The following is a 144179-nucleotide window of genomic DNA, read 5'->3' on the forward strand; positions in this document are numbered from 1 at the left end:
TGCCTCACTACATAGTCTAGACTACTTGACATGTCACTTCTTTACTTGTTCAATAAGAATCTGGATTCTAATCTATCTCACTTTGGCATTTTTGCATGATAGAGGACAAAGGTTTACTCTTATACAGCACTTCTTCCTATCTTTCCTAGACAAGACAATGTTCTTTAATATATAGTTCATTTGTTTTCTTTTTATATTTTAAATTCACTGGAGAATCAATGTGTAGCTTAATGTAATTCTTGCTTGATGATCTTTTCTGATCTCCATACTCTTTTATCTGGTGTAAAAAATGTTAATGTCATTGTCTTCTTCCACAAGTTTTAATATGTACCTGCTACTTATAGAAGCTAATGTTCTGACAATATGTGACTTCCTCTTTGTACACATAATTCTCAAATAAAAAAGACAGTTAGAAAAAGAAAAGTTAGCTTTGAATTTTGTTGGTTCTTTAACTCTCACTCATACACTCACTCACTCATTCACATTCTTGCGCACACACACACATCAGTAACTCTCGCTCACGCTCCTACCTTTAACTCTGACCACTTCCGTGTCCCTGTTCTTTGCTGCGCAGTTCTTCTTCTCCAAACACAAATAAATAAGACAGAAGAACAAGAAGATGTAAACATAGAAGACGCACTACATAGCAAGGAAGCATGGAAGCATTTGATGGAAATCATATGGTGAAAGCATGAGTTAGAATGAATGAGTATAAGAGACCGCATGAGAGAGTGATTGAGGATGAGTAACAACACATATATCTTTTCCGAATGTAAAATACTTGACGAATTTCATCAGAACCGAAAGAAAATGAAAAAAATATTTATATCCAAATTGTTTTTGGTCCATTTGCACAAGTATATTAGCTATATTAAAAGTATGCAAGCTCACTCTATAAAGAGTTGCCATTCTGTAAGAGTTTTTATTAGAATTGTAAATTAACAATTTACAGGAAGAGGTATCAAGACAAAAAGTTGGCACCAGCCTTGGACTTGCAGCGTCTAAACATTTTGCTTTTAGGTACCTGAGACCCAAGATGTTCAATATTCCATGTGGGAACCTGTCACTGCTTAATGAGTATATACCATATTTGTTCGATTATAAGACAACCCTGATTATAAGACGACCCCCCCCAATCTGAATATTAATTTAGGGAAAAAAGAAAAAGCCTGAATATAAGACGACCCTATAGGAAAACAGTTTTACTAGTAAATATTAATTCATGTAAACTATTTTTTTCATATTTAATAAAAGCTATGATTGAGAAAAATATTTTTCTTTATTTGTTTTTATTTCCTTTTATTTGCCAACCTGTCCTCCAGTTATGCACATCTGCCCCCAAGCTTGCCACTCTGCCTCCCTGATATACCTTATACCCCCTATATGCCACTCTGCCTCCCCAATATGCCTTTAACCCCCTATATGCCACTCTGCCTCCAGAAATGCCTTATACCCCCTTTATGCCACTCTGCCTCCAGAAATGCCTTTTAACCCCTATTTGCCACTCTGCCTCCAGAAATGCCTTATAAAAAGGCATATCATGGGACAGAGAGGCATATAAGGGGGTATGAGGCATTTCTGGAGGCAGAGTGGCATAAAGGGGGTATAAGGCATTTCTGGAGGCAGAGTGGCATATAGGGGGTTAAAGGCATATCTGTGTTCTGTGTTTTTTTCAAGGCCTTTCTAACAATGTGTAAACTAAGATGTGAGCACCTTATTAACCATGGCATTTATAGTGTATGCAGAATGGCAGAACTGCTATTTCTCCCACTTTCTATATATGTTTTTTTCTGCCAAACATAAAAATCTGTACAAAGATTAGGGTTTTTTACTTTCACAAAATTCTAAACAGTATTTACCCTGAATTTTGTTTTATGACCAGCTAACCTTTGTACATTAAGCATTGTGTAAAAGGGCTACATTAATTTAGGCAGCTGTGAAGCTGGCAGTAGTCAGTTCAGATTGGAAAATCTATTTTTGCTTCTTATGATCGACATATGGCTACAGCATGATTTTCAAATAAATCTGATCACCATTTCTAGGTATGTGAACATTGTCCCATCTGCTAGACTGCTTATAATATGCATTGTCTGATTTAGGAACTCTACAAACAACTAGCAATAAAAAAGGTTTAGTATCAAATTTTGGATTGCAACTACCAATTTGCGAAATTCCTCAGCTGCTGTGTAATATGTTTTGTATTTAATTGATACCTAGAAACGAATAAACCCAGAATTCAGAGTTGCTTTTGTTGTGTTCTTGCATAAGCATTTTAAAAGGTAGCTCAAAATTACCATAACTATATTTAAAAGAAAATTATTTTCCTTAACCATTACTTTACAGTCATGTAAAAAACTACATCCTCTTTAGGCTAGGTTTCCACTTGTTTTTTTTTTGCTAAAAACGCCCATAAAAACGCCAATTCAGCCACATGGCGTTTTTTTTGTGAAAAAACGCTGCAGCCAGATGTTAGCTGTTCTTCAATAGGAAATCGCACAATGCCATATCCACTTGGCGTTTTTCTGTTGGGCGTTTTTTCAGTCCTCTTTGGCGTTTTTCTGCTTTTTTGGGGCTCTGTGGCAGTTTTTCAAAATCGCAGCATGTTGACACTCTGGCGTTTTTTGCAAGGAAATCTTGGCGTTTTTCTCCAATAGAAGTCTATGGGAGAGAAAAAACGCCATGAAAAAGCCAAGTGGGTTTATTACCTTGGCGTTTTTTATGTCGTTTTTTCCACAGTTACAATGCAGAGGATGGACCCAGTATCTGTGTGTCCTACGAGAAATAGGCTGGAAACAAACAGTTTCACACAAAACAAAGTTCATATTGAATTTTACACCATTTGGAACAAACATGCCATTACAAACAAACATACCCAACTGGATCCTGCGTGCCAAAAGCAACAGCAAACAATTTGCACCATCATTTGGGGCCAATCTTCCTAGAGGAGCAGACATTCGGAATAAAGCATGCCTTACAAACCACAGAAAAGAGACAAAAGGGTCCGCCGGGGCGTTTAAGCAGAACTCTACCGAGTAAAGGACATCAGGAGGGGGCAGATACTTGCCGTTTATCCTAATCCCTTTTAGCTGGGTGAAACTTCTAACTTGTAAAGGCTGAAAAAACTGCCTAAGGTCAAAAAAAGCAATTTCCACAGGAAGGCTAAAACGCCAGAAAAAACTCCAGAAAAAACACCACAACGCAGGAGAATGCAGTGGCAGTTTTCTTGGCGTTTTTCCTGGCGTTTTTCATCAAGAAAAAAACGCAGGACAAAAACCCAAGTGGAAACCTAGCCTTAGATGAACACAAAGCTCTAAGTACACATCATGATTCAATAGCTTGTAGAACCACCTTTACCAGCAATAACATGACGTGATTGTTTTCTGTATGACTTTTCTATATGGCCTTTTTACCTGTCCCACAGTTGACCAGTCACACGTTTTATGGATTATGATAAATTGTATGAAAGACGATTTGGAGGACAAGAAATATTTTATTACTAAAGAAAGACTATATAGACCATTCAATTTGTCTTAATATGGCTCTAAGCAACATGAATTAACACATTTAAATGGAGTGTAAAGGCATAGGTTCAATGAAAGCAAAGAGACTTTGGTGTCTTAAACCCTCAAGTACTGGGATACCACTAAAAAACCTTTTGCTTGGGCATTTCCTTCCTGCAGTATCATCACTGATGTCTCCAGGGAATCCACGGGATGCAGCAGGGACTCACTGGGTCAGTCAGTGTGTATGTAGGTATGCTGCAGTCCTATAAAAACACTATCACAGGGCTGCACACATCAATCAGAGGGCTCCTCATAGGATTCCCCTGACTGCTGTAGAGGGAAACACCACAGATGAACCTTCTACTGCACAGTGGAACCCCTACAGGGAAACCCCTTTGAATGCTGTGCTGGGAACCCTAAGAGGTGTTGTCAGCAGTGCTCATCAAAATCTCTGGGGTCATTAAAGACCCCAAAGTGGATCTCTATACATTGATCAATACTATAGAGAACAGTGTAACAACAAATAATAATAATAAAAAAATGCAATCAAAAATTAAAAATGTTAAAGAAAAAATATACATATACATTTTCCCATCATATCTAGCCCTGGCAGTTCATTTCAAAGTCTTTGCAGGTGGGGCATAGAAGAATAACAGGGAGGGCACTAGAAAAAATGTATGTTCAAGAACATAAGTGGACTAAATGTAAACTAAAAAGAAAGGTCCTCTGGTAGCCCTTTTACTCTACAAAAATGGTGGTACTCTCACCTTCCACTATATGCATAGACATTATATTTTGTCATGCTTTATTAAACAAGGCTTTCTTTTTTATATACTTTTTATTAACTATTAATTGAAAATGCTTGTTAACTTAAAGAGTGAATGAATGAGTGTGTGTGTGTGTGTGTGTGACAGGCCGTGTATGAAGAAGAACAAAGAGAGAACAGAAGTATTTGTGTATTGTTTATTTAAACCAATGTAGAAATAGTAGTACAACACTCCAATATTTCTGGTGCTCGAACTGGGTTCCACCAGTACCCCAAAACATCACAAATAAAGTCGCTCAGCACTCCAGTAGTTTAGTGAGATGTATTTAATTCAGCAACAAGGGCAACATTTCGACCTTATCAATATTTGTAAGAGATAGGGAAATCAACACTCAAGACACACAAGAAATAACTTGAGAGGTACAGGGCTTTTTAATGCCAACATATGCTGTTGCTGCACAGTGACGAGCTAAAATATATGATTTACAGGGCACCATTTCCTGCATCATAATTCTGTTCTATTGGAGATAAATACCTAGTCAAGACCTCCTGGTGAACTTCTGTAAAAAAAATGACGTCCCTTCTGGTGACATCCTCCAAACAGGAAGACAGAACAGAGAAGATCAACAAGATAAAGAACAAGAAAATAAGGAGGATGCTAGAGAAGAAGCGGAGCTGCGAGACACGGAAGAGGACAATGGAAATAATGAGGCATTTAGAGAGCATGAGAGAGAGAATGAATTAGAACAAGAGTGAGTGAGATTGATATTGGCCACCGAACAACTAATTTAGACAAATGGCAAATTTCGTTCCCTGCCCATTTGGTTTAGCCTAAAATTCAGGGGCATTTTTCATTTGAGAACAAAATTTGTTGCTAGTGCCCACATTCACTCTCACTCACTGTCACTCTCTTACACTCGCATTCTCACGATCTCTGAATGTTTCTTACCTTCTCTGCTGACCACTTCCGCCGTCAACTTCCACATGTTCTGCATCTACTTTCTTCTATATCCTCCCTTCCCTTCTTTCGTCTACATTCTACCGTCAATCCTTAATATGGTGTCTTCTTTCTTTGCCTGCATCTCCCTGGACATAACCCAGCAACTTCTGCCTAAATGGTGACGCTGCCAGGATGCCACCGAAAGCGCCAACTAAGGGCAAGGGCCCACACTGTGCTCTTTCTATCGTGGATCTCCAATCCCATCTGTCGAGAACTAGGATCTTTGGTAACGAGTTCTACAGGAAGACCCAGAGTTGTTTGCCTGAAAGTGAATCGGGAAGACCTTGAATCTTCTCCTGTTCTTTAAATCTTCGAGCTTGTTACCAAATTATTTAGTATAGGATAATAGGTTGAAAAAAGACTTAAGTCGCTCAAGTTCTACTTGTCACACATATCCACTTCTAAAGTTGATCCAAAAGAAGGCAAAAAAACCCTACTTGGGGCAATTACTGATTATAATTGTTCTTACTGTGAATAACCCTTTCCTATACTGATGCTGAAATCTCCTTTCCTCAAGTCTCAACTGATCACCCTGTGTCTTTTGTAGAGACCTCTTGGTGAATAGATCACCAGAGAACTGTCTATAGGTATTTAGTATCGCTGCCTTTTCCTGATCCTCACTAATTAACTTACGGTCTCCAGATTTCAAAACATCTACATTGTCACTCCTAAATTTGATGGCATTAGTGTACTTAAATCTTTTTGGATTTGTTTTGCTCTCCTTGTTCTTTAGAGACTCCTTTTTGGCTTTAACTGGAATTGCTTTGCATTGTCTATGTCGGCTTCACATGTAGCTGCACCTGATCTATTTCTTCCAGGTGACTGGAGAGGGTTTTTAATTCTTATTTTTTTTTGTGCCAATATATCTGCATCTGCACATTGTGAGATTGATGAGAACGGAGGGTAGCAGGAGTGTCCCTCGCTTGGGTTCAGCAACAGGATATACGGATATGAACTCACTACAGCCAAAATGACCTAGACAGTATTACAGGCATCGTGGGAATGTCCACAGGACGTTTAAATTCCTGATCGAAATCCCGCCTCTGAGATGGAAACGAGGTGTAGTCGGCTTTCACTACTAGAAGGGCAGTGGCAACGGCCAGGGATTTCCAGCTAGACGCCCTGGTTCCTGTTACAGCCATAAAGTGACTTCCACAAGTAAAGTGTATGGAAAATCTTACAGTAAAAACATGGAAGAATGATGAAAGAGACCCTTGGTATGCCTCAGATACTGGACACATCCTAATTGTCAAATGTATCTGCTAATCACACTAGACCTAAGCTCAAAAAGTATATACTATTAGGACATATTATTTGAAGTCAACTTTAACCTTGTCTATTTTTATGATCACAAATTAAATTTACTTTGTATGCATAAATGTTGAGATTAGATGGTTAAATCTCACTTTCATTTTCTACAGTGTTGCCCTAGCATCCAAATTTACATCCTAGAGTGGCAAGACTTATACTTTGGTTTCATTTTCTTGTGCAAGATGTTAGGATTTGGGTCATATTGCTAATTATATTTGCTCCAAAAAAAAAAAAATTTTACATTCACAATAATGATTTAATAGCAGTCTTTACATTTTTTATACACACTTGAATGAACATACTTTTAAAAAGGAGTCATCTTTAACTATCCTAGTTATGATGCATCACTGCCGTAGATTAGGAAACATTGGATGGAGAAAAAGGAGAATGCAGATTTAGTAATAGATGATTCAGGAGCCTGGACAAAAATATAATTATTATTTATTGTTTTATATAGCACCATCATATTCTGCAGCCTTGTACAGTGGGTAAACAGAAGATAACAAGTAGTAAATAACAATTTGACTTTCAGAAACAAAATGCAAGGATGGCCCCGCTCAAAAGAGCTTACAATTTAGAGCTAGAATGTATTACACAAAAGGTAAAGTGCCACTATTAGGGATGAACCAGCCACAGTAATATAAGTATTGTTTGAAGGCAGGAGAGGGATTAGGAAAGGTGAGCTAAAGGAAGATGGGAGGATGGGTGTTAATGTGTATGTTCATCGGCGTCCTTAAAGCTGTGGGTCTTGAGGGATATTTTAAATGCCCAAAGGCAGAGGGAAAGATGGGAAACCATGCAAGCATGCATGAAAACTAGAAATCAGGCCACAGGACAGACTGAGATCATCGTATGAGCAGAGAAGCATGGTAGGAGGGTACTTGGTGACGAGTGAGGAGATGTACGTAAGCAAACCACTATGAAGAGCTTTGAAAATAATTTTTAAAATGATTCCTGAATCATTCCCAGATGGGAGAGGTGTTACTAAAGCAATGGATGAGGACGATAAGTCTGACAGCAGCCTTTATTGTGGATTGTAGAAGGGCAAGACAGGTATAAGGAAGACCAACTTAGACAGGGTCACAATAGTCAAGATGGGAAATAATAAGGGCATGAAAAAGAATCTTAGTGGTGTTTTGTATAAGGAAGGGTTGAATGCAGGCAATGGGTTTTTTTTTAGCTGATAGCTCTTTCAGACAGACCGGATGTGGGGGGTGAATGAGATCTCAGAATCAAAGGTGACACCTAGAGTCAAGGCAGTTAGTTAAATGATCTGGGTGTCATCTGCATACAGGCATCAATGGTATGCAAGCAAGGTAGTAAGAACTGAGCCTTGGGGTACACCATCATCATGAGTGGGGGAATAAGCATGCTGTGTGAGGACAAAAAAAGGTGATAAAAGGAGAGTCTATTAGGACGGAAGTGGGGAAGCCATGAGTAAAAGTGTTATTGACAGGGCCAGGGAGTCAGTATACAACAGCAATGCATGGGAGATGGTATTAAATAGTCGGATAGCATGAAGCTCACATGAGGTGAGCAGAAAGCCTAAACTACCGTTCTTTCTGTAATCAGTTCTAGTATGAGGTGGAGGCCCCATAGGAGAGAGGAATGGGACAGGCAGTGTTACGTGAGGTTAGCCAGGTTTCAGTTAGAGCATGAAGGTTCACGGAACTAAAGGTGAAGTGGTTGTGTATGGCTGTTACACACAAAAAGCAAATGTCAAAGTAGGGCAGGAAGTGTGACAGGGCCTGTGGATACAATTATTGGGGTTTCTGGTTTCTCTGGGTGACAGAAAAAAGAGAAGAGGGCATTAGGGGAGGGCCATGATTTGGGTAGATAGGAGCTGATAAGAGTAGAAGAAGAGAGAGTTAGTGAAGCTGGGAATAGTACTTGTAGGAGCAGAGAGATTGATGAGAGCATGGGAAGGTAGGGGAGAGAGAGAGTTGCTTAAGGTGCCTGGAATAAGAGAAGGGAAAAAGAAAGTAAGGAAGGGGCAATAAAAAATATAGTGAGGTGGTGCTGGTGGCTGGAGAGAGAAACATTCTAACAGAGGAAAGCGATGGCTGCTTGTTAGATATTTATCAACTGATTAATCACCCTGCAATAAAATCAGACACGTGGGGAAAAGGGATTATGAATAACAAGCTACTTATAAACTAAAATGTACAGATCAAATGGCAAATAAAGGAATGATACAAAAGCATAAAAGGGGAATACCTAAATAATTATTCTGTAGATGACCAGAGAAGAGAGATGACAATTAGATCCGGGTGATGAGTATAGGATCAGCAGATTGTGCAGTTGAATTAATCCCTTGGTAAACTCATATTTAGCGTAAAAAAGGGATAGGTAGGATACAATATTAAATCCACAATGATTACTAGACTTGTACATTCAGAGTTGTACAAATGTCAAATTCTGCAAATCGTATGAAGCCACAAAAACAAGGCCGGACCCCACGGTTAAAGTGGATGAAAATTAAGCAAAAAGCTCTCAATTTTCATCCACAATTTGTGTGCCCACTCACTCACTCGCTCTCTCACACTCTCATTCTTGTTCACGCTCTCTTAAACTCTGTCGACCACTTTGGCTTCTGCTTCCATTGGAGAGCAGAAGCCATTTTGCAGGACATTCGCACCAGGTAATGTCCGTGGAGATGCAGACAAAGATAGAAGAGAGAAAATAAATTAGAGAAGTTTAAGAAAAGGAGATGTGGAAGTAGTCATCAGAGAAGGTAGGGAAACGTTTAGAGAGTGTGAGGGAGCGCAATCAAAATGCCTCCCCAATTCGTGTTTGAATCATATGAGCAGGAAATGTAATTCGTTGCTCGAAAAACAAATGGCACAAAAACGAACAAAAAATTAGTCTGAATCGTTTCTGGCCCATTTCCATATGTCTAATGGTTATACACGGAATTAGTATAAATAAGAAAGCCAAGTTTCTGCATTTCATGTATTTATGATAAGAACATCCCTTTTGGGACTTGTTGAAGGCTATTTTGGACTGCAATTCCAGGCATCTCCAACCTGCATTTGATAATCCAATGAATATAAAAGTTCATGCATTTAAATTTTATACCATGAATATACGAATATACTGGGACAGGGTGAAGTGGGGATTTCTGTTCGAGACCTTGCGGTGATTTGACTTATCGTCTAACATTCTACTCTTATCCAAATTAATAGGGTTATGTCCAGCCCTTTCACCTTTTCGAATGGCACCAGGCATGTCTGTGCTCTGTCTACTTTTTATTTTAACCTTTGAGTTAGGGACAACGAGGCATTAGGGGCATTGAGAAAATTAGCATATATGAAATACCTTTTGTTTGTTTTAGCACAGCCTCGAGTTTCACTCCACTCTGTGTCCAACTTTTAAGATTAACACTGACAAATCCGAATTTTGGACCCTGGATTGCCAAGTGGAGATGTTTTCTCCCTTAGGGGGTCATTCCTCTTCATTTAGTTTAATTCCTCTTTAAAATACTTGGACATTATTTTACCCCAGGCCTTGGGAATTTATTCAACCTTAATTACTCCCATCTTCTGAAGCAGAGTCTTGGGCTTTGCTGATATTTTATGCTGTTTTTTTATGTTTTTCACACTCTCCTGCTTTGGATTCCCTTTTTAATTTCACTAAGGCAGGCTCTTATTAGGTTTACCTGCCCTCTATTATGTTAAATTACGGGAGCAAAAGTGGACAAAGGCTATGGCACTAATGCAGCAATGCTCGATTCACTCTAAAATTCACTCTAAGATTCTGAACAGGTGGTATATTTCCCCCTCCCCGTTGGAAGTGTGCTGGAGGTACTTGTGGGTTAAAAGTGACTATGTGCATATACAGTGGTCCTGTCCTAAGATTCACTCATTGTGAGTGATGGTCATGGATGTGATCCATGAGACCTATTAGGCTGATCTTATACTCAGAGGGTGCCCTTTTACACTTGATGGTGTTGGTGCACAAAAGTGGGTAGGGTCTCAATATGAGTTTGGCCAGTTAGGGGTTTTATTCTCTCTAGTGTTTTCCCATTCCTTTTTTCTCCCCTTTTTGCTCTATTCTTTCCTGCTGACAGTTATCTTATTTTGGCCAAAGGTGTACTTTTTGCCTTCTGCCTAGTTATTATATAATGTATGCTATTGTTTTGGGGTGAATGCTTTTATTGAGGATTCCAGATATTGGTCTGAATTGGATTTTCTTTAAAGTAGGACATCTGCATGAGAGTTCTGTGTTTATTTATGTCTTTGTATTTTATGAGAATTCAAAATAAAGACTAAATAAAAAAAGGAACATCTCTTTACGTGGGCTCATGGTAATGTAACAAAGTTGCCTATAGCAAGAGTCAATCTACCTGACATATGGCTGTATTGCAATTGATTGTCCCTGACATGCTTCAACTTACTTTATCTTAGAGTATTCTACCATAATAGAAAATGCCAGGGAGAACTGCACCTTTTCATTGTAAATAAACAGAGGTACTGTGCTTAATATCAAGAAAAGATGAGTAATTAATACATTTGGACAGTTATTTTGTTTTAAATGTAGTTAATGGTTACTGTCCAGAACAGTGTTGAGATCTTAAGATCCCATTTCTTTTGTTTTACTTTACATAGCACAAGCTAAAAAATTGATGTGATGCTTTCCCAAATTTTACACAGAACACAAAATAAATCAAAGCAATGATGTTTAGAAAAAATCAGCCCCATTTTTAATAGCATGTGTATATTTTTTGTATTGAGAATTAGCCCCATATTTTTGCTAAAAGCATTACATATTTCCTTTTGGCTTGATTGCTTTTGTTTTCATAATTTAAACGCACAGTCATTACATTTCAAATCAAGTAAAAGTGTTAATGCTACATATAATTGAAGAAAACTGTTATTTAGTAAAATTTTATAACCATAAAGAGACATTCAGTTCAGCCAGATCTTGTTTTATTTGGACAGCTGGAAAAGACATCTGGGTAGAAACACTTATTTTGGGCGACATTAATAGTGCAATTAAAACAAAAAGCTAAAATGTTTAACTCATTCTTTATATATTAAAATTGTTCCAATTCTTCTAATTGTTTCAAGAAATTGCAACTTTAACACAGATTTTTACATTTCCTGTTAAAGTTGGATTTAGAGAAGCACCTGAGGAATGTAAATCACCACTCTTGGCCAGTGAGCCTCTCTCTCATATGCAGAGTACAGATAAGCATACCTTTATTTTTTAATGTCTCGAATTTGAACAAATTAAATTGTTTAATATATGTACAGTCATCTGCTCAAACAATCTGGTTTGTGCTTTGAGTTATGTATCACTTTACAAGACAATGCAAATAGAAATAAGGCCACAAATAATGCCTCGATCGAATTTGAAGTGAATAAAAAAGGAACACAGTATGAATTAATTTGCCATTTTCTCCTTTCTGTTACTGATGTTTTTGTTAGTATGCCAGGATGTCACCTGCAATATGAAATACAATATCGTTATACAATAAAATATAAAAGGATGCAAATAAGCCCATCAGGTACAGACACATAAATACACATACTGGCACATGAAGTGTTTTGGTATGAATACACATACTTACTTACAGAGTTTAGTCTGTGTCTGGGCAATGCTCTGTAATATTGTACATTCCTCCCCTGCAGGCGACCAATAGAGTTGCTTGCTCGGCCCTTTAACTCCTGACGGGGAACTTGGCCTGTCTCCCCGCTTCAAGAGTTAAAGGTCTTTAACTCCTGCCGGCGAACCTACGGATTTCCGCTCTTGTTAACCCCTGCGATACTGTGTAGATAACAAGAGCGGAAATCCGTAGGTTCGCCGGCAGGAGTGTAAGGGCCATAAGAACGACTTTGATAGACTCGGTCATACGGACCTTTAACTCTTGCAGCGGGGAGACCCAGGCCAAGTTCCGCCGTCAGGCGTTAAAGGGCCATGCAAGCTACTCTATTGGTCATCCTAAGGCGCCTCCTCTGGCATAAAAACAATTTAACTCCTGCCAGCGAACCGGTTGATGCCAGAGGAGGCCCCTGCAGGCGACCAATAGTCGCTTGCACGGCCCTTTAACTCCTGACGGCGAACCTACGGATTTCTGTTCCTATTAACCCCTGTGATTCTGCGTAGATAAGGTAGGCTAGATGGGGAAGGGACCAGGGAGATTAGTAAACGAAGACGAACACAAAGATGTTCGCCAGAATACGAATGTACAAGTCTAGTGTTTATCCTCTTCTCATTATGTCTGTGTGAATTAATTCATTTTCTTAGTCTGGCCTGTTTCCCCTATGTATAGTCCAGAATTGGGGCAGCAAACGCACATTATGAGAGATACCACATTGGCTGACTTACATATATGTATGCACAGGTTTCACACCTTTTCGGTGACGGGGCAAAGTGCTGTTCATAGTTGGTCTGTTTAGGGAGCTCCTTGCTACCAGTTGTTCTAGAAGCTGAAAGTCTCCTAAAGAACCTTGCTTAATCCATCATAATCTATTATATGTCTATTCGCCAATAACGGTATTATTTTTACCAAAATTTACATTATTGCAAGTTAATATAAAATTCAAGTCCAGAACATCTAACTAAAAGGGGGGTCCAGCATCATTACAGTGAAATCACTTTTAATAAAATGTTATTTACATAATATCGACTAAGCATAGAATTAATTATTTCTATGAACTTAAATTTGTCATTCAGGGTATAGAAATGTGGGAAGGTTTATGAAAGGAAAATTGGCTCTAATATCATAGCACACAGTGATCTGTGATAGGTTGAGAACAACTACCAACACGATTGAAATGCATTCATCTTTTTCCACGTTACTGTACACATAGTGAAATGTGTTTTCTGAATAGTGAGGCTTGGTGGGAACAGCTGACATGTTGTCTAATATTCACAGTAAGATGGCTTTAATCTGAATTTTGTGCATCTGATGGGTCTTTTCATTTTTTTTCTTTGTTGCCATGTTTTCGCCTAGTTGAAATTCATTATATAACTTAAGTTTTAGCTGATTTTTATTGTTTAATGTATAAGAAACGCAACAAAGAGTACACTAATTGGATTCAATGTCTTCTGACAGTGTGTGGATTCAACACTATTGTAACATTCATTAAACAATAGAAATAAACATCTAAAATTGTGGGAAGAAAACAGAAATTTCTGCTGATGTCCTTGAACATGCTGCTTCAATTACTGATAAGATTGAGAGCATACAGCCACATCTTGTTCTCCTTGTTAATAATGGAGACGTTAACTTCCTCGAATTTACAGGTATTGATCTATTGCATTTGATCAATTATTATGTAGAGAGTCAAAATCTATTGAGACTCTTGGGATGAAGGATTTACTTTTATATATTTTATCTAAATCTTTTTTATGATCCTTTTGTTTAGTGTGTAAGCTTTCTGATAAATTTTAAAGGCTCCGTACTGCCTCATTATGCCGTTATGTTGGTGTTTCATTGTATACATGTATCATAAATTAAATTGTAAACATCTAAGTGTACCCTTAAAAGTAGATCTGTATATGGAAAATACACATATATAGAGAACATACGTAGTTTTGGTCAAAGCTGTATAAATATATAGTCTTTGAGGTAGCAGTACTTATTTAACCATTACTGGTAGGGTAAAATCACATGATCCTAATTAATTTGGAAGTGAGAGATCTTTTTGTGAGAATGTTTGTGTGTGTGTGTGTCTGTATGAGAGCATATGTACAGCATCTCACAAACGTGAGTACACCCCTGACATTTTTGTAAATAGTTTATTAAATCTTTTCATGTGACAACACTGCAGAAATGACTCTGCTACAATGTAAAGTAGTGAGTGCACAGAATGTATAACAGTGTAAATTTGCTGTCCCCTCAAAATAACTCAAGCCATTAATGTATAAACCTTGGCAATGAAAGTAAGTACACCCCTAAGTGGAAATGTCCAAATTGGGCCCAATTAGCCATTTTCCCTCCCCGGTGTTGTGTGACAACACCTCATGGCAAAGAGCTCTCTGAGGATCTGAAAAAAAGAATTGTTGCTCTACATAAAGATGTCCTAGGCTATAAGAAGATTGCCAAGACCCTGAAACTGAGCTGCAGCACGGTGGCCTCTTCTAAAGATGATGCACAAGAAAGCCTGCAAACAGTTTGCTGAAGACAAGCAGACTGATGACATGGGTTACTGGAACCATGTCCTGTGGTCCGATGAGACCAAGATAAACTTAGTTGGTTCAGATGGTGTCAAGCGTGTGTGGCGGCAACCAGGTGAGGAGTACAAAGACTAGTGTGTCTTGCCTACAGTCAAGCATGGTGGGGGAGCGCAAGGTCTCTAACATCCACCAGCTCAGTGATGTCGTCATGGAGGAGTGGAAGAGGACTCCAGTGGCAACCTGTGAAGCTCTGGTGAACTCCATGGCCAAGAGGGTTAAGGCAATGCTTGAAAAAAGCGTGACCACACAAAATATTGATACTTTGGGCCAATTTAGAGATTTCCACTTAGGGGTGTACTCACTTTTGTTGCCAAGGTTTAGACATTAATGGCTGTGTTGAGCAATTTTGATAGGAAAACCAAATTTACATTGTAGAAGAGTGTCATTTCTTCAGTGTTGTCACATGAACATTTTTGTGAGATACTGTATGTCATCAAGTTATATCAGCTCCACAAAATGTTTCTATTGAGGGAGTGAGTTTCTCTCCACTTCAAACCCCTAAGTTACTTTGTCATTAGATGTAAAGTATAGGTAATAAAGTTGTGGGAACTCCTATCTGTAGTGCCTGGTGCACTTTTTCTGTGCATGTGCCATCAATGACATGAACAGTTTGATGACAAGATCTCTAGTGCCAAGAATAAGAAATTGGGTTCAGAGTATCACCAAGGAGGAAGAGAAGAGGTTCAAATATCAGTCGATCACAGTTATCTGCCACAAACAACCCTTATGTTAGAAAATGTGTAAGAAAAAAAAAGTTCTGTGTATGTTTAGATAGGTGTAAGTAGGGCTTTCAAGCTCCCTGCAAATGCCCCTCCATGTTCTTTGTTAGTGACAGTTCAGTTGCTATCACGTGAATCTAACTGCATAATTAAATAATACCGTATTAACCCAAAAGACGTTATGGTCAGTGCCAGACTGGGACTAAAAATATACTCTATATGGCCCCTTACCAAGTCAACATATCATCGTGACAAAACCGTTCCAGCTGATATAGGTTTATCTGAGATATCTGGCACTGCTCTGTCCTTCAGGGTAAAACAAAGTAATCACATAGAAACAGAGGTGAGTTTTTTCAGCTGCACAATGCTTGTTTGCTTCAATTTGCAGCATGTAACATACCACAGAAATAAATTGTTTACTTCCCCTTCAGCATTCACACACATACTTAGCAGTGAATTGCAGTGTCCCAGATAAATAGCTCCCCAGTAAACGGCCACATGAGCCTAATCACCTCACTCCTAGGAGCCAGGTACCATCCTTTTGCTGCTGTTGTAAGTGGTCATAAAAGAGGTTGAGTAGTAAGCCCCTAGGTTCAGTTGGCTGTGTCATGGATTTGAGGTCTAAAAAAAGACAACTTTTTCAGATGAATTTTTTCTGAAAAAAAGACCTGCTCGTATAATGGAGTAAATATGGTATGTCTATTTTTTTGTCCTGAAAAAAGACACTCATGACAAAATAATTTACATAGCTTCTCATTCTTGTCCTTTTTTTCATTTTAAATCTTAGTGTGTATGTGTGCATATATACTTAAAACAAATCTGGCATAAATGAGAAAAAAAATCTGCAAATTTGATTAGGAGTCATTCTACAAGATGCTGGGTAATTTCTTAAAACTTTCTATTTAATTTTCTGACTCCTCATGGTCCTGCAATGATAATGTATTATCCTAGGCAAAATAAGTAACGAGTAGTGAAATACATTTTCACTAATAAACATAATTTAAACATTTTATATACCTGAACTTTTGGATGGTTTTGTTCCAGAAATTGGAGTATATTGGGTTTGTCAGTATTTAGGTTCAGCCATTACTTATATACCGTATTGGCTCGGATATAGGCCGCCCCCGTATATAGGCCGCACCCTAAAAGTTTGGTGCTTTTTTAAAGAAAAAGTTTTTTTCTTTAAAAAAGCACCAAAAAAACATGCTGCCACTCTGCCCCCCCCCGAGATATGCTACCACTGTCCTCCCTCCCTCCCTCCCCGAGATACGCTGCCACTGTCCTCCCTCCCCGAGATACGCTGCCACTGTCCTCCCTCCCCGAGATACGCTGCCACTGTCCTCCCTCCCCGAGATACGCTGCCACTGTCCTCCTCTGCCCCCGCCTCCCCAACTTACCGGAGCAGACTCCCGGGCGTCTTGCGGGGCCGGCGGGGAAGTTGTATTGCATAGATGTCCCCCGCCGACCCCGCAAGACGCCCGGGAGTCTGCTCCGGTAAGTCCGGGGGGGGGTGCAGAGGTAAAACGCATCCGCACGATGCGCTTAGACAACCTCCCGTGCCGGCACCCCCCCCGTGGGAAGTGCTGGCAGGGGAGGCTGTCTGAGCGTATCGGGGAGTAGGATGCAGGTCCCCTGCACCGCTGCGGGGGATCTGTATCCTAACCCCGCTGCCTGCCCGGCGCCCGGGACTGCATGTCCCGGGCGTCGGGCGCTAGACCCCGAATATAGGCCGCACCCCCACTTTAAAGTCTTAAAGTGGGGGAAAAAAGTGCGGCTTATATTCGAGCCAATACGGTAATTGTAATTTTTTCATAGAGATGTCTGTGCTTAATCTGGAATGTCACGGAGCTGGCTAGTCCGACCAACTACCTCCTCTGACTTGTGCTCCCTTAGCCTGGGACAACACATTCTTCCCCGATTCCCCAGTCACTAGCCAAGACTCAGTGTAGGGTATTTAAAATTAACACTTTCATTTTCACACACATGGCTAGATATAACCAGCAAAGCAAACATTAACATACAATGGACTCCCAGAGACAATAAGGTCAGTAAAGGGGTTAACAATACAATGGGGTCCCCACGATCTATTATTGGCGGAAATCAGTCCCAAGGAAACGGATGGTTTGGCTGGGGTAAATGTCTATAGTGGTGGAACTGGAGGGGGGGGGGGCGAGTACGCCACAGATGTCTCTGCTTAAACTGAGATTTCCAACTGGAGTTGTGTACCCCTGACATAAACCAATTTACACTAATCTCTGTATCAGATCTTTCTGTGAATATAACCTATTTACTATATTATCTCACCACTAGATTGCCCACAGATACCTGCAGATCATCTTCTTTCACTACACCAGACTTGCGTCATCTTGCTATAGATTTCTTTGCATCTACAATTTCTTTCTGCCCTGCCATGTCCTCACCAGCACCTATAACCCCCCCATTGCCTACCATCATATCAGTGCGGTATGCCTTGGTGGTCTAGTGTTTCAGAGAAGCCACAACAGGTCCCACACTCTCTCTTGTGGTACGGACTGTTGTACTTCAGATAAGATGATTATAGTGCAATTAATGTTTTCCTTTGTCCCACTGAAATGTCACTTGCATAAGCGCTGCATGTGACATTTCAGTGGGGCAATTGATCTCCCACACCGGGGAGTCTTCAACTATGCGAGGGGTGCTAATGTTCTCTGGCCCAGCAGGTATTTGCCCGGTGTGCCTGATGGCTAGTCTGGGCCTGGTTATGCTACAATTTGTTCCCCATATACTGTACTTGTTATCGTAACCCAGCAAACAATGCTTCTCAGAGGTCTTCTGAGGTTTTGTTGTACGTTATAGCAGTCTACTGTCTGTGGTCATTTTAGTGAGAAGCTCCGTATCGTAATCTTGAGCGTGAGAAGATTAAATTAAAAAGTCTTCGGAAAGAAAACTTTGTCTTAAACTGCTTTATTTAAATTTTACTGAGTTACAACATGTTAGATATTTTGCAAGGTAGTGAACCTTACACAAAGTACCCCGTGCTTCATAATGTTTTAACTAAATGGCTTCATTTATCTTTGACAAGGCTGTCATTTTATTATATCAAATTGTTCTTTTCATGTCATTAGTAAAATCTATGTAACATATCTCTGCTAAACTCAGCTTCAATTTGTAAGTAATAATTTATAGCAGCTGAGTGCTGTCTATGTTTTACTTAATGACAACATGAAAGCATTAAGAAAAATTAAATTGAGAGAGAGGCTTTGATGCGTCTTTTGTCCTTGTTTGTTTTTTTGTGTAACATATGCTTGCAGTCTAGGTTAGGGTGTTTGTCAGATCTAACACACTCTGCATTATAGTAAATTACCCACATTCCTTTCCTTTCTTGTTCATGTATTTTAATAGCTATTTAAGGCCGTGCCAAATAATGAAAGTGTGTGTTTGTTTTTTGTTTTGTTTAAAGCCCAAAATCTTCAATAACACAGTATGTAAAATCAATATTGTTATATGTTAAATAGTATTTGCAGTGCAGCACTCCAACACACATATATCCACCTAAATTACGTGGAGCCCCATCCTGCATTCAGGACAGCTCACACATTCGGCACTACTAAAAAAGGGTAATGTAACACTGCATTATATGGCCCTGTTGAGCCCTGCCTCTGTGAGTGGGCTGGCTTACTGATGGTGGTAGGTGGTCTAGCTGATATTGGAGGATACACACCATTTTTGGAGGGGAAGTGGCCAGGGAGTGGGGCATAGTGGCCTGGAGTCCCAGTGTTTTACGAGGAGTCTCCAGGCAAAACCCGGAGAGTTGCCAGGTATGTTCATAGTGTGTAATAGCAATCTTCTTTCGTTGGAGTGGTACCAAAAATAATTCTAGCAGTATGTAGCATGGGAAGAAATACAAAGCCAGTAATAATAATAGTGACTGTATTGGCATGGCAAATGGCAAAATGTTCTACATACCACCCAAAAATAGATTTGTTCACGAGAGGTATGTAGGGTATTTCCACAAGACTTAGATAAATGTCTAAAACTTCATGGTCAAATGGTACCTGTGGACCGGGATGTACCAGGTACCTCATCCAAAAAAATGGCGACACGTCGCCACAAGCAATAAACCAGCGATTGCATTTTCAGCTGCCACAGGCAGCTTCAGGGAAGGGGGTTGTTTGGTGTGGTGTGGGGACCTGCCACAACATTCCCCCTGCTGCCTGATCACTCCATAAGAGTGACAGTGCAGCGTTAACCCCTTCAATTGCACAACACCAAAAACGAACCCCCACAAGCCTTTTGATCACTCCTACAGGAATGATCAAAGAGACTCCTCCCTGCAATCGCCGATGCACCAGCGATTGTGTCCCAACTGCCAGAGGCAGCTTCAGGGACAGGGAGAAAGGGTTCTTCGGTATCCACATGAGTGTGGAGACCAGCCCCCACCCTTCCCTGCTGCCTGATTGCTCTGTTAAAAGCAATCGTGCAGTGTTAACCCCTTCATTGCAGAGGTTAATATTTGTCCTCACAAGCTTGTGGGGACTAAATATTAGTCAATGCTGTGCTCCAATGGAGAAATCAGCATTGAAACAAAATCATTTAAAAACCAACAGCACTGACCTGAAAGTCCAGGGTGTTTCCATGTCAAATGCTGTAAGTCTGGTAACTGCAGCAGAACCAATCAAAAGTGGGCTGATGATGATCAGATCACTCCTGGCCAATAGGAGTGATCTGATCATTATGGCAGCCCCTGGATGACCGTGCCCTAGAAAGAGAGAGGGGTCATCTAGGGTAAATATGAAAACCCCACAAATTATTAATAAAAAATACATAATTATTACCTAATTTTAAGTAACTGATTATTGATCGGTCTCCCTGATCAATGTCAATGGCCTAAACAAGTCACATGTGATCTGATAAAAAAAAAAATATTTGAAAAAAAGTTTAAAATGGAAGTACACACGTTCCAGATTTGGCTCCACAATATCTGAGAAACATGACTTATCTTTGCATGTGGGGTATCGCTGTACTCGGAGGGGTGTTTCTAAATACAAATCACAAGTTGTTTAAATAATTTCATGTACCCAGGGGAAAAAATATTGAAATACTGTGTTTGGATAGAATGGGTTTGGTAAAAATGAAAAAAAAAAAATACTGCAATGTTTAGGACAGACTGGCACTAAAATGGTTAAATCAAAAGTGTTAAAATGCCCCAAGTAAAATAGTTTTGGATGTCCTCTTTCAAAATTATATATTTTTGTTGAGCAGTTTTTCTTTTTCTGGCCACTATTGGGGTGCAACTCTCAGCATACCACATGTTTTAAAATCTTGTTTAGAAGCAGCGATGCACATCATTCATATTTAACCCTGTAAGTGCCAAAATAAATGAAAATACTAGGCATATGAGGTGTTTCCAAAAACAGGACAAATACCTAAATACACTTTTGGAGTTGTTTTTTTCCATTTGCACTGGTTATACATGGGTTTTATAGGTGAAACTATGAAAATATTTCTTCCTAATTTCCCCCACATTTTTAGATATTTTTCATACTTAATGATGGTTTATATATATTTATTATTATAATACTTGTGCTGAAGAAAACAATTTATGGTTTGTGTGGGTGCACTAATTGAGAAGAGAGAATTTACAGTTGAAAAAACACAAAAACTGATCTTTTAGCACAAATGTATTAACAAAAACCCAAGCCTAAAGTGGTTAAAAACTGCAGTTAAAAGGCAAAATAAATCACACCTCGTAACAAATACATTTAGAACAGTCATTTGTCAATGTATTAAAAAACTCTTACAGTTTAAGAGTGACAGAAAAGTATTTATGAATTTTATAAAACTGACACACACTGGAAAAATAAATGGGTAATATTGTATGGTAACTACAATATATGTCTGCTTCCCTTCTTCCTTCAATTTCTTCTTTCTCCGGTAAGGCGAGCTAGTGGCCCAGCTAGTGCTTGCCCATGTTCTGCCTGCTCCCCTCCCACTTTCCACTGCTCTTCATCCAGTTTCCTGCTTCTACAGTCTTTCTGGTGCTAGCCCCAACCTCTATGAAGCCATACCCCTAGAAGAGGAAGAGCCTGCATAGCCTATCCTGTGAGGTTCCCAGGTGTGGGTATATAGAATACATGTACAAAGTTTGGTTGGTAAAACTAGTAATTGAACAGCAACAGTGAAATAGATATTACTGTGATAAACAGGAATACATTAAACTTCCATGACCATGTATTGCTTAACGTACCCCCTTGAATGAATAGAAATAATACATGAGAAGCTCTATTGTTGGACTGTGTATGGTCACAGGGCTTTATTAATTTTTAGCACCACTCTGCGATGTCCCATACTTCAGACTTCTTACTTTGTAATAACCAACATTAATATCTTTAAGCAGCTATAAGCAACTTCAATAATATTGCACAGGCCCATCTTACTACTCAACCTCAGAGCAGTATACTACCCCTGACAATGTTGCAAACCTGCCATTAAATTACCCTAGCTTGGATGATTGACACTTAAACAGCAGGTCATCTATGGCCAGAGTCACATAACAATAAACGTTCAAACAGACCCAATATAATTTAAATGGACTCCATCCTTCCTAAAAAGGTTCCCCACATCTCCTAATTCTGAACGTGCCAGCACCTCGGCCTCAAAAGTGACTAATTGTGACAGGACTGACTGGGTACACCTGCCAGACTCTGCCTCCTTTTCCCCATAGCTGCCAGGAATACAAGACTTCAATCATCAGGTGTAAGTAGCTCAGGGTGACTAGCTACACAGGGACTGGCAGGCAGGTAAGGAGTCTCCCCAGGAATCCATCAGTCCCCCTCCCACACTCTAATCTACCCCCATGTGTCCTCAGCGGGTTACCGTGACACTAATAAACTTCGAAATGGCTTTGTTAACCTGTTATGCTAGCTCATCTGATGCACTGAAGACAGTGTGTCCTTCTCCAGAAAAGGCTGGGGACAAAATGGGACCAGACAATAAGTGAGGGGAACAGAGACCAAAGCCATAAAAATATCACACTTAATGTCCCTCATCAAAACCCTAATGGGTTTGTGATATAAATTGTTCCTACCAGTTTGGATAACCAAAATGTGGAATGAAAGATGAACCCCAGTTCTCACAATGACTTCGTGAATTATACCCTCCCACAACATCTCCCTGAAATCTAACCATCTGACCTGCGCCTTCTGCTCTGAGAAAACCCAGCTGCTTCCCGTTACCTTGTCCCCAGCAAGATGTCCCTCAAACCAAATGCAGCATAATGTAAGACCTAAACCTCTCTGACTCCTATCTCTCTATCCTCTTAATTGCCGCTGTGGTAAGTTCCCACAGAGCCGCCTCTGTTGCTGCTCCTATGCAGAAGTTAATAGGAGACTTACTCCTTTCCGTCCAACCCAAACTGACACAAACAGGTACCATCCTTGTGTCAGGACTCGGGTGATCAGGTCAGGTAGGAGCCCATGTGCAGGGGATACTTGGGGTCCGGTCTGTAACCCACAATGCATGATTATACCAACAAAGACACCACAAGCAGAAATCTAGGTAATGTAATGTATTGTATTTATATGACAGGACAAGCAAATAAGGGTAATACAGTCTGTAAGCAAGAAACCGGATGTATGGCAGGATAAATAAATACCAGCAATAAGTCTTTTGGCAGAGAGCCCACTTGGAAAGGCACGAAAGGCAGAGAGCCTACTTGGAAGGGCACGAAAGGCAGAGAGTCCGCTTGGAAGGGCACGAAAGGCAGAGAGCCCACTTGGAAGGGCACGAAAGGCAGAGAGCCGACTTGGAAGGGCACGAAAGGCAGAGAGCCCACTTGGAAGGGCACGAAAGGCAGAGAGCCCACTTGGAAAGGCACGAAAGGCACACAGCCCACTTGGAAGGGCACGAAAGGCACACAGTCTACTTGGAAGGGCACAAAAGGCACACAGTCCACTTGGAAGGGCACGAAAGGCACACAGCCCACTTGGAAGGGCACGAAAGGCACACAGCCCACTTGGAAGGGCACGAAAGGCACACAGCCCACTTGGAAGGGCACGAAAGGCACACAGCCCACTTGGAAGGGCACAAAGCAGGGAATCCACGAATTGAACTATCCTACAGCAACCCTGTAGACCTTGTATCTTTGCAGGATCTCCTTGAAAACTATACAATATTGAAGCAACATGTATTTGGTCCTCTCCCTGTACCCTTCCCACATTCACTACCCCATGGTCTCCCCCCTGTACAGTCTCAGGTAAATTAGCTGCTCTAGCTGGACCCTAGGCGACCCTGAGCAGTTTTCCTCTATGCAGACACCCTCGTACTTCTCTCCACTGAATGCTGCCTTTGCTTGAATATCTCAGGCGTCATCAAGAAATCTTGTGGCTCCCCACCATGCCTGGAACCTGTAGGGGGAACTGTATCCTCCCACCCAACACCTAGATGGACAGTTGCATGAACTTTTTACAGTGGCCTAGACACCATGCCTGCTGCAAACTGCCGTTGGTATCTTCCCCCAACCACGGCCTTCTTGGTACGTCGGGGGAGTAGCCTGAAGAACTCTTTCTCTGGCTCCCTTTCTCTGGCTTACTCTTCTGAACACTGCTTCTACCAGTCTGTCCCAGGGAACTCCTCACTGGTGACATCAGCTCCTGTTGTCTTCCCGTTGGAGGGAGGATGTTGGCCACACTGCCAATGTGCTAGCACTATATATGTATTTCATATGTACCTTGCTAGCTTTTTTGCAGATATAACAAGGGTCACTGTTTCCTGTACCTAAGCAGATTGTATGGATTTCATGTATCAAATAAGTATTATAAAGTGTATCTGAAAATCCTTTTAGAGATTTGTTTTATTTTTTTCAATGTTAAAGCTATATCCTATTTATTAGTTATCTTGCTTCTTAACCCTTTTCTTTAAGTATCATAACTATAAAATATATGTAAGTATGCACACTTAGTTTAGTACAAATATAAAACTTTATTTTTGTGTGTATTTATATCTGTGACTTGCTTTTTAAGATTTCTGCTATATTACAGCAGTTACTTAAAAATTATAGCTGTTATTATTATTTATTTGCTTGAATATTAATGGATTTTTTTAGTCTGTTTCTTGTATTGGTCATGGTAGCAAAAATGTATAATTTAGATTAGAAATATTCCTAAGGCAATTCTTATCGGTCATAAAAAGCTTTTTATTTTCATTGTTCCACAACAGTTAATTTGTTGAATGGAAAGACAGTTTATGTTCTGAATTATGTTACTTACTGACAATACCAAATTCCCTGGAGGAAAATGAAAGTTAAATAAGTCCAGCAATGAGCAAGTAGATATGTATTTAGCAATGTAATTGGCCCTTAATAGTTTTTTTTCAATAAGATAATGAGTATTTTATTCCATTGAGACATTGAACAACTATGCTTGTCTACACAATGTTTAACTGTCATACAAAAAAAATCATTAACGTTAGTTATGTGAAAACATAATACAGTGCTGTGAAAAAGTATTCGTCTCCTTCTCGGTTTCTTCTATATTTGCTCATTTGTCACATTTAAATGTTTCAGATCATCCAACTAATTTATATACGTTAAGACAAATATGTGAGTAAACAGAAAAATCCACTATTGAATGATCATTTAATTTATTAAAGGTAAAGTTAATTAACCTCTTAACGCCCAATGACGGCCCAGGCACGTCAGACACAAACGGTCAGGTAACGACCAATGACATGTCTGGCACATCATTTCATTAAACAAGCTTAGGAAGTGATCTACCTTCACTTTCTTCACTTAAACGGTGTTGCTGTAATGCCTCGCTGTCGAGACATTCAGCAACACTAAGATCGGCATCAGGGGCCATGTCTGTCCACCCCTTGGGACGCCCCTTATAAATTTCAATGGTGTTGCTGAAATTCGGAGAGCCTGTCATTTGAATGTTGCAGCTGGAATCGAGACTCATCAGACCAGGCAACATTCTTCCTGTCTTCCATTGTCCAATTTTGGTGAGCCTGTGCGAATTGTAGCCTCAGTTTCCTGCTCTTAGCTGACAGGAGTGGCACCCAGTGTGGTCTGCTGCTGCTGCTGCTGTAGCCCAACTGCTTCAAGGTTTGACGAGTTGTGCATTCAGAGATGGTATTCTAGACACCAAAGAGTCTGGACCATGGGGGACCATGGGGTAAGTCTGTTGGGACATATTTGGAGATATAAGGCATATGGGGGGGGCAGAGTGGCATATAGGGGGTTATAAGGCATATCAGGGGGCACAGTGGCATAAAAGAGGTATAAAGCATATCTGGGGTATAAGGTATATACCCCAGATATATGGAATATGGGGGATATAAGGCATATTTGGGGGGGCAGAGTGGCATATTAGAGGGCACAGTGGCATATCAGGGGGCATAAAGCATATCTGGGGGTATAAAGCATACAGGGGGTATAAGGCATATCTGGGAGGCAGTGTGGCAAGCCTAGGCTTAAAAGTGCATAGCTGGGGGGAAAGAGATTAGGAAAGATAAACAAGAAATGCAGTTTTCTGAAAGTTTTTTATTCTGCTGTTTGTTTTTAACATCCTGTTTGTTTATTAAATTATTTTAAATAGATTAAAAACGTAAAAAACATTTTATCCGATTAATCAAAAAAATGTATCAGCCAACTAATCGATTATGAAAATAATCGTTTGTTGCAGCCCTAATTATAACTAGTTGTAACATTTAGATTTTTCTGACTAGTCCTCACATATAGCACATTTTCGGCCTAATACACAACCATAATGTTTGGTAAGCTTTTTATGTGTAATGTTTCAGTTTGTCTATTTGTTAGAAATAGTGTAAACTAATTCATGGACATCCAGTGCTTCTTTTATTCAGCATACATAAATACTAATATTCAAATGAAAGGGATAGCAAGAGCAGGATGCCATGCTCAATAGAGCTACCATTCAAAGCTGAATGGGAGCCTAATACACATAAGGTTACATTGCTAGAGTCAGATGGCTAGCAATCAGTAAGTTAATAGTCACACGACTAATGACTAGTCAGATGGTAGTATTTAACTTTTAATACAATGCAAATGTACTATGTATAAATGCTTTGCCACAAGGCAGTCTTATATTACACATGTTCTTGTAATGGAGATTAGAATCTCATCACAGCTGTTTACTTAGATGAAATTGAACCCTAGGATCCCTTTGCCTTATATGTTACTAATACGCTCTTGTTTCTGTAACCTACACCTCAATTATGCAGTATAAAGTATGAAACAAATAAATATGGAATGTTTGATAATGCCGTTATAAGAATAATAAGCCTACCAAGGCAATGACAGGTCTATAACATAGTTCCTTCCAATGGGGTAGAGGTCATGGGATGGCAATGAGGTTCATTTTTGGGACAATATGGCGAAATTTGCATTTTAAATGCATCAATGTTTTCCACATTGGTGAGAAAGCAGAAACAAAAGCAATGCTGGTCTGCAGGCAAATATTAAAAAAAAAAAAAAAAAAAAAATAAAAAATAAAAAGCCATAGCCAAAAACCTGGCCTGCTCTAATTTAAAGGATTTTTTCTTTTTTATCTGATCATGATTTCACTGTCAAACTTTTAGCCCACCTTAACAAACCACTTGTTTTTGTGTATATTTATAAAAATATTTCCCTTTTTCAGTTAGGACATTTCCACTGTGTCTATGAATTATTGTGCGATTTAGGAACATGAATATCTCATATCCACCAAACATTCTGGTCTCATAGAAAAGAGGTGAATTATGAGTTGAAAGAGAAACAGGCAAATTAGGGGCACATTGGATGTATTCATGTAATATGACATGGTAGCAATACATTTTATGCCATGGCACTCCCAGACTATCCAGACCCTCCTGAGACCCCATGAGCTCCCCCTGCAGGTTGAATACAGGTACTTCATTCAACCATGCAATGCAGTGGAGCCCAGATCACCACTCACGATGTGATTAGTAAAATAAATTAAATAAAAAATTGGTAACATGTAAAAATAATTCCCCACTGATGTCACAAAAAAGTCCACATATATAATTATATATATATATATATATATATATATATATATTATACATACCATATTGGCCCGATTAGAGGCCGCACTTATTTCCCCCACTTTAAGTTTTTAAAGTGGGGGTGCGGCCTATAGTCGGGGTTTAGCATAGCGATTTCTTTTTTTTTTCTTTCAAGCAGCAGGGTTAGGATCCAGAGCCCCTGCAGCACTGCAGGGTACCTGGATCCTCCTCTCTGACAGCCGGCTCCACTATAGAAGCCCCGCGGAAGTACATTGCGCATTCACCAGCTGCCAGAGACCTGTATCCTCCTCTCTGGCTGCTGCGGGAGCACCGGCATAGAAGCCCGGCGGAAGGGGCTAACAGCAGCAGAGGTTAGCTATGCGCATTGCGCAGATGTTCACCGGCTGCTCCCGCTAGACACCAGGGAGTCTGGGGATGCATTCGTAAGGGGGGGTCAAAGTGTCATATCTAGGGGTCAGAGTGGCATATCAGGAGATCCGTTTTCTGTTTATATATAACCTATGATGACTAACTGCATAATAGATACCAAAAAAGTTAAAATACATGTATTCCTGTTCATTAGAGCCAATACAGTGTTCATACGAGCCAATACAGTGTATATATACATATATACACACACACACTCACTGGCCACTTTATTAGGTACACCTGTTCAATCGCTTGCAAACACAAATAGCCTATCGGCCAATGATGTGGCAGCAACTCAATGCATTTAGGCATATAAACTTAGTCAAGACTATTTGCTGAAGTTCAAACTGAGCATCAGAATGGGGAATGTGATGGACTCGACCCTTCAGGCACACCGCTGTGGACATTATACAGCCCAACCACCCGTTCGCCTGGAACCCGGTTCTTAATGTTGTACCCTACACTGAGTCTCGGCTAGTGACTGGGAACCCGGGGAAAGAGTGTGTTGTCCCAGGCTAAGGGAGCACAAGACAGTGGAGGTAGTCGGTTGGACTAGCCAGATCCGTGACAGGGAAGAAAGGGGATTTAAGTGACTTTGAATATGGCATGGTTGTTGGTGCCATACGAGCTGGTCTAAGCATTTCAGAAACTGCTGATCTACTGGGATTTTCACACACAACCATCTCTAGGGTTTACAGAGAATTGTCCAAAAAAGAGAAAATATCCAGTGAGCAGCAGTTGTGTGGACGAAAATGTCTTGTTGTTGCCAGAGGAGAATGGCTCTCTCTCTCGTTACACCTAAATGTAAGAGAGAGAGTTTTAATAATAATCTGCCAGATTAATGTTACAGCAAAGACAAAACCAGAGTTACAGTGAGTCTCACCCTTTGCACATCACCCACACAGCATTCACACTTAGCAGATTAGATAGATGGGATGTGTCACGGAGATGGCTAGTCCGACCGACTACCTCCGCTGACTTGCGCTCCCTTAGCTTGGGACAACACACTCTTTCTCCGGTTTCCCAGTCACTAGCCGAGACTCAGTGTAGGGTAAAACCAAAATGAAGACTGTTTTTTTTTTTCACACACAGGGCTGGATATATCTAGCAAAACACACATTAACATACAACAAGATATTGGGATACAAACCGCTCCCTTAATCTGCCTCCCAGAGACAACAGGGGTAGTAAAGGGATTAACAATACAATAGTGTCCCAACCTCCACTATCTATTACTGGCCAAAATCAGTTCCAGAGACTGGACGAGGTAAATGTCTTTAGTGGTGAAACTGGGGGGAAGACAACATAGTGGTGTACCATGGGGTGGAGGGGTCTGATATTAAAGTAAAACAATGGTGGTCACTCCCTGCTTGCAGATCCTTGCTGTGTGCCGGAGATAATCCCCTCAGCAAGTGATGGGATGATATACTGCTGGAGGTAGCCACAGAAGTCTTTACAAAGTCAGGGCCCATAGTCAATAGGGAGGAGGCTGGCAGTCAGGCCTCTCCAGGGGCCCCGGTGATAGAGGGTTCCTTCACAGGATGTTTGTGATTGGTATGAATGTTTGTATGTCACTGTAACTCTGGCTTTGTCTTAGCGGTAACATTAATCCTGGCAGATTCTAATTAAAGCTCTCTCTAGTAAGAGAATCTTGGGTTGGCTGTTTTATTGTAATATCAGGTAGAAACCTTAGTAGAACTAGACATATATATTATCTGGAAAAGGGGATAAGGTTATATGTTAGTTCTTGGAGGAGGTAACAAGGGTATTACATTTATCATTAATACACAACGCAGAACGGATTATTCTCCACACATATCAATTGGTGGTATTGGTTTGAGAGAGGAGAAGTATTTACAACATATATGTTAGAAGAGAAATAGAATAGAAACTAGCAGAATACAAGAGACAGCTCCAAATTATGTGATTCTAAGAATGTGCTCAACCACCCTGTGCCCTGGACAGTAGGTGAAAAGTACTAACACTTTAAGACACAGCTGCATGCTTTGAGTGTAAAGAGTTTAGCTGTGGTGACGTGTATCCAGCTGGCAGCCACAGGCCACAAAGTGTCAGGATGCTTTCATCCCCGTACAGGTTCCAAGATGAATGAGCAGATTCTTAGAATGTGAAGTAATGGATCTACCCCTCAAGTGCCAGTAAAGTGGAGTGTGCTGTGCCATTGGCCACTGGTCTACTGGGCATATGCCTGGTTTGCCAAATGGCCAGTCTGGGTCTGGCCAGGAGACATATAAAACCAGTGAATTAGTGAAGCTATTAACAGGTTTTCCCCTATCTCCTCTTAGTCTGTGTTTTTAAGAGACATTTTTTATGAATATGCTGATTAACCTTTGGACGATGCACAAGTTTACTAATAAGCGTATTGCCAGAGCATCTTCTTGTTTAACAAGATGGGAAAGATGACTAACTGTAATGTTGAGTTGATCAAGGAGCTGAATAATCTCAGTGCTAATAAAAGTAATTACTATAAAATGTCTTTGTGCTACCAACAAAATGTTTATTATGTAATGTTCAAGTTCTCATTTAAGTAAAATGAAGCATAAAAACATACAGAATAATACTTCCATGGGTTACAGGATGTGATCCTATAAATTTACTGTGTATGGATGAATATATACATATATTCATGAATCCCTTAATTCACATACCTAAACAAGAAAGCAAAAGGATGACTTCATCTATTGATAAAACATGTGGTGCTGCAAAAACATATAACTAATGCAAAGACTGCCATCTAGTGCAAAAACTTTAACATGCAGATAGTATTTCCATTACATCAAATTCAAGAACAAAATTAAAAAGGATTTCGTGTTTGTGATGTTTAATAATAATAAATTGCGGATTATTACATCACTGAAATCCATTTAAATGTGTGATTATTATGAAACTTTTTTTTCAAAATAGTAAAAAACATTCTCAGGGGGTTTTGCTGACAATATATCAAAGGAAAATGTTTTATGAACTGTTTAAGTTGACAGTCTTTAATTGTAATGCTACTTTGTTTGTAAATGTGTAGAGACTAGTACACTGCTACCCCAGGATTGTACTGGTAAATTGCACAAACACAGCAAGCCATAAGCTACAATCAGTCAACAAAAGTTTGCATCGTGACATGCAGGCTCAGTTTTTCTTGAGCCAATATTCTTGTGACCTGGCCTTTCCAATCAGTTAAACTCTTTACTCTTTGTATCTGTCCTACCTTCTTTTATTTCCTTCAGTTGCTTCACTTGGATTTTTGACCTTTGGCTTTACTATGGCTTATGAATATTTGCTGCTGGTCACTACCCCTGGACCGTGTTTAAAATCCCTTGTAGATTATCATTTATTTGTACCTCCATTTTGGATTTGGCCCCATTAACTACTCTATTGACCTCTCTAGCAGTGAAATATTGTTTGGATGTGCACTGTTCCTGCACTGTGACTCAACACCAAGCATTCCTTACTTTAATTTTCTGCATGCAAAGTAGGAAGTGTACTTAAATGTTTCCATTAACATGACCAGACATCCCTGGTTTCTGGGGACAGTCCTCGGATTGAGGACACTGTCGCCGGACAAATTACGTCCCCGGTCATGTCGCCACATGCAGGGCCGGATTAATCAATCCACAGTGGCACTGCATGGATGTGTAAGTGGGGGGGGGGCATGGCACAGGGAGGCTGTTTAAGGTTCGGATGGCCAGTCCTATGCTTCCAATCAGGGTTTTGGGCAGGTCCTGCTTCCAATCTGGGTGCCATGACGGACATGATACTAAAGGGGGGCAATATGCTAGGGTATGGGGTCATCAATTCACAAGGGGTGCTGGCTGGGTGCATCACATAATACTAAAGGGGGTCTGGGTGGTGTGATAAATATACAATGTGGGGCTGGCCGGGAGCAATACACAAGGGTGACCACACTGGCAATGTTTGCCAGGACACATAACTTTTACATATTGCTGACCAGCCCAGATAAAATGCTGCCCTGCAGTATGGGGATATATAGACTCATAGAAAGAACCAATGGTTAGAGTCATTACATAAACCAATACTAAAGCGAGGGGCAGGTTGGGAGCATAAATACACATAGTGTTGGCTGGGGGTGATACACAAGGGGCAAAAACACAAAGGGAGGGGTCAATGACAAAGCAGTGTGAAAAATACTTTTTTTGAAGCTTAGCCCATCCAGATGTGGGTGTTAGTGTGGCACAGCCTATCCTGGTGTGTGTGGGTTTGGGTGTCGGTGTGGCAGAGCCTGTCCTGGTGTGTGTGTTTGGGTGTCAGTGTAGCAGAGCCTGGCCTGGTATGTATATTTGGTCATCTGTTCCCTGGCACTTTACTTACTGTAGCAATAAATTTAACTACTTAATTTTTACTTATCTAGCGATAAAACACCCTCCTGAATTTGTAGTCACTTCAGAGGACAAAACTTTCTAGGCCCTGAAATCAGCAGGAGGAAAAGTAAAGGTTTTGTGTTAGTTACTCTATTTCAATCTGCATATTTTATTGAAAAGGATTGTGGCTTCAGGTCATCCCTTGTATGATTACTTTTTTTGGTGTGCTGATTTACTCCCAATGCCATCACATAAGATCCTATCCTATATTATTTGCCGAGTACTGATTACATCTTTTTCCAGTACACATCGATGCCGAGGAGTTTAGATTCAGTCTATTTTAATCCCCAGCACCAGGCCCCTGATTCTCTCAATCTGCCCAAAAGATTCTAAGAAGTATTTTTTTTTTTTATCTCATGGACAAAAAGTGAGAAATAACATATATATCATACAATCACTTCATGAACATATACCAAATACACTGCATTTATAGTTTGAAGAAAATATCCTTATAAAATTGTTTTTTTTACCCTTTGTCAATTAAAAAAATAATGTCCACAAATTTAATTTTAAAAATCTGGTCACCTTACATTAACATCAACATATGAGGCTGCTTCTCATGCTGATCTGCCATTTTTGAGAGTGCTGCAGCGCATGTGTCAGATGCATACTTAAGTAAGTTTCACATTTCTGTAGACACAAATGGAGAGGAAATAAAAACAAACTTTTTTAAGCCATGAGTACCAATTTGCATGTAATAAAATGTTTGATGTACACAGGAATGATTCATATTCCCTCCAATAACTGTGTAGCTATAACATGAGGCTGCGTAGGTTTAGCAGCAGATAAAAGATAGTATTTGTTTTCATATCATTTGGTTTCATATCATTTGTACTGGAGAAGTAATTGTAGTATTCAAGTATTTGTATGTAAAGATGGAAATATATTTTACTTAAAGCATTAAAGGAAGATGGGAAATGTTTAAAGTAGATGCTGTCATCTAGTGGTGTATTTTTGAACATAATAGCAATTCTGTAAATAATATTTAATGTTTATAATATATTTAGTAATATGTAGCTTATCACTATATAGTTATATTCATATGGTTTGCCCATAATATTATCAAACCTATTATTTAAAAATAATGTTTCTGTGTTGTTTTTTATGAATAATTCATAGTAAACACAATCTTCATTATATTTTATTGCCCTGCATGAGAAACACCATAGTAATTAAATAAATGTCAATCAGTTGCATTATTAGTGTGTCACCCTTTGAGCACAAGAGATGTTTAATAGATCTGAGAGGAGTATTAGTAGGGAGCTATTCTTTGTGGTCTTAGAACCGTTGCATCCACCTCAATGAAAGCATGATGATCAAGTCTATTTGACAAATAATTGTGTCTCTCATAGCTATTGTTTTTTTCTTTATTGAAAACATTTTCATAATTTTCTGTGACTCAAGGTGTCTAGTTAATTCACCCATTTTAATCCATTCATGTCGTGTTTGCTTACAAAAGCAAAAACAGGAATAAACTGTAGAGACCTAAGTAATCATTTTATCCAAATAACTAAACAGCATATTTACCAAAGTTAAAGTCCAACAGAACACTACACTCTGTGTACCATAAAGGGACAATGTAGGAGAATACTGGAACCAATATCAGAGACACCAAAGAAACCGTACAAATGGGTGAGGTAGAATGGCTGCTGCGCGATGACGTGACGGACGGAACGTGCACGTCGGAGGAGGCGGGGAGTTTGGGGGCTGGAGTCTGAGGAGAAAGAGGACGGAGGATGGCGTGTGATGGCGGCTTGAGGGCGGCCTGATGGTGGCTACAATGCCGCGGTGATGCCGGCTGTGGTGCGGCGATTGAGGCTGAGGTTGGTGGACGGTTGAGGTCGGCTGACGGGCGGAGAGAGTAATACCGCCAGATCATCTCGACCCATTAAACCCATAGCAAGGAACGCTACCGGCAGAGTGTGGAAAAGCTGCAAAATAGCAGAAAAGTTGTAAAGCGGGGAGGCTGTTAAAGTTGGAGAGAAGAGAGGATTGGTCCCCAACGCATATCATCAGGCTTACCCCCGGTACCCTTATATATAGACTGTTCGGTTGCAGTTTGTTTTTTGTTTAATCGCCATTTTTTTTTTTTTTTCTTTTTTTTTTTGGCTATTACTAACGACAGAGTCTGAATTGATAAATAGCTTTGCTTTGCTTAATAAGCTATTATTCTTTGAATTTTGCGAAACTTGCAAAGTCTCTGGAACCCGTGAAATGCGGGAAAATCTGTGAATCTATGTGAGATCTCTCTTGGAAATTTAACCACTATTATTGCCAATTATCTAAAGAAATAATACTTTTGATTTCTCAATAGTGGTATTCCACTGCTGATGTGTCTGGTATAATAATAACGGCAATACAATACTAACGGCTATTGACTGGTTATAAAACACCATAAAATATTACCAGATTCTGCCTTGTTTTGGGTTCTTTTATCTCCGGATCAAGAATAAGTCCAATAGAAGAAAAATAATAGAAAGATAATGCCTCCAAAAAATTCACACACGGCACAACAAAAAAAAGATAAAGAAAGAAAAGAACTTAAAATGGAGAGATCAGACAAAAGATCCTCCACTTCAACTCTGGCCTTTTTTTCTCCACACCAACAAAAAAACAAATCACCCAGCAAAAATATGGAAACCTCATCTATGGATGACTCTTCTGAAAGCTTAATGGAGCCTTTAACATTATCTCAAACATATTTAAAAAAATCTTTAGACTCTCAAGCAAGTGTTCTAAAAACACAGATGAATAAAAATGCTGATGAGCTGAACACCAAGCTGGAACAACTAACTGACAAACTAAAGGCCATAGAAATAAATATAGAAGATCTACCGAAGATGAAATATGCAATGAGAGGGTTGGAAGAAAAAGTAGCTAAAATGAAAGATAAAATAAGTGATCTCGAAGACCGAATGCGGAAAAATAATCTGAGGATTAGGAATATTCCAGAATCAATAACTCAAGATAAACTAAAAATGTATCTAGAAGAGTTCTTTAAATCTATGATCAAAGATACTCAGCAACTCAATATTCAAATGGAGAGATATCATCGTTTAAACAAACCTAAAAATGCTCCTGAAGCAGCACCCAGAGATGTTATTATTTATTTCCAATCTTTTTTCCATAAAGAACTTATATTACAAGCAAATAGAAAAAGGAATATAGAAGATAATACATATAAAAATGTTATGATTTTTCCGGATCTATCCTTTCAGACTCGCATATGGAGAAGATCCTTCTCTGAAGAATTGAAAATTCTACGTGATCACAAAATTTTTTACAGTTGGGGCTTCCCAAAGAAGGTTAAAATTACTTGGGAGGGTCATCCTATTATTTTCTATCAAGCTGCAGAACTGAAAAATTGGTTGGAACAAAATAAACTTTCATGAAGTCGCTATAAGATTATATAATTAATACAGTGTCACAGCCGCCTGTGAACATCTCATAGCTTTATTGATGTTTTATTAATAATTGATGAGCATTATGAATTGTTTGGGGAATTTTTTGTTTGTTTGTTTGTTTTTTTTTTTTTTTTTTTTGTTTTACACTATTACGTTATAACCACATTAAACACTATATTATATAGGAATCGTTGAATGGAAAATAGCCCTTAACACGTCACTAGAATATTAGTATAAGGGTCTTAGTATTACCCTTATTTCACATATTATTAGAAATTAACTGATCTACACAACTAACATATTGTATAAACGATTTATATATATTTTTTTATTTTTTATTTTTTATTTTTTCTCACTACGTTATAACACTTAGGACATCACTACTTTATAGATTATTCCACATAGGATAACTTGTATGGAGAATAGTCCTCATCACACTATGAGGGTACCAATACAAAACTATTTCAATATTGTTCTTATTTCTCATAACACTAGAAATTAATTGATTCACATGTCTTACACTTACACATGGCCAACACTACATAACAATATTGAACAGTTATATTTAGATTACTTAGGATGCCATTATAAGATGGGGGTAGGATTTATTTATTTATGTATTTATTTATTGCTTTTTCTCACTTTGGGGTATTACCATGCCATAACACCATTATGGCATTATCACATTATATACCATATTATATAGGATATTGTTTGGTGAATAATTCTTATCACATTATGAGGGTATTAACAGAGAATAATTTTTAATACTATTTTTACTTTATATAATACTAGAAATTAATTAATCTACACTCAAATAATTTCAATGTTCTTATTTTTCACAACATTAGATTTACACCTTTAATACACTGTATGTTTAATTTTAAAATTATTTTCTTGTGGTTAATACCATACTATAATACGTAGAATATACTCTATATTTAGAATGTCTTCATAAGACAGGGTTTTTTTTTGTTTTTTTTTTTTTTCTTTATAATGATACCATATTTGAATAATCCTCATCCTCTACTACTCATTGCTTAATCCCCTAAATCTCCCCTGCCATGAGCTCCATTTTTTGGAGCTCAGGACCGAACTTGCTGACTTTTGTTCAGCTATCTTCGTAGAGTCATGACTCGTATAGTAAGAGCCATGTCCAATATGTTGGAGAGAACCTTTGAGTTTATTCTCAAGGTACTAGTTTTTAATTGTCATGTGTTTTTGTCTTTTGTTATATGTTTGATGTTAACTGAGTGCAGGAGGACTGTGGACAGAGGAGATCAGGAAAAATTTCCTTTATACATCTTGTAAAAGATGATCAAAGGCGTATCAGTGAATGTTCAGGGTTTAAATACACCATTTAAAAGAAACAGAATACTTGCGTTTCTAAAAAAAGAAAAAATTGATATTGCTCTCCTTCAAGAAACCCATTGGTTAGATAATGATAATAGAAAATGGGGTGGGAGACCTTTTTCAAGATTTGTGCATGCTTCTACGACTCAAAAAAAAAGGGGAGTAGCAATTATTTTTTCTGACTCACTAAATGTAGACATTCAATACCAAGAAAGGGATAAGGAAGGTAGATATATCATCCTAATAGTAAATATAAATGAAATAATATTTACACTTGTAAATCTGTACTTACCTAATAAGGCTCCGTCTAATTTTCTTTCCAAAATAATGTCAAAAATAGAAAGAATTAAAAAAGGCAATCTCCTGATTACAGGAGACTTTAATTGTGTTTTGGATGCTGATCTGGACAAAAAATTAATGAGACCAAATACGGTAGACAAAAGACTAAAAAAAGAAGCAAGAGCAATGAGTAATGAAATCAGAAAAAATGACCTCTACGATCTGTGGAGGTTAATGCACCCAGGTGTTAGGGAATATACACACTTCTCAAAAAGACATTGCTCTTATTCTAGAATAGATTTAGTCTTAGGTAATTCTACTACGCAAAAATTAATAGGAAAGACGTATATAAAAGACAACGTATGGTCAGACCACAGTCAAGTCTTTTTTGAGTTTAATGACAGAAGTTTATTTTTACTGAAGTTTATTCTTTACTGTATAAGGATGCAAATAAAGACTATATTCTGGAGACAACAAAAATTTTTTTCCAGGAAAATCAAACGGAAGGTATAACGGCACAAACTATATGGTGCGCATATAAGGCCGTCATCAGAGGGCATTTTATAAAATTAAAAAAAAAACAACAGAAACAAAATAAAGCCTTAGCAGACCTCTATATAAGCTTATATAAGTTATCAGGGGCCAACAAGGAAAATCCCACTAAAAGTAAATCAGAAGAAATTAAAATGCTACAGGAGAATATTAATCAAATAGAGATGGATAAAGTAGTTAAAAATATGGAGAAATTGAAAGTCAAATTATATTATAGAAACAATAGAACAGATAAATTTATGTCTAATAGACTGAAAAAGATCAGAGCTAAGAATAAAATAACAAAAATCATAGACCATGGCGTGACTTATTTAACTCCAGATGGTATAGCTGATAGATTTAAGACATTTTACCATGATTTGTATAATTTACCAACGCCCATTTCAGAAAATGACATTATATCCTATTTGAATAATACTGATATCCCTCAAATAACTGCCTCACAAAGGGAATTGTTAAATAAACCTATATCAAAGGACGAGGTAACTAAGGCAATTAATAATCTGGTAAAATATAAAACTCCAGGGCCTGATGGCTTCGGAAACTTTTTTTATAAAACACTCAAGTCAGAATTAACCATCCATTTAACAAAAACATTTAACCAAATGGCTCTAGAAGGGAAGTGCCCTGATGAGATGTTATGTGCCAATATATTGCCTATTCTAAAACAAGACAAAACATCTACAGATATTGGTAACTACCGTCCCATTTCATTGATTAATGTAGATATTAAACTTTACTCTTCAATTTTGGCTAATAGGCTTCAGAAAATATTACCAACTCTAATCCACCGTGACCAGGCTGGTTTTGTCCCATATAGAGATATTGAAAATAATACAAGACGTCTCATAGATATAATAGATGGATCTAATAAAAAAAACTTACCTCTTATTACCCTGTCTCTTGATGCCGAAAAGGAGTTTGACAGGGTAAATTGGAGCTTTATGGAACAAACAGTAAGAACCTTTGGGATTACAGGCTGGATATTGAATGCCATAAAAATGTTATATATAAATCCTTCTGCGAGGATAGTGGGTTCAGATATCTGTTCTGAATATTTTTATTTAAAAAAACGGTACAAGACAAGGATGCCCCTTGTCACCATTACTATACATTCTATCGATAGAACCTCTGGCAATTAATATAAGAAATAATAGAGAGATTAAAGGCTATCCCATCAAAGATCAAGAAGCAAAAATTTCTCTATATGCTGATGACGTTATTCTAACTTTAACAGATCCTTTAACATCTTTAAAGAGCTTAATGCTCGAATTAACAAAATATAGTAAAGTCTCTAACTATAAGCTAAACTCTTACAAATCTATGATACAATATAGAAATATAGACATAGTAACCAAAAATTCAATTAAAAAAGAACACCAATTTAACGATTCCAAAAAAGAAATAACCTACTTAGGTATAAAGATCCCCAAGAATATAGATAGGATTATGGAAGTTAATGTACTAAAATTAATAAAATTCACTAATAAAACTCTAAAAGAGTGGAGTCAGGTTGGCCTCTCTTGGTGGGGAAGGATTAATGCTTTAAAATCTTATCTTTTACCAAAATGGACGTACCTATTCAGACTAATCCCTTTGATAATTCCAAGCAGCTGGTTAGACATGGTTCAATCCAGTTTTAATAATTTTATTTGGAAAGGGAAAATCCCTAGGATCAGCATGGATATAATGGCGAAGAAGATCTCGCAGGCAGGTACAGGAGCTCCAATTCTTAAAATTCATCAGCAAACGTATGTTCTCCTTCATATTCTTAGGATGCAGCTTGGTGACGCCAATCAAGAAACTTGGTATAAAATCGAAGAAGAGTCTTGCATTAAAGGAGATTTAAATTATATTGTCTGGGGGATACAAAAAGATAGTAAACAAAAAAAAATACCTATAACCAGTGCTAATATGATTTTGAACCAACTAATACCTAGCTGGGCAAAACTAAAAACGAAATTAGGTCTGTGGAATAAAATAATCAGACATGTTGACATTAAAATCTTAGAACAGTGTATGGTCGACCTAACTATTTCAGAGTGGAAAAAAAGAGGAATCAACTATATTGGAGATTTGGTACTTAAGACAAGTGTGAAACCCTTCGAGCAATTAAAATCTGAATTTAATTTATCAAATGACGATATATTTAAATATTTAAGGGTCAAAAATTTCCTAAAAAACCACTGTATCTTAGATAATGAATTAGTAAATATCAAAGCGATTCAGATATTAGAGCAAAAGAAAATTAAAAAAGGCGCTTCAAGATTCTTAGATGCCCTTCAAGCAGAAAAGCATCCGATAAAAAAATATAAAACTATAAAAAAATGGGAACACCTATTAAAAATTCAGATCAATCCAGAGGATTGGTATAAGGCTTTCAAAAATGTTTCCAAGGCTGTAAGAGATTTGTCTTTATTTGAATCACAGTTTAAGCTTTGTAATAACTGGTATCTAACTCCTAAAAGACTATCCCATATATATCCCCAACACTCCAGTATATGCTGGAGATGCAGAATGGAAGAAGGAAACTATCTGCATATGTGGTGGTATTGTAAAAAAATCAGAAATTTCTGGGACATAGCTTTTGATTTTTTAAAACACACTATGAATATTATAATCAAAAGAGAACCAACAACAGCTTTGATACATCAAAACTGGCCTTCTCTGACCTTAATCCAGAAAACGTTTACAATACATTGTTTTTTAGCAGTTAAAAAAATAATTGCTAAACATTGGAAACAAGATGTAGACTTGTCTAGAGCCTTATTAGTTTCACAGGTGAAACACCAAATAATAATGGAAGAAAAAGTCAGTTGGACTTTAAATTCATCAACGAAAGTAAAAAAAATGTGGAATGACATATCTAACGCTATAACAAAAGCTCTTGAGATACCCCTGAACACGTAAAAGAAATATAATTCCTGATCTCCCTCTAAAAACCTCCACTAGCCAGACCTGCACTCTATCTTAAAGAATGTAATAAGTATGACATATATGTTAAATCAACAACCATTTATGTTTTGTCTTTGTTTCTTTGTAATAAAAAAAAAAAAAGAATAAAAAAAACAAAAAAAAACAAAACAAAAAAAAAAACAAAACAAATGGGTGAGGTAGAGGTAATTCTGCCATAGTGCAGAAGGTCAGTAGGCAAGCAAATGGAGAACCAGAATACGGGAGGTCAAATCCACAAAATGTTTCCTGTAATGCATACCCAGATTAGCGCCTAGCCCTGTGAGAATGCCAAAGCAAAGCCTACAAGAGTGACTGTGGTGGGAGCAGAGTCCAGTTAAGTCTACACAATAATACAGTATGGTGAGATGAGATTTTTAATCTCATGTCATTACTATGCAATGTATTATTATTAAACCATCAAAAGGACACAGTAACATGGCGCGATGATCATTTTCATCTTCTGTTATTACAACGTAATGTTTAATAAATCTTGAAAAGGTATTTTTGTATACGATACACATTAAAGTAAAGTTTCTGTAAAACCTTTACAATAAGCTAGAGTAACAAAACAATAACATCAAAATTGGCAACATACAAAAAACTGACAATGACAATAGCACACATCAAGACACAGTTGTGCAGAGGAGAAGAGGACCCTGGCCTTGTGAGTTTACAATTCATTACGTCATTGATTGTAGCAAAGATCTTGCGGAGAAGTTAGTGGTGTTGAAATCTTAACATTGACAAAAGCCTTCCAAAGTACAGAGCATAACAAGCATAAAAATGCCGCTATATTAATACATAAGGCATGTATGTAACGACACAATGTATTTCACTCTTGATTCATTACCACGTTGAAAATATAGGACATCAACTATATCTTCAAAACATTTGCTTTCCTCCCTCCTCCAGGTAACATTTGTCACATTTTGAGACAAATCTTTTTAGATGCTGGGCTGTAATCCAATTGATATACCCCTCCATCAGGGCTATGTCAGTTTGAATATCTTGAACTTAAACCATCTTATCAATAAAAAAACTTTAATGAATTTAGTAATAGCACTGGTTCAAGATACTCTGCACCAACTAGGAATGTGTGTTTTCAGTTGGGTCATCTTTTTGTAAATGTGCTAGTACAGAGTAAGAACAAATATATATCACAGAAAGTAATCTATCGGGTATAATTGTGTTATCATATGAAACAAGACAAATTCCTGAGATAATAGTTAGAATAACCAGCTAAAAGCAACATTAGAAATTCCCTTGCCTCAGGATATCCAATCTAAGACTGTAGTCATCAATTTATATAACATAAAAAATGCATTTCCAACAAGGATTTTTCATCTATTACACATTTCTACTGGAATGCTACTATATGAAACATATAAAATTATATTAAAAATAATGGTTTACTTAGAGTAAAATTGTAAGCAAATGGCAGTATTTTCTGATACATGGCAAAAAAATGCATGTTTCTGTGTAAAGATATTTTATGGCTAATACTATTTTAGGACCAAAAAAGGATCGTAACAATGCATCTATATGCCTAAATTATTACTCTTAATTATACTTACAGGAAGAGTTTTTTTAACCCCTTGGAAATATACGACAGATGATCTGCTTGGCATATCATGGGGTTAAAAGAGCGAAAAAACCAATTGATTGCTTTCTTAGCGCAGCTGGTGTTGCTGCAATGCCTGGACATGCCCATATGACCACTCCTAGGAACAGTTGTATTCACTATATTGAAGGGCTACATGCCTTCCAATTATGGCGGCGTCCGACAGCTAAAAAAAAGTGGTTAGGAGGCGATCAACAAGGAGTTCCCAGGGGATTTCTACAGACCCCCCTGAGAACTCTACACCCCCCTGCAGGTTGACTACAGGTACTTCAGCCAACCATTCAGGTCAGTGCAACTCACGAATAAGTAAAATAAAATGTAAACATTTTTAAAAATTACAATTGTAAAAATAGTTAAATAATAATGTAATGAAATTTAAAAATAGAAGACCCCAGTGACGTCACCATGAGGTGAACCATCCAGTTCAAAGAGAATATGTACAAAAAAAAAGCATTTGAAATGCCCAGGGGAGGGGGGGCTACTGTAGTTTTCAAAAATACATGGTTTGATGAGCACATAGGTGCAGATGTCAAAATGAATTAATAAATAAATGTGCACCTCTTTCAACACCCAACCAAGCCCAGCGGTTAACATATATTGGGGTACTGTTTGGCTGTGACATATACCAGGAGATGTAAATTCAAACTTGAAGTACTATGTGTGTGGGGGGAAAAGAAACAAACAAATTACTACCACAAACTTCGACAAAGACTGATGGTAAAATTAGTGCACAGAAAGTGTTAAAATACTAGCATTTGTAATACCCTGGGGTGTCCTGTTTAAAAAAAAGTTTCATTGGTCGGATTGAATTGGCCGCGTTTAAAGATGTCCCAAATAAGAACATGGGCATGGGATGATGAAATGTCATAGGTCAACATTGAAAAAATGGGCACCACCCTAATGTGGCCCTTTGGCCCCCAAACCAATTAATCTATGCATGGGTGGTATCATCTACTCAGGAGATGTTGCTGGACAGGATCTGTAAACTCATTCCTAAAGTAGAATGTGTGTGGGCAAAAAAACACACACAAAAAAATACTACTGCAAACTTTGACAAAGGCTGGTGGTAAAATTAATGAATGGAAAGGGTTTAAATAGGACACTGACAGACATGACCAGTCTATACTTTGAATTGTAGGTTTATTTGATCAGTGAGAGACAGGACAACAACAAAAAAATCCAGAAAAAAAGCATTTCAAATAAGTTATAAACTGATTTGTATTTTACTAAGTGAAATAAGTATTTGATCTCCTATCAATCAGCAAGATGTCTGGCTCCCAGGTGTCTTTTATACAGGCAATGAGCTGAGATTAGGAGCTCTCTCTTAAAGACAGTGCTCCTAATCTCAGTTTGTTACCTGTATAAAAGACATAAATCCACAGAAGCAATCAATCAATCAGATTCCAAACTCTCCACCATGGCCAAGACCAAAGAGCTGTCCAAGGATGTCAGGGACAAGGTTGTAGACCTACACAAGGCTGGAATGGGCTACAAGACCATCGCCAGGCAGCTTGGTGAGAAGATGACAACAGTTGGTGCGATTATTCACAAATGGAAGTAACACAAAATAACTGTCAATCTCTCTCGGTCTGAGGCTCCATGCAAGATCTCATGTTGAAGAGTTTCAATGATCATGAGAAGGGGAGGAATCAGCCCAGGACTACACGGGCCGATCTTGTCAATGATCTCAAGACAACTGGGACCATAGTCACTAAGAAAACAATTGGTTACACATTACTCCGTGAAGGACTAAAATCCTGCAGCGCCCGCCAGCCCCCCTGCTCAAGAAAGTACAAGTACAGGCCTGTCTGAAGTTTGCAAATGAACATCTGAATGATTCAGAGGAGAACTGGGTGGATGTGTTGTGGTCAGATGACACCAAAATCGAGCTATTTGGCATCAACTCGCCTATGACCCCAAGAACACCATCCCCACCATCAAACATGGAGGTGGAAACATTATGCTTTGGTGTGTTTTTCTGTTAAGGGGACAGGACAACTCGACTATACACTATATACACTATACATACTGTACACACACACACAAGAGATATATATAGAGGGGGTATGTGTTTGCATGTAAAAACCCCTTTCTCAACCCAAAACGTTTGTGGGATCTGCCATCTTTATGCAATAAAAGTGTGGATTTTACTTGCATATACTCCTGATCACTCTGGTTTTCTTTCTGGGGTTAACTGGAAGTTAACTTAAATGTGACTAATGTTCACTAGAAATGAGGCAGAAGTCTTAATTTCCAATAAAAAAAAGACATGCACGCAGCAAATTACATTGGAGTCCATCCTAATATAGTGTAGGTTTTTCTTAAATGGTAAACTAGAGTGCCCCTTTCAAGTATTATTATTATTATTATTTTTATCTTTTATTTATATAGCACCAACAATTTACGCAGCGCTTAATACAATACATATATTCAAGGGCTATAACAAGACGAGAATGGGCAGACTAAGACAAACCGATACATTAGGTGGAGAGAGCCCTGCTCGCAAGCTTACAATCTTAAGTATAATTGAAATGCTACCCCATGATCTAACAGTGGTAAAGACATTTTCCAGTCACTAGTTAGTTTTAGTTTTTAAGTTGGGTGGGGGGGGTTATATTGGGGGGGGACCAAAGTGTGAACTAGTGTCCAGTTTTTAAAGGAATCCTTTAAAAATATATATTTTTAAATATCTGTCTCATATTTTTTTGTTAGTGATGTTAAAGAATACTATGTAGAATTATACTCTATGAAGGTACTAAGGTTTCCATGTGTAGAAGATACTTTGTCTCACCATTCTTCAAAAAGCCAAATTACTGCAGCTATATTATCCTCCCATTGATAAATGATAAATTATATTTAATCTATTAATGTAATAAATGTAGTATTTTGTTGTGCTATATAAATGCTGTGGTCCATGAGTTACATTTTTGTTGTATTTATTAAATATGCATAACTTTAAAATGCATTATCATTATACAGAATGCATTATATTATCTTCCTGGAAAGTATTTTCTTCATGCTCTTCACCATACTGAGGTTGTTAAATCTGAAATGTCATTTTTGTGCACAATTTGGCCTGCACAATCTACAGATGATATTTCTCCATCTGAAAAGTGTAATCTTGTCATTTATGACAGATGTACTTTCATTTGATCTGACATAAAGGCTGGCCCATTATTATAACATTCCTTATAGTGTTTGAATTGAAAAGGAAACAAAAAAAATGTGTATATATATATATATATATATATATATATATAATATATTTTTTTTAAAAAAGGATGTGAATATATTTTAGCTTGCACTGGAGAATTTATTACTTAATTGGAATATGGTTTTATTTCTTTAATAGCCCCAACAGTTGTTTTTCCCTGCATTCTTTATTATATAATGTATATGTGTGTTACCATTTTAAGAGTATAAATATAGTTATTCCAATGTATTTGTGGTTGCTGTTACCATTGTTGATAAAAAAAATGGCTTTTTTAAATAGTGCCAGCAAATTCTAGTAAAATCTAAAATAACACACTTTAACATTTACTGGTTTAAAGGGGAAATGGCCTGCTCTTGTGAGTTTACAATTTAGTTGGTGGCTGAGGAGGGAGTGAAATAAATAGAAATTCCAGAGAGATGTTCAGTGAGGTGAGGTAGAAGAGAGGGGCAAAGGAAGTGACCAGTTGTCCAATAGAAGAGGTGTAGATGGAAAGGAGTAGAGGCCCAAGAACTGAGAGACACCGCCAGATGGTGGCTAAAGGTATGGTCAGAGAGTAGCAAACAAAAACTAAACCTAAAGGGTAGTTGGACGGGGTGCCCTTGTTTAGATTTTTGTGCATTTCAACCATTCTGACCTTATAATACTGTGTTACACTGGTATATTTGTGGGAGCCCCAACACACATACAATTCTCTATCCATCAGCCACCAAAATTAGTCCTCTAACACTACTATGACTGCACATTTTGTTTATCCCTTGTTATTCCCATATGCCCCAATGTTTCAAAAGAACAAAAAGGGACTTTGGTTTTAATAGGTATGATTAGAGGTGTGGTTAGTGAGCAAAGCTTCTTTAAAACCTATTGATTTATAATTGCTATTTACTTTTTTATTTACAGTTTATTTTATGAATAATGTCAATGAACTTTATTATAACTTTTGGGCTGTAGAACCCTGTGGTATACTCGTGCTCACGATACTAGAAAAAGAGGTATAATTAACCCCTTAACGACAATCCACATACATGTACGGGGTGACGATGCAATGTGTTAGTGACAATGCCCGTACATGTATGTGGTAGCGGTATTTGCAATTTTAAGACCTTCCGACCGCTGAGATCACCATATTTTTTTATTTTATCACTGGTCTGTCGTTTAACCCACCAATCGGGAGGTTGTGAAACCCAATCTGGGGCATTGTAGGCTTGCCTCAGTGAAGAGGCAGCCTGGGAATGTGTGTGTGTGTGTGTGTATATATATATATATATATATATATATATATATATATATATATATATATATATATATATATATATATATATATATATATATATATATATATATGAGCAAGTCCTAAACTTTGCGCTTTAACACTTCTCCCATGGAAAGAGCTAAAATACTGGCATATTAACTGCCCATGGGGTATCTACTTTTCAAAAATGTATGATTTGATTGGGTAAATTGCATTGACCGGGTTCAACAATGTCCCAATTAACACGTGAGGAAGGATGGCCTAATGTCTAATTTCCAATTTGAAAAATGCACACATCCCGAATGTGGCCTTTCAACCCCCAAACAACCTAACAAATGGATGCATGTGGGGTATCACTGTACTCAGGAGAGGAGGTTGCTGTATATATGTGTGACATATACCAGGACCTGTAAATACACACACAAAATACTACTGCAAACTTTGACAAAGGCTGGTGGTAAAATGTGTGCATGCAAAGAGTTAAAATACCAGCATCTGCAATACCCTGTAGTGTCTATTTTTTTAAAATATATGGTTTTATAGGGCACACTGAATTGGCCGGGCTCAAAGATGTACTAAATAGGGCATGAGCACAGGATCACCAAATGTCAAAGTTCAAGATTGAAAAATGTGCATGCCCCAAATGTGGCCCTTTTGCCCCCAAACAGCCAGACTAACCCATGCATGGGTGGTTTCACTGTACTCAGGAGATGTTGCTGAACACAGATTGGGGTGTTGTGTGACAGTGGCATATATCAGGAGCTATAAATTCATACATGAAGTAAAATGTGTGTGGGAAAAAAAACACTAAAAATGACTACCAAAGACTGGCGGTAAAATTAGTGCATGTAAAGAGTTAAAATACTAATATTTGAAATATTTGTCTAGTCTTCAAAAATATTTGGTTTGATGGGGTGAATTGCATTGGACGACTTCAAAGATACCTGAAATAGCACATGGGGGAAGAATGACCAGATTTGGAAAATATGGTTTTGAAATAGCAAAACTTTACTAGTACTTATTGTCCCAAAACATGCAGAAAAAAGCAAAAAACCAAAACATTGGGTATTTCTAAACAGACAAACAGTAGAATCTTTTTTATAGATGATTAAAAAAAATTCACCATATTTTTTACGTTTTTCATGGTAAGTGATATGATACAATCAAAACAATGACATCTAAAGAAGGCCCTTCTTGTCTTGAAAAAAACACTATATAACTTGTGTGGGTTCAGTAAACGGGAAAAAAGCCTTTGTCACGAAGGGAACAAAAAATAAAATCAGCCATTGTCACGAAGGAGTTAATATATATTATTTGTGATTAGGTCTTTATTGCATCTTATTCACAGGTCATACATATAATACAAATACACAAGTGTAGATAAACAATAAAATACTTTATAGCCAAAACCAAATTGGATGTAATACAAATATCCTCATATTTCGACCTTGATGTTTTTCTGCTGCTCCGACATCCTTATATGACGACAGGAAGACACACTATAAAAGTATATGCAGCAAACACAATTTTGTTTTTGTTCTTTCCTAAGTACTCTTAAATGTGGTCCTGTGAACAGTAGTATGGGTAGTAAGAGTATGGATCATAGACTTTCAGGTCTGCCCCAACCAAATCTGGACAGTTTATGTGGAGTTGTTTCTGGCTTTACATAGTTTTACAGTAAAATACTTGCTTGCAGAGGAAGTACTTTGTCATGACAGCTGTAGTCAGCTCAAAGTGTATACATTTTTTGTTCAAATGTGCCCAGCACATTCTCTAACCTAAATTTTATAAATGCAGCAAAATGTTTACATATTATATGATTATAAAAAGAATTAAGTTGAAGTTCACTTTTTAAGTAAAAGTATTTCCTATAAATGTGTTCATCATGTCTTCAAGACTTTCTTAGTGACATTTTTTCTTATTTCCACAAGAGGGAGAGCAATGACAACTAATTCAAAGACAAATATACGTATGTGTATATCTGTCTATTCATCTATTTGTTTATGTTGGTACATGTTTTTGTAATGTGTTGAAGAAAAAAATAAATTCATTGTTTTTATCTGCAGTGGTTTTTCCTATTTTTTCCTGCAGTGGTTTTTCCTATTTTGTTGCATTAAAATGGATTTGTTGGTGGTTTGTATCATTTGATTTACACAACATGCCTACCCCTTTGAAGATGCAAAATATTTTCTATAGTGAAACAAACAAGAAATAAGACAAAAAAACCCAGAAAACCTGAACGTGCATAACTATTCCCCACCCCCAAAATAGTAAATACTTTGTAGAGCCACCATTTGAAGCACTTAGAGCTGCAAGTCTCTTGGGGTTCATCCAGGGCCGGCCGAAGACTAAACGCCGCCTGGGGCGAAGTTTAAAACGCCGCCCCCCCCCGCCGACGCCGGGGGGGGGCGGGATTTTAAACTTCGCCGACGCCATAATCTACGATCCCCCCCGGTACTTACCTTTAAACAGTCCTGCGGCGAGTCTCCCTGCTCTGCCACGGTGCCGGCTTGTAATGCTGAGCGCCGGAAATTGACGTCACTTCCGGCGCTCTGCATTACAAGCCGGCACCGGAACCGAACAGGGAGACTCGCCGCAGAGGAGAGAGAGAGAGAGGGGCGCCGAGCGGGTAAGCGAAAACCACTCGGTGCCCCTCTCTCTCTCCTCCGCTTCAAAAAAAAAAAAAAAAAAAAACGCTTGGGGCGGCAAAGTGCCGCCCCTTCTAAAGTGCCGCCTGGGGCAATTGCCCCAGTCTGCCCCATTATAGGGCCGGCCCTGGGTTCATCTCTATAAGCTTGGCACATCTGACCACTGGGATTTTTGTCCATTCTTCAAGGCAAACTGCTCCAGCTCCTTCAAATTTGATGTGTTCCGCTAGTGTACAGCAATCTTTAAGTCATACCACAGATTCTCAATGTAAACATTTAAATATTTCCCCTTAAACCACTCAAGTGTTAATTTAGTAGTATGCCTAGGGTCATTGTCCTGCTGGAGAGTGAACCTCCGTCCCAGTCTCAAATCTCTGGAAGACTGAAACAGATTTCCCTCAAGAATTTCCCTATATTTAGCACCATCCATCCTTCCTTTAATACTGACCAGAGTCCTAGTCCCTGCCGATGAAAAATATCCCCATAGCATTGCCACCTCCATGTTTCACTGGACATGGTGATGAGAGGTGTTGCTTTTGTACCAGGCATAGAGTTTCCTGGATGGGCAAAAGCTCGATTTTAATCTCAACCGACCAGAGTGCCTTCTCCCAAATGCTTTTTGATGAACAGCAAATGTGTTTGCTTTTTTTTTCTTCTTTAAGCAATGGATGTTTTGTTACCTCTCTTCCATAAAGCCCAGCTCTGTGACATGTATGGCTTAAAGCTCCTATCTCTGCTGTGGAGGTTTGCGGCTCCTTCAGTTATTTTTGGTCTCCTTGTTGCCTCTCTTGTTAATGCCTTCTTTTCATAGTCCGTGAGTCTTGATGGGCAGATCTCTCTTGGCCAGTTTGTTGCGTGCCATAATCTTTCCATTTCTTAATAATGTATTTAATGGTGTTCCGTGGAATGCTTGACATTTCGATTTTTTATAACCCAACCCTGATCTGTTTTTGAGAGCTCCTTGGTCTTCATGGTGCCGCTTTGCTAGGTGGTGCCCCTTGGTCAGTGGTGATGCAGACTCTGTGGCCTTTCAGAACAGGTTTATTTATACTGATGTCATGTGACACACAGGTGGACTTTTTTAACTTGGAGGTCACAGGGGATAGTGGTTTCACAAAGACGAGAAGAAAGTCACAGTAGTATTATATGTGGCCGGCACCATGTGTTAATGAGTTAAGGAATGGGTACTCACATCTTTTGGGGACTTAAGACATTAGTCCCACAATACTTGCATGGGCGATACAATCCTCGCCTGGGGACATCTTTAGCAGCAGTCCTGTGTAGTTCTTTTTTTGGTTCTCAGGATAAGGTGCACATAAAAAAGTTAAACAGAAATAGGCATAGTGCTTTCTGTATATTATTATATATCACATATTATTGTGAAATATTAACATATATTTAAATAATTATATATTACATATTATTGTGAAATATTAACATATATGTAAGTATTCATATTTCGCTGTAGAAGTGTGTATGATATACATAGCATGTCTCATTATTAAACAAGAGGCTTCATATGAAAAACTACTACTAGCTTTAATTTACCCAAGCAATCATATTTATAGCTAGTTCACTTAAGAAGGGATAGAAATTTTAGTTAGTTTCTCTGATATCTTAACCTTGTTATCTGCTGGAGAGGTTTCCATCTTGAAATGTGCTCAGAATGTTTTTTTTTTTATATATAAACTTTTTCACTACTTGTTTTGTGTTTCATATTTTATGCCCAGAAGACATTAGTAGTTTTTGTAGTTCTCATGATGCTTGTGATACTTGTCACATCTTCTGCAGCCTAAATGCACAACCTGGGGTTTATGAACAGCATTTGTCTATGCCAGTGGTGTAACTACAGGGGTCACAACTGTGATGAGCCTAGTGCCTCTTAAGGGCGACCACTGGTTCCTGTCTCCTCGTGCCAGTTCAAAATAGTTTAGAAACATCCCTTCCCTGATCCAGGGTATGTTTGCTTGTATATATATGTGAGCATGGATATGTAATGGTGTGTGTTTATGCGTGAGAGCATGGATGTGTAATTTGTGTGTGTTTACATATGTGTGCCAGAGTGTATGTTGGAAGGGGAGGGGCAAAGAAGGCAGACAAGCTGGGGCAATGATGGTACAGATAAGGTGTTTGGTTCAAAGATGGCACAGATAATCTGTTTGGCGGAGCTGACAAATTGGAACAAAGATGGCACAGACAGGCTGTTTAGTTAGGGATTAGGATGGCATTGATAAGCTGCTTGGGGCAAAGGTGCTCACAAGCTTTTTGGGGAAAATGTGGCACTTTGGGACATGGTGCTTGGGGAAGTTTGGAGGCCCCTGGGCAATTTTCACACCAGGGCCTTGTTGTTTCTAGTTACGCCCCTGGTCTATGCATTAGCTATTCCATAATTCCACTCAGTTGGAAAAAATAAAAAGAATTGCTGTTGCAGTCGTGGCCTGTTTTATGCAAAATCATGCTAATATTTGAAACGAACCACAATTTTGACACTACGACAATAAATGTATTTGATTCCAGAATACAGTTAAATTATGTAAATATGAATACCAAGGGATGTTATGATGTATGATATACCTTATTAACCCCTTAAGGACCGGGCTCATTTTTCGTTTTGTACCCTGTGGGACCGAGGCTGTTTTGACACTTTTGTGGTGCTTGTGTTCAGCTGTCATTTTCTCCTCACCCATTTAGTGAACCCACATAAGTTATATATTGTTTTTTTCAGGACAAGATGGGCTTTCTTCAGATACCATTATTTTGATCGTATCATCTTATTTACTATAAAAAAAATTAAAAAAAACATGGTGAAAAATTGAAAAAAAACACATTTTATGACTTTTATTTGAAAAAATTTTTACTCACCTAAAAAAGCAAGTAAAAAAACTAGCTAAATAGATTCTACTACTTGTCCTGAGTTTAGAAATACCCAATGTTTTTATGTTTTTTTGCTGGTTTTTGTAAGTTATAGGGCAATAAGTACAAGCAGCGTTTTATGACTTCCAAATCTTTTTTAACAAATCTGGTCAGTCTGCCTCCATCTCCTCTTTGGAACATCTTTGAAGCCGGTTAACTCAATTTAACCCATTCAAACCATATATTTTTGAAAACTAGACACCCCAGGGTATTCCAAATGCTGTTATTTTAACCCTTTCCATGCACCAATTATACAACTACACTTTGTCAAACTTTGTAATAGTAATGTTTTTTATTTTTTTTCCCACACAAATTGTAATTTAGTTATAGATATACAGGTTCTGGTATATGTCACTATCAAACAACACCCCAATATGTGTTCAGCAACATCTCCTGAGTACAGCGATACCCTACATGCATGGGTTTGTCAGATTGTTTGGCTGGTAAAAGGCTACTTTTGGGGCATGCGTAATTCAGGTGGTCATTTGGTCATTGTGCCTCCATCTCCTCTTTGGAATATCTTTGAAGCCGGTTAACTCAATTTAACCCATTCAAACCATATATTTTTGAAAACTAGACACCCCAGGGTATTCCAAATGCTGTTATTTTAACCCTTTCCATGCACCAATTATAGAACTACACTTTGTCAAACTATGTAATAGTAATTTTTTTTATTTTTTTTTTCACACAAATTGTATTTTAGTTATAGATATACAGGTCTTGGTATATGCCACTGTCAAACAACCCCCCAATATGTGTTCAGGAACATCTCCTGAGTGCAGTGATACCCGACATGCATGGGTTTGTCGGGTTGTTTGAGATTTAAAATGCCACATTTGGGAAGTGCGCTTTTTTCTCCATTTTGGTCAGTCTGTACCTATGCCCTATCTTTGAGCTAGGCCACTCCAATTTACCCCATCAGCCATTTTTTTATATATTAGACACCCCTTGGGTATTTGAAGTGCTTTTATTTTAACTCTGTTGAGATTTTTGAGAAATTTTAGCACTTGCTCAAAATAATAAACTTTATTTTTTAATTTTATTTTTTTAATACTTTTTTATATTTTTTTTACACATTTTGCTGGTACTGGATGGTTCATCTAGTGACATCACTGCATAATTATTTTTAAATGTTAGCACATTTTTTTTTATTTTTTTTTTCCATTTTTTATTTTTTTTTTGAATATTTTACTAATCACATAGTGATTAGAAAGCTGGGCTCCATTGACTTGCATGGTTGAATGCAGTACCTGTATTCAACCAGCAAGTGGAGCCAGTTCTCTAGAGGGTCTGGAGACCGTCTAACGAACTCTTTCTTCTTTATTGTTTTATTTCCCGGGCCGCCGCCATCTTGCGGATGGCGAAGATCACCGGCAGCTGCGGCTGTGACCATTCTCCGGAGCGGTCACAGCCCACCCAGAGGTAAGTGTTTGGTGTCGCTGGATGCCTCCTGATCGAGGCATTCCAGCGAAACCATTTAAGTTTAGGAGGCGATCGTTGATCGCCTCCTAAACGCTTTTAAAACGGGCGTCCGCCGCCATACAATGTATGGCGGCTGTTGACACCCCGGGGAGGGGCCAGACATGGCCCCCGATGCCGATCTCGGCCTTGCTGAATGCCTCGACATCGAGGCATTGCAGCAAGGCCGTTTAAGCGAAGAAAGTGATCCTTGATCACTTTCTAAGCTTATTTAATTTTTTGACGGTTCAGGACCGTCAAAGGTCATTTAGTGACCTTCTTGTTATGACGGTCCTGAACCGGCAAAGGTCGCGAAGGGGTTAATACCTCTAGCAGTAAAAACAATATATTGAAAAAGTTACCATAACAAAAGTACAGACAAACAATAGTATTCTATATAATATTGTATTATCATGTGTAGATAACTTCAGAGAGGATCAGCATACCAAATGGCTCTTTTGATGTCCAATGTCCAAAATGGCTCTAGATTCCAGGTTGGTATAGAAGACTTTAAGGGAATCTGTCAGTAGTTGTTTTCTAATTTACGTTACAATACTAGGCCCAAGATGGAAGAATGGCTTCCTATGTCATGCTTTTTCTCTGGCAAACTTTCACAGCTCCATTAGCTTCTGCCATGCTGCCTTCTTTTCCTCCTTCCTGATATCCCATCATTCCTGGTGTAGCCCACATGGCTTTTCATGAAGGCAGCCATTATCCATGGTCTTACAAAAACAACAGATTTACACATCAAGACTCACTCTTTAGTGCTACCTGGTGGTAGAGGTAATGCAGTTCTTAAAAAATAGAAATAATTGCCCAAAGTTAGGGGTGTGGTTTATCCAAAGGGAGATACAGATTTTGCATCTGTGACGTGAATCCCTAATAATGGACGACGCAATCCATGTCTACTACAATTGCTTTTTTCTATTGTAAGGAAAAAGGATATTTTTCTAAGATCAATAATGCAGAATAAAGGATTGCAAAGCTCATTCACAACTTGTGAATGAGCTGGGTCATATAACCTCTGTTGAATACAGACAATAAAAAATTTAATTATGCGTCACTAAGCTAGGTGGGTTTATGAGCAATTTGGTTTAGTCTTTCACAAGTGCTGACAGTAGGTGCTGCATTATTGTACTTTTTGACCTACTGAATGCTGTAAGAAAATGCAGTACTTTAATTCATATTGTCACATTTTCTGTAAATTTATGCATCTGATATACTATGTACTTTGTATATGGAGTTTCTTGTTTTTTAAATAGAGCAATTAGGAATATTAATAGAAATATTAATAAGCTAGACATTCCTATAATTCAACGTTGGTTTGGCTTAGTGATTTAATTACTTATTGTTCCAGTTTGTAATTATTTTCTTTTCTAACAGTCACGCAATATGGTTCAATGTATGATTTATAAGTGTTTTGTTACAATAAGATAATAATTATTTACTGTTGTGCATTTGCGTCAAGCAGGGAAATGTTCTTGTTTCTACATTACATGCAAAATATTATCACAACTTAGCACGTGATTGAATAATTAAATTATTTATATACACACACACCTAGAATAGCAAAGGCATTTATATATATATATATATATATATATATATATATATAGAAATAAAGTGTGTGATAATTTATTAGTAATTACATAATTTGTAAATAAGGTTTCAAAAGGTGACAGGAGTAGTGACAGAGAAGTGCATGTACTTTGCTATTATAAAAAGCCATTATAAAAAGCAATCTTACATGTGAGATTCAAGTTTTAAAAATTCATGTTTATATATATATATATACAGGGCCGGCCCTATAATGGGGCAGACTGGGGCAATTGCCCCAGGCAGCCCCTCTCTCTCCTCTGCGGCGAGTCTCCCTGTTCGGTCCCGGTGCCGGCTTGTAATGCAGAGCGCCGGAAGTGACGTCAATTTCCGGCGCTCAGCATTACAAGCCGGCACCGTGGCAGAGCAGGGAGACTCGCCGCAGGACTGTTTAAAGGTAAGTACCGGGGGGGGATCGTAGATTATGGCGTCGGCGAAGTTTAAAATGCCCGGGGGGGCGGCGTTTTAAACTTCGCCCCAGGCGGCGTTAAGTCTTCGGCCGGCCCTGTATATATACATATGTACAATATGTACCTAGCATACATTTTGTTATTTGGTTGATTTGGTTACTAAGGGGACCATTTTGTTTTGATATTAGGTCAGGTAAGGTTGGATAACTTTTTTCCTCCATGAAATCATCGTTTTTCTTCGTCGCATACTAAAATTAGTTTGAACTGAACATTTATGTGTGGCAAAAACATAGTAAAAATATGCAAAAATAGAAGAAATTAAAAAGGGGCAAATATTTCTTCACAGCACTCCTAACATTTTTTGTATGTTATTATTGGACGGGTTCTTTCCCTGGTCATTTACATGTGGAGGTGTGGCATGCATTTGGCACTGTGATAAGTTCTACTTCTGACCCGAATTGAACAGAATCCCTGGCACAAAGATGCCATAGTCTAAGTTTGCAGTTTACTTCACATTCTGTTTCAGATTTAATCTGTTGTGTATTTACTGAGGTTTACTTGTGTAGTTAATGAAGTTTCCTTTTGTAATTCTAGTTTGTCTACTATTACTATGTATTAATGTGATACAATTCAATTTTTTTACATTAAAAAGGAGAATGTCAAGCACTACGTTTTAAACAATTGTGTTATGAAAACCCTTTGGACTTGATTAAAAACACACCTTTACAGTCCATAGCTCTGAGAGCATATTTTAATTATTGTAATTATGCATACTATTCAATTATGGCAATTAATTATTGTGACCGAAGTGAGTCACAGACTGTATGGAAGTTAATAAACCTTAGCAGTTCTAAAGTATGTCTGTTGCATTGACCTGAAAATTATAATGTTCTCATTAAAATTAAAGTAGATCAGAATAGTTGGTTCTGAGTATATTGCCCAATAAATTACAAAATGTATTTGATTTTTTCTTATTTATAATTACTGCAGTTATTAGGGAAATATACTGTGCGTTATGTTCTCGGTAACTGTGATTTCTAGATTTTCAAAGACTATGCTGCTTGGTTTCATTGTGAGTTTCATAATATTTAAAAAATCATATGCTCATTATTTTTTTAAGGAACTATTTTCTTTGTTGTTTAACATTTATCTTAAATAATACTTTGTTTAGCTTGAAAATGTTTTAGAACCCCATACAAAAGAAATTTGACATTTCCCTGCATCTGCAGTGAAACTGGCCTTTGACACAGTGAAATCAGGGCTCATGTTCTAAGCAAATACTTTTTACTCAGCAGAGAATGCTATGAACCCTAAATTTCGGCCAGAGACCCTAGTTGAAGCACCGCTTCTTCAGGTGTTCGGGTAACTACAGGGAATCTCTGGGTTATGGGAGTGGTGTTTTTGCACGCCCCTTCCCACCCACAATTGCCTGTGTACGCCCACAAGACCAGCAAGACCTACCACAATGCCAGCAGAGCCAGAAAGTTCCATGTTACTGTATATATACAGTTGAGATCTAAAGTTTGCATACCCTTGGAGAATTGGTAATATACACTCACTGGCCACTTTATTAGGTCCACCAGTTCAATTGCTTGTTAACAGAAATAGCTTATCCGCCAATCACATGGCACCAACTGAATGCATTTAGGCATGTGGACATGGTCAAGGCAAACCGAGCATCAGAATGGGGAAGAAAGGTGATTCGAGTGCCTTTGAAGTGGAATGGTTGTTGGTGTCAGACAGGCTGGTCTGTGTATTTCAGAAACTACTGATCTACTAGGATTTTCACACTGTCTTTTTTCCAGAGCAACCTGTATTGCTCCTGAGGTTAAATGTGAGTTTTGCTTTGTATCCCAAACAATTCTTCTGGCAGCTGTGGCTGAAATCTTTCTTGGTCTACCTGACCTTGGCTTGGTAATCACCTCTTAATAAGTGATTGAACAGTACTGACTGGCATTTTTAAGGCTTTGGGTATCTTTTTATATCCTTTTCTATCTTTATAAAGTTCCATTACCTTGTTATGCAGGTCTTTTGACAGTTCTTTTCTGCTCCCCATGGCTCAGTATCTAGCCTGCATCCATGTGAGCGCTAACAAACTTATTGACTATTTATGCACACGCTAACTGCAATGTAAAAAGCTACAGGTGTGGGAAACTAACCTTTAATTGGCATTTCAACCTGTGTGTGTCACCATCACGTGTAGGGAGGGGATTTTAAAAATCTTATTCTTTGGCATGACCCCTATCCTTCAAGACGATAAGGCAACACTGCATGACATTAAACATTAAGTTTGCCAAGTTGTGTAGGTTGCATGCTTTGGATGACATGGCCATGGACATTGACACCAGGTTTGGTAAAGAAAGCAGTTGTGGTCTGTTTTACAGATTGGAGGCTGTGTCTCAAAAGACTTAGTACTTAATTATAATACTGATTGTGGTTCACATAAAAGAATGATGTGCTATTATTGTTTACAAGATACCTTAACAATGTTGACTAGATAAAACACATTTCCACAGGAGAAATATTCTAATGACATTTCAGCATTGACATATACTCTTTATTAGACAGGATCAAAAACTTCATGTTTAATAGGGAGTCCTTCATTTCTCTTTCATAGTTCTATGGAGCATAGAACTCTCTCAAGGCAACAGTAGCCCATTACGTTTGCAAAGCTTTTTAATCTGATTGTCAACCAAAGCTTCATTAGTTGAATTGAGCTTTGACTCTTGCAGTTGTGTGCACTTTTGCACCTCAAAAGCTTATCTGAGGCACAGCAACTGATCCATATGTCTATCGTTGTTGAAAACATTAAAACCTAGCAAATTAAGCCCTTGTGTGGCCATCTAGTGTGAATGAGTTGACAGTCTGTCCAGGAAAGAATTAAACTGAAGGATTTAAATGAAAGGCAATGAATTTATAACAGGATTAAAGAACAGCTTAAATACAGGTTTGTATAGAATAGAAGCTAAATGTTCAAAGTAAAAACAAGAAGAGTCACTAGATATTGACATCTTTAACGGATTATGAAAAGCATTTGACAACATGCATATTAATTATTCAGAAGGAAAATTACAATCAAGATAGTCTGTGATAAATTTGTTTCAGCTGCAATAACTTTATTAAACTATATCAGTGATTTTTAAAAAAAACCAAAAAAACAAACAAGTAAAAAAAAACTAAATGGCTTAAAAAAACAACTAAATGGCTTAAAGTTCTTTAAGCAATTTTTCACACAGGGTTTTAATATTAAATTAATATAGATGGAATATATTCTTGAATACATATTCTTTTCAGTATGGTAATTTATACATAGAAAAAATGTGTATATGCCAGAATAAGCACTATATATCAATGTGGATGATATTGGAAAAAAATGCCAATTTGTATGGATCCATACAGTATAGCCCCTTGTTTAAGTAGCATTCAATTTTTACATGGTGCAAAGTTTCCCCGGGCCGGGCACGCATTCTGTAACCGCGCCTGCTAACCCCCGCTCTCATGGAAGTCCCGTCGGCCGGGAATCTACAGACGGCTCCCTCCCCGAACCACCCCTGGTCCGTACCCCCACCACCCGTGGGGTAGCTCCATATAATAGTGCTGTGGTCGGGCCGATGGTGTCCGGGCTACGAGGGGATAAAGTCTGTGGGCAGGACATGTGGCATAACAGGGTGAGGCATTACATGAGCATTACAAAAATTACAACATATACTGGGAAATGCAGGCATCACAAACAATAACTATTACAGACGGCACCTATTAACCCTGGGCCATCACAACCACCATCTACAAATTTTGCAGAGTCGGAGCCTACTGGTGGTAAGTATATCATGTGCATGGAGATTTGTTCATCTGTTCTCCTGCATGGAATTTCCCTTTAATCCCTTTGTGACAATGGCTGATTTCATTTTTTGTACCCTTCGTGACAATAGCTGTTATAACATTTCTGCGGTGTTGTGTTTAGCTGTGATTTTCTTCTTTCCCGTTAATTGAACCTACACAAGTTATTTATTGCTTTTTTCAGGACAAGGAGGGCTTTCTTTTTCTGACTTTTACTTGAAAAATCTTTTACTCATCTATAAAAGCTAATGAAAAAACCTGATAAATAGATTCTACTATTTGTCCTGAGTATAGAAATACCCAATAAGTACAAGTAGCGTTTTGCTATTTCAAAACCATTTTTTCCAAATCTGGTCATTCTTCTACCATGTGCCATTTTCGGGCAATGCAATTTACCCCATCAAACCATATGTTTTTTAAGACTAGACACCCTAGGGTATTTCACACACATACTGCACACAACATCCCCATATTTGTTCAGCAACATCTCCTGAGTACAGTGATACCCCCATGCATGGGTTTGCCTGGCTGTTTGGGGGGGAAACGGCCGCATTTGGGGCATGTGCATTTTTCAATGTCGAACTTTGACATTTGGTAATCCACTGCCCTATTTAATACATCTTTGAGCGTGGCCAATTCAATGTGCCCTATAAAACCATATATTTTTGAAAACTAGACACTCCAGGGTATTTCAAATGCTGTTATTTTAACTCTTTCCATTCACTAATTCCACTACCAGCCTTTGTCAAGGTTTGCAGTAGTATTTTTTGTGTGTATTTTTCCCACACTCGTATTTTAGGTATGAATTTACAGCTCCTGGTGTATGTCACTGTCACGTAACACCCCAATATGTGTTCAGCAACATCTGAGTGATACCCCACATGCATGCATGAGCATTTTTCAAATTGGAAATTAGACATTTGGTCCCCCCCCAGCAGGGCCGGCCCAAGACTTAATGCCGCCTGGGGTGAAGTTTAAAATGTTGCCCTCCCCCGCCGCCCCCGCCCCCGGTACTTACCTTTAAACAGTCCTGCGGTGAGTCTCCCTGCTCTGCCACGGTGCCGGCTTGTAATGCTGAGCGCCGGAAATTGACGTCACTTCCGGCGCTCTGCATTACAAGCCGGCACCGAGACCGAGCTAGAGGACTCGCAGAGGAGAGAGAGGGGCGCCGAGCGGGTAAGCAAAAACCACTCGGCGCCCCTCTCTCTCCTACGCTTAAAAAAAAAACAAAAAACGCTTGGGGCGGCAAAGTGTCGCCCCTTCTAAAGTGCCATCTGGGGCAATTGCCCCACTCGGCTCCATTGTAGAGCCAGCCCTGCCCCCCAGTATTAATTATTTTCTCTTTCCGAACGAGAATTGTTTTAACATAAAGCGCTAAATTTAAGACTTACTCATAAAATATTTATATATATATCTATTTTATTCTTTTTGGCCTCTTTTAAAACAGGCGTCCACCACCATACAGTGTATGCACTGCGCATCTGGCTCCTGTTCCCCAACAGCTTGTGGCTCAGGCAGCCCTTTTTGCTGCTGCAGCTTCTATCCCGTTGGTCACCTCAGAGCCTGCCACTACCAGAGCTATGCCTGGGTCAGCCCCTCTTCCTGCTAGGGGGCAATCCTAACCAATAGTAAGGTTTTCTCTGTCAGGTTGGGGATCCAGCTTGAGATGGTGACCCAAGCCTTTCCTACCGCTAGGAGTATGGTGGGTTTTATAATCTCTTTACTCTCTCAGATAAGGATCTGGCATAGGCGAATCCCCTCTGTGAGACACAGAAGCTGATAGTCCAGAACTACCCTGAATTTGTTACTTCATTCAAAAGGGTGTTCAATGTTCCTGCTCGTGCCTCTTTTGCTGCCAAAGAAGCTCATGTCCGTCTAACAGATTGCCCGAACTGTCTCCGATTATGCTATTGAATTTCGTACCTTGGAACAATGAGGCTCTCGTGGCTGCATTTTCCTCATGGCCTGTCTGATCCAATTAAAGATGAAACTGCAGCCCGAGACCTTCCTTGGGACCTTGTCAGATATTTTAGGCTGAAAAGCAAGTGTAGTATATTTTTGCATATTATACCCACACAAACACAAAGTGAAGTCAGAGCCATCATGTTTGCTTTAAATCATATAAAGGATTTTTTTTCTTTCTCTCTATATTGAGAACAAAGAACCTTTGAAGATAGCTGCTTCCACAAGTTAGTTTGATTGTATAAGACATTTTAGGGAGTAGAAAAATTGTAAATCTTGGTGTGATTTGAAAGGATTTAGGATCAGAGATAAAATATAGGGTATCTCTTTCAATTTATATTGTGAGTGTGATCCTACAATCATTAAAAGCGGCGGAATTTTGTGTATGTGATAGAATATTGGTTTTGCTTATTTTATCTCATTAATATCCCTTACAACCTTGAGGAGCTCATTTACTTCTGTATCTTAATTGATGCCAGTCTCAGAGGCTGCGTAGTCCACCAATTCGGCTCGCTCCTCACATTCGATTGGCAATGGTCTGAAGTACTAACATGGTTAGTGCATCAGACCGTGGTTAAGATCTTGTGCACATCACAGGTCTTTCATGAAATCCTATTGATGGGATTAATTAAACAATGGAGTTCCTGCCTGTGCTATCTTTGTTTGACAGCCAGGCTGGAGCCATCTCTGAGTACCTTGGGGCCTTGTATGACAGGTCATTCTGTCACACCGAGCAAATGCTCTGAAAGATACTCGCCTTATATTTAAGGCCGTCTTATAATCAAACCTCAAGTAGAGGTCTGACTACAAGACTAAGATCAAGGTGGTTTTCACCAAGTTTCTTGTCTTTTGATCGTGTGATGACTGTGACTCTTATGTTTTTTCCTCTACTAAAAGTGATTTTAGGGATGGGAGAATACTGGACAATAGTATGGGCCTGTGTTTTACATTTCTACACTCTATATCATAGGTAGTTATACAAGATAAATTAGCAATTTTAGAGCGGGTGGTATTGTCATGGAGTAGTATTCTGTGTTAACGTGAATGCCCTGCAATACTCCATGGTAATATGCAATAAGATTCGATGGGAATCTCTCTTTTCTCTAAAGTAGGATCTAAGCATGTCAACTGGTTTCTTAATATCCCTCGAGTCAGAACAGCTACATCTAGCGCTCAAATAGCCCCTTGTACGTCTTGGCTCTCTGGTAATATGTATCATTGATACATCAACGGTAATCATGTGAATGAGAGGTATGGAAGGGGTGTGACTAATCAGCATGTTCAAAGTCAGAAGTAGGTGCTGCTACTGTTTCCGCTATTTCCCATTCATTTGCCTCTGACGAAGCCAATGTGCAAGTTGGCGAAATGTACCTTGTGCACAGTGTTTTCTTTGAGTGACTGTCCTGGTCTTTCGTCAGCTACACTGAAGATGAACCTCTTACCTACTGGGCTGAGCTCACAGAAGCCGTGTGGCTACAACAGGCACATCCCCCCATCGGGGAGTTAGTGTCTGCCAAATAGCCCTGTTTTTTCTGAATCACTGGCAGTTTATTCAACAATGTATCAATAAGAATCTGATCTTTCTCTAAACAGCGATTATAGAAATCTCAATTTCTTCACTATTGATGTATAAAATCACTATATATATATATATATATATATATTGTAGGGGACAGCTCACGCATGGGGCGGCAATGACAGTTTCACACAGGTTTCCAACGTAAAAGCGCGTTTATTTAGATGTTGTAGTCACAGAGCACCTTGTAAACAAAACAAACTATAAGCCTGTCCGGCTCTAACTAAACAGCAGGATACCTCTCTAGCAGCCTAAGGTCTGACGCAAAGCAAAGTAACCAGTTTTGTATGCGGTAAAGCTTCATACCTGGTGGGCTGCAGCGCTGGCTGTAGCTGCTCCTCCATTCAGGTTCTCCCTCTTCTGCAAACCTAACAGCCCTCTCTTTTAAGGCTTCCTCCCCAGTAACGAGCTTAGGAAGCCTCACCTGAGAGCACCTGGGTTTGCTACCATGCCTGGCTGAGGTAACCAGGTGAGATATATATCCCATCAACCACTCTCCCATACACTTTACCACATATCCCCCCCGTCGACTCCAGACCAGAGGTCTGGACAGCGTCAGCAACCATACAGTACACCCTGGACAACGCATCCGCATTCCCATGTAACTTCCCTGGTCTATGCTCCACTGTAAATCTAAAATTTTGCAAGGAGAGAAACCATCTGGTCACTCTTGCATTCCTCTCCTTATTCTGTTTCATCCATGCCAGAGGAGCATGGTCAGTCACCAACACGAATTCCCTGCCCAGGAGATAATATCTCAGAGACTCCAACGCCCACTTGATGGCGAGACGCTCCCTTTCCACTATGGCATAATTTTCCTCGGCTGGGGTCAGTTTCCTACTCAAGAACAGCACTGGGTGTTCTTCCCCATTAACCACTTGTGACAAAACTGCCCCCAAACCTCTAGCAGACGCGTCTGTCTGAACCAGAAACGGTTTCCTAAAATCAGGGGAAACGAGCACTGGCTGGTCACACAGGGCAGACTTCAGACTCTGAAAAGCCCTTTCTGTCTCGGGGTTCCACTTTACCATCACTGACTTACCACCCTTTGTTAAGTCTGTCAATGGTGTGGCCATGGAGGCAAAATTGGGCACGAACCGACGGTAGTACCCGGTTATGCCAAGGAAAGCCCTCACTTGTTTCTTTGTTACTGGCCTAGGCCAGTTCTGTATCGCCTCAATCTTATTGATCTGGGGTTTAACCAGCCCCCTACCAATGATATAACCCAGGTATCTTGCTTCCTCCAGACCCACTGCACATTTTTCAGGGTTTATGGTTAGGCCTGCATCACTAATGGAGTCTAACACGCCCTGTACCTTACCGAGGTGACTTTTCCAGTCAGACGAAAAAATTACCACATCGTCCAGGTAAGCAGCGGCATAATCACGATGTGGTCTCAAAATCAGATCCATCAGCCTCTGAAAGGTAGCAGGGGCCCCATGTAACCCAAATGGCATCACAACATACTGGAACAGGCCCTCTGGAGTGGAAAAGGCAGTCTTCTCTTTAGCCTCCTCAGTTAACGGTATCTGCCAATAGCCCTTTGTAAGGTCAAGTGTTGTAATGTACCTTGCCTTCCCAAGCCTCTCAACCAGTTCATCCACTCGGGGCATGGGGTACGCATCAAACTTTGAGACCTCATTTAATCTCCTGAAGTCATTACAGAACCTCCACGTCCCGTTGGGCTTTGGGATTAGCACTATGGGGCTTGACCATTCACTAGTAGATTCCTCAATAACACCTAATTCACGCATGCGCCTGACCTCCGTGGATACCGCCTCTCTACGGGCTTCTGGTATCCTGTATGGCTTCAGGTTCACTTTACTGTGAGGCTCAGTTTTAATATGGTGTTTTATGAGGTGGGTACGGCCCGGTAGGTCCGAAAACTTGCGTCTGTTTTCCTGCAGGAACTCCCTCACCTCCTGCTTCTGGGGCACTGACAGTGCCTCTCCTATTGTTACTGGGGGAACTGGTTGCCCCACTTCTTTGACCCCTGCCTGGGTCGCCCCCAAAGACTCCCGCTCTTTCCACGGCTTGATCAGGTTTACGTGGTAAACCTGGAAGGGTTTTCTCCTGCCCGGTTGATGGACCTTGTAGTTCACCTCACTCATCTTCTCTACAACCTCATAGGGACCCTGCCACTTGGCTAAAAACTTACTTTCGACGGTGGGCACTAAAACCAGGACCCTGTCCCCAGGATTAAAGGCCCTCAACCTGGCAGATCTGTTATAAATTCTGCTCTGGGCCTCCTGCGCTCTTTGCAGATGCGTTTTAAGTTTTAACTATAGGCATCACCGTCGCTATTCGCTCCTGCATCTGAGCCACATGTTCAATAACACTCTTATATGGGGTGGCCTCCGTCTCCCAAGTTTCTTTGGCAATATCTAACAAACCCCGTGGATGTCGGCCATAGACTAACTCAAAGGGGGAAAACCCTGTAGACGCTTGGGGCACCTCCCGGATAGAGAACATGAGGTAGGGTAATAGACAGTCCCAATCCCGACCATCCCTTTCTACCACCTTTTTTAGCATATGCTTTAGGGTTTTGTTAAACCTCTCCACTAACCCGTCTGTTTGAGGGTGGTACACTGAGGTACGGAGGTGAGTGATTTTAAACAACTTACACAGGTCTTTCATGACCCGTGACATAAAGGGCGTACCCTGGTCAGTAAGAATTTCTTTAGGGATCCCCGTGCGAGAGAACATGTAAAACAACTCCCTAGCAATATTTTTGGAGGCCATGTTTCTTAAGGGTACCGCCTCTGGGTACCGGGTAGCATAATCCAAGACAACCAAAATGTATTGGTGTCCCCTAGCAGATTTGACAATGGGCCCTACCAAATCCATGGCAACTCTCTCAAATGGTACTTCAATGATGGGAAGTGGCACCAAGGGGCTACGGAAGTGTGGTGTTGGGGCACTCTTCTGGCATGTGGGGCATGACTCACAATACCTTTTTACTTCTTCATATACCCCAGGCCAATAAAACCTTTGGAGGACCCTCTCTTGTGTTTTATTAGTCCCCAAGTGCCCCCCAAACACATGGTTATGGGCTATGTCCAGCACCAAGTGTCGGTATGGTTTTGGCACCAGAAGCTGTTCCACAATTTCCTTGTTAACTTTGGTGACCCGGTACACTAGATCCCCATTCATGGCAAAATGCGGAAATTTCTGGTCAGCTTCGGGTTCCTGTGGTACCCCATTTACTACCGTGACATTTGCCCGTGCAGTTCCCAGAGTGGGGTCTCTCACTTGCTCGGTCCCGAAGTTACCCCGAGACATTTCTAAATCTAAGACCTGTTGGCCGGGTAGGGAAGTTTCTTCTTCTTCCTCCCCAGCTAACACCTGCAAGGGGAAAGAATCTTCACTATACATTTCAGGTGGGCCTAGATCCTTTTCATCATGCCCCTTACTGGTATCATTGTTCCCAATGGCCGTCTCACCTGACCCATTATTTACAGGGAGGGGTACAGACTCTGCCGGAGTTTGTTCCCCAGCTGCAGAAACGTTCCCCCTTCTCCACAACTCCCAGAACAAGGGGAAATCGCGGCCTAAAATAACCGCATGCATAAGTCTTTTTACAACTCCGACTTCGTAGGTCACAGTTCCAGATGGGGTCACCAACTTAATGGGGGCCACAGGGTAAGCTACAATATCCCCGTGGATGCATAGCACTCTTATGTGCTTGTTCGGCACATAGTCCATAGTCACAAGACCAGCCCGAACCAAAATCACCAGGCTACCCGAGTCCAAAAGTGCCTTCACGGAGCAGTCCCCTATCTTCACCATACAAAAATGCGGCTCAGTCTCTGATTCTGGAATGGCTGCACAAACAGGTTCTGCAAACAGGGACTGACGCCGACTAGCGTCACACACCATGGGCTCTGAGTTAAGAGGGCAATAGGCGGCTATGTGTCCCCACTCATGGCACCTCCAGCACTGGGGGGTCCCTGGCCTCCTTAGTAGGGAGCCCTTTCTAGGATTGTGGGGTCCCAGGGGTTCAGGATCAGTCTTTTGCCCTTGCCCAAACTCTAGAGCCCTGCTCTCTCTCACATTTTTCCATACACCTCCAGCTGGAACTCTCTTACCCAAAGATGTCGCGGGTCTGACCGTCTTGGAAGGTGTTGGTGCCGCAGGGACCTCACGGAGGAAGTCCTCGGTTGCTATGAACCTTTCCACCATGTTGACAAGCTGCTCAGCAGTTCTGGGGTCTCCATGCCCAACCCACCGTTGTAGCTCCGCCGGGAGGGCGCGGAGGTAGTGGTCCACTACCACCTTTTCCACAATCTGGGCTGGTGTAGTGGATTCTGGTTCCAGCCACTTGCGTACAAGATGAATCAGATCATACATCTGGGACCTGGCAGGCTTGTCCATGGTGTATTTCCAACAGTGGACTCTCTTGGCCCGAACAGCGGGCGTAACACCCAGGCGAGCAAGGATCTCCATTTTTAGTTTTGTAAAGTCCCGGACATCCTGCTCCCCGAGGTCATAGTAGGCCTTTTGCGGTTCACCAGTCAGGAAGGGTGCAATCACTTCTGCCCACTCTGCAACTGGCAGTCTCTCTCTCTCCGCCACTCTCTCAAATACAGTGAGGTATGCCTCAACGTCGTCGTCGGGTGTCATTTTTTGTAAGCCCCGCTGAACGGCCCTCCTCACGTTAACAGTCTCAAGGGGGCTTGCCTCCACTTGTTGGGGCTGAGCCACAACAGTCTCTCTGAGCGCAGCAATCTGCTCCATTAACAGGCGATTTGTTTCCTGTTGTTGGGCCATAGTCTGCTGTTGCGCATGTTGCTGGGCGTGAAAAGCCTCTGCATGAAACTTCCGTTGCTGTTCCAAGGCCTGCTCATGTCTCAGGTTAGCCTGTATCAGCTGCTTTATCACTTCCTCCATTGTGCCGGATGGGCCTTACAGTGCTGCAGCCTTCACTCAGGACATATGCTTCCGGTCCTTTAAATGTCCACAAAATTCAGATGCTGTGTTTTGTCCTGCCGTTGCTCCTAGCACAACCCTGCCCGCATTCTCCACCAATTGTAGGGGACAGCTCACGCATGGGGCGGCAATGACAGTTTCACACAGGTTTCCAACGTAAAAGCGCGTTTATTTAGATGTTGTAGTCACAGAGCACCTTGTAAACAAAACAAACTATAAGCCTGTCCGGCTCTAACTAAACAGCAGGATACCTCTCTAGCAGCCTAAGGTCTGACGCAAAGCAAAGTAACCAGTTTTGTATGCGGTAAAGCTTCATACCTGGTGGGCTGCAGCGCTGGCTGTAGCTGCTCCTCCATTCAGGTTCTCCCTCTTCTGCAAACCTAACAGCCCTCTCTTTTAAGGCTTCCTCCCCAGTAACGAGCTTAGGAAGCCTCACCTGAGAGCACCTGGGTTTGCTACCATGCCTGGCTGAGGTAACCAGGTGAGATATATATCCCATCAACCACTCTCCCATACACTTTACCACAATATATATATATATATATATATATAAATATATATATATAAAGCTATATGTAGCTACTATGAAAGAGTTAAAATACTATGAATACTATGAAAGAGTTAAAAATACCACTGGTATATATATATAGCCGGAATCCACCAATTGGTAGGATTTTATACATTAATTGATGTAGGTGGATTAATTAAAAGTTACACTTTATATATAATATTTTTGTAAGAATTACAATTGATGTTTGTTGTTTGTTGTATACGCATATGGGTTACCCCCAGTCAATTTCTAATTGGACAGAATTGATAAATAATTTGCAGTTGTACTTCTTTGACACCAGTCTGGCTCATTCCAGCTACCTTAGATAAGGAGTGATTATAGATTATCTGCTGAATTTGTAAAAGATAGAAAGAAATGTCAGTGTTATGTTTTACTCCATTGAAGATAGCATTGTTACTTTATTGCACGCCATCTCTTTTCTACCATCATTACATCTTTCCACTCCCGCATGCAGGATTCTTCCCTTGCAGTACCCCTTCTCTGGATTTCCCTTCTCAGTTCTGTCAGATTTTCTCCCTCATATGCCAATTTTAAAAACTTTCTGAAGTGTACAACCTTTCCTCATAACTCAGCCAGCATCCTGTATAGGCTATCTAAACAACCAACGACCTCGACATCTCATGTTGACTCAACCAACTCATGCTGATCCAAGCGGTCCTCCACTGCTATTTCACTCCTCCCTCGACTGACTAGATTGTAACCTCGCAAGAGCAGGGCCCTCTTATCTTTATGTACCAATTTGTTATTGTTTATAATTTTAAATTTATCTTATCGACTCTGTAAAGCGCTATGTAATCTGCTGGTGCTACATAATTTAATGTGATGTGATATACTAAGACTAACTAAGGGAAAGAAGGCATCATCCCTGAGTTATATCAAAATAACCAAGCCAATGGAATGTTCTACTTTGAAACAATCAGTTGATGCACTCATGCAATATTTTGAAGTTGAACTGAAAGCAAGAGTGAATTAGAGTCCCATGAAGCACAAATGAAATCCAAGTTGGGAATTACAAGCACAGAATAGACCTCTTCCTTTCTTTTTCTTTTACTGAAAATTAAGATAAATTATGTTCATTTTAGCACAGACTAAATAGTTGCCCTTCAGACTGTCAAAGTTAGTCTTATTATGGTGAAAGCTCTCCAGCGTGTCATAGTGCAAGTCCTTCCATAGCTCATAAGGATTCATCAAAGTTTTTTACTGTGACATGGTGAAGCTCTTTTAGTTACAAGAAGTCAGAGATCTTTTACCATTGATATAATTGTCATCTATGTTCAGTGACTATAATTAGCGGCTTATTATATATCATCCATCACAATTGAATATCATTAGCAAATCCTAAGTGACTTTAGTATTCATTCATGGAATATTATCATTTGTGCAGTCATGAAGTTTTATAAGCTTCTTCCAATTTACTTTTTTGTTCAATTTAACATCTTAACATTACTAACATAACTACATTTACATGTGTCTACAAAAAGTTATCCTAGGTCTACATATACTGGGCAGATTTTCCTTCCCTATATGAAAAACCTCTATACAAATCTAATGGAACTATCCCATATGCCAAGGGAGATGTATGAGAGCTATGTTAGCCCCTCACTGAATGTGCACATTATAGACCTATCTCACTCCTTCTTTCTCATACTAAACTATATGCAAAACTACCAGCATCCAGGCTCAACATACTCATGCCTACCTTAAAAAAATAATCAAATTGGGTTTATTCATGGATGACAACCATCAGACAACATATGAAAATGTATCAATATTACTCATTAAGCGTCTCTACACCAGTCCTTGTGCCTACTCCTGACGCTGGATGCAGGGAATGCATTTTATCACCTACATCGGGGATACATGGAACAAACACTCCAGCATTGGGCGTCCCAGTCCTTAACTCCTTCAGTCCCCTATGGACATACCAGTACATCCAGAAAACGCATCACAAGATACCCTTATGGATGCACCGGAACGTCCTGACTTTCTTGCAGCGGTAGAAGGGGCAGAGGGGAGGGGGATAGACAGTGAGAAGGGGCAGAGGGGGGTAGACAGTGAGAAGGGGCAGAGGGGGGTAGTCAGTGAGAAGGGGCAGAGGGGGGGATAGACAGTGAGAAGGGGCAGAGGGGGGATAGACAGTGAGAAGGGGCAGAGGGGGGATATACAGTGAGAAGGGGCAGATGGAGGGATAGATAGTGAGAAGGGGCAGGGGGGATAGATAGTGAGAAGGGGCGGGGGGAGGCATTGAGAAGGGGCAGAGGTGGTAGATACGTCCTGACTTTCTTACAGCGGTAGGGACACATCTCTTCCACTACATGGGAGATCAGGCTGTTTGACAGCCTGGACTCCGCCCTGTCAGCAGAAGCCAGCATCGCTGGCTTTCTGCTGCCCAATCTGCTGGAACAGCTGTCATCGGGCATTCCTTTCCAGGTCGCGTCACTGCTTACGTCACCCGGAAGGTCATCTGAGAACACGATATTCCCTGCAGGGTCTGTCTAGACCCTGCTGGGCTATCTGATCGCTCCGATGACACACTGTGATCTCCATGCATGTTTATAGAGACTTGCATGGAGATCACAGTATGATAGGTTCAGGGGGATCACAGGGAGAAGAGTGAGAAACCATGTTTTTAACAATAAAAAAATCACTAAAATAATACAATAAAAAAAACAATAAAGCCTTAGGGGTATGCGACCTGTGCGGCCGCATAGGGCGCCACGGCAGCAGGGGCGCCTGCCCGGGACTTAAATTAAAACATTGTTGGGTTTTTTGTTTGTTTTTCTTAAACTTTATTTAACATACTCCATGTTAAATACAGTAAAAAAAAAAAAACGATGTTTTAATTTAAGTCCCGGGCAGGGGTGCCAAACGGTTGCTCGTAAAGTTTTCAGCAACCGCTCGGCGCCCCTCACTCTCCGTGACTCTGTCACAGTGCCTGCGTTTCATGCTGAGCTGTGAAGCGCGCACCGTGGCAGAGCAGGAAGGCGGGCGCCTCCCACTCCCACCGCAGGACTCCGGCAACAAGGTAAGTAAGGATAATGAGAAGTAGGGAGAGGGGGTAGATAGTGAGAAGGGGCAGAGGGGAGGGTAGATAGTGAGAAGAGGCAGAGGAGAGATAGATAGTGAAAAGGGGCAGAGGGGGGATAGATAGTGAAAAGGGGCAGAGGGGGGGAGAGATAGTGAAAAGGGACAGAGGGGGGATAGATAGTGAAAAGGGGCAGAGGGGGAAAGATAGTGAAAAGGGGCAGAGGGGGGGATAGACAGTAAATAGGGGCAGAGGGGGGATAGGCAGTAAAAAGGGGCAGAGGGGGGGATAGGCAGTGAAAAGGGGCAGAGGGGGGATAGACAGTGAGAAGGGACAGAGGGGGGATAGACAGTGAGAAGGGGCAGAGGGGGGATAGACAGTGAGAAGGGGCAGAGGGGGGATAGATAGTGAGAAGGGTCAGAGGGGGGATAGATAGTGAGAAGGGGCAGAAGGGGTACATCATGTGAAAGGAGGTAGGCAGTGAGAAGAGGGAGAGGGGTACATAGTGAGAAGGGGCAGATAAGAAGGGGAGGGGTAGATGGGGAGAGGGAGTAGTGTGAATGCATGAGTAACTGTGTAAGTGTTTGTGTCTGTCATGGATGTTTAAGTGATTTGGGGAAATGCAAAGATGGCCCTTGAAGGGTGGGCTGTTTGCCGGCAAAGATGTCTTACACGGGGCTGTTAGGGGACAAAGTTGGCTCAGACTGGGCTGTAATAATGTGTGTAATTTGGGTGCTGATCAGGTTCTATGTGGGCAATGTAGGGCTGGCTTTGAGGTGTGTAACCTGTGATCTATGCCTGTAATTTAGGGGGTTATCTATACCTTTAATGCTGAGTTTATATGTGAATTCCAATTGATATATACCTGCAAAGCTGGGTGTGTTATTTTGTTGATCTCTATCTGGTACGCTCTGTTTCCGTACATTATTATCGTATACCTACAAATAGAGGGTTTGTATGTCTGATTCTGTTTATTTGATCTATTCCTTCAACGCTGAGTTAACATGTGATTTTCAATTGATCTATACCTGCAAAGCTTGTTTTTGTGTTGATTCTGTTGATCTATACCTGATATGCTATGTTTCCATACATCATTTATGCATACCTGCAAATATAGGGTTTGTACGTGATCTATACATACAAGTGCTGTTTATATGTGTTTGATCTATAGTTCACAGGGAGGAAGGAAAGGAGAGGTATGGCTTAGTGAATGAGGGACAAAGGGACTGGGAATAATTGCAGAGGAGCTCTCAAAGTCTTGGTCAGGGTAAGAAGGGGGGAAGACTGCACTGACTATCACAGTCTTCCTCTAATCTGCAGTCAGTGTGGCAATTTTTTTTTTGGTGTTGTAGTGGAGGGAGTGATTGCATGCTAGGGAGCATGGAGCGGGGCCCGAGGAAATGCTTTCTGGGGTCCAATTTTTTCAATATTTAAAAAAAATGTTTTTGTTACAGCAGATTAGCTGTTTTTTCCTTGTATTTAATGTATATTATTGTTTCCATTGTTTCCAGTTATATATTACTGTACTTGTTTGCACTTGCACATAAACTATATTTAATGAAAGCTAGTTGTTTGTTACAAGATTTTTTTCCTTTCTTTTTTTGGGGATGAGGGGCGCCAGAGGAATAGTCCGCACAGGGCACCAGAACACTTAAGGCCGTCTCTGGGTACTATATGTAAGGGATGTATATGGCCCTCTAAAAGAAAGAAAAACTAAGGATGTTGGGTATTTTTATAATAAGGAGATGCAGCTAAAACATTTTGGCTGGGCTTCTCTGCCGTAAAACATACCCTGTGCAAGAAATCTGTGCAACACAGAAGTGTTGGTGAAAAAAAGGAAATAATTTCTGCGGCCGCCTTTAGCAGAGATTGGTGGCCAAATAGCTGGAGAGTGCCCGAGATACCCCTGATAGGATAGTCTGGGTTGTCTGCTTTACAGAAATATATACTGTTGTGGGTATTTTTGGTTTATTTGTTTAAAATTAGAGTTGCAATCCCATCGTACCGAATATATGTTCCCTATAATTTCTGGGAAAGTATGGAAATACTATATAAATGAGGTATTTCTGAAATCAGGACACCTGAATTTTTGTATTCTAATTTTTCAGTTTTTACTGAATTTTTCATCCTAAATTTTCAGCTCATAATCTAACTATGGTATCAAAAGAAGGCCCTCTTTCTCCTTGAAAAAACAATATATAGTTTATATGGGTACATTATGTGCAGGAAACGGGAATAATCACTGAACCAACATACTGCAAAATATGGCAAAATTGCTTGAGGTACCAAAAACCCCTGGGACTGAAGGGGTTAATCAGGCCAGTGTTTTATGGAAATACATAAAATAGACAGAATCTTAACTCCTCTGCATCCATGTGTACTGGATAAAGATGACATCAGTGCTAGGCAGATAATACAAGATAGAATTGTATGTGATGGGATTGGGAGTACATCAGCACACACAAAAAAAAAAAAAAAAGTCATCACACGGGATGCCTGAAGCTACAATTTAGTACCACTGATAAAATAGGCAGATTGAAATAGAGTAAATAACACCTTTACTTTTCCTCTCACTGATTTCTGGGCCTAGAAAGTTTTGTCCTCTGAAGTGACTACAAATTCAGGAGGGCATTTTATCGCTAGATAAGTAAACATTTAGTAGTTCAATTTATTCCTATAGTAAGTAAAGTACCAGTAAACAGATGACCAAATACACACACCAGGACAGGCTCGGCCACACCAACACCCAAACACACACACACTAAGGCACTGGGCAGCTCATCTACTAATTCTAAATCACCCTTTATGTTACAGTAGGAGAAAGAACTAAATTATACATTCAATGTAGTTGATTGATGCTGGGCCTTCTCCCAAATGCAGGGATAAATATATCTTAACTTTGAGACCTCTCTGGTGCCAATATGCTTATATAACCAAGAGCCTCACAGGATTGTTGGAGGGAATGTGGAGAAACTGGCACATGGTTGACATGCCCTAAGATCCCTACATTTTGGTCAAATATTTTTTGATTGATTGAGAATATAGTGATAACTTTTCCGCTACCACATACACAAAATGACTCTTTTAGACATGCATTCTAACAGAATCACTAGACCATGAAGGAAACTTAAGGTGTTATACTTTCACACAACGGGGATTCCTACCCAAAGGATTAATTATGTATTTTAACATCATCAACTTGCAGCATAGGGGTATGGTGGTTGGTTAGGCACAATCTCTTCTTAAAGGGAAAATGTTAATTTAAACTCATCTGTTTTGTTGTGCATGTGAAAAGGGGCAAGGGCAAACCATGGCCTGGCTCAATGCGTCCTCTAGGCCAAAGGATGCTTACTCCATTGTCACACACGGGGGTTAAAGGAGAAGGCAGTAGTTCACACCTTTCCTGTGTTAAATGGTGTGCTGTTTTTGTATGTGGAACTCTCGCCATAATTGTATATGCCTTAGTTATCATTCTGTAGTTGTAAGCAACATTTCTGTAATATGTGTTGCAAAAAGTCTTATAAATAGTAACTATCATTCATTTATATATTTCATGTGAGCACTCCCCTATCCATGATGCTATGCTATTTGTGAAGATAGTTTTCTTGAGTTAAACTCAAGCCCTCAACTCGCAATTTAGAAACCAGAATATGCAATTGCCGTAACCTGTAAAAACAGGTTAGTGTATATGTAGTGTTTTATAATTGCCCCCCCCCCGCTTTGGTCCCTGTCCCCCATGTGCCCCCCTAAATATGAAAGCTGGAGATGCCACTGATTTGTATTATTTGAGCTTTTGACTAGCTTAGTACGCCAACATTTTTTCTTTTCCCTGTTTGCACATATTTTAGGTTGTTGGTTCCTCATTAGTCTGGTTGCAGCTTACTGTCTAGGGCAGACCTGGGCAAAGCACGGCCCGCGGGCCACATCCGGCCCGCTGAATAGCTCGGACCGGCCCGCAAAGAGTGTCCTGGTGACTCACCAATGAGTCCGGTGTCCCGCCCCGGTCACTTACCTTAAACTCCTGTGTTGGAAGCGTTTGTCTCGGGTGCCGGCGCTTTACGCTGGGCGCCGGCATATGACGTCAGACGCCGGCGATCAGCAGTGAAGCGCCGGCACCCGAGACAAACGCCTCACGCTTCCAACACAGGAGTTTAAGGTAAGTGACCGGGGCGGGGGGGGAGATCCTGAGAAGGGGGGGTTAGGGAGTTAGAGGGGAGATACTGAGAAGGGGGGGTTAGGGAGTTAGAGGGGAGATACTGAGAAGGGGGGTTAGGGAGGGAGGTCTTACTGTGTGTGTGTCTTACTGTGTGTGTGTGTATCTTACTGTGTCTGTGTGTGTCTCACTGTGTCTGTGTGTGTCTTACTGTGTCTGTGTGTGTCTTACTGTGTCTGTGTGTGTCTCACTGTGTCTGTGTGTGTCTTACTGTGTCTGTGTGTGTCTTACTGTGTCTGTGTGTGTCTCACTGTGTCTGTGTGTGTCTTACTGTGTCTGTGTGTGTCTTACTGTGTCTGTGTGTGTCTCACTGTGTCTGTGTGTATCTTACTGTGTCTGTGTGTGTCTCACTGTGTCTGTGTGTGTCTCACTGTGTCTGTGTGTGTCTTACTGTGTCTGTGTGTGTCTTACTGTGTCTGTGTGTGTCTCACTGTGTCTGTGTGTGTCTTACTGTGTCTGTGTGTGTCTTACTGTGTCTGTGTGTGTCTTACTGCGTGTGTCTTACTGTGTTCATAGCTTATTCAGTTATTGTAATAAATATTTTAGCCCATTTTTTAGCTCAAAATATTTTTTCCTTTTTTTTCTCCTCTAAAATCTAGGTGCGTCTTATCAGCAGGTGCGTCTTATAGAGCGAAAAATACGGTATGCACTCCGAAGCCTTGTTCATTTTGTTCACTTCTGTGCTGTGCTAATAGTTATTCAGGCCTTACTTATTCAAGCACCTCTACCAATGACGTAGGCTTGAATAACTTTATTAAACAGCACATAAGTTAACAAAATGGACAAGGCTTCGGAGTTTGTAGTTTGTAGAGGTCTGGCCCTCTAAAACCATTCCAATTTCTCATGTGGCCCCATGGGAAAATTAATTGCCCACCCCTGGTCTAGGGGCTAATTGGGAGGAGGTGTAATTGCACCTTCCCCAACACATTAATAAGGTTTTGGTAGCAGTATCAACTGCTTTGTGTGCCCACTATGTAGGAGGTGAGAGTAGGTTCTCACCCTATTGAGAGTGTGCCTTGACGTGGCGGGTGAGCTTAATGCTTTGGCCAATTCATATACCCAAAACCTCTCATTTATATTATGTTTATATATATATATTTTTTTTGTTTTGTTTTTATTACAAAAAAACAAAGACAAAACATAAATGGTTGTTGATTTAACATATATGTCATACTTATTACATTCTTTAAGATAGAGTGCAGGTCTGGCTAGTGGAGGTTTTTAGAGAGAGATCAGGAATTATATTTCTTTTACATGTTCAGGGGTATCTCAAGAGATTTTGTTATAGCATTAGATATGTCATTCCACTTTTTTTTTACTTTCGTTGATGAATTTAAAATCCAACTAACTTTTTCTTCCATTATTATTTGGTGTTTCACCTGTGAAACTAATAAGGCTCTAGACAAGTCTACATCTTGTTTCCAATGTTTAGCAATTATTTTTTTAACTGCTAAAAAACAATGTATTGTAAACGTTTTCTGGATTAAGGTCAGAGAAGGCCAGTTTTGATGTATCAATGCTGTTGTTGGTTCTCTTTTGATTATAATATTCATAGTGTGTTTTAAAAAATCAAAAGCTATGTCCCAAAAATTTCTGATTTTTTTACAATACCACCACATATGCAGATAGTTTCTTTCTTCCATTCTGCATCTCCAGCATATACTGGAGTGTTGGGGATATATATGGGATAGTCTCTTAGGAGTTAAATACCAGTTATTACAAAGCTTAAACTGTGATTCAAATAAAGACAAATCTCTTACAGCCTTGGAAACATTTTTGAAAGCCTTATACCAATCCTCTGGATTGATCTGAATTTTTAATAGGTTTTCCCATTTTTTTAGAGTTTTATATTTTTTTATCGGATGCTTTTCTGCTTGAAGGGCATCTAAGAATCTTGAAGCGCCTTTTTTAATTTTCTTTTGCTCTAATATCTGAATCGCTTTGATATTTACTAATTCATTATCTAAGATACAGTGGTTTTTTAGGAAATTTTTGACCCTTAAATATTTAAATATATCGTCATTTGATAAATTAAATTCAGATTTTAATTGCTCGAAGGGTTTCACACTTGTCTTAAGTACCAAATCTCCAATATAGTTGATTCCTCTTTTTTTCCACTCCGAAATAGTTAGGTCGACCATACACTGTTCTAAGATTTTAATGTCAACATGTCTGATTATTTTATTCCACAGACCTAATTTCGTTTTTAGTTTTGCCCAGCTAGGTATTAGTTGGTTCAAAATCATATTAGCGCTGGTTATAGGTATTTTTTTTTGTTTACTATCTTTTTGTATCCCCCAGACAATATAATTTAAATCTCCTTTAATGCAAGACTCTTCTTCGATTTTATACCAAGTTTCTTGGTTGGTGTCATCAAGCTGCATCCTAAGAATATGAAGGAGAACATACGTTTGCTGATGAATTTTAAGAATTGGAGCTCCTGTACCTGCCTGCGAGATCTTCTTCGCCATTATATCCATACTGATCCTAGGGATTTTCCCTTTCCAAATAAAATTATTAAAACTGGATTGAACCATGTCTAACCAGCTGCTTGGAATTATCAAAGGGATTAGTCTGAATAGGTACGTCCATTTTGGTAAAAGATAAGATTTTAAAGCATTAATCCTTCCCCACCAAGAGAGGCCCACCTGACTCCACTCTTTTAGAGTTTTATTAGTGAATTTTATTAATTTTAGTACATTAACTTCCATAATCCTATCTATATTCTTGGGGATCTTTATACCTAAGTAGGTTATTTCTTTTTCGGAATCGTTAAATTGGTGTTCTTTTTTAATTGAATTTTTGGTTACTATGTCTATATTTCTATATTGTATCATAGATTTGTAAGAGTTTAGCTTATAATTAGAAACTTTACTATATTTTGTTAATTCGAGCATTAAGCTCTTTAAAGATGTTAAAGGATCTGTTAAAGTTAGAATAACGTCATCAGCATATAGAGAAATTTTTGCTTCTTGATCTTTGATGGGATAGCCTTTAATCTCTCTATTATTTCTTATATTAATTGCCAGAGGTTCTATCGATAGAATGTATAGTAATGGTGACAAGGGGCATCCTTGTCTAGTACCGTTTTTTAAATAAAAATATTCAGAACAGATATCTGAACCCACTATCCTCGCAGAAGGATTTATATATAACATTTTTATGGCATTCAATATCCAGCCTGTAATCCCAAAGGTTCTTACTGTTTGTTCCATAAAGCTCCAATTTACCCTGTCAAACGCCTTTTCGGCATCAAGAGACAGGGTAATAAGAGGTAAGTTTTTTTTATTAGATCCATCTATTATGTCTATGAGACGTCTTGTATTATTTTCAATATCTCTATATGGGACAAAACCAACCTGGTCACGGTGGATTATAGTTGGTAATATTTTCTGAAGCCTATTAGCCAAGATTGAAGAGTAAAGTTTAATATCTACATTAATCAATGAAATGGGACGGTAGTTACCAATATCTGTAGATGTTTTGTCTTGTTTTAGAATAGGCAGTGTATTGGCACATAACATCTCATCAGGGCACTTCCCTTCTAGAGCCATTTGGTTAAATGTTTTTGTTAAATGGATGGCTAATTCTGACTTGAGTGTTTTATAAAAAAAGTTTCCGAAGCCATCAGGCCCTGGAGTTTTATATTTTACCAGATTATTAATTGCCTTAGTTACCTCGTCCTTTGATATAGATTTATTTAACAATTCCCTTTGTGAGGCAGTTATTTGAGGGATATCAGTATTATTCAAATAGGATATAATGTCATTTTCTGAAATGGGCGTTGGTAAATTATACAAATCATGGTAAAATGTCTTAAATCTATCAGCTATGCCATCTGGAGTTAAATAAGTCACGCCATGGTCTATGATTTTTGTTATTTTATTCTTAGCTCTGATCTTTTTCAGTCTATTAGACATAAATTTATCTGTTCTATTGTTTCTATAATATAATTTGACTTTCAATTTCTCCATATTTTTAACTACTTTATCCATCTCTATTTGATTAATATTCTCCTGCAACATTTTAATTTCTTCTGATTTACTTTTAGTGGGATTTTCCTTGTTGGCCCCTGATAACTTATATAAGCTTATATAGAGGTCTGCTAAGGCTTTATTTTGTTTCTGTTGGTTTTTTTTAATTTTATAAAATGCCCTCTGATGACGGCCTTATATGCGCACCATATAGTTTGTGCCGTTATACCTTCCGTTTGATTTTCCTGGAAGAAATTTTTTGTTGTCTCCAAAATATAGTCTTTATTTGCATCCTTATACAGTAAAGAATCTTCTAGCCGCCATGTTTTTTTCGGTAAAAATAAACTTCTGTCATTAAACTCAAAAAAGACTTGACTGTGGTCTGACCATACGTTGTCTTTTATATACATTTTTCCTATTAATTTTTGCGTAGTAGAATTACCTAAGACTAAATCTATTCTAGAATAAGAGCAATGTCTTTTTGATGAGTGTGTATATTCCCTAACACCTGGGTGCATTAACCTCCACAGATCGTAGAGGTCATTTTTTCTGATTTCATTACTCATTGCTCTTGCTTCTTTTTTTAGTCTTTTGTCTACCGTATTTGGTCTCATTAATTTTTTGTCCAGGTCAACATCCAAAACACAATTAAAGTCTCCTGTAATCAGGAGATTGCCTTTTTTAATTTTTTCTATTTTTGACATTATTTTGGAAAGAAAATTAGACGGAGCCTTATTAGGTAAGTACAGATTTACAAGTGTAAATATTATTTCATTTATATTTACTATTAGGATGATATATCTGCCTTCCTTATCCCTTTCTTGGTATTGAATATCTACATTTAGTGAGTCAGAAATAATTGCTACTCCCCTTTTTTTTGAGTCGTAGAAGCATGCACAAATCTTGAAAAAGGTCTCCCACCCCATTTTCTATTGTCATTATCTAACCAATGGGTTTCTTGAAGGAGAGCAATATCAATTTTTTCATTTTTTTGAAACGCAAGTATTCTGTTTCTTTTAAATGGTGTATTTAAACCCTGAACATTCACTGATACGCCTTTAATCATCTTTTACAAGATGTATAAAGGGAATTTTTCCTGATCTCCTCTGTCCACAGTCCTCCTGCACTCAATTAACATCAACCATATAACAAAAGACAAAAACACATGACAATTAAAAACTAGTACCTTGAGAATAAACTCAAAGGTTCTCTCCAACATATTGGACATGGCTCTTACTATACGAGTCATGACTCTACGAAGATAGCTGAACAAAAGTCAGCAAGTTCGGTCCTGAGTTCCAAAAAATGGAGCTCATGGCAGGGGAGATTTAGGGGATTAAGCAATGAGTAGTAGAGGATGAGGATTATTCAAATATGGTATCATTATAAAGAGAAAAAAAAAAAAAAAAACCCCTGTCTCATGAAGACATTCTAAATATAGAATATATTCTACGTATTATAATATGGTATTAACCACAAGAAAATAATTTTAAAATTAAACATACAGTGTATTAAAGGTGTAAATCTAATGTTGTGAAAAATAAGAACAACATTAAAATTATTTGAGTGTAAATTAATTAATTTCTAGTATTATGTAAAGTAAAAATAGTATTAAAAATTATTCTATGTTAATACCCTCATAATGTGATAAGAATTATTCACCAAGCAATATCCTATATAATATGGTATATAATGTGATAATGCCATAATAGTGTTATGGCATGGTAATACCCCAAAGTGAGAAAAAAACAATAAATAAATAAATAAATAAATAGATAATTAAATCCTACCCCCATCTTATAATGGCATCCTAAGTAATCTAAATATAACTGTTCAATATTGTTATGTAGTGTTAGCCATGTGTAAGTGTAAGACATGTGAATCAATTAATTTCTAGTGTTATGAGAAATAAGAACAATATTGAAATAGTTTTGTATTAGTACCCTCGTAGTGTGATGAGGACTATTCACCATACAAGTTATCCTATGTGAAATGATCTATAAAGTAGTGATGTCCTAAGTGTTATAACGTAGTGAGAAAAAAAAAAAAATATAAATCGTTAATACAATATGTTAGTTATGTCGATCAGTTGATTTCTAATAATATGTGAAATAAGGGTAATACTAAAACCCTTATACTAATATTCTAGTGATGTGTTAAGGGCTATTTTCCATTCAGCGATTCCTATATAATATAGTGTGTAAAGTGATTATAACGTAATAGTGTAAAAAAAAAAAAAAAAAAGAAACAAAAAATTCCCCAAGCAATTCATAATGCTCATCAATTATTAATAAAACATCAATAGAGCTATGAGATGTTCACAGGCGGCTGTGACACTGTATTAATTATATAATCTTATAGCGACTTCATGAAAGTTTATTTTGTTCCAACCAATTTTTCAGTTCTGCAGCTTGATAGAAAATAATAGGATGACCCTCCCAAGTAATTTTAACCTTCTTTGGGAAGCCCCAACTGTAAAAAATTTTGTGATCACGTAGAATTTTCAGTTCTTCAGAGAAAGATCTTCTCCATATGCGAGTCTGAAAGGATAGATCCGGAAAAATCATAACATTTTTAGATGTATTATCTTCTGTATTCCTTTTTCTATTTGCTTGTAATATAAGTTCTTTATGGAAAAAAGATTGGAAATAAATAATAACATCTCTAGGTGCTGCTTCAGGAGCATTTTTAGGTTTGTTTAAGCGATGATATCTCTCCATTTGAATATTGAGTTGCTGAGTATCTTTGATCATATATTTAAAGAACTCTTCTAGATACATTTTTAGTTTATCTTGAGTTATTGATTCTGGAATATTCCTAATCCTCAAATTGTTTCTCCGCATTCGGTCTTCAAGATCACTTATTTTATCTTCCAATTTAGTTACTTTTTCTTCCAACCCTCTCATTGCATATTTCATCTTCGGTAGATCTTCTATATTTATTTCTATGGCCTTTAGTTTGTCAGTTAGTTGTTCCAGCTTGGTGTTCAGCTCATCAGCATTTTTATTCATCTGTGTTTTTAGAACACTTGCTTGAGAGTCTAAAGATTTTTTTAAATATGTTTGAGATAATGTTAAAGGCTCCATTAAGCTTTCAGAAGAGTCATCCATAGATGAGGTTTCCATATTTTTGCTGGGTGATTTGTTTTTTTGTTGGTGTGGACAAAAAAAGGCCAGAGTTGAAGTGGAGGATCTTTTGTCTGATCTCTCCATTTTAACTTCTTTTCTTTCTTTATCTTTTTTTTGTTGTGCCGTGTGTGAATTTTTTGGAGGCATTATCTTTCTATTCTTTTTCTTCTATTGGACTTATTCTTGATCAAGAGGTAAAAGAACCCAAAAACAGGGCAGAATCTGGTAATGTTTTATGGTGTTTTATAACCAGTCAGTAGCCGTTAGTATTGTATTGCCGTTATTATTATACCAGTCACGTCAGCAGTGGAATACCACTATTGAGAAATCAAAAATATTATTTCTTTAGATAATTGGCAATAATAGTGGTTAAATTTCCAAGAGAGATCTCACATAGATTCACAGATTTTCCTGCATTTCACGGGTTCCAGAGACTTTGCAAGTTTCGCAAAATTCAAAGAATAATAGCTTATTAAGCAAAGCAAAGCTATTTATCAATTCAGACTCTGTCGTTACTAATAGCCAAAAAAAAAATAAAAAAATGGCGATTAAACAAAAAACAAACTGCAACCGAACAGTCTATAAATAAGTGTACCGGGGGTAAGCCTGATGATATGCGTTGGGGACCAATCCTCTCTTCTCTCCAACTTTAACAGCCTCCCCGCTTTACAACTTTTCTGCTATTTTGCAGCTTTTCCACACTCTGCCGGTAGCGTTCCTTGCTATGGGTTTAGTGGGTCGAGATGATCTGGCGGTATTGCTCTCTCCGCCCGTCAGCCGACCTCAACCGTCCACCAACCTCAGCCTCAATCGCCGCACACCAACCGGCATCAACCAGCATCACCGCGGCATTGTAGCCACCATCAGGCCGCCATCAAGCCGCCATCACACGCCATCCTCCGTCCTCTTTCTCCTCAGACTCCAGCCCCCAAACTCCCCGCCTCCTCCGACGTGCACGTTCCGTCCGTCACGTCATCGCGCCCTGCCGATTTGTAATGTTTCTTGTTTTAAATTATGTTTATATATTTGTTGCCAACTTTATTAGGGAGAGAAGGGCAGACAGTTTTTGTGTTTTTTTTTTAAAAGTCCATGTAAAAACAGAGTGGTAGGTCCTCCACCACAATACACTGTGGGCTATGTCTGTATCTGCACAGCCCCCTAAAACGCATGAATATCTTTGGTGGGGATCCCTGAAGGACCATACATTAGACTTGTGTATTTGGATTCATACAAACTGCAAATGTAACAAAATTTCCCGATTTCGTCAATTTGTATGACTCTCCATAAACAAGGCCAGAACCCAACATCAAAAACAAACTGAAAAATCACGTCTACTTTCTATGTTGTGTCCTTGTGTCTACTGGTTGGCAGGCCCATTTGCAATATATATCTTAGAAGGATCTTAGACAAATTGGTCAAGTAAACAACATGTACAATGTAACACAGTCAGTTTTTTATTTTTCCAACATATTAGAACTTTCATATCATTTTCAACGTAAACAATTTTATTTTTTGGTCAGAAAGCTTTTTTAAGCATTTTCACAGAGGAAAAAGTCATCATTCTGTTAATTTGTACTGTAAAATATAGGTTATTTGTACAGTATGTCTAACCATAGCCTCTTTCTTGTATCATCCCCGGCTTAAGTGTCACCTGATACTGGGCACAGCAAGTTAAAAAAAAAAAAAACATAAAAAAGTGAAAGAAACAGTAGTTACTCTTAAAAGTAGAAATGATCCCAAGCTGCTTAGTCTTTGCCCCCTAGTCTTTTATCTGTCTTTGTTGAAATATAGCAGGAGCTTTGGCTCAGATGACAGGTCACAGTTTATCAGTGTATGCCAAGGGGGTAGTCTTTTTAATTCAAACATTACTACCTCAACCTCTCAAGGAGAGAGTGGAAAGGCATGTGATTGGGTCCTGGCTTTGCAATGGATTGTTTAACCCCAAGATTATCTCTACCCGATTACATATGCTTTAGCTTTGGTTAAAGATGTGCATGTGCATGTTTATAAAGGGAAAAGGTAAGTGTTTTTGATATTATAGTAAAACATGATTACATCAACATACCGTATTGGCTCGAATATAGGCCGCACTTTTTTCCCCCACTTTAAGTCTTTAAAGTGGGGGTGCGGCCTATATTCGGGGTCTAGCGCCGGGCAGGCAGCGGGGTTAGGATACAGATCCGGCACGGGAGGTTGTCTAAGCGTTTTACCTCTGCCCCCCCGGACTTACCGGAGCAGACTCCCGAGAGTCTTGCGGGGCCGGCGGGGGACATCTACGCAAAACAACTTCCGGTGCCGGCACTGGATGTGCCGGCACCGGAAGTTGTATACGCGTATTGCGTAGATGTCCCCCGCCGGCCCCGCAAGACACCCGGGAGTCTGCTCCGGTAAGTTGGGGAGGGGGGGCAGAGGAGGACAGTGGCAGCATATCTCGGGGGGGGAGGAGGACAGTGGCAGCATATCTCAGGGGGGGGCAGTGGTAGCATATCTCGGGGAGGGAGGACAGTGGTAGCATATCTCGGGGAGGGAGGACAGTGGCAGCATATCTTGGGGGGGGACAGAGTGGCAGGATGTTTTTTTTGGTGCTTTTTTTAAAGAAAAAAACTTTTTCTTTAAAAAAGCACCAAACTTTTAGGGTGCGGCCTATATACGGGGGCAGCCTATATCCGAGCCAATACGGTAATTTAATTTACCTCAGAAAGAAAAAAACATAAGGAAGAGTATAAAATACAGATAAATGAAGTTAGCATAGAAATGGGAATCTGTAAAAATTCATTGAACAGAAAATAATTAGCTGACATGCACCAAATTAATTCCCTTCAATTATACTTCTTACGACCAAATATAAGGTCATGAAATTCTGGGAATTAATATAAAATACCACACCTTGATTTCTGGCTGATAAACATTTTTTTTTTTTACTTTTTATTTGATAAAATAGAAACATAAACTTCAGAGAGTTTGCATAAAGAGTGCAGCTTGACTTTCTCAAGCATAAATGACACATTTATTCAAAAGCCATTGTGTGAGCTTCTATAGTATGTATATATCCCACAGCAGGGTGCTTATCTACAAGTGAAGAAAAATTACATCATTCTCATTATGTAAATTTTCTTTCAATATACCCCTTGGAGTTCAAGATATTAGTTCTTCTGTGGCCATATGCACTTGGTTTCTGCGACAGTGCACAGCATTACTACAGTGTTTGCTTTTACATTGATTATCAAGGTTCTGTGAACAAAATAATACTACTTTTACATTATATATATTTATCCTGCATTTTAAATGAAATACATGATTTGTCTTAAAACTATTTTTGACATCTACTAAGTTACTGTTTTAATGTTGTGAAACTGAGCAATACATACAGTAGTTTCTGCATTTTTTGTTTTGTTTGTTTGCATTAATGTATATATACAAAATAGTCATTCCATGTCTTTGTCTCTTACATTTAACCTTAATGTTTAAAATCAATGCGATTTGACAGAATGGAACCTAGTACGACAATGCAGTCCATTTTATAAAAAAAACTTACTAATGCATTCCTTTTTTATGGCTTTCTTTAAAGCATATTTTCTACCTCTCTCACGTCTAACCATTAATATATTTTTTTCAGGACAAGTTGGGCTTTCTTTAGAAACTAAGGGTAATATGGTGACGCTTGCAGTGATGATCCTCCAATCAGGGTAGACGCCGTCGCCCCGAGCACAAGTTAGGGTAAAATGACAGCGTTTTTGGTGACTTTCCCATCCCCTGATTGAAGGATTGGGGAGAGGACCTCACTACAAGTGCCACTATTTTGCAGGAGGTTCGCATCAGGTTATGTCCACGGAGATGCATAGATACCCCACTGATTTTTTGCAAGCAGTGGGGTTTGTGCGCTAGTGGAGGGATCCCCTCTGATCTCTTTTTGGAAAGGATACTGAGCAGGGGAACAGAGGGGATAATCTAGAGAACTAGGAGGTTCAGCCTCTCCCAGGCCTTCTTGAGAATGTAATTTAAGGCAGCAAATACAAAAGCAGAAGAATTTAGCCTTGAATTTCCTCAGCTAGCAGAGTCTTTTAAAGAAATTGAGTATTTTTCCAGTGTAGTGATTTTAGTGGGAAGCCATTCACTATGGGAATTCATTTCCATGCTAAGCTGTGGAGGAGGCTCACTGTCATCAATTTGATCGTCTGTCTAGTTTTTAGAAAAGTCATTGAATCAACCCCCTAATCTCTTAAAAAATTTATAAACATGAGTGTTTGCATGTATTTATGTATCTATGTCAACGTTCAAAATAAATGGCTCATTTGTAAAGTAGTTTTGGCTTTTATTTTTATTTACTATCATTCCTGGAAATTTCTAATTTACTGAACTTGTAAGTATAGATGGAACTCATTAATCTGAGGCAAAAGTAATTATAACACAGAACATAAAATATCATATTACTTAGGTGGCATCTCTATCTGACTGGATGGGGAACTTGAATGCATTTATCATTGCTTAGAAGCATAATTTTAGTCAGATCATGAATACAGAAATGAAAACCTATATAATTTTTTGAAACATTTATGTGTAATTATTTCTTTTGTTTTTTATTTGTCCTAGGAAAGCAAATGAAAACACACATCAATAGTGTATTGGCTTTTTAAGGAATAATGAATAATAAAAATTGCGTTTTTCTTGTGAAATGCCCTATATATTTGTTTATACTCCCCTTAAAATGTATAATGTATGATCCAAAATGTCTAATTCATAAAGTCCATACGTTAAGCCAATGCATAAATAAATTTTAAAATGAATACGGGTATTCAGACGTATTCAGAATGTAGACGAGTTCTCCGGCTTGCAAACACCACTGACCCAAATGATAGACAGAAGGCAGACACTTGGGCAGGAGCAATGGCACAAAGGTCCTGGTAGAGAGTGGCCGGTGCAGTCCTGAGGTCAGAAGGCAGGCAGCATAAAATGGAATAAAATACGGATTTCAAAAGGGCAGACAGCAAGCAGCATAAAACAGTAATACTATAGAGTGGTCAGAGGGCAAACAGCTTACTGGGATGTGTTAGAGGGCAAAGCAGGGTCAGAACTCTCTGAGACAGGACCAGAAAAACTGAGCACTGGCAGGTTAGCCCATGTGGGAGTTTATAGGGCTGCTGGGATCATAGTGAGATAACCTAGCCCCTCTTTCACCTCAGTTACTCCCCCCTGGTAATAATACGATAATCCCCTGTACCTTAATGTTCAGAGGTGTTGCAGTATGTATGGGTGTCTGCTGCTGTTCAGTATCCTCTACAGTCCGTTCTTCATCTGTAGTGGGGCTTCCATCCATTCTGTAAGTTGGTGATATGCCCGCCACCATCTTGTGGTTGGCACATGTGAGTCAGCAAACTAGGTGCAATCAAAGGCAGCAGCCTCTTCAGATGTGGAGACAGTAGGAACACAGCATGCCACTAAGGCTCTTGTCCGTGCCCTTATCTCCCTTCTTGATTATTGTAACTATGTCTTAGCTAGTCTCCCTCTTAACTGCCTCACCCCTCTACAATCCACCATGAATGCTGCTGCCAGACTTATTATTATCCCATCGCTTTACTAACGTCTCTCCCCTCTGTCAGTCTCTTCACTGGCTGCCTGTGCGCTTCAGGATACATTTTAAAATCCTGACTCTTACTTTCAAAACCCTTCACAGTGGTTCCCCTTCCTACATCACCTCACTCATCTCTAAATACACTCCTAACCGGTCTCTCCACTCTTCCAATGATCTCCTTCTAGCCTAATTTCTAGCTCATGCGCGGTTTCATGTATGCTAACAAGATTTCTCTAGGGCTGCCCCTATCTTCTGGAATGCCCTCCCCCTGCCTTTGGTCCTTCAAAAAATTCCTCAAAACCCACTTCTTTAAGGACGCTTATAATATTGCACATTAACACCTCCCATATTCCTTTAGCTTACCTCTCCTAGTCCATATTCTGCAATACATACACTAGTGTGGCTGGTCCAACCCTTAAAATGTCATTTTTTACATTTTACCTATTGTGTAATACACCCTAAATCCCTCTCTATTGTAACCTTGTTTGAACAGGGCCCTCCTCACCTGTTGTCTCTGTAAATCAAACTGTTATGTTACATACTACTTGTTATGTCCTGTCTACCCATTGTACAGCGCTATGGAATTTGACGGGGCTACATAAACAATAACTAATAATAGGCTTCAAGGGAGTATGTCGCTGGATCATGCCGTGAGAGTCTCAAGAGGAAGAACCAAGCATCAGAATAACAAGTGGTTTTAGCCCCAGCTAAAATAGACTATTAAAGCATATGACTTTTGGGCACCTCAATCACAGGTGCCATATAATGGAGATGCATATGATATCATATCATGGTGTTTGACTTCACTATATGGTGAGGAGTATATTATTATTATTATCTTTTATTCATATAGTGCTAACAATTTACATATATTCAAGGCGTATGACAAGACGAGAATTGACAGACTAAGACAAAGCGATAGATTGGAGAAAGAGTTGAGAGGTTCCAGGAAAACATAGAAGTGTCAACTCTGGAAACCTAGTCAATCTTACAGAGCAACTGAAAGGAACTCACCAGCACAGAAATATCTCCATAATTAAGACTAAAGGTGAATTAACAACTTTCAGTCTCTGTAAGTCACAAATTGTAGGCTAAATGGTGCCGCCAATGGAGTAATTTAATATTTATTATTAAATATGCATAGTATTTTTAATTTATTTTAATTATTGTTTAGATTTCTTTTTGTAAACTATTTTTTTTAATAAAAGCTATGATTGAGAAAAATATATATTTTTTTGTTTTTATTTCTTGTATTTTCCAACCTGTCCCCCAATTACGCACATCTGCCCCCAGGCTTGCCACTCCAATATGGCACTGTGGCCCATGATATGCCTTTTAACCCTCTATATGCCACTGTGCCCCATGGTATGCCTTTTGACCCCCTATGTGCCACTCTGCCTCCAGAAATGCCTTATACCCCTATATCCCATTCTGGCATTTAGGGGGTTAAAATGCATATTATGGGGCAGAGTGGCATATAGGGAGGTATAAGGCATTTCAGGAGGCAGAGTGGCATTAAGGGAGTTAAAAGGCATTGTATAGAGCACTCTGCCTCCAGAAATGCCTTATACCCCTATATGCCACTCTGGCATTTAGGGGGTTAAAAGGCATATTATGGGGCAGAGTGGCATATAGGGAGGTATAAGGCATTTCAGGAGGCAGAGTGGCATTAAGGGAGTTAAAAGGCATTGTATAGAGCACTCTGCCTCCAGAAATGCCTTATACCCCTATATGCCACTCTGGCATTTAGGGGGTTAAAAGGCATATTATGGGGCAGAGTGGATCCAGAGGAGGATCCAGGTCCCCTGCAGCGGTGCGGGGGATCTGGATCTTAGTCTCCTAATCAGACCTCTATTTGAGGTCTGATTAGAAGACGACCCCGATTAGAAGACGAGGGGTATTTTTCAGAGCATTTGCTCTGAAAAAAACCTCGTCTTTTATAATCGAGCAAATACGGTAAGTTTTTTTTTTTCTGTGTTTCAGGGGAAGAGCTTTTTGTACAGTTGATTATAGAAAAAAGACAGTGGTAAAAGAAAAAGAAATTGTGGTTGGGGAAAAGAAAGTTAATGTTAATAAATGATTAGCACTTAACAATTTCTGGCATACTATTTCCATTCTAAATCTTTGGAAATATCAGATATTTTATTGCTTAAATAGGCAGTAACCACTATATGAGACATTAAATGTTATGTTAAACATTATTTAAAAGAAACTATTTAACAATACCTGGGCACAGCTTTCTTTAATTTTTCATATGTCCTATTATCTTCCAAAATCCTGTTTGCTTCCTCCATATAACTGCTTTTGTCTAACACTACTACCCCTCCCCTTTGTCAGCTGCTCTGACTATTAGGTTGGGACCGATTCTAAAGTTCTTAGGGCCAAGAATTTTTCCTTCGATATATTGTATTTATGCTTTGGATTCTTTGCTAGTTTTTGTAAATCTCTTTGTACCAGATGCACAAAAGTTTCCACGAAACCCCCCCTCTCCCATACCTTAAAAAAATTTGACTGTGGTTTAAACATTTTTGAACTCACATGTGCCTAATTTTCATTTATTGGAGTATGTTTAGGTCAGCTTTCTTAGAAACTTCTGTACATCTACAAAGCTATTACAGGGTCTCTGGGGAGCAAACTTTAGTCTTTTTTTCAAGATTGATGAAATGTTTCTAGAGGATAGATTAAATATACCCTCTTTATGCAATTGGTGTTTATCCATAAATTTTTAGTTCGGAGAGTCTGTCTCTCTTAGGGGGGGAACTGATTGGGGTGTTCCCACCCTCTGGTTCGGGTATTATCCAATCTATTGTTTTGCTGATCATTCTCATTTCTAGTTATATGTGTATTGTCTTTTACTGCAAGTGGGACCTGCCTTTGTGTCTCTCTCTATGGTCCATCACCCCTTCTATTCTTATATTATTTCCTCTTAATGGTTGGTAATTGGGTCTATCTCTCTGTTAGTATTGGAGCTTCTAATTTGATCTCCACTATTGGTTCTCACATGACAGTAATTTGACCTGTTAGGGTTACCGTATATTCCGGCGTATAAGACGACTGGGCGTATAAGACGACCCCCAACTTTTACAGTCCAAATATAGAGTTTGGACTATACTCGCCGTATAAGACTACCCCTCTACCCAGCGTACAACCAGCCAATCACGGCAAGTGATGTACCTTACCGGTGATTTGCTGGTTGATTTGCTGACATATACATACATGCACTGCCCTTACACACACACACACATATATATATATCTACACATATGCCTGTCCATACATACACATGTATACACTGCCCTCACCACACACCCCTGCCTTTACACACACATGTATATGTATATATATATATATATATATATATATATATATACACACACACACACACGTATGTGTATATATATATATATATATATATATATATATATGTACACACACACCAGTATATATATATATATATATATATACACACCAGTGTGTGTGTGTGTGTGTGTGTGTGTGTGTGTGTGTGTGTATATATATATATATATATATATATATATATATATATATATTTCTCCCCCCTTTGTCCCTTTCTCCCCATCTCTTACCTTATCTTCTGTCTTCTTTCTTCCATCCAGTTGTGGGAGCCCGATGTCTGGCACTTCAGACCTCGGCTTCCCTGCTCTCTAATCACTAAGCGCCGGCTATTGATGCCGGGCGCCGGGACATGACGTCATCCCTGCGCTCGGCATCAATAGCCGGCGCCTAGTGATTAGAGAGCAGGGAAGCCGAGGTCTCAAGTGCCAGACCTCGGGCTTCCCTGCTGCTTCATCACTACGCGCCGGCAATTGATGCCGGGCGCCGGGACATGACGGCATCCCTGCGCTCGGCATCAATAGCCGGCGCGTAGTGATTAGAGAGATTGGTGGCTTCGTGGGAACCTCCGGCTTGGTAAGTACCCGGCGTATAAGACGACCCCCCACTTTTAAGAAGATTTTTTGGGGTTAAAAAGTCGTCTTATACGCCGGAATATACGGTATTTAAATGTCGTTCATCATTATGGGTTGGTCTACCCCTCTACCCCTAGGAATATCATTATAGTTATGACCTCTTTCTGTGGGGAGCATTCTGTTGTGACGAGTGTATTTCCTTAATACATTGGAATATTTATTTAAACTTTTATATATAGTGTCATATTATATTGTCTTTTCTATCCTGCTGTTCCCCATATGTCCACCTGTGTCTCAGAGGAGACGTCCAGTCCAGTTTGTTCCTCTACATTTTTTCTACAGAGTTTTCTTATATTTATATGTACTTCTGATCTTATCTCCTGGGTGAAACGTCTTCTGGGTCTCTAAATCTAAAATCATTCCTAAGAAGTTACTGTGACTTCTTTAAGTTGATCAACCATCCCAGAATCTGGAGGACACAAAGAGTTTCTGACAAGTGGGACTGCAGTAGTGGTTCTGAGGCTGCTATGCGAAGCCAATCGTCTAAGTAGGGAACTACTTTTATGCCTTTGTGTCTCAAGAAGGCCGTGACCACCGACATGATCTTTGTTAAGACTCGGGGTGTAGAAGCTACCCCAAATAGGAGAGCTTGAAATTGGTAATGACGGTTCCCTTTAGGGGAAGGGACAACCAGTCGGAAGTATCTCTGAGGGTCTCTTCTGATGGGAACGTGCAGGTAGGCGTCCTGAAGATCTATAGAGACCATGAAGTCCCCCAAAAATAGGATCTCTGTGGTGGATCTCAGGGATTCCATTCAAAATCTGATATATGGTATGCAGGTGTTGACTGAACGCAGGTTGATGATCAGCTTGAATCTTCCCGGATGGTTTTGGTACAACAAAAATATGGGAGTAGGTACCTTCCGTGTAAGAATCTTGGTGTTCATCTGGAACGCCTGGTGGGAAGGGTAGAGTTGCCCTTTGAGAGGGTTCTTACTTGGAAATGGCCACATGAGAGGTGTTGGCCATAGCTCTGAAGCAGTGAAAAGTTGATTGCAGTTCCTCCTTTAAGCAGGAGGCAAATTCAGTAGTAGAAACTTCTTTAGCACGGGTGCAGGAGCTGCACAACTTAGCCGGTGGATCATGCAGGGTCTTTTTGTGCCTAGTTTTTCCTGTAGCTTTCCTAGGAGGGGAGCTCTCTGCAGGATTTTCTGGATTTTTCTGAAAAAAAATAAACATAGGGACCTGAGAATACAAACAAAGTGATATAAAACTTCCACTGCAGGCAAAACCTGGCACATACTTGAGAAACATTGGATTCTTACCTGAAAATTCCTTTTCCTTGTTACTTCCCGGTAGCACAGGAGATAGCTCCACCTATCCGAATAGGGCAGGAAAGAATAAAACCCCCAGAACCTGCCCCTTTACCCACAGTGAATACAAAAGACCAAATACGGAAAACAATAAAATGCCTTTATTTAGGGAAGGCAAAAAAAATGCTACCGGGAAGTAACAAGGAAAAGGAATTCTCAGGTAAGAATCCAATGTTTCCCTTGTTACTCCCGGTAGCACAGGAGATATAAAAAAGACACTTAAGGAGGGCAACAAACAACTGACTCCAAGACTCTTCTACCAAACTTGGCATCATCCAGACCGGCAGGCTGTAGGCGGTAATGCCTGACAAAGGTATGAAGAGACTTCCAAACTGCAGCTTTGCAAACCTGCTCAATAGGCACTCCAGCGGCCTCAGCCCAAGATGTTGTGACCGCCCGGATGGAATGAGCCTTGAGACTAGAGGGAGGTTTTTTTACCAGCAGCTTTGTAGGCTAGAAAAATAGCAGAGATTAGCCATCTAGCTATAGAGGACTTCAAAACCTTTCCTAGCTCCGGAAAAAGAGACAAACACATTTGAAGATCTTCTCCATGGAGCAGTCTTCTGTAGGTAAACTTCCAGGCACCTGCGTACATCCAGGCAATGGAGCCGGCGTTCTTTGTTATTACTGGGGTGAGGATAGAAGACCGGAAGGATAATATCCTGATGAAAATGGAATGGTGACATGACCTTAGGAAGGAATTCTGGAGGCGTATGCAAAACTACCCTATCCTCAAACATTTGAAGATAAGGTTTTAAATTGGATAGAGACTGGATCTCGGCTGCTCTTCTAGCTGATGTTAAAGCTATTAACAGGAGAGAATTTTGATTGGAATATCTTCGAGAGGCCCGAAAGGAGGAGAAGTGAGGCTAGATAAGACCAAATTCAAGTCCCAGGATGGCACCAGAGGCCTCTTGAACCACACTGGCCACCTGGGAATAAACCGGAAGCAGATGTCAGTTCAGAGATGGCAGAATGCAGTGGAGTCCCGGCGTCTTGCTTCAAGCTACCCCGTCCAAGGGCTGCTAAAGGTAAGTGGGCTAGAGTCCCCCCAGGGACTCTGCAGAAGAAACTTCTTCCCTGCTCTGGCAAAAACTATCCTCCTAAGGATGATACCAAAGAGGGAGAGAAACGATAAGGCCCTGTCCGCTACCCAAAGCAGGACGGCAGCGCCGGACCGAAGAGCTCTCCAATGAGCTCAGCAAAACAACAAACGGGGGATGACTGCCCCTACCCGGAATAGGGCGGGAAAGAACGGATAGGCAGAGCTATCTCCTGTGCTACCGGGAGTAACAAGAGAAAAAGCAATACTAGTATTAGGAGGTCAGGAACCGGAAGTAGACCGTTTCCAGAAGTGCTCCTGCCTCAGGTGACCTCCAGTAACTCTGTTCTGTGAAACCAGAAGTGTGGGTTTGCGTACTATAAGTGCCTGAATTGAGCACAAATATTCTGCCCTGTGTAGTGCTGCATCTCTCCGGCGGTGGAGGAGGAAATATGGAGCTGGTAATCTACCTAGGGAGCCCCCTGGGCTATGGGGAGGTATGCCAACCAAAGTGGTAAGTGACCCATTGTTGCTGCAGCCTGCTGTTGCTGTGGTTCCCTGGATCAGCCCAAGGACCTCTGCCAGGGACTCCAAACAAACAGATACCCCCTGGGGTTCCAAGAAAATAAAAAAGAAAGGAAAAGGAACATCGCTACATGCTTCCTACCTGAATAGGACAGGAAACAACAGTGGGGAGGAAGAGGGAGGTCTCCTTTTTTATAAAGTTTCCTGCCCTACCTGGTAGGTGAAGCCATCTCTCCATCTATGCCACCTGGAATGGCAAGGAAAATCAAAGCATTTGTCAAATTACAGTATAAGGAAGGTGTTTTTCACTATAAAATGGCTGCCTGGTAGAATAGTACAAACCTGGAGGTAGCCATGGTGTCACATCCTAATAGATTGTGCAGGACTAATCAATAAAATTATGTTTTATATACTGTATATTACACATGTGGGACAAAAACAATTAACATTTTTCAGTTTGTTTTTTCCCATTCGTTTTCAGGCAATTCATTTCGTTCTCTGCCCATTTGGTTTGGCTGAAAATTCAGGGGGCATTTTTAATGTGGGAAAACAATTTGTTGTCCGGTGCCCAGATTCACACAGTCACACTGTCACACAGTCACTCCCATTCTTGTTCACTCTCTCACACTCTCTAAATGTTTCCCTACCTTCAGCTTCTCCTGAACGTTTCTGCTTCCGCATCTTCTTCTTCTGCATCTTATATCTTCTCCATTCTCTTCTCTTTCCTATCTTTAATCCTTTCTTCATCCTCACCTCTGCGGACATAAACCGGCAACTTCTGCCGAAATAGCGGCACTTTGGTGACGGCCTCCCCGATGCTCCAAACGAAGAAGAGGTCATCACTGCAAGAATGGCCATATTGGCCTCAGGTGACGTGAGAGAATAAACAAGAATGAAAACGTGAGTGAATGTGGAACCACGAATGTCATGGGAAAATTCTGAGCTTATTGCTTTGTTTTCACCCGATTGGTGGGTGGTCTGGCCCCGTTTTCGGGGCTACGTACAAATCGTCAAATTTAACAAAATTCAGTAAATGTGCAATCCAAATGCAGAAGTCTAATGTATTTAATATAGTTTTTTTACTGATGCACACTAAACTGCAGAGTAGTAGATAATAGTAAACTGCGGAGAAGTGATAATAAATTACTGTTCTTCAAGCTTAGACCAAGGAACAGAAACGTACTTGGCCAGCCAAGAGGCCCATGGGGCCTATCTGAGGCAGAGGAGTAGAAACTTATAGGCATGATGGACGCTAGGCCAGGAAGAAAAACGGGTTGTCAGTAATGGTCTAACAGGTCCAGGAGAATGAGACATGGTCATAGCACAAGCCGAGGTAACAAGTTAGCAGGTCCCGGTAAGAGTACAGGTATGGGAGAGAGGGACTGGTGCAGGACTCGGGGTAAGTTTCAAGGATGAAAATGTTTATTCTGCTATCCATACGGTTTCTCTGATTTTAGGCAACATAAAACATTACCATCTATACAAGTTAGTCATTATAATACTTTTTTTAAAAAAAGCAGCCAATGCCACACACTCTGTTCGCTATGATGTCACTGAAACACCAACTTTAGGTGCATAAAAGGTGGGGCAGAAGCCACACAACATGTACACCTCAGCGTTTCGTTACAAATGTGGTGTTGTAGTGACACTTTGGTGAACAGAGTGAGCGACATTGGATTGTATGTTGTTTGGATTAGCAGTGTTATTAATTAATAAATAATTTATAATACATAGTTCAAAAGAACTCCTGGGGTTAGTTTAAAGAGACTAAAATCTAGGATGGCAAGCAGAGAGTAAAATAGAAACAAAGTGAAAAAAATAAATTATTAATCTAAGCAGAGTATAAATGGAGATACTAAAATCACAAGCACTCTTGGTATGAATAATTAGCCTTTTGATAAGCTTCTAAGAATTGTAATAAAAACAATTTAGAATGTATATAATTGTTTTGAACGTATATAAATGTTTTAATCACAATGTTATTTTAGTGTGCAAATGTTTCTTAATTAAAATGTGATAATCATACAAAATGTGTGGGGTTTTTTTAAATTTCAATATATTACCACAAAATACCTATTCTGCCCTTTCCCTGAACTTGTAAACTTCTGCACTCCTGACAAATGTAGAATAGAAGAGAACAAAAATCACATAACACATTTATTTCCCAGGTATTGTTTTGCAGAATGGCTGTTTTTAAACCCCTCTAATCCATTAGAAACTCTTTATGGCTGAATGTAAACCCATTAACACTGCACCTAAATGACTTTAGTTTCCAATATCCTTTGTAAGCCTAGGAGAAATGCGCTCAGACATTTTTATGGAAACAAAATGGTTTAGATATATAGCTGTCACGAACGGAGTCTATACAGACGACTGTAATGATCCAGAGCGCCCAATGATGGAATTCAGGAGCTATTGTGCAGTAGCGGAGTTGGACAGGGCCTGATTCAGGGCAACTGCACTCTCCAGGGTATTGAGCACCTAGGGTTGTATGGCCACACGCCAGGGCCCTGACATAGCAGCAGATGTTGTCCAGAACAAAACAAGGTGATATTCTGCAGGCATGAGACATCATTCTACAGACGAATGTGCAGAGTGCTGCAGGCTGGGAGTAGAGAAGTTAAGCAGAGTAACAGCAGAACATAACAAACAAGGGGGAGAGAGCAAGGAACAGGGAGACTGAGCAAGAAACATAGCCAGACAAGACATACATGATACAGGACACGATAAAGGACAGGCAACAAGGAACACAAGGGATGAAGGGAGGAGCCGGGATTCTCAGACACTTCTCCTTTAAGCAAGGATAGGATATCTTAACTGGGACATGGGGAGAGGAAAGAGGAACCGAAATCCTCACAAAGGCACATAAAAGACTGAAACACAAAAAATACAGGACTAGCCTAGGTCACATCTTATGGCCATAGAATGCTTAGCCCACTACTACCCCAAAGTACTCCAATATTCAGTGGGTCCCAGCGCTAAACCCTGCCTACTGAATCACTAATAAGCTGAAACTAAGCAGTAAATCTAAACACAAAACAGAGAAGGACATACCTTTAGACTGCAGACTGAGACAAACATTACCAATGGGTGGGGCAAACCTTATAAAGGAAACAGGAGCTGAAGCTAAGAGTAGGACTGGAATCAGAGAATCAGAAGTACAGTACAGAGCATAAGGAAATCCAGGAATGGATTACAGCATTGAGGCATTGATAACCTTGGAGGATACACAGCCCCACTGCTTAATCAGAGTCTGGTACTAGATCAGTGTCTGATTGCTTATGTTGCAACATACCTGGCCTCTAAAGATCAGAACTACACCAAGAGTTAGTAGTGTACCCAAAGTGGGGCGGTCTGCCCCAGGTGCCACTCATCAGGGGGTGCTCGGTGGCCCGACAGCCGACTAACAAAAGCTCTTGAAATCTGCAAGAGAGGTAAGGGGGTGCGGGAGAGTTGAATGGGTGAATGAATGAGTTTTTAGGGACAGAAATGTGATAGGTAGGCTGTTTAAGGGGGCAGATGTGGCACAGGCAATCTGTTAAAGGGGCACAGGTGGGACAGGTAGGCTGGTACAGGGGCAGAGTTGGCACAGGCAGGCTACCCTAGATGCAGAGTTGGTACAGGCGGGCTGCTTCTGGGGCAGGGATGCCACAGGCAGGCTGTTTTAGGGGCAGAGGCCTACCATATCAATGTCTGGCTCAGTGTATAGTGATGGGAGTTATGCTGTACCATACCAGTTCAGTAAATGTTCATTCATTTTTTCAGATTTCTAGTTTTTTCCAGTTGACATTAATTTTTTTGTGTGTTGGGGTGCCACATACAGGATCCACCCCGGGTGCCAAATACTCTGGGTACGCCCCTGCCAGGAGTATTACTAGAAGTATTATCTGGGTCTCATGGCCTTAGTTGTACATTAGCAGTCCCCTAGTTTGTATATCTAGGACTCTTGGCCTGTCTGGCCACTGACTTCTCACACTGCTGGCTTTTACCAGGGCTGTTGGCTCCCTCAGGCAAGGCTCGGGTACTGGAATCCCAACATATACCAACTCTCATCTTTTATCATCATGGAAGATACCCCAATGTATCGCACCATACGAAATGTAAAAGACCTCTTGAAGAAACTTGCACACCTGGACAGCGACATCTTCTTCCTTACTATGTTATCTGCTTCCCAATTGTAACCATGCTATTTGACTGATACTTAAAGAGAGGTTTTTCACATTATTGTATAACATGCCTGATGAAGGGACCTGAGAGGTCTTGAAAGCTTGCAATCTATATTTACTCAGTTAGCCAATACAGGTATCATTCAAACTCCACTTGTCTCCTGTAAAACATAGGGAAGGAAGATTGGAGTTGCCTCATTGACTAAAGTTTGGTAGTTCTTTTATGGATAACGTGACAGCCATATAGGATGTGAATAATTACAAATATGATTGTCTCATTAATTTTCGATGTAATAATTATATTTTATTTTTAAATTTTTAGAACCTATAAGTCACATTTACGATAGTAATTAACACTGCAAATGTCCTTTCTGTCCATTAGCTACTAAATTATGATAATGAGAAATCTATTCAACTATCCTAATCAGTGTAAGATATCCATAGAAAAATTCAATACGGGATTACATTTTTCATCAGTAAATTGCAATATCAATATTTGCTACTTAACAATAAGTTAATTCACAATTTATCAGTTACACTGAAAAAAAAAAGTAAATGAGGCTTAAATGAATATTTGGCTTTGATATATTATTATACTGTAATGATTGGATGAAGAGGGCCAGTGAGCCAGGCAAACAGGAACCAGAAGTAGCCAGGAGAGCTGGAACCGAGAATCAGGTCTGGTAACCAGTAAAGCGGGAAGCCGAATCAAATCCAGAAGAGTAGTCAAACAAGCCGAGTCAATACCAAACGATCAGATAACAGGAGCGAAATCAGTAAACAGGAGATAAGTCAGCAAGCCGGGTCAAACTAATACATAGTCACAGTAACTCACACAGGAAAACAGCAGAATACACCAACTAAGGGCGACCCAGAAGAGGAAGTCCAGGTTTAAATAGGGAAAGGTGGAGACGTGTCCTGCATTAAGAGGTCACCCGAGGTTATAAGAACACGTTACAGATGTAACGTGTAATATTATGTTTATGCTACCTGTTTGCCGGCCGGGTAGCCATAGCAATGCCTGTACGCATCTCCTCCTCTGCCAGGGAGAAGACGCGTCTCCATGGCAATCTCTGTAAAGAGTTTCTTGTGTGGACGCGTTTTTAATATTGCAATGCACAAATTCAGCCATAGGCAACAGAGAACACCAGTCAGATTGTAGGGAAGTAGTAAAACATAAGTATTGTTCAAGATTTTGGTTCACCCTCTCGGTCTGGCCAATAGTCTGGGGATGATAAGCAGAGGACAGGGTGTAACGGGTTCACCAAGAGAGCTGTAGTAACTCCCAGAGATCACCCACATGTATCCTCCTGTTGTCCCCGGAATCACTTCACAAAATTGGGGCGCAAGTACATGTGGAAAAAACAAAAACAACCATAATAGTGCAGTAAAAAAATATACACTTAATAGTGTAAATTCGTAGGAATTCGTTGTTTGCAATTACATGTGTGTTTCACTGTTTATGAGAAAGCAGGAGTTGCTTCTTCGAGTTTACTCCACTGGCAGATTGGGAGGGTATTATGTAATAGTGCAGTAAAAAATATACACTTAATAGTGTAAATTTGTATGAATTCGTTGTTTGCAATTACATGTGTGTTTCACTGTTTATGAGAAAGCAGGAGTTGCTTCTTCGAGTTTACTCCACTGGCAGATTGGGAGGGTATTATGTAATAGTGCAGTAAAAAATATACACTTAATAGTGTAAATTCGTATGAATTCGTTGTTTGCAATTACATGTGTGTTTCACTGTTTATGAGAAAGCAGGAGTTGCTTCTTCGAGTTTACTCCACTGGCAGATTGGGAGGGTATTATGTGTCTGGAGAGGCTCTGGAGCCTGGGAAGCGTGCATATGGGCAGTAGACAAGGCAATCTTTGGTAACAGAGATGTGGTCATTTTACAAGAAGGTCTGGAAGAAAAAGTGTCTATCTCGTGGACCTGGCAGGGCAGACAGGGGATCCTGACGTGTTGTCTGAGGTTATGCTGTGGTATGTGGGCTTTGTCTATTCCTAAGGAGTGTCGGTAGCAGGGGTGATTCATCACATGTCGGCCCTGTCATTGTGGTGCAAGTTGGGAAAGGGATGTTACAAAAAAGCCTCTGACTCGACAGGCACAGATGGGCTTGGTTGATTGACAAACAATGTCCAGTTTTGGAAGGAGCTCATCTCCTCCCCGAGGTTTCTTGAGCTGCTCCGATCACCATGATGTGTTAAGGCATTATGGTTGCGGTTACTTACAGTGGCCCTTCCTAGTATCCCTTCAGTGGTATCTTTCCTGCCCCTCCTGGTTTTTCTAGTCATCTGATTGACTTCTATGTCACTCTACACTTTGGACCATGACGTCACGCGCCATCTCATCTCATTTCCTTTTTTCTTGTTTTGTTTTTTGTATCTTCTAGTTTGTTTTGTTGCCTAGCTCTCCGCCTTACGCCCTCTCCGTGAGCGCCCGTACTCACTTGTGCTTGCACTTTGGGTTTTCCTGATGTGACTTGCTCTCAAGGTGTCTTCGGCTATTGCCCATGTTTGACGTGTCCTGCCGGGTAGCTGCGCCCCACCAACGAGTTTTATTTTGTATATCACTTGAATGCCTGCCTAGTTCCGTGGGGTGTGTCGCTTTCTGTCCTCGGCGATATTGTTGTTTATGCTGGCTAGTGACATGTTATTCTTAAATATGTTTTTTTACCTCCCATTGTATGGCACCCCTGTACTCTGTACTTTGTACTTTTCATGCGCCCTATGGGATGTTCTCGGATGTATACCATTGTTGTATTTCTTTTTGTCATTAAACGGAGACTTGAAAAACAATGTCCAGTTTAATTCTCCGTGCTAGTGAGGTTAGTGGGTCTATCTATGTGTCATCTGTGGAGTTTCAGTTGTTTAACACAGTGATTGTATAAGTCTTTTTCCTGGCTTTTTTCCAATCTGTGAATTGGTCAGCCCAAAGAGGGGAACACAATCAGGAATTTTGTTGCAGGATGTCCTTGTTGCGGTTGTTTGTATTTCAATCAGGGCACATTTTTCAAACACTGATTTGGAAGGTAGGGGTTTTCAGAGACTGTTTAATACAAACATGACATCTGTCCTGTGACTAGTTATGTAATTTGTTCTATAGCATTTTAACGGCCTACATGAAAGCCCTGAAACAAGAAACTTCTAAGATTTAATACATATTTTACAAAATGATGAAAAATTCATATCCAATATATTCTCACAAATTTTACATAATGTATAAAAAATGAAAATAAGAAAGTATTACTTGATTTTACAAAGGCAATACTCGAAGCGGTATAATATATGTATTCAGTTTAAAATTTTAAACTTACCATAAAAAAGAATAAGAATAAAAACACTTTTCCATTTTTGATCTTATGTAGTTTTTTAAATAATGTTGAATGTCAAGAGAATTGAATTGCACATGCCAAAATGACACACAGAATCTAATGATTTGTTGTAAAATATTCAATATTTTAAAATCAGTATATCTGATTATGGCATGTAGCGGGTTGTCAAACTTTCTTTACCACTTCAGTTATCATATTTTTGTACATACATAATGTATGTGTCTATAACTTTCATCAACCATATAATGGAAAAACAATGTAAGGTGGTAAAGGAATTATAGCTTATAGCTCAATATTGAAAATAACTTTAAGGAAGACTGACTGCACATTTCCATAAACCGTATTATAATATGTGAAGCATAGTAATGAGACCAGGACATATAATCTGGAATTTCCAGTCAAACAATATGATAACACAGACACACAGACCATTTGCCCCCAACAAAAATGTTAGCAGGATAAAAAAATTAGGAAATCACTAACGGCAATGTATGATAATATCAAACACCTTGGGGATAAACTGTAATGGAGATTGCGAGCCGAGCCTTCTCATCAAACATCAGCGCATGACCTCACAAATGCTCTACTGGATGAATAGAAAAAATTCCCACAAAATCATTAATCATTCCAAAATCTTGTGGAAAGCCTTCCCAGAAGAGTGAAAGCTGTTTGGTTGCAAAGGAAGGACCAGCTACATATAAATGTCTAAGTATTTACAGTGTGATATCATAAAAGTACTTGTTGGTGCAGGTCAGGTGTCCCAATACTTTTGTCCATATAGTGTGTGTGTGTGTGTATATATATATATATATATATATATATATATATATATATATATATATACAGTCTATGGATAATTACCAGCACTCTAGGTCTTTTTCCTCTTTTGCAGGTCAACGTTTCAGTCTTTATTTGACTTTCAAATATTTTTGAATATCAAATAAAGTCAAATAAAGACTGAAACGTTGACCTGCAAAAGAGGAATTTGTATTTATTGGGGGGAAAAAAGAGTGCTGGTAACTATCCATAGACTGTGTATATTACTTTGCCTTGTTACCTAGCACCAGGCTACAACAGAATTAGTTTGGAGTGCAATAGCAAGACAACATTTTTTCCAGAAAAATGTCCCTTGTCTTATATTCGAGGTCACTTTCTTATCAGACTTCACATAGAGGTGTGTATATACCCCAAATGTGTTTTTATCCGTTAAAGTCGGCTTCCTCTGCTACTCTGACCGATGAACCTCTTGCTTAACCCCTTCAATCCCAGGGGTTTTTGGTACCTCAAGAGCAATTTTGCCATTTTTGCGCTATGTCGGTTCAGCGATTATTCTGTTTTCATGTGAATAGTGTACCCATGTAAACTATATATTGTTTTTTCAAGGAGAGAGGGCTTTCTTTTGATACCATAGTTGGATGATTAGCTGAAAATTTAGAATGAGAAATTTAGTAAAAACTAGCTTTTAGACTATAGACTATATAGATTTCCCATACTTTCCCAGCACCAGGGAACATACTATAAGGTGTACATTTTTTGTATAATTTTTATGCCTATGGCTTAACGGGTTTGGGTGTTGTGAACGGAGGCAGGAGGGTTATACTGGGTAGATGTTATGCTAGGGCAATGGGATGTAAGGTTTTTTTAATTTTTTTATTATTATTTTGTTTTTTATATATTTTTTACATTTTTTTATTTAATTTTTTAACTTTTTTGTATTTATATATATATATATATATATATATATATATATATATATATATATATATATATATATATATATTTTTTTTAATGGTTAGAGGTCCTCTTAGGGACCTCCTGACCATGTTATTAATGCCAGTGATGTCACAATGATATCACTTACCTCACTTTATTAATTTTTTTTAGTATTATTTATATTATTATTTTAATAAATCATGAACTTGGTTTAATGGTAACTTAAACTGGTATTTGAAACACTGGTATTTAAAACAGCACTAGGGGTAAGTTGCATGTAAAAGTGAGAGCAAAACATACACAGTTCTGCATCAGGCCCTTTGCACACGGCTCAGTATTTGCACATAGCCCAACTGAGCCTAGTAGGGTCTCACTATTGTAGTTTGTGGGGAAGACGGGAAACACAGGAGGTTTTCTGACCTTTGGCCACAACCGGCTGGATAGCAGATCTTTTGTGCAAATACTGGTCTCTGTCCTGTTAGTCCTGACCTGATGAAGAGTAACACACCACAGATAAAACGCCCTCCCAGAATGCAAGTACTCCAAATCTATGTCTGAGCTCCACAGTTTTTAGAGTCTCTGGTAATCAGAGAAACGCAGCACTTGGTACCAGGGAGAAGAAGTACCCCCTGTACCCACCACAGCAAAAACAGAACTCCTTCCAAGGCCAGGGCCCATAGTCTGTAGGGAGGAGGCTGGCCCTCAGGCCCCTTCAGGACCACAGGGCACAGAGGCTTCCTTGACATTTGTCCCCCCCTTAAGGTAACCTAACCAGGTACCAGACCTCCAACTGGTCTGGACCTGAGTTAATTGTAAGACAGATTCCAAAACACTCCTCCATCTTTACTGTCTGCCACTGTTGCTAGGGATTGAGTGCCGCTTGTGAGATAGGCCAGGTGCACCATCTCTTGGGCACTCACTCAGCCGCTGAGGAGTGATACTGCCTGCATCCCCTCCCTGGTGCTCCTGCTGCCACTGGTGAGATGGGCTCTCTATGCCATCTCCCAGATACTCTCTTAGCTGCTGAGGAGTGAGGTGGCCGACCTTCCTTCCCTGTAGCCCTGTCAGCCGCTGAAGAGAAGTGCCGCATGCACCGTCTCCCTGCTGTACACTCTTTTCTTGGGAAAATGTCCCCACTACCCCATCTCTCCAAGGGTGCTGAAGGGGATACAGGTCCGTTGAGGCCTCTATGCAGAGGAGTGGGGGCTTGTGGGCTGAGACCAGCAGTACTCTGCCCCTCTGCCAACTCTTCCACTGGAGTTGCATCTACTAGAGTCTGCCCTGTTGGGAGGCCACTTGTCTCCTCCTCCAAAACTGGATACCCTACTTGTTGTGGACAGAGGCCATAGGAGCTCTGCCCCGATGCCAGCTCTTCTGCTGGGGTTACATCATAATTTATGTGCATGGTCTCCAGGGCATGCTGCTGAACACCTTCTAGCAGCATTTGCTATGTCCTTTCCAGTTTCCACTCCTGGGTTGCTTGACTTACCAGATCTACCCAACTTTGGCATTCCTTCAAGATCCAGCTGGATTTCTCTGGCGTCCCAAATATCCCAGAACTGCAACACAAAGTCACTTCCAAAATGGTTGTCCTCATTTAAACACTTCCACTGGTGGCGTCAAAATCATCCCCCTGAGGAAAGCTGTCTATCTCTGGACTATATAACTTCTGTGCCAGATATTGGTTGTCCAGGTCAACCTTCATATGAACCATCCAGGTCAATTATCCATTTGGCCCGAAGCTGCTTTCCCAGGAGATATATCCAAGATTTTACCTGGTTCTATATATGTTACTGAATTGGGGAGTTATTTGCCCAGATGTTCTCTCCACACATTGAGGGCTTTACCCCAAATGGGCTTGTCAAATATGATCCTTTGTAGAAGTTATTTCTCTGACGCAGGCACGTCCTGCAGGGCTTGCATCCGTCTCTGGAATAGTAAGGACTTACCAGGATCTGGAGCCCAGTTACAAGAGATGATGCACACCCTTGCAAAATAACACTGCTCAGAGTCACAGTATGGAGAAATCACTAGAGCAGTGAGAGTGTGCACGGGGGCAAAACAGCAATAGAGTCGCTGGTACAGATCTTTAACTCCTGACAGCGGAACTCTGCCTGGGGAGACTCCCCGCTTCAAGAGTTAAAAGTCTGTACGAGTGATCAATAGAGTCACTTGTACGGACCTTAAACTCCTGACTGCGGAACTCCGCCTGGGGAGACATTTGGTGTCCCTGCTCCAGGAGTTAAAGGTCCGTGCTATTGGTCTCAGAGAGACTCAGCACTGAAGGCATAGAATCAGACATACAATCCTGTATTTGCAGGTATTATGATGTATGGAAACATAGCATTGCAGGTATATATCAACTGGAAATCACATGTAAACTCAGCACTGAGGGTATAGATCAAATAAACACATGGAAACAGCATTGTACGTATTGATCAACTGAATAAGACATACAAACTCTGTATTTGCAGGTATACATAAATAATATAGCAAGCATAGCATAGCAGATATGGATCAACAGAATAACATTCAAACCCAGCTTTGCAGGTAACTATGAATTGGAATTCACATAAAAACTCAGCATTAAAGGTAATATTAGGAAATAATACAAAATGCCACATGGCTGGGTGTGTCTGTTTGTGCCTGTCATGTACCCTTTCCTGCCCCTGTGTCTCAATGTTCTTCATTACTCTGAGGTATTATTGATCTTTTATTAATCTTTTTCCAGTTTGTCTGTCAGTGCCTGTGCCCTGTCCCTTGATGGGGGAATCAATTCTTCTTAATATTAGGGACATTTAGTCCTGTACAATCTGGGTGTGATCTGGCAGTGCATGCCCTGTGCCCTGCCTCTGCAGCTCAATCTCCTTCTTTTTACGCTGGTGAATCAGTCATTCCTAATTTACCTTGGCATAATTTACCTTGTGTCCTGCCCTACCGTACTACTCGTAGCTACTCGTGTTGCAGCTCAGTCTGCTTCCTTACTCTGGAGAATCAATACTTCTTCAATTCTTTTTTTTCTAATATTAATTCAGCCTTGTACAAAATGATTGGATGCGTCTGTCTGTCTGTGCCTGCCCTGTGCCTTGCCTCTACTGCTGCAGCTCAATCTCAATCTCAATAGAAATATTACACCCTGCTTCCAATATATATTAATATTAGCCCCTGCTGCAAATATATACTTATTATACCCTGCTGCCGATATACATAAAAATTATGCCCTGCTGCCAATATATATTAATATTAGCCCCTGCAGCCAATATAAATAAATATTAGCCCCTGCAGCCAATATTTATTGATAACAGCCCCTGTTGCCAATATGAATATAAATACTAGACCCTGCTGCCAATAAATATTAATATAAGCCCCTGCTGCTGATATATATTAATATTAGCCCCTGCTGTTGATATATATATTAATATTAGACCCTGTTGTCGAAATATATTAATATTCATCCCTGCTGTCGATATATATTAATATTAGCCTCTGCAGCCAATATATATATAAATATTAAACCCTGCTGCCAATATATAAATAAATATTAGACCCTGCTGCCAATATATAAATATTAGCCCCTGCTACCAAAACATATAATTTATAGTGAAAAAATTGGACCCTACCTAAGAATTTCCTTGGGCCCGGCTCCACACTCCCTCTGTTACCACACACACAAACAAATATTTGCCACACTGACTGCAGATCAGGGAAAGACAGTGAGAGTCAGTTTTTCTGACTGCACCATGACATTGAGAGGTCCTCTCCCCTGTAATCATCCCCAGAGTCCCTTTGTCCCCTCATTCACTAATACTGCTCTTTTACTTACACCCTGTAGTTCAGGTATAGATCAAATAACCAACACATGAAAACAGCACTCCAGGTATTGATCAACTGACTAAGACATACATATTATTTGCAGGTAAACATAAATAATGTATGGAAACATAGCGGGTACAGATCAACAGAATAACACAAAACCCAGCTTTGCAGGTATATATCAATTGGAAATTACATAAACAATGCATTAAAGGTATAGATAAAACCCCCTAAATTACAGGCATAGATCACAGGTCGCACACCCCAAAGCCAGCCCTGCCATCCACACTGCCCACATAGAACCTAACCAGCACCCAAATTACACGTGCCATCTTTGTCACCAAACAGCCCAGCATGAGTCAACATTGTCCCCAAACAGCCGAGTGTACGCCATCTTTGTCCCATAAACACACTACCTCTGCCGTCTTTGTCCCCAGTGCTTAAACACCCTGCTTATACGGTCTTTGCTTTTTTGACAACTCAATAATACACCTATGATTCACACAAACACTTTTACAGTGACTCACTAATTCACTTTCATTCACACAATCATTTATTATTTCACACAAATTATTTACACATATTCATTAATGCATCCACACATTAATCCATTCATTCTCTCTCTCATTCTGACTGTTTATTTCAATATTCTTGCCACCCTCCTTTCTCCTTATCTACCCCCTCTCCCTCCCTTCTCCCTATCTATCCCCCTCTCCCTCCCTTCTCCCTATCTACCCCCTCTCCCTCCCTTCTCCCTATCTACCCCCTCTCCCTCCCTTCTCCCTATCTACCCCCTCTCCCTCCCTTCTTCCTATCTACCTACCCCCTCTCCCTATCTACTCCTTCTCACTCCCTATCTTCCCCTTCTCACTCCCTTCTGCCCTATCTACCTCTTCTCACTCCCTATCTACCCCTTCTCACTATGTACCCTCTCCCCTTTTTGACGTTCACTTACCTTGCAGAAGTCCTGCGGTGGGAGTGCAAGGCCTCTGTCTCCCTGTTCTGCCGCACTGCGCGCGGCTTCACTGCTGAGCGCCAGAATATGATGTCATATTCTGGCGCTCAGCATGAAATGCCAGCACCACGAAGAATGAGAGGCGCCGAACGGTTGCTGAAAACTTATTCCTCAGCGACCACTCGGCGCCTCTCTCTCATCCGCTTCTATTAAAAAAAAAACACGTTTCAATTGGGGGTCACATGGGGGGCATGATGTAGGGGAACAATGGCCCCCTCTGCCGACGCCACTGAATTCAGCAGGGCTGGATGTATCTGCCTGCCAGTGTCTTCCCAGTGTTCTAGTACAACTGCTGCTTCTTTGTCACATTCCTTTTTCTGACGATCAATTAATGAAAATGCTCCAATTGTGGAAGAAATTCAGTCTCATAGCAGGGTGCTGGATGTGGTATCTATTGGCATAGTGCTGCTGTTGCTGGTGGAGGTGGTCCTGTAATTCAAAATAGAGTCTGGATCTTTCCAGCCTTTGAGAATCTGCTGCTGTAAGTGAAAAGCGAGTCCCGAATTTTGTTTCCAATTCAAAAACCCTTCGAATTTCATTCACACCAAACGATCAGAATTCAGAAAATCAGAATTAATTGTCTGAAAATGAAAGTGGCAAAAACAAAATCTGAATTGATTTTGCTAGTTGTGCAAAAGTCTAGTGTCCCCATATATACACACCATATCACGTTTCTTCTTTTTTATTTATTATTATTTTATTTATCTCTATAAGTCTCTGTGTATACAGTATCACACTGAGGCCAGTCATGGGCTGGAGCCTTGATGGTACTTTCTTTTGGGTTTTAGCACACTGCATGTTTTAGTTTTTTTTGCACATGTGAAACTTTTTATTTTTTTTAAAGGCTTGATTAAGTTGGCCTAAATACAATACTACAAACACAAATAGACAAGGGACATTTTTTTGTTTTTAGTTGCAATAACCAAGTTTTGTGTTCTGAAGTCCATGAATACAACATCATAATATAAAAAAATAAGGTACTATTAATTTTAACAGACTTTTTTAAAAATTGTCTGACAATTTCTATAATATGACGTTCCCTTTTTATAGGGGGAATACCCAGAACCTTTCATGAACCAGAAAAAGTACTTTTGCACATAAATAAAGTGACACAAATAAATGTGATTTTTTTTTTGTCTGCCAGTCTCTCTATCCATCAATCCACATATCAGAATGCATCACTATAGTTTCAAGAGACATGTGATCAAGGAGGCCAAGAGTTTGGTAACTGTTTTATGAATTCAAACTAAGGTGTAATTTCACTCAGCTCTTCCATTGGTAGAAATAATTAGTAGCAAGCAGTGTAAGATTTCTTTCAGACCATTATACAATATCTGCAGGTTGACTGTAATATATTTATGGATGTACATTTTCAATGAATAATTGAGCAACACTTGTTAAACATTAATCAGAAATGCTTGTTAAAGATTAAGTATAGCATGGCATGTTTCAGCCCTAATATATACACTACATAAGACATTACCATTTTTAAGCAAGGAGCCTATCTTTTAATAAATAATGGCATACTGTTAAATAATTCTGACTAGTCATAATTCTTACTCCTGGGTTAGCTCTCAAAGATCATAGCAAGGATGTGATTAGGACACTGATCCCTCTAATAAAATAAAACGGCTAATAAGGTTATTCGTGTGGATTTACTTATCTTACTAATAAGTACATGAATAATAAACATGAAAGGTTAAATTGCAAATAAGGAATGAAAGAGATTATCTGTCCTTCAGAAATAGCTACTTTTTCAGACAGGTTTTAAGCAGCTGCATTTAATTATTATCTCTCTCACTTTGTTTAATCCCTAATTTCCTTCTGATCTCTTAGTGTGTCAAGTAAAAAAACAAACTTTTTTTCAAACTACAGTATTTTACTTTTGAATTAACTAGGTACTTTCAGGAATGATTAGGGGTTTTATTTGTAAATGCAAGAAATATCAAATCACTAAATAACTCAGATACATGACTACGTTAATGCCATATCAAGTGATAATGGCTTTGCTTATGAAGTGAGTAATCATTCAGGTCAGTAAGGATAAAGCATCTTATTATGTTTTAGTATATTGTAATTACATGAAAATATAACATGTTATATCTGATCTTGAAAGCCCAAAAGATACAGGTAGCATACCTTAAACATACAGCACTGCTAAGTGTTTAACCCCTTCAGTCCCTTATTGACGTACGGGTATGTCTTCCCCTTCTTGCAAGATAGCCTGGACTCCCCCCTGACAGAAGAAGCCAGCATCTAGACCATGCTGGGATATCTGATCACTCCGATGAGGCACTGATCACAGTCTGTTGGGACTTGCATAAAGATCAGAGTGTGATCCGTGCAGGGGATCGCAGGGAGGAGGGTGAGAAACCATGTTTCTCACTCTTCCCACACGCTGAAAAACAAAACAAAAAAAGTGTTAGTGATTTTTTTAACAATAAAAAAATCACTACAAATAATACAATAAATAATAATAAAAGGAAAACAATAACGTGAACTAAGTGATGTCATTGTGACATCACTGGCATTAATAACATGTTCAAGAGGTCCCTAAGAGGACTGATTGATATCAGTGCAATTATTTTTTTTTTAATTTTGTAAAAATTACAAAAAATAAAAATTAGTAAAAGTTATAAAAAGATAATAACAAAATTAAAAAACCTTACATCTCATTGCCCTAACACAACATCTAAAAGGTATAACCCTCCTGCCTCATTCACAACTCCCAAACCCGCTAAGCCATAAGCATAAAAATTCTACAAATAATGTACACCTTATCGTATGTTCCCTATAAGTGCTGGGAAATCTATATAAATTAGGTATTTCTGAAATCAGGACACCTGAATTGTTAATTCCCGCTAGTTCTTGCTAAATTTCTCATTCTAAGTTTTCAGCTAATCATCCAACTATGGTATCAAAAGAAAGCTCTATCTCTCCTTAAAAAAAAAATTGTTTACATGGGTACACTATTCAGAGGAAAAGAGAATAATCACTGAACCGACATAGCACAAAAATAACAAAATTACTCAGGGACTTGAGGTACCAAAAACCCCTGGGATTGAAGAAGTTAACCAGAAAAAAAGCTTCGAGGTGATAGATTCCTGTCAAGAAGAAGAAAAGTTTCATTAGCACATTGAGTAATTCCCGCAAAGCAAAAACATGGGTTCAGACACATCTCATTTCTTAAATGCATGCTGTTTATTATTGTTGCCTTCTTTTCTAAAACAGCATGCGTAGCAATATTGCTTTATAACTTTAATTTGCTGGCAGATTGTAGCCACCTATGTATATAGCATTGTATACATAAAACACTGAATGTGTTTTTGCATGTGTGAATAAGATGTGTATACTGCATCAGATAACTATTTCACATATAATTATTTTTTTCAATATGAATCTTTGTAAAATATCATTATTTTCATATCATCCTTGCTGAATATATCTTAATACTCATATTTCTGCCAACTATTGATTGTGGTATTTGTATATCTTTTTACATTGTTCCTATATTGTTTTCCTGAATTTTTGAAGTTTTCTATACAAAATCACAGTACATCAATGAGTATAAGAGCTTGCGGTTTCTATTTATTTTCTGAGTTTATGAAGGTAAAGACAGAGCAGCAATGTGGAATTACTACCAGCAGCATTTGGAAAATGTGCAATATTTAAAGAGACTCCTTATCCAGAGAAATGTACATAGCTTAGATAATAAATCCATACTATGAATACATTTAAGATGCATTTGTGATAGTGTTATAAAGTGTTGAAGTAAATTGTGATAGCACTTTAAGGACTGCAATCAGGAACCACTACAAATGAATATAGTATGAGGAATAATTTCCCTGTCTGGAGCATCATTGCTTCTGGCAGTATGTGCTGCAAAATGTATTCCTTATTTACCATCAAATATATAGAAACTGTTTATTTTTCAGTTGCCACCTTGTATGTTTTAGTTGCCACCTTGTAGGTTCTCAAATAGTTCAAACAACATTGGCCTTATTTTGAACCCATTAGGTACTGTCATGAAACAGTGGATCTGCTGACAACTGCTTTATTAATAAAACATGTGATATTTTTTTTGTGATATTCATATATGCTATGTTTTAAACAGTGTGTTTTATTTATATGTATCGGTATCAACGGTAATTCCTATTTTGTTTTTATGAAACTTCAGAATAGTGTTTTTAACATTCTCCTTGTTACTATTTAATGTAATGTAAGTTCAGAAAGTATGAAATTGACAAACATTTTCTTTGTTGAATTGTCATGATGTGATTCACTGCTGCCACGCCATGTTCAAAACATTAGCAGAAAGTAAATGTGTTTTAATTCTAAGTTTCAGGAGAGTCATGGATAGACCCACAGTCATGCGCATATCTAAAAACTGACATTTTCACAAGTACGAAATAGGAGTTACTGGAAATACCATTATAACCTAAAAAACTCACTGTATAAAATAACAACATTAAGATGATGTATTCCTCTTCCTAGTTCCTAGGTATGATTAGATTGCACACATAGATTGCACACAGAACATAGGTTACAATACAAGTCAATGTATTTTGACTAACATCATAAACCATACCCAGACTAGTGTTTACATATGGGCATACCTGTTAACCTAAGCATTGAAATAAGTACCATTAATACATTAACTCTGCCTTTGTATAGACATAATGTTGTCACAACTGGTGGTTATTACAACCTGATTTCCACCAACAGGGCACCATGACCAGGGAGCATCCAAATGGCCTGTGCACCACATGCACTGATGAATAGGAGTACAAATCTCAAGGGTTCTGTGGACTTCAAGCTTCTTCTGCTGTCCCATATATACACCACACCCCAGTAAAGTAAATCTTCCATACATTATGTGAACAGGACACTGTCTTACATATTAAACTTCCTCCTCCCCACTCCTTTTTAGTAAGATATCTGCATCTACAGAGAGATCAGAGGAGATTAAAAAAAACAGCTGGAGAAGGTAAGTGAGCAGGTGTGGGGGACAGACGGGACAATAGGACTAATAAAGAAAAGCCCCCCGCACATATCCAGTCATAACTGAATGAGTAGGAAACCGAATTTGTTGTATAAAAATTAGCCAAATATGACACAAAAAAATATTATAGGCCCTGTGCACAAGTCTATCATATAAAACATAAGAACTTTTTAGATTAATAAGATATGATTACATTTAATTTTTTTTATCAATAGTATGAAGTATGGCTAAACAGGTTATGTAGATATATCAGCAGGTTAGTGTTACAAAAGGAAGTGGGTATTAAACTCAACATATGGTATAATGATAGAGGTTTTTGTGGTAGAGGAAGTGTGGGAGCACTGTAAGACTGAGTTGAGGCATGATTGAAACTGAAACAATACAGCACAACCCATATACGCTGTTTCTATATGATCACAATGTTTAACCATTGACTCCAAAATGTGAGTGTGTAACCATTTAACTTTTGCGCTATGCTAAACAAGATCCTGTATAAAAATATTTGAAAATCTCTACTTGCTGCCCATTCTCAACCTGTTCTGTTTAAGTTATTGTGGTGAGTTGACCCTAGCAGAGCTTTACTCTATGGATGTTGTCCAATAAATATCAATATTGTTTTGTGGATTAATCGACTGGTGAATTATTTTTTGCTTCACCTTAACAAATTAGTAGGCTGTATAGGAAGCCACCATCATGGAGCAGCATTATCTCAAGCTGCAGGCAGGTGAGGTCTCTCTCTATGTGTACCTGATACTATGTGTTGTTAGCATGACTATGCATCTCTCTCTCTCTTTTTTTTAATCTTGGTATCTGTCCTGCTTGTAGGATTAATTTATCCATTTGATTGTAGAGAGGTGAATTAAATAACCTAGAAAATGTGGGATTGAATTAACTACCTGATAATTCATCAAGGGGAGCACTAATTCAAAACCTAAAGGGGCCAAATACACTATATAATGCCTAGGTTCCTGTCAGTAGCATACCTAAAGGAGGAGGTGTTCCTCCCTGGGTGCCAATCATCAGCGGGGTGTCTGGTGGGCCTGCTGAGCAAGTGTGGCCCAGCTGCGGCCTAACACGGGCCCACGCCCTATCGCTGTGGAGCTCATAGATTTCTATTTTTTTCAAGTTGACATACAGTTTACAAATTTGTGAAATAAATATTCTTGAAAACATGAATTTTTTTTTGGGGGGTACCACATACAGGATCCGCCCCAGGTGCCAAATACTCTAGGTACGCACCTGGTTTCTGTACTCAGAAGACATGTGATGTAATGAAGCAAATAGCAGAATCTCTGAAGTTATAGAAAAAGTTGATTTTGACATTGCAAAAAATGGGATCCCACATGTTTTTAAGGTAAAGGATCTAAAACATGGTGCTAAATGTTTAATGTTTTGTTCAAAGTGGCATGTGGAAACCTAATCCTGATGTTTGGTAGCTATGAGAAGGCTCATTTTTTGTGTTTTCTGTGTCTTGCTTAAATGCTTTACAAAAGCTTGTTTTTGTGAGAGCAGTAATGCGAAAGATATAGAATGTTTGCAGAAATGGTTAACTATGGCTATATTAACTAAACAAAATCCTTACTGCATGAGTCATACAATTTTGAATGGCAAAAAAGAAACTTGAAATATCTGGGTATTGCTCTTTATAGGAATACAACAAGCATAGCGGATACAAATTTAAAAAATTTATTGAAAAAAGTCCAAGCAGATATAAGAAGATGGCAAGGTTTTAACCTTTTATGGTTTGGAAGGAATTCCGCAATTAAAATTAATATAATACAAAACATTTACCTTTTAAGAACAATTCCTCTAAGATTTCCAGTCAAACTCCTTAAAACTATCCAAGGAACCATAAATAGATACATTAGAGGAAAAAAAAAAACCTAGAAGTTAGTATGTCGACCTTATATAGACATACCCTCAAAGGAGGTATTGGGATTCCTAATGTTTTACTTTATCTCAAGGTGGCCATATTATCTCAACTAGTCTTATTCCTCTCAAGCTCTAAAAAACTAGGTGGAAAGAAATAGAAGATAATCCTCTGTGCTATCCTATAGTTTCACATGTCATGTGGGCAAACGATATCCCAATCAAACCTAAAGTAACCATGCCAACATTAACTTATGCTTTAAAAATATGGATAACATTTTTAAGATCATTCAACTTGGAAAACAATCTGTCAATGATAGCCCCGGTACAATCTCTACACCTTAATATACCTGGTTTAACCCCTTAAGGACAATGGGCGGTCCCTAAACCCATTGAAAACAATGCATTTTGAGCCCGTACATGTACAGGCTTTGCCATTAAGGGGTTAAACATCGCAAACTGGGTATTATGTAACATAAATTCAATTTCTCAAATAATAGAGACCTCAAAAAACTGAAATCTTTTGAACGTTTGAGGGAAGAGTTTAATCTTCGCCCCAGAGAAATTTTTAACTATTTAAAAATTACTTAGACCCACCAGCTTTCGTACAGTGGTTTTCTAATATACAAATTGCTTTTATGCAATCAAAACTGAACAATTTGACAGATATAAAAGGGTTAGTATATTTTATGTATCACAAATTGTTAACTAATACTTTTACAGTCAAAATGAAATTTTTAGACCATTGGGCAACAGAAATAGAAGAAACAATAGATGATGAACAATGGGATCAATCTTTTGCTTTGCTAAAAGGCCCAACCAAAACTATAAGAACCTCATGCCAAAATACTTTATAGGTGACACTACACATCTGAGAAATTGCACACATTTTATCCCCAAAGACCAAATTTATGTTGGCGGAAATGCAACCAAATTGGCACTCATCTCGATATATTTTGGTCCTATCCACAAGTATATCAAATCTGGTCTCAATTATTCAAACACATGAGTGAAATGCTAAAAATCCAAATTCCAATGGAACCAAAGATAGGGATTTTGGGAATCTATTCACAATATACAGTGGGGCAAAAAAGTATTTAGTCAGCCACCAATTGTGCAAGTTCTCCCACTTACAAAGATGAGAGAGGCCTGTAATTTTCACCATCGGTACACTTCAACTATGAGAGACAGAATGAGACAACAAAGTCCATAAATCACATTGTCTGATTTTAAAAGAATTTATTTGCAAATTATGGTGGGAAATAAGTATTTGGTCAATAACAAAAGTTTATATCAATACTTTGTTATATAGCCTTTGTTGGCAATGACAGAGGTCAAACGTTTTCTGTAAGTCTTCACAAGGTTTTCACACACTGTTGCTGGTATTTTGGACCATTCCTCCATGCAGATCTCCTCTAGAGCAGTGATGTTTTGGGGCTGTTGCTGGGCAACACAGACTTTCAACTCCCTCCAAAGGTTTTCTATGGGGTTGAGAGTGGTCCTGTATGTCCATTTTCGAATAATTGCTCCCACAGTTGATTTCTTCACACCAAGCTGCTTGCCTATTGCATATTCAGTCTTCCCAGCCTGGTGCAGGTCTACAATTTTGTTTCTGGTGTCCTTCGACAGCTCTTTGGTCTTGGCCGTAGTGGGGTTTGGAGTGTGACTGTTTGAGGTTGTGGACAGGTGTCTTTTATACTGATAATAAGTTCAAACAGGTGCCATTAATACAGGTAACGCGTGGAGGACAGAGGAGACTCTTAAAGAAGATGTTACAGGTCTGTTAGAGACAGATATCTTGCTTGTTTGTAGGTGACCAAATACTTATTTTACCGAGGAATTTACCAATGAATTCATTAGAAATCCTACAATATGATTTCCTGTATTCTTTCCCCCCATTCTGTCTCTCATAGTTGAAGTGTACCTATGGTGAAAATTACAGGCCTCTCTCTTCTTTGTAAGTGGGAGAACTTGCACAATTGGTGGCTGACTAAATACTTTTTTGCCCCACTGTATACCACACAAATTCAGGAAACTTTTAATTATAGCTTTTATGTTTTTTAAACAGTTTTTAGCTAAATTATGGGACTCGGAGGAGCTTCCAACCATACCAATGACCACCAAAAGAATGAGAGAAACTAGAAAAAAATGGCTTTTCAAATGGGCAACCAGACAATGAGCACTTTCAACAAAATATGGGAAAACCTCCCATGAAAGGAGAATGATTAAAATAAATTAATAACATATTCATAAAATCAATTCATTATCCCTAGCTATACTTCATCAAGTATCATTAAGTTGGGGGTTAGAATATAGATGACACATATACATAGATAAACCACCTCATATCGCAGCAATGACTGCACTCCTTGGAAATATACCGTATTTGCTCGATTATAAGACGAGGTTTTTTCCAGAGCAAATGCTCTGAAAAATACCCCTCGTCTTATAATCGGGGTCTTCTAATCAGAAAAAAAAAATGGCTGGGGCCATGCTGCTTACCGGTCGCGAGCAGCGTCTCTTCCGTTAGAAGCAGGAGGACAGGAAGCTTGTAGCTTCCTCACAGAACTCTATCTCCCCCTCCCTCCTCTGGGGGCGGGGCCAGAGAAGTTGCTGGTACAGCCGGTCCCCTGCAGAAGTCTTCGAGTGAGAGATCTGCAGTTCAGGTAAGGGGGTGGGGGAGGGTTTTTGGGTAAGTATGTGTGATTAATGTGTGAAGTATGTGTGATTAATGGAATGAATGAGTATTTAAATGTTTGTGAATGTGTGTTTGTGTGTGATAGCATGGATGTGTAAGGGGGGTGGGGGTTGTAGCATGGCATAGGGAGGCTGTAATCCCACTACTATCATCCCCAGGTTCCAGCATGTACTGGCTGCCTTGGCTTGATAGGAGTGTGATTGCTGTTAGCAGCAATCACACTCCTATCAAGCCAAGGCAGCCAGTACATGCTGGGTTAAAAGGCATATCATGGGGCTGAGTGGCATATAGGGGGTTAAAATGCATTTCTGGACCTCCAGAAATGCATTTTAACCCCCTATATGCCACTCAGCCCCATGATATGCATATATACCTCCAGAAATGCATTTTAACCCCCTATATGCCACTCAGCCCCATGATATGCCTTTTAACCCCCTATATGCCAGAGTGGCATATAGGGGTATAAGGCATATCATGGGGCAGAGTGGCAAATAGGGGGGTATAAAGCATTTCTGGGGGCAGAGTGGCATAACTGGGGGGGGCAGGTTGGCAAATAAAAGGAAATTTAAAAAATATATTTACATGAATTAATATTTACTGGTAAAACTTTTTTTCCTATAGGGTCGTCTTATATTCAGGCTTTTTGTTTTTTTCCTAAATTAATATTTTGATTTTGGGGGGTCGTCTTATAATCGGGGTCGTCTTATAATCGAGCAAATAAGGTAATAAGGAAGGTCAGGATAGCTGGATCGGCACACGGGACAGGTAGTCGTACAAGCCAGAGGGTCGAGACACAAAGCGGGAAGTCAAACAAGCCGAACTGGTACACAGGAATCCAGGCAGAATCACAATCCAGAGAGTAGTCAGGCTGGCAAAGGGTCAATGGTAACAAAGATCAGGAACTCCAGCAAAGATACAGCGTTAAGGACCACAACAGGGTGCTTGAGAGACGGACTTCTGGCTTTTTAAATCTGGCACCCGCCCAATACACCGCCTCCTCAATGACATCACAGCTGAGCCTCCAGCCGTCCATTATTTTCCTGATTCCAGCCGCACCCACCGTGCTCTTGCTACCGATACCGGAAAGACAGGTAAGTCTTGTGTCTAGGCAATCCCTGCGAGGATGGGTAGCGGATTGCTCACCCATAGCGTGATCCCTAGACTTAACCCCTCGACTCCTGTGCTGGCCACCAGTGACGGGCTCCTATTTAATTTAGCGCTTTTCTTCTTGTTGCAAATATAATTTTTTTTCATTGGGATAGGTTTGGTACAACAAAATTTGATTGCTTATGCGGATGCCATACTCTTATCAAACATAAGACATTTTATTAATTCCTCATTAATATTAACAAAGCTGAAGCACTCGATTTAGGGAAAACCACTATGCCTAGCCACACTCCTGGCTTTGACTTCCATTGGGCATTATCATCTATCCATTATATTGGAACCTTTCGATAAACCCTAATTTTTACAGGAAGGGTACACCTTATTAAATTGATGAGTTTCCCAAAATTACTGTACCCCCTACAATCCTTACCTATACTACTCAAACCTACGGATGTCAAGATGCTCGAGACCCATTTTCATATGTTTTTGTGGAAAGGTAAGAAATCTAGAATTAGTCTACTCAACCAAAGTCTATGCTAGGGTTGAACATACCAAACCTTAGAAATTACTGCCTGACAGCTCAAAAGTGTCACATTGTCAACTGGGTCACATGAAAAAAAAAATCCCCTGATGCTGACAATCTCCTCCTCATGGCATGGAAAATGGTTTGATTCCACTCATAATGCAATGGAGATATACTTCCATTTACCCTTATTGACTAGCCCTGATCCAGGGTGGGAGGGTGGCACAACCCTTTGTTAGAATGCACGCAATGGGTCTTGCATCCATTCACAAACCAAATTTCATACCTGCAATTGCTTACCTTCAATTGCAGAGTTATATCAGCTCAGTTATGAAACTATTTGTCCAAGCAGATTGAACTAATGATTTTGACGCTTACTTATATGGATAGAGAGTTGAAACTCACACTACTAGTACGCTATACAAAATTATTAGGGCCTCTAACACCTCACTTGTCTACATTGGGGGAATGGAGCGCTGGTCTACCTTTCTACCTAACCTTGATAAAATCGATATTTGTGGCGGGCAATGCACTCCCCATGGCCTCCTATGCAGAGTTGTTTTAAAAAATGGTACGTGACATGTACTTGACTTCTGAAAGAATGTTTAGATAGGGCCTGAGGGAGAATGACCACTGTCCCAAACGGACATTCCTTCCACTGCTTCTGGCAATGTCCAAACATCTAAACATTTTGGTCATAGATAAACACATATCTTATTAGAAACAAAATTGCAAACTCTACGTTAACCCTGGAATTGGCGATATTTGGAAACAAACAGCCACAGGATAAAGTATCTGTAAGATCGATCCATGTGATCACAGCTGTGACACGGAAAAGTATATTACAACGTTGGATGAGACCAGAACCAACGACATTCACCTTCTTCCAACCTATGTTTTACACTTTATTCCACATGGATTGGATTGAGGCCAGCCTAGATAAAGAAAAAGCAATACTTTTTTGGTATTTGTGGGACTGCCTTTCAATACACCTCATGGTACAGTCTTCAGTTACTGCATCAGAAAACACCTACTGGCTCATAACAAGTATTTCAGATTTCCTGGATTCGGCAACAGGACGAACGGGTCAGTTGCGGTCTGAAACATGCATTCTTTCTCCTCTCAGAGGTAACAAATGTGTAACTACCATACCATTGTTTTGGTTCTATGTGGTAAATATGTTTCTGTTATATTGGTTTCAAACCAAATGTACACAATCTTACATATTGTAAACACCACATAATATACATTATATGTTCTGTGACATTGGAGGTGGCGCTTTCAGGGTCTGCAGTGTGCTTGAGGGGACTTAATGTATTGTCCTGCAAGGCAAAATGACACATGCAGCCTAGTTGAAGTCTTTTACTGATTATCAGTAGAATTAATGGTTTAAAAATATAAAATACAAAGTGCCTCCATTAGACAATATTAGCCAATGCGGTACAATAACTACATAAACGACCACATATGCAGTGTGTAGTACTAGCTGACATTTGGCATCACATTATACTTGGATCTCCCTTCGATGCCTCCACCCACTGGGCAAAACGTTCATATGTAAATGACCTCTGGTTGTAAGTTTTCAGACTCAAGCTATAAAATATATAAAAATATAATATATATATATAACGCATATTTGTGCTGCATGTCCATGTGCTAAAGGTAACCATATGGACTCCATGGGATTTATACCCCAATACCACTACCAATCCAGCAAGATGGTTACAAGAGGTGATGGACCTCTAAATATGTGAACTCCCTATGAGGCAGTTAGTTAGTTCGGTGTAGGCTTGGGATACAAAGTGTTCCCTCCAACCATGTCTTCTACCCTTGCAATCCCATGTCTTTGCCAGTTATTAAGAGTAAGGCACGGTATCAATGTCTCCAAGGTAGTGATGGCATGGCGATTAAGTTGCTGTTCTAATCTAAAGGGAACTGTTTCAATAGCATAAAGAAGTAGCTGAGATTAAACAGCCACAAGATGATAATATTCTAAGTTCCCAACCCTCCCTTCATTCTTGGAGGGATCTACCTCGACCTTAAAGAAGTAGGTGAAAACAGTTTGCATAGAGATTATTTATGTATGTGGAATTTCTACAGGCATTGTGAGCATGACAAAGTCATTTAGGAAGGGGTGTCATTTTCAAACACAGCTATCCTGCCCAACCACTATAGTTCAAACTTACTAGGGTCCTCCCTAACTTTATACATATAGATTATATCAGAACATATAGAAGCAAATGCTCTGAAGGTAGAAAACTATTAAGCCTGTAGCGGAGGCCTTCATTCTCAAGATACTTTGCATAGGTGGAGGTGTGCCGCTACGTTGGCAGAATCTGTATGTTTTTCACAGTAGTGCATGGGCGCAGGGCCGGACTGGGAATGAAAAGCAGCCCTGGAAACATTTGGAGACCAAGCTCTTGTACCCTCACACACCCCTTATACATACCCGAATCACACTATTTGCCACACAATAAACTATAAAACATTCTTTTTATCACATTATTTGTATTAAAATGCCAGAAAGCAAAAGTGTTGAAAGGCCCTAATAAATGAAATACATTAGACATAATGGAATCAAAACATTTACTACTGCAAACATTTTTAGATGAAAAAGTTCCATTTTATTCATTGGAACAAAACAGTGATCACATTATTCTTCACTTTTATTATTTCTTTATTAATTCATGTAAACTATTTTTTCATATTTAAGAAAAGCTATGATTGAGAAAAATACATATTTTTTGTTTTTATTTCCTTTTATGTGCCAACCTGCCCCCCCCAGTTATGCAAATCTGCCCCCAGGCTTGCCACCCAGAAATGCCTTATACCCCCCTATATGCCACTCTGCCTCCCTGATATGCCTTATACCCTCCTATATGCCACTCTGCCTCCATAAATGCCTTTTGACCCCCTATATGCCACTGCATATACAGCCTACTTTGGCTAATTTTGTTTGCTCTTACATGTAAAATTGAAGCGTCAGGGAAAGATAAGCACAATAAATAATTTAATAAGTGTGAGTCTTATAAATTGTTTAATGGGTCCCAGGGAGTATCCAGAAGAGCAGGGTGGGCTGGTGCTCCAACAGCCTTTGAAAATCCAGACCAGGATTTACAGGTGACTAACTACAGCTCACCTGGTCTAGTTAGGAGGGTTGGGTTTAAGAAAAGACCAGCTTGGTTCAATTCACTCTCATTCTTATCCCAGCCAAGAAAGCTGCTGGGTAAAAACCTTGCTGGTTTTTGTTTTGTTTGGTTTCGTTGCAGTGTTTTGTTGGGAGGTGGAGAAGCCACCCCAACATAGAGAGAAAAAAAACTGTTTAGTTAGTGCTCAGAGGAGCAAGGGTTTATTTTGTTTACATCATATTTTGGTTTTGCTGCTGATTTGAAGAAAATAAATACTTTAATTTTAGCTGGATTGGCTTTTATTTTACCCTAGAAGACAAGTGGTTCTTAAAGATCTATGACAAACTACTTGTGCTTTAAAGGACGTTCAGTCGCAACATACAAACGACTGGATCATTTGGCTGCATGTCTTGTGACTGAATGTGAGTTTGTTAATAATTCTACCACCAGTGCATATCAAGGCTTTGAAGAACAAAGCCGTTTAAATGTATTGGCAGAAGAAAAATGCACCTGTTATATTCTATTTTAAACAGGTCTCAACTGAATCATTTTTTCCCTGCTCGGGGATACAAAGTCCTAGATGTGACCAGTGTTTACACTTAAAGGTGTTGCGTTTCCTAACTTATATGACACCATGTACGTCTCCCTTATAATTGTATACTTTTATATGGCAAGAAGACGTATAAATAGCTTCCTAAGAGATCGTATGGAATTTGTACCATAGGTGGGTTTTTGCCCCTCACATGGAATACTGACTCAGACTACACATCCTATACACATATATATTTTTATTATTTACATGCCCACAACTGAGTAGTATTTCTGTACCCTGATTTTTCTGCAAATCCATTTACACTATTCTGGCTTACTGGGATACTTCAGGAAGTACCTGTATAACGGAGCTGATACCAGGGAGAAGTGGATGAAAAAAAGACAGAAGGAGGCAAGTGAGGAAGCAGAGCTACAGAAAAGGAGGCAGAGAGAAATAGTGAATGAGAGTGTGAGGGAGCATGAATACAGCGTTAGTAAGGATAAATAACAGATTTAGTTTCCGAATGGAAAAAGCCCTCTGAATTTCATCCAAACTCTGTTGTCCGAAAACAAATGGACCAAAAAGGAAACCAAAAACTTGTCTGAATCGGTTGCGGTCCATTTGCACAAGTGCAATATATATAAGACAGATATATATACAAATATTTGTCCCAACCCAAATTTGATTATGCACAATTGTGTGGCAGTTTTTCTAGAGCTATCGTTAACAAGGCAGTCAAGGTGAAAGTTCTTTGTACTCTCACGTAGGGTTGCTTGGTAAGCAAAATTACTAATACCCTAATAAAACTAGAGGAATGGACTAAGATTTCAGATCTAAAATTTAACAAGGTTAAGTATAAAATCTCCTGTACCAGCCCAATTAAACTATGGAGGCACAGACATTATAGACCATAGACATTATATTTTGACTTTTAATGCGGTGCAGACGCTGACAGAGGAGGGGGTGGCTAGGGGCGCTGCCCTAGTTTGAGCCTAGGGCAGTGCAAAAGGTAAATACATTGCTGCACATAGGACATATTTTGTGCTAGTATTTTTTTGTATAGGTTGTAATGTGTTTTGTTAGATATACATTAGTAACATTTTGCTGTAAATGTTTTGCTATTCAATATAGAACACTTAGCTCATGATGTAAAACAATGCTCAAACTGATGGATCTATGAATGAAATTAGTATATAACAGTAATATATAATACATAGTTAAGTAAAACTCTGAGTGCCTTCCTATATAATTTTTATTATATTACATTGTCCTTTCCTATGCCATGTTGTTTGTAAATCAATGATTCCTTTCTCAAGAGTATGAAACAAGAGAATAACAACTACAGTGGCATATTTTATTTTACTTTTAAACCTTAATTAACTGGATCACTTATAACAAGTGTTTATTGCCATACCTGATATGCATGGTTGCACCTGGAGTCTTATAAAAGCTAAGCAAGAACAATATTTCATGTAGATATTGCAATGGAAGTTGGCTATATTATTATTAAAGGTCATAGAAAAACTTTTCTTTACCCAGTTGGCTTCTAAAGTATTGAAGGTTAGAATTATTTTCCTGTCTAAAAAGTTCAAGAACATCACAGTAGGATCAAAGAATACTCCGGTCTCATTAATTAATCAAATCATGTCAAGCCAGATCTTGTTAATCCATCCTTAGAGAAAATACAAATGATGTTTCAATTCTCCATGCAAGAATAGACAGAATAGATAGTGAATATGCCGTGCCAGCATAGTTAGAACTATTTAGCTGTGGTGCCATGAGAAATCATGCCATTTAAATTAAATTAAGTTTTTTTTTTTTTAACCAACAACTTTTTAAGTGGTAAACTCTCTGGGTGGACTTTAACTAGAAATTACGAGTACCATTATAGCTTCAAAAAGTAAATAATCCATAAATGTGCTGATATGCATAATCTGTTCAAGATTGAAATTAACACACATTTAAATGATTTTCACTTAAAAACAGTTTATACAAGTGCACTGCATAAATTATTAACAACTTGCAAATAGAATGTATTTACTCAATCAAGTTGATTATGCTTTCAAGATTGGACGCCCAGGTGTTTTGATTTATATCAACTCGTATTTTCAACATTTATTTTTCACACTGAGTGCTTCAACTTCAGGTCCTATGATCCAGAAAAATATCCAAGGTCTCCACTACTGTAAATGACCTGATACATTGTGCATGGAAATTGATTCAACCAGAGATATGTACACCTGCTGGGACTGTGTGTCCTGAGATGATTTACTCGCATAGTACAAAAGTGGGTCATACAAGTAGATCCACAAAATGCTGATTAACTTTAGTGGAATGACACCAAACTACAGAGGACATGTATAAGAACCCAAGGCCTGCTGGTTCGGTGCTCTCAAATTCACTATTCATCAACAAAACTGGTAAGTTGGCAGGACCGTAGAAACCAATTAGACTGAAAAGATCACTGGGTCCTCAAAAGGTAATATTTATCCTAGATGCTTCTTTTCCTCAGAGAGATGAAGGACAGAACAATATATGGAATATCATACATTAAGTAATGTTGCTGCAGTTTGTAATTTCACCAGTGATCGTGTTTTTATAAGAGATGCTACTCTTAATTAAACAACAGAAGAGCAGGGAAGACTTGAGAAAACAAGGAAATGTCATATTAAGCAGAGGAAATGGTCTACTTGATACAGCTAGTGTAGTTATGCTGATCCGCACACACCTGATTGGGTCTGATAAATTATTACCCTGAGTCTCTATACAAGGTGTTGTGTTCAAGGTGATATGCAGTTATCCCAGTGCAGAGGTTTACATAGAAAGTTCACTGGGCCCTGCACACCACTGGGTAGGAGTGGTACCCACACTTTCCTTTAAAGTGTTAGTATGCTAGGACTTCCCCTGGTTCTGACCTGGTCCAGGGTCACAATGTGGGTGGACAGCTGGGAGTTCAAAGGACAACAGAATGGGTAAAAGCATGGTTTTAATGGCCAGGCTTGTATAAAAATGTAGGCCAGTACTGTGAGTCCTATCTTGAATGTAAGTTAACTTCTCCAGTCAAAGTCTTTTGTTGTACGTTGGTAACTTTAATCCAATATTGACGAACTATTTGAACGTATTGTAATGGATCTTGTAGTTCCATTAACTAAGTCTGCTAGAGGTCATCAGTACATTCTTTTCATTCTGGATTATGCCACCAAGTATCCAGAAGCTGTTCCTCTTCCAAATACTTCTGCTAAACGAGTAGCAAAATAATTAATGCTATTGTTTAGTCGGGTTGGCATACCTAAATAAATCATAACTGATCAAGGTAACTAAAATATTTACGCACCTCGGTCTATCCTCCTCAGACAGATCATCTCATAGAAAGATTTAATAAAAACCAGTTAAGAGTATGCTCTGAAAGACCATAGATAGAAGGTATGGTAAAAAATGGGATTATCTATTGCCATATTTGCTAGTTGCCATCAGAGAAGTACTCAAAGCTTCTACTGCCTACACCCATTTGAACTTTTATATGGCAGGGGAGGTGAATTATAAAATTAGCCAACCATTGAACTGGTGCTTTCCCTGACCCTGCTGTAAAAGTTGCAGATACTCTGTAAGGCAAGAAGTCAAAGGTTTTGTATTCCTGGAAAAACCTTCTTAAACATGACATACAGTATTGACAGACCCAGGAAAAATAGGTGAATATCAAGACTTATGGTTACCAGAAGCAAGAAGACAGGAGGTGAGAGAAGAGCTGTTTTTTTTAGCTAAATTATGATTTTCAAGAACAGGTTTCACAATAACTGCTGTGTTTAACAAACAAAGGCAAGTGCAAACCACAAAACAAAAATGCGCAAAAAAGCATCACTTAAACATGAAAGTGTAAAGAGAGTACAAGATACTAATCAAACTGTGTAAACGTTCACTGACCATATGGTTTGTTTCAAAATGGAGGCTGACCGTTTGCTTGGTTGCCAACTATACAACCCAATTTCACTCAAAGCACCCACCAGTATTACTTATACTATACTTATACTAACAAACACTTGCTAATTGAAAAATACACAAACGGAGCACCTGCAATTACAGGTGCACATGGTCTTCTATCCTAAAAACCAATACACAAATTAACAATCTACACCCAATTACCGGCAAGGACAATGATGTTTAATAAACAACAATAAGTAAACTATGTTCTAAAACACCATAATTAGCTACACACTTATTAATGCAGTTTAGAAATTAACACAGCATTTATGGTTGAAACACTATACCTTAATTACTCTGGTGGTTTCCTAAAACATATTTTTATAAAACAACTCAATATTTTATACATTTAAGTTCCTGGATACTTTTTCTGAGATGATGTGGAATGCAGGCATGAAGAACTGTATGGATATATATGTCTGCATCAACTCTTCAGGACAGTTCTGCCTCAACTCTGCCTAGCTTTGTATTTTAACAAGCCTGCTTTCCCCACTTACTTATGGGTTATTTTATTTTTTTATATTTGGGATGCAGCCTGTGTAGACCTCCAAGTAATCTGAAGCTTCTAGAGGTTACAACCCAAAGCCAGCATACCAGCATCATTGAAAACAGTAGGTAGGGTTGTTGGGTGTGTACCATTTGCAGTACAATGGTTGAACATGAGGATATTCTTCTTGAATCTCTCAATAGTGAGGAATGTGATATTCCTGTTGGATGGTGGTAAGTCTATGGGTGAAGTTCTTCACCAAGTGTGACAAGGAAGAGATTGTAAAGGTATTAGTTGAAGCAACTAAGAGGGTAGTGCACAGGGAGTGTTCATAGCTGCACAGACTTGACACGCAGCTAAATAGTATTGTATGTCTTTTCAGATCAAGGCCCCTGGATGACCAGCTGCATGGTTTACGGAATTAATTTCCTCACCTGCTGCTTCAGGTGCAAATATGGAACATTATTGCATGCATGTCACATTTAAAGGTAGTACCTCCTGGTGTTTGGGTATGGAACCCAGTGGCAAGGACCAGATATAGGTACAGAAAGTCAGAGGCATCCTAACAGAATGAGTAGGCAAACTGTAGTCAGGAACAGTTCCGAGGTCAAGGCGCGCAGCAGTTGGCGAGGTCCAAAGGACAGCCTAGGTCTGGTAACTGCTGTGTAGTAGAAGAACAAGGGACCAGGAGGAGAAACAGAGAAGCTGGGATATCTTTTGCATAAAGGCTCAGAATAACCTAGCACCAAAGGCATGGTGTGGTGGGTTTTTCTACTTCCTGGTATCCCAGTCATGCCTCCGATGCCAGGGAAGCAGAAAGTGGAGCAGCAGCATTCAGAATACTATTAGATAAAGATTTCTGGACACTGTGATGTCAGAGGGGCGTGTCTTCCTCGGGTGTCTATTATTTCTTTTACCCCTTCGTGACAAAGGCTGATTTTACTTTTTGTACCCTTTGGGACAATGGCCGTTTTAACATTTCTGCGTTGCTCGTGTTTAGCTGTAATTTTCTTCTTTCCCGTTTACTGAACCCACACACATTATATATTGTTTTTTTCAGGACAGGAAGGGCTTTCTTTAGATGGCATTGTTTTGATTGTATCATATTATTTACTATTAAAAAAGTATAAAATATGGTGAAAAATTGTGAAAAAAATTACTTTTTCTAACTTTTAGTTGAAAAATCTTTTACTCATCTATAAAAGGTAATGAAAAAACCTGCTAAATAGATTCTACTATTTGTCCTGAGTTTAGAAATACCCAATGTTTTTATGTTTTTTTGCTTTTTTCTACACGTTATGAGGCAATAAGTACAGGTAGCGTTTTGCTATTTCAAAGCCATTTTTTCCAAATCTGGTAATTCTTCCCCCCATGTGCCATTTCGGGTATCTTTGAAGCTGGCCAATGCAATTTACCCCATCAAATCATATATTTTTGAAAACTAGACACCCCAGGGTATTTCAAATGCTAGTATTTTAACTCTTTCCATGCACCATATCTACCACCAGTCTTTGTCAAACTTTGTGGTAGTCATTTTTTTGCATTTGTTTTTTCACACACATTTTACTTCAGGTATGAATAAACAGGTTCTGGTATATGTCGTGTCATAAAACACCTCGATATTTGTTCAGCAACATCTCCTGAGTACAGCGATACCTCACATGAATGATTTTGGCTGGCTGTTTGGGGGCAAAAGGGCCACATTTGGGGTATGCGCATTTTTCAATGTTGAACTTTGGCATTTGGGGATCCACTGCCCATGCCCTATTTGGTACATCTTTGAGCCGGGCCATTTCAGTGTGTCCAATAAAACCATATATTTTGGAAAACTAGACACCCCAGGGTATTTTAAATGCTGGTATTTTAACTCTTTGCATGCACACATTTTACCACCAGCATTTTTTCAAAGTTGCAGTAGTATTTTTTTGTGTGTATTTTTCCCACACACACCTATTTTATGTATGGAGTACCAGGGCTGTTCTACCTTGGCTTCCAATTTTTCTGCTAAAGTGTACATACAAGACTAGGACACCTAGTTTAACATGCCTAGTACCCGGCCAATAAGAAATAATATAGCCCAGATAGCCCATCTGACCTGAGATGTTTAGCAATGCTTATATAGGGTTGTAGTGAATAATATTTTGTTAATAATATGGCTCCTGGGTCCGGTCACGACTTAAGAAGTTAAGTTAGTAAAAGTTTAGACTATATTTTGCATAGTCATGGTCTTGTGATTTTAGAGTCAGATGTCAATATGTGCAGAACATATGGGATAGTAAGATAAGGAAACTCACGAGCACATAAGAACAACAAAGGACCTCTGTTTAAAGTGCCCAGCCAGCACCGTAGAATAGAGGGCCAGCCTCACCTGTGGTGTTAGCAAGAATGTGCACAGGCAGCCCAGGAAAGGATCCAAAGATCCTTGTGTCCAAGACAAGTGGCTCTTCGAAAAGACTGTTCTGAGGGGTTTCCCCGTCCCTGCTGAGTTGCGAGTTAATCAGCTAGAGGAGTGATAACTACTTGGCTTGGATGCTGTGACATTTATTGATCTACTTAACTCATTTTACACATACATATACATACATAGAGTTTGCATACACAACTATTTTCTATTTGCCGTATTAGGAATCTCATTTAAAGTTTTGCTTGATCAAATTGCTGTGTGTTGTGCTGTGCTGTCATTCCATATCCTCATTGATTGGGCAAAACAAGGGTCAGTAAGTGTAAGAGCTCCACTGTATGTTTTCCTTGTGATACAACTGCCTTGTGAGGCATCAACTTCCAATAAAATGGCTGCGAAGGATCTGGGTGCATGAGAACTGGGGCAGAAGAAAATAATTGCTTTATCTTGATAAAATCCTGTGTGGCATCTGGAGGTTATTCATGGCAATTTGCTTTTTGGTAAGGGTAGTCTATGGGGCAAAAAAGTTCTGAACAACTTTAAGCATATTTTTTTAGTTTACTATAAAGTTTATTCTCTCAATTGTTGAAGTGCTTTTTTCGCATGTTCATGATGAGTCAAAAGGTCAGGAGAATTAATTAATCTAGATATATGTTGACAAACTGATTAAGTTCAGATAAGTCTCTAAACCAGTTCACAAATTCCTGAAAGACAGCTGGCACATTGCAAAGGCCAAAATGCATGATGGTGTATCTGAACATGCATTAAAAGCAGTGGTCCACTCTTTCTTATTCTTACCAGGTTGTATGCTCTAGGTCCTACCATGTTATATGCTCATTGAAGACTGACACTTTTTTAATCTGTCAACAAGTGTGATGTGTTTTAGACCCCTGTAGTCCATACATGTACATAAAGTTCTATCTTTCTTGGTGACAAAAAAAAACCTCTGAGCTAGCTAGAGAGGAAGAATGTCCGAGGAAGCCTTTCTCGAGGTTTTCTTTAATATACTCGTGACAATACCAGGGTGAATAGGGTTGTCAATAAAGCACATTCTATTTGTCTTATATTACTGACACTGCTTTAATATTAGCTTTCCTTTTCCCAAATCACTGCCACAAAGACTAGTTCAGGTTGAATCACAACAAAAAGACAGTTTATTTCAACAAAAATAAAAATGTCAAGACTAAAAAAACAGGAACAACGTAGGGTTCTAAACCAAGCCATCCATACGCCCTCTACTTAAGAGGGATTCTTAATATCACTGTAGCAACTTAACGGAAAAATGGTTAATACCTATACAGGTAAAACATGGTAATTACATTGCTAATAATATTCCCGAGCTGTTATCACAATATCGATCCATGGCATCAGTTTAAAGAACAGACAAGGTTGTATTGCATAATGCATGATAAATGAAAAAAAATAGAGTTCATACATGATAAATGTAAATAGCATACTTTCTTGTTTAACCCCTTCAGTCCCCTATGGACAAACCGGTACGTCCTGCCGCTGCACGTGAGATCAGGCTGTCGTTTGACAGCCTGGACTAACCCCTGACAGCAGAAGCCGGCTTTCTGCTGTCCGATCTGATGTAACAGCTTCCGGCATGAAAGCAGGCAAGCTGTTACATTTTAAACTGCCCGATCGCGCGATCGGGCATTCCTTTCCGGGTTGCGTCACTGCTGACATAACCCTGCAGGGGATATCCTGTCCTCCAATTAGGCGCTGACGCTGCGATCTCTATGCACGTCTGTGAGGACCTGCATAGAGATCACAGTGTGATCGGTGCAGGGCGATCATGGGGAGGGGAGTGAGAAACCATGTCTCTCACCCTCCTCTCGTCCTGAAACAGAAAAGGAGAAAAAAAAACAGTTAGTCATTTACAAAAATAATAATAAAAAACAAATCATTAATATAATATAAATAATAAATAATAAAAAAAGTGAGCTAAGTGATGTAATTGTGACACCACTGGCATTAATAACATGTTCAAGAGGTCCCTAAGAGGACCTAGGACTGCTAACCATTATATATATATATATATATATATATATATATATATATATATATATATATATATATATATATAAAATAAAAAAAATTAAATAAAAAAAATAAAAATGTAAAAAATATATAAAAAAGATAATAATAAAAAAATTAAAAAAACCTCACATCCCATTGCCCTAGCATAACATCTACCCAGTATAACACTCCTGCCCCGTTCACAAACCCGTTAAGCCATAAGCATAAATTCTACAAAAAATGTACACCTTATAGTATGTTCCCTGGTGCTGGGAAAGTATGGAAAATCTATATAAATTAGGTATTTCTGAAATCAGCACACCTGAATTGATAAACTTGGAGATGATTTTTAATCACTTTACCTAATTTTGTGAAGATTCAGAGGGAAAATTTTAAAAAAATTAGGTTTTGTTTCTAATTTTCGCTAGTTTTTACTAAATTTCTCATTCTAAATTTTCAGCTAATCATCTAACTATGGTATCAGAAGAAAGCTCTATCTCTTCTTGAAAAAACAATATATAGTTTACATGGGTACACTATTCACAGGAAAGGAGAATAATAGCTGAACCGACATAGCGCAAAAATGGCAAAATTGCTCCGGAACTTGAGGTACCACAAACTCCTGGGATTGAAGGAGTTAAAATTTTTATACACTGTTAATGCAATTACACACACACATTTAATTACAATCAGTAGCGTACCTAGCGGGGGCGGGGGGCGTGCCGCACCGGGTGCTGCTCATCAGGGGGGTGCCAACTTGCCGGCACCCGGCACCCCTCCAGAGACGGACAGTAATGTCCGCCGCTGGAGGAGCAGGCTCGCGCGGCAACTGCTGCTGTGCGCCGGGGTTTGTTGTCAGATCCCGGCGCACAACACTGAAGCCGCGCCCACCGATGTCCGTGCCCTCTGAACCCGGAAGAAGACAGAAGAAGCGGAGCGAAGAGGAAGAAAAGTAGCTAACTGCTGTAAGAAGAAAAGAGGAAATCATTCAATGAGAGTGGATTGGTATGTGTGGATTGGTATGTGTGGAATCTGTGGATTGGTATGTGTGGATTGGTATTGATTTTGGTGCATCCCTACTAAGCCAGACACTGAAGTCGTAGGCCTATACCACATCAATGTTTGGCATAGTATATAGTGATAGGGGTTATGCTGCACTATTATCAATGTCTGGCTCAGTGTATAGTGATAGGGATTACGCTGTACCACTGTCAATGTCTGCCTCAGTATATAGTGATAGGTGATATGCTGTACCACTGTCTGCCTCAGTATTTAGTGTGTGTGTGTGTGGGGGGGTGCCACATACAGGATCCACCCCAGGTGCCAAATACTCTAGGTACACTCCTGATTACAATATTGAGTTAAATATGAGATTCTAGGTAGTATTTTGTTAAATAGTAGGAAATGCATTTATAAACCAAACTAAATTGTGTACATTTTATTCTTTAATTTGGTTACATAAATAGATATCATTTCTCCTAGACAAAAGTGTCCCATTCTAAGTATTTGATATGCTGGGATGCTTGTGTAGATCTTTCTCTTACAGGAACATGGTTGTGATAGTGGGGGCTCCTATATGTCAGTATAGAGATCATCTGTTTTTCTTTGGATATTCCATAAAAAATTTACTTAGAATATTAAAATGCATTAACCCCTTAATGACAAAGTCCATACATGAACGGGCTCAAAATGCATTGTTTTCAATGGGTTTAGGGACCGCCCATTGTCCTTAAGGGGTTAAAGCTTGTATGCATATGAAACACTATATGCATATGTAACAATATCCATAATGAAACAGGCCCAGCCTTACAGTTCTAGTGTCCACTGAACTCTTCCCTTGCTCTTTCTATTTTACCTTTATGGTAGTGCTTGCCCTGAAGAGAAATGTTGAAAATCTGTGGCCAATAGTCATGTTAATTTGTTTTAACTCCATATTCGGAAGCCTACTCAATGTCAGCACATTAGCAAAATCTAGTGCTCAGAAGTTTGATGTAGTGTATAAGTCTGGTATTGAATAGCAATAAATCACACGTAGCACTATATATCTCGTAAATAAAATCACCAAAACTTTGCCTCATTCAAAAAAACTGTCTTCTTTTAATAACCTAATTTGATACACTGAAATTGGATGGCAATTTACATTCACATAGTTACTTGAAAATAAGTGCCTTTTCTTACAACACACTGAAGTTACAAGTAAGCAAATGTTCTTTTGAAAAATATTTATTTCAGTCCCTATCACTCTGCAAGGAAGAAAATCTTTTTTGAAACTAGTGTTTTTTCTTAAGAATGTTTGAAGCCAAAGCAAGAAAAATATCCAGACTTCACTCTTCTTCTAGTGGAAAATTAAAGAAAAAGAATGTTGAAGTGATCAACTTGCACCAAAAGTGGAGATGAGAGGGCCTGTGTTAGCTAGACAATCACCGCGTAAAACAGGTTCCTGTGAATGTGCAGTTTTTTCATGACATTTCATAACTCTGCACTACAGACAAAATTAGAGTATTTTATCAGTAGCACTGTTCTGCGAATAAAGCTTTTGTCTTGAACTGGAAGGTTTTTTCAGTACCAAATAGCTGAGTGGTTCCTGTGAATTTTGGCAGACACTTGGTATATATACTTACCACAAGTAAGGAGGCATGGAAGAGGCAGGGAGTTGCAGCTTCTTCCCAGGGCAGTGTATATGTGTTTATATGGGCAGGCATGCATAAGTGCAGTTTATACAGTCGTGTGGACAAGAAAGTACTTCCCCTTTATATTCTATGGTTTTACATATCAGGACATACCGTATCAGCTCGGATATAGGCCGCCCCCGTATATAGACCGCACCCTAAAAGTTTGGTGCTTTTTTAAAGAAAACCACTGTCCTCCCTCCCCGAGATACGCTACCACTGTCCTCCCTCCCCGAGATATGCTACCACTGTCCTCCCTCCCCGAGATACGCTACCACTGTCCTCCCTCCCCGAGATATGCTACCACTGTCCTCCTCTGCCCTCCCCCCCCGGACTTACCGGAGCAGACTCCCGGGTGTCTTGCGGGGCCGGCGGGAGACATCTATGCAATACAACTTCCGGTGCCGGCGCTGGATGTGCCGGCACCGGAAGTTGTATACGCGTATTGCGTAGATGTCCCCCGCTGGCCCCGCAAGACACCCGGGAGTCTGCCCCGGTAAGTCCGGGGGGGGGCAGAGGTAAAACGCATCGTGCGGAGGTCCGCACGATGCGCTTAGACAACCTCCCGTGCCGGCACCCCCCCCCCGTGGGAAGTGCTGGCAGGGGAGGCTGTCTGAGCGTATCGGGGAGTAGGATGCAGGTCCCCTGCACCGCTGCGGGGGATCTGTATCCTAACCCCGCTGCCTGCCCAGCGCCCGGGACTGCATGTCCCGGGCGTCGGGCGCTAGACCCCGAATATAGGCCGCACCCCCACTTTAAAGACTTAAAGTGGGGGAAAAAAGTGCGACCTATATTCGAGCCAATACGGTAATAACAATCATATGTTCCTTAGTAGATAAATACAACCTCACTGACAACTAACAACACATGATATATTAAACCGTGTCCTGATTTATTCAACAAAAATAATGCCAACATAGAGAAGACATGTGTGAAAAACTAAGTACAATCTTACTGCTTCCATAGGAATAAAGATGCTAAGTAGCAGAAAGGTACTGCTAATTAAATTCCCTTAATTAAATCATAATCAGCAAGTGCGACCACATCTTCAGGCGTGTGTTAACACAATGCCATGGAGGAAAGACATCAGCAATGATCTGAGAGAAGCAATTGTTGCTGCCCATCAATGTGGAAAAGGGTTGGTCATTTCCAAACAATTTAAAGTCCATCATTTTACAATGAGAAAGATTATTCAAAAGTGGAAAACATTCAAGACAGTTGCCAATCTTCCCAGGAGTGGATGTCCCAGCAAATTCGGCTCAAGGTCAGACCATGCAATGCTCATAGAAATTGTAAAGAATCAAAGAGTTACATCTCAGACTCTACAGGCCTCAGTATGTTAAATGTTAAAGTTCATGACAGTACAATTAGAAAAAAGACTGACCAAGTATGGTTTGCTTGGAAGGGTTCCCAAATGGTTTTTTTGGAATGGATTTTCTATCTAAAAAGAACATGGCAACATGGCTTACGTTTGCAAAGCTGCATTTGAACAAACTACAAGACGTCTGGAACAATGTCCATTGGATAGACAAGACTAAAGCGGAGATGTTTGGCCATAATGCACAGTGCCATATTTGGCAAAAACCAAAAACAGCAAATCTACACAAACATCTCATATCAACTGTCAAGCATGGTGGTGGAGGGGGTGACGATTTGGGAATTTTGCAGCTATAGGACCTGGGAACTCAGTCATTGAGTCGACCATGAACTCCTCTGTATACCAAAGTTTTCTAGTTTCATATGTGAAGCCATCTGTCTCACAGCCAAAGCTTGGCTGAAATTGGGTCATGCAACAGGAAAATGATCTCAAGCACACGAGCAAATCTACAACAGATTGAATAAAAAAGAAAATAATCAAGGTGTCACAATGGCCCAGTCAAAGTCCAGACCTCAACCCGATTGAAATGCTGTGGCTGGACCTTAAGAGAGGTATGCATAAACAAATGCCTGCAAACCTCAATGAACGGAAGCAATGTTGTAAAAAAAAAAAGCGGGCCAAAATTCCTCCACCACTGATAAAGTCATGATTACGTCAAGTCATTGCTGTTAAATATGGTACTTAGTTTTTCACACATGGCTTCTCCATTTTTGCTTTATTTTTGTTGAATAAATCATGACGCGATGTAATATGTCACGTGCTGTCGTTCATCTGCAGTTGTATTTGCCTAATTGTTAGACCTGCTAAGGAACAAATTATTGTTATTATGTCCTGATATGTAAAAATTTTAAGAGAATATACTTTATATTTCACACAACAGTATGTGTGTATATGGGCAGGCATTTGTAAGGGCAATGTATGTGTATCAAGACCAGCCATCTAAATATATGTGAAGCTGCACTATGGCCACACTGCAGCTGCACATCTAAATATATGTGTAGCTGCACTGTGGCCATAGCCGTAAAATATCTCTGCCAGTTTAGATACAGATCTCCCATCCACCGCATATCTGCCAGTCAGCGCTGCATCAGATAAGACAATTGTAAATTTTGTTAAGGTATTTATTAAAAAAAAGGTTATAAAAGCTTCTGTTAATCTGTATATTTCTTATTTTGCAATGTGAGGTTTGCATGTGATATTCAATTGATCTATTTTTCCATGTGGTTCTAATTTGAGCTATACCTGCAATATAGTGTTTGCATGTTATATTTAGTTGATCGCTATGTTTCCATGTGGTTCTCGTTTGATCTATACCCCAATGCAGGGTTTGAATGTGATATTCAGTTGGTCTCTGTTTCTACATGGTTCTCTTCAGCTCTTCAGCTATACACTGAATGCATGATTTGCACGTGTTACCTAGTTGCTCTCTATGTTTCAATGTAGTCATCATTTGATCTACACACACAATGCAGGGTTTTCATGTAATATTCAGTTGATATGTTTTACGAGGCAGACGTATTTTATGACATGCCAAAGATATTTCCATATTTTACCTACAAATGTGTTGAAACTGTTCCAAATTTTTTTGAACATTTAAGGCTCGTTATGACTGTTATAAAAGTATTAGTTAACCAATGTTTTGCCCATGTTTACGTGTAAAGAATAATTTGTACTGTTTTGCAGACAGTTTAGCAGTATGCACAACAATGGCACCATGAAATTTGGGGCTGGTATTCAGTTAACTACAGGGCTGCTTTTTATTCCCAGTCTGGCCCTCCCTAATGTAAGTGCTGTATTATTATTTTTGTTTTTAAAGGCTTCTCTTCTTCTTTCTTGAAGCTATCTGGGACATTAAATTGACACTTTATGGACTAAATGGTGCTAAGATGCTAAAGTGGAGATAAAATCACAGTCCTTCAGTAAAATAATGATGCCTCACCAAGGAACGGTTGTGTGCATCTTGACACAGCTAGTAGCCTGCTATTCCCAGCCGTTCTCTTTCAGTAAACTGGATACTTCCTGATTTACTGTATTGTTAACTAGAAATGTAGGTAAATACTGAAATGTGGGTGCCAGGTTTACTGTCCCTCAACTCACTTGCAATGCCACAATGTAAACGAATGAGGAGGTACATTTTGAAATACTCTTAAAGATCCACATTAAAATATTAGCATTCTTCATTTGTACCAAACTGTTCCCTATAGCATTCTCAGTTCTAGATACCATTTAGATCTTGTTTTAATGGGGACAGTCTGTTTTATGGCAAATACATAAAGTATTCCCATATTGTATAATGAACTCGATGACATATTTAAAAAGTGACCCAATAAAACAACATTCTTTATTACATTCCATAAAACAGAACAGTTAGGATCAAAACCACAAGTTTAAACTAGCAATATATCCAAATGTAAAACATGACAGAAACAATTGGCTATGCCTAACAGCTATGTTAAGTACAGGTGGATACTATTTAGGATAGTACATGCTGTTCATTTTGATATATAGTTTTCATGAATTCTGTAGTTAATGAGTTCCAAATTAGTTATAACTCACAAATGACACTAACTACTGACTACTGCAAAAAAGGAGAATATTACAATTTACATTTAAATGAGATTTGAAATGTTAATGAACAGATCCAGTATTCTAATTATCTCTACAAATACATTAAATTAAGATGAACTCTACTAGATGGATTGAAGAATCATGTACATCTTTAAATGGAAACAGACAGTTCATAAAGTATAAGGTAAGTGAAAACACAGAAAAAATTCCTGTACATATTTTCTTCTTAGATTTCCTTTTTGAAAATCAAACACAAGAAGAATGTGTTTTTCATGTTAAATAAATGGTCATTTAAAATGTTTACTAAGTAACGCAGGTTCAGAAATCACTAAAACCAGCATGTCTGAAATTAATATTTAAATTAATTTATTACTGCAAATATTGTTCACAATCATGGGTTGTCTTAAAGCACTGTAATCATTTTTATGATACAATACAATTATTGTTTCAAATTATGTCTATCCCAGATTGGTTTCTGGTAGATGAAACATACTCACGATCAATGATGTGCACGGAACACCAAATTTGCTTAAAGTGGTGCACACTGTTAGAGGTCTGAAGTTGAAACAGAACCCTTTTGGAGTAATCACAAGCACAAATTTTAGAAAGGCGTGCGGACCAGAGTAGTCAGGTAGGTCAGTGTAGTTAGGGAAACTATAGATCAGGATAAAGGATTGCCAAGCCAGAATTCAGGATGCCAGGGGTCAGGCTAAACGGTAGTCAAGTCAATATGCAGGGTACCAAAGGTCAGAATAAATGCAGAGAAATGAGTCACAACAACTTGCGTTTCTAGAGGCACAGTATAAGTGAGCACCGTGATGATGGAAAGGACAGGCTTATATAGGGGTGGAGGACAGCCTCCTAAGGGTCATGTCTCAGCCTTGCCTGCATCACCATAGTGTGATGGCTGAATCCAAAACACAGGGAGCACATATTGTGGGCAAGACCACCCAGCAGTGACATGCTGGATGCACAGAGAGAGCCAGAGCACACCAGAGGGAGGAGGCCTTGGTGCACCTGACACTGGCGGTTTCAGGAATTCTACATGTTTATTTATTTTCTTGCACTTAACTCTAAATTCAGATTATTTTATTGTGTTTTTTTTTTATTTTGATAGGGACCATTTGTCAAAGTTCTCATGGATATATGTGTATATTTTAGTTGACAGTGGCACTGGTCTATATTTAAATTCTAGTAGAATAGTAAAATGAAGTGTTTCGCAAAGCTGTTCAGGGAGCTCTCTGAAGGCTGACTGAGCACAGACATTTGCGGTTTCAATCCAGAATGCACATATACAAAACACATTCAACATATCTTATTAAAACTTGGGAATGGACTTTATGAAGAGTTTGTCTCCTAATGCTGTAAATAAATTGTTGTAACTAGTGCAATTGTCAATTGTCAATGCTGTAAATAGACCACATCCTTGGTCTTTGAGATTGTGATTTCTCTTATATCAATGAGACATAGAAAAAAAACAACACAGAATTGGACGGCAACTAACAACCACTTGGCTCATCTAGTTTCAGTTACTGCTGATGTAGAGACTCAGACTTTAATAAGGACTTCGTCTTAGATTCAGACACATATTTGCCTGACATCAACATTCATTTTAAATGAAAACATTTCGATAAACCATTTAAGTAAACCCCTGGCTTAATGCTGGGTTAAAGCTACAAATCAATTAAATTCAAAACAAACTATAAGACCAAAAGTATGTGGGCACTAATAAGTGGCAAATAAGTGTATAATATCCAGTACATAGGCATACCATCTCCATAGACAAATTCTGGCAGTAGAATGGGTTGTACTGAAGAGCACTGCATAGCACTGCAATAGGGTGCCACCTTTGTCAGCTCACAGGGTTGCCGAGTGCATAGTGCAGTGTAATTTACTACAGAGTGCCAAATTTCCTCTGCAAGCAGCAAAAGCACTGCACAACAGGCTTCAGTGGCCAAGCAGATGCGCACAAGCCGAAGATAACTGTGTGTAAAGCTTACCATCACTGGACTCTGGAGCAGTAGAAACGCATTATCTGAGTGGTGAATCAGGCTTCACTATCTAGAGGTCTGACCAATCTGGGTTTGGCAGATGCCAGGAGAATGCAAATAGCAGGAATGCATAGTATCTACTGTAAGGTTTGGTAGAGAAGAGATAATGTCTGAGGCTGTTTCTCAGGATAGGCCCCTAAGTTCCAGTGAAGGGTAATGTTATGCTACATCATACAAAGACGTTTTAGACAATTTTATGCTTCTAACTTTGTGACACAAGCTCGGGGAAGGCCTTTTCCTGTTCCAGCATAACTATTAGAATTGTCCACTCTGATTCACACAAACTTGCTTTTTAACGAAAATTACCTGTTTTGTGCGCTTGTACGAATCTCCAATAACGAGGACAATCTTAGACGAAACTACCAAAAATCAATTGCAAAAGTGCAGAAATTTGATGATTTGTCCATTCATTGCCATGTGTAGCCATCATTGCAAGCAGTTTTGGCGCAATTACAAGCCATTTTGGCACTCTAGAGTGTCCCCAACAGCAGTACCTGTATTATGTTCTGTTGTGCCCTTTTTTAATACAGGTTTTCTGTATTTTTATTTGATGGGACATTGCTTCTATAATAATTAGGTGCCTGCTAATTTTGTATGCTTTATCCCCATTCACATGACTCTTTCTGTCTGCTCTGAAAGTTGTGGGTGCATTAGCATCATGGTTGCTATGGGAACCTGCTATACAGTTGTGTCCAAAAGTTTTGAGAATGACACAATGTCAGATGTTACTATGGTATACTGAAGTATAATTACAAGAATGGAGTTTGTCAGAATTTGTGGGTTTTTGTTTGTCTACCTGCCTCTTGAGGATTGACCACAAGCTTTCAATGGGATTACGGTCTGGGATGCCCCAAACAATCGGAAAGGGGATTCATCAGAGAATATGACTTTACCCCAGTTTTACCTCAGTCCTCAGCAGTCCAATCCCTGCATTCCCAAATGAAATATTACCCCCAATTTTTGTTTTAAACCAAATGGGCAGGGACCAAAATTTGTTGCCGGAAAGCGTATGGGCCAAGAATTAACCTAAAAATTAGTTCAAATCGTTTATGGCCAATTTACTCATGTCTATTATGATGATAACGTGATGATAGGGTATATGTCAAGGTTGTTCGTTGGGTATATTCACTAAGAAGTTGAGCCTAACGTTGCAAGCCATCTTATGCTAAAACCGACAAAACAACTTGCCTGACACTTTTTGAGTCATTGGAGAAGGCAATACATTTTCCAAACAATGAGCCGAGCTTTTATTTTTATTTTATTTTTTGGATGGCCGATTTCCTTGGGCCGAATATAATATTCAATGGCTTAAACCTTAATTCAAATGAACATTGGACTTCTTAGAGAAGAGATGGTCAATACTGGTCCTACTAATATTTTAACAGTGAAGTATTGGATTAAAAGTAGTTTGTGCAGTACAGGTTTTCTTAAAGGAGGGAATATTACATTGTGTGATTGAACACTATGATGAATTGAACTGACTCTCCCTGGCAACCAAATAAGGATTTGATAAATTACTATGAATTTAGCTGCATTGAATGATTATCCGTGTAAAAATTGTTCAATCACTTTCCTTTTTTGTTTGCCTTACAACTTCCTGAATACTGTGTCCTCCTCTGTAAGATTAACTTTATCATCTTTCAGATACTCTATGAGTTTCTTAGTATATGTTTTATTTTCAGCAGACACTTAAAGTAGTTTAATCTCTGCAGAATGTGTATGCAAGCCTGTTTGTCTATTGCTTGATTTTGGGAGCAGAAATCTACTTTTTATGTAGCTAGACCAGTCCCCTAATCCTATGGTTAGTATCTTTTTAACCCTCTCTTATTTATTACTATCTCTTCTCTTCATCATTCTTTTTTTTTTTAGCTTAATTGATTTTCTGTGATTCATCCTCCGCTATCCACAAGTCTTTCTACCATCAGAGGCTACAACCAGTACTGGTGTACCGGCTTAGCTGTGGGGGAGTGGCTGGCTCTCATCCCTTTTAAGGGCCCCTAATTGGCTGAAAAAAAACCCCATATCATCTATTTTCTCCTTGCCAGTGGTGAAGAAGGCGGGCCTAAGGCCCATATAGAATCATGGCCATGAGGCAGCAGCCAGCATGTTAATTT

Source organism: Spea bombifrons, chromosome 5 (genome assembly GCF_027358695.1).
Source record: "Spea bombifrons isolate aSpeBom1 chromosome 5, aSpeBom1.2.pri, whole genome shotgun sequence".
In the NCBI taxonomy this organism is placed as follows: domain Eukaryota; kingdom Metazoa; phylum Chordata; class Amphibia; order Anura; family Pelobatidae; genus Spea; species Spea bombifrons.